Raw genomic sequence first — 107,433 nt, 5'->3', positions numbered from 1 at the left:
GTTGTAAGGGAGGGTGCTTTTTCTAGCTTCCTGGTGGTCCGGTGGCCATAATATCTGGTCTGCAGCTCTGCATGTATATCACGAGATCCAATCAGAGCGTTGCCATGGTAACCCATGGCAACGCTCTGATTGGCCAGATCTCGCAAGACACATGGTCTGCAGCTCTGCACATGGCAAGCTGCAGACCTGTGTCTGGGATTGGCGCTCTCCACTCGGGCAGGAGGGGCCTTGCACCCAGCGGCACACAGAGCAAGCCGCCAGGTCTCCTCCTGGTGTCAGGTCCTCGGTCAGTGACCGAGGACCCTACACTGTCTGCCCTAAGGCGATTTATGCGTCCGGGAGGCCCCAGGCAGCGCAAGGCATTAGGCGGCCGCCTAAATCGCCTAATTAGAGCCGCATCTGGGGCGCTGTGTGGGTGAAAGGGGAGCTGTGTGTAAGTGTGAGGGGTGCTGTGTGTGAGTGTTAGGGGTGCTGTGGGTGTGTGTTAGGGGTGCTGTGTGTGAGTGGGAGGGATGATGTGTGAAGGATGCTCTGTGTGGGGGCGGGGTGCATAGGGAAGAGGGATTTTTTTTGTTGGTTATTTTTATTTAATATTATTTTTTTTTAAAGCTTCATGTCACCCTCAGTGCCCACACCCTTCTTATTACCTTTGGTGGGAGGAGGGGGACACTGCCAACCCTGGTGGTCCGGTGGTGAGTAATGATCTAAAGCCTCCAGCTCCTCTGGTTACAGGCTATCTTCACGAGCAGAATGCTGTGACAGAGCGTTGCCTTGATTCGGACTTTCGGAGACCTCATGACTAGGATTATCCCTACCTGTTCCCACTCAAGTACTGTATATCATCAAAAAGTACTTACTTCACATTGCTAGATTGTTCATACTGCCTGTCATTTCTTCAATTGATACAAGGCTACCAAAACAGTATTGGACATAAGATGTAAGGGGAATTTCTGAACTGAGTGTATTATATACTGTCTGAAGGCAATCACACAAGAAAACCAGACACAGAATGACAGATAACACTAAGTAATTAATTGTACTTTTTTATAACGGAATCTTACAAAGTTTCATTGTATTAAAAGGGTGAAACTAAGGCATGTCAAAATCTAATTTAATAGCAAAATTGCAGACACAAGTCTGGTTGAAGATTGACAGGTCTTTGACAAATAGGTAATCATAAAGATAACCAAGATGACGTCAAACGCATTACGAAACTTAGTTAACCCATTATACAAAAAGGTAAATGGACCACCTGACAAGAATTTTCTGTGATGCAATTGCGCCATCTACTGACCAAAATCTAGATGATAGTCTGTAGGGAAGACACACCCACCTTACTCTATTGGTCACTATCAACTAGTGACGTATAAAGAACTTCTCCTTTAAAAATTAATGACAAAGGAGAGACACACACTCAAACACTCAGACACTCTGAGGATGGACTCACATCTAACACCTAAGATCTGACATCTGGAGCCAAAGCTGGACCCACCTAACTCTTTGTACCTTTTCCAACTAACACAATATTGAAATTCTTTAAAAATTCAGAACTCTGAAAACTACCTTCTCGTGGACGAAGAGATCCGTTACCATTCAACAAAGACGCGGTGCAATACGCACCAGAGGGAGATGCTTTCTTCAGCAACATATTTATAGGCAAGAAGAAAACAGGGGACTACCTACCGGTTATAAATCTCCGGAACCTCAACAAATACATAGTTTATGTTGTTTACAGACCATTCACTCGCTACCAAACTATTACAGCTGGCTCCCGGATCCGAACTGCACGGCAGTGGATGCGTATCTTCAACCATGGCCGACACACTGAGTGTATGCATTCCATCAATTCTCCATGCTGGTGGGAGTACTCCACCACACACAAATTCAAAAAGCTTCACTCCTCATAGCACCTCTCTGGCAGAGTCTAGCATGGTTCCCAGACCTACTGGAGATGTCCCGAGATCACCCACTCCTTCTCCCATCCTTCCCTCTAATTGTGACGGGACCGAGGGGAGAACTTCATTCATCATCCTGGAACAGAAGCTCGTTCTAGTGGCCTGGACGATTTTCGGAGATCCTGGTCAGTCCTGGGCATATCACAAGCAGCTAAGGAACTTTTATGGGACTCTTGGGCCCCTGGCACCAGGAAATGCTAAATCTCGGCATGACCCTCTGGGAGTCATTGGTGTCTAGAGAGGGATTCCGATCCCTTTACTGCACCTATTTACTGCACCTATCCTTATCCCTATCATCGTGAACTATTTTTTCCACGGTCGATCGTATTGTTCCCTTAATGTAATGCGTTCAACCATTTCTGCGGCACATGTTCCCATACAAGGAGTCCCAGTAGGTCAAGATCCTCTGGTATGTCGTCTGTTGTGGGGTGCTAAGTTAGCTAGACCTCCAGCTCCTAAATATTCTCATCTCTGGGACGTAGAAGTGGTTCTGCGTTTCCTTAGGGATTGGCTTGATAATCGGGGTCTATCAATTATCAGCTAAATTTACCCTTTTATTTCGGACATCATGCATTGCACGAATTGGACATGTGAGAGTACCTTTAGAGTATTGTACTTTCCTCAAGTTACTCATGCTTCTTTCGCTCTTCTTAATATTCAGCGTTAAAAATGCAAATATGAAGCCTTCTGTCATGTGGTAAAATTGTAGATTATGCTAACGTAGTGTACCTATAATCTTAATTTTAGTAATGACAGGAGGCGAATATTTAACTCCCGTATTTCTCTTCCCTCCGTTTTTCTGTATGGAATGTACCAGGGTTTCTGTGCTGTACTATAATAATATATGGGGGGGTCAATGTTCTATAATAATCAGATAATGTATACTACTGGAATGTATGTTGTTAATATGTTTGTAAGACTTCACATAATGTAGTTGTTAAATATACACGGACACTTGGCCATTTCAGATGCCTTTCACTTTTTTCTTTTTCTTTCAGTGTAATTGGTTCTCTTCTGGAGTCAAGGATACAGTTACAAGCTTCTTAGGCTATTTCCCCTTCTAGATCTATGGAATTCAGAATTTATTATTTGGAACTTTGCCATCCGTTTGTTGTTCATGGTCTATGTATTTGTTACCTGTTTATGATCGCTACAAAGAAAGAGGAAGGGTGTGGTCTTACAGGGCCTTTTGCGTAACATCCTCCTCTTTTCTGATTTGTTGTTTCTGTGCTGCGATTTTCAGGTACACTACGTTAGCATAATCTACAATTTTCTTTTTAGAGCTGATATCAAGCACTGAAAGCGATATTTAATGGCCCCCTGTATTCGATGATCTGCATGTCTCGTCTTGTATATAGGGAGAACTGCGTTTCTCGCTTGCTTCCTGTGATATTTAATCCTTGAGGTACCTGTGTGTACCAATCATTCTTGCTGCTGTTGATACATTTTGGAGAAAAAAAAATTTAAACCCAGTCTAATAAAGACAAATTTACAAAGATTTTGCTTCCTACATCATTGGAAGTTTTCACAAAGGGAGCCTGGGAGGCTGTCCGTCTGCATCTCTGCCGGATTCTAGACTTGTGCAATTCGTTTCGATCCGAATGCAAATTCAGCCGAATTTCAGAGATTCGGACATTTGGATGCTTCTGAATGTCCGAAGTGCCGAATTTCCAAAGTGCTGAATTTCGGAATGCCGAACTGAACCAAATTGCCAAAGTTCCAAAGTGCCGAATTTTGGACTGCCGAACCGAACTGCCACAGTGACGAATTTCCGAATTGCCGCAGTGCTTCGGATTTCTGAAAAGTGGCAAAACAAGAGAGGGTTGGGGTTAGGGTTTGGGGTAGGTTTAGGGGTTGGGTTAGGGTAGGGTTAGTGGTTGGGCTAGAGGTAGGTTTAGGGGTAGGGTTAGATTTAGGGGTAGGGTTAAGGTTAGTGGTTGGGGTAGTGGTTGGAGTAGGGTTAGCAGTAGTAGGGTTACCAGTAGTAGTAGTGGTTGGGGTAGGGTTATGGGTTGGGGTAGGGTTAGGGTTAGGTTTAGGGGTAGGGTTAGGGATAGGGTTAAGGGTTGGGGTAGGGTTAGTGGTTGGGGTAGGGTAAGGCCTAGTGAGCAGTTAGCAATAATTCAGCAACTGCCTGACGTGGAAAAGGCTCCCTGGGACCTGTACAATCTTTTTAGACAATACAGGACACTTATCAGTGCACTTGGATAGATTTGAAGCAAATTGTTGATTTAAAGGCTGGCCCTATAATGGCAAAAATCATAGCCCAATACACTGACACCCATGAGGCAGGCCTTAAAGCGGGTGAAGGTTACAAGCCCGAGTCATGGTTCAGGACTAAGTCCACCTCGGGTAAAGCATATGTTACAGCCTTAAAGGACTGGGCTAAGGTAAAAGTTGCAGAATTGGCCCAGAAGCACACTGATCTAATACAGGACAAAGAGGAATCAGTGGAAAAATTATTTGCCTGCCTTCAAATAGCTTTGGAATCGCTAGGATACTCAGAAGCAGACCCCCTGTCTATCAGACATTTGGTTAATTGTTTTATGGATGGTTTACACCCCCCCTTGCGCACTGCATTACAGGCAGCACGCCCTGAGTGGAGAGGGCACAATTACTCTGGTTTAGTTAAAGTAGCCATGGGGTTAGAGGCTAATTCTAATACACGCAAGAAACCAACAGCCCTTATGGCTGTGACTGCCCCCAGACAGGCAACCAATAGTTGCCAGCAAGTAGAATGCTGGAACTGTGTCAGCAAAGGGCACATCAAGCGAAACTGTAAATGTCCTTCTTGCTTCAAACCTGACTGTCGCAGTGCAGCAGCTCCCCCGCTTACCCCTCCTTCACAAGATTCTGCTACTTCCCCATAGGAAATTGGCAACCCAGTGTCCCTGCATGCTTTTACTATTCCCGATATAGCTGGACCCTCTCCCACGGTTAATGTTACATTACCAGGTGATAGAATAGTCCCTTTATCTGTTAGACACTGGGGCAGTCCGTTCTGTTGTGCAGGAGAAATATATCTTTCCCTATGAGAAATCTGCTGATGTGATATCATGTGTAGGTGTAGATGGGACCAGGGCCGGTGCAAGGATTTTTGCCGCCCTAGGCAAAAGAAAAATTTGCCGCCCCCCCATGTGACATCACAATGCCCCACCCATATGATCTGCCATATGAACTAACGCCAGTGCTGCACACTGTGTTTACATTAAAAAGCCTGCAGGGACAGGCTATAGACACTGGAACCACTTCATTAAGCTGCAGTGGTTCTGGGGACTATAGTGTTCCTTTAATGTGAGGTTAATTAGAGATTAGTATCACTAATAATATACTAGATTGCCTACTTACAACCAGATGAAGATGGTGATGGACTCTGGCTGCAGTCTGGCTCCACTGGTCTGGTGTAGAACTGGATCTCTGGAGGCTGTTTGTAACTGCGGTCACAAAATTCAATGTTCTGGGAGAACAGGAAGCAGCTCCATTTTTGAGGCCCCTTACACAGCTCAAGGTCTGGGCCCCAGGGCCTGACGGTGAGTATGCCCATAAGGCCCACCCATAGTCCACCTATATGTTCCACCCATTAAATTCGCAGGGAGTGTAGTGTGTAGGGCATGTGTTATGTGCTATTGTAGAGGATCTAATGTGTGCGCTTATGGAATGTAGTGTATAGGCATACCAGTTTGTGTAGGTGATGCAGTGTGTTTGTGTGTAGTGGAAGCAGTGTGTGTTTGTGGTTGTCTGTAAGGGATCCATTGTTTGAATCTGTGTTTGTATGCATAAGGGATGCAAGGTGTGTGTCTGTAAGAGTGTGCATTGAGTGTGTGTAAGAAATGCATTGTTTCTATGTGTATGTAAGAGAAGCAGTGTGTGTGTGTGTGTTTGCATGTGTGTGTAAGGGATGCATTGTGTGTTTCTGTGTATGTATAGGGATACATTGTGTGTGTGCGTGTAGTGTGAAGAGCTCTCCCTTCTGTCCCTTAGAGCTCTCCCCTGCCCCTTAGTGGTCTCTCCTCTCCCCCCACCCTCCCCTGGGGGTCTCTTCTCACACCCACCCACCCTCCCTGTGTTTTCCTCACCTCCCCTTCTCCTCAGGCAGCTGAAACATTTAAAGGGCCGGCGATGGGGGCGCAGGGCGCCCCCTCCTATATGGCGCCCTAGGCGGCTGCCTAGTTCGCCTTATAGGAAGCGCCGGCCCTGGATGGGACCCCTGCAAAAATCCCTCTAACCCACCAGATGAAGCTTAAGCTCCATTATTCTACTTCTCTCATTACCAGATTGCTTAATGCTCCTGTTAATTTGCTAGGCAGTAATTTTTTTTCTGCTATTAAAGCCAACATTCAGTTCAGTCCGTCTGGAGAGGTATCCTTGTCCCTGCCCCTAGAGGACAACTGCCTGATACCCCTTGCCAATGTACTGGCAACTCTCACTTTGCCCAGCCCTGTGACAGAACCTACCATTGACTTGACCTCAGTCCGTGACTCCCTATGGGCGACAGGGAAGACAAATACAGGCAGACTATCTGTGCCCCCGGTCAAAGTGAACCTTCTCCCAGGAGCCACCCCTCCCTGTCAGAAATAGTATCCCCTTAGCCCAGCACAGGAAGATGCCATTTCACAGTCTATTCAAGATTTATTACAGGCAGGTATAATTGTTGCCACAATTTCCACTTGTAATACACACCTGTACCCTGAAAAAAAGAAACAGGAAAAAGGCAAGCCTGTGGTTTATTGTATGGTACATGACTTAAGGGCAATTAATGCTGTAACTGAATTGATTGCTCCCAATGTTCCCAACCCTTATACATTGCTGTCACAAATTCCACCTTCTTCTAAGGTGTTTACTGTCATTGACCTGGCAAATGCATTCTTTTCTGTACTATTGCACCCAGACAGCCAATTCCTTTTTGCATTCACACACAAGCACAACAAATACACATGGACGGTGCTGCCGGAAGGTGCTCAGAATTCACCTACCATGTATAGCACGGAAATGGCCCAAATTCTAGAAGCTAATGGCCCAAATTCTAGAAGCTTGGCCAAGGGCAGAGGATGTCATGTTGTTGTAATATGTTGATGATTTGCTTTTATGTTTCCCAGATCAGGAATCCTGTACACAGCACACCCTGTCTTTACTAAATAAATTAAAAACTACCAAGGCCAAACTGCAGGCATGTGCTCCCACTGTTATATTTCTGGGACACTGTATTTCTCATGGTACGAAGCATCTCACAGCAGTTCAAAAGATTAACCCTTCACGCAGCCTAGCCCAGCTATGTACTTTCCTGGGCCTAGTATCCTATTGTCGTCTATGGCTTCACTCTGCAGCAATCTACATGCAGCCCTTGTATGATTGCCTCACCCTTGACCCCTTTCATTTAACCTCTGGAGCAGAGGAAGCCTTTTACACTCTTAAGTTGCTTGTCACCTCAGCCCCGAAAAACCCTTCTCCCTGTTTTGCACTGAGCAGGCTGGTTACGCAACTCCTGTCCTTACACAGGACCATGGTGGCAAACAAAGGCCTATTGCATACTACTCCACCAGGTTAGATCCTGTTGCCAGAGGTGCCCCTTCTTGTGTTAGAGCAGTAGCTGCCGTTACGGCTCTACTGGACAAGGCCACAGACATTGTCCTCGACAATCCTGTCACCGTCTACACTCCACACGACTTTAACAGCATTTTGTCAGAAGTTCAGCCCAAACACATACATACTGCGAGGCATCTTAGGATGCAGTGTGCCCTACCTCTGCCTTCCAACGTCACCCTGAAGAGATGTATGGTGCAAAAGAGGGGAGTAGTGAGAGTAGTGGTAATGATCTTTTTGTAAATTCTCTGTCACCAGATGAGTTAGCTGAAGCTCAGGTACCCCATAACTGTGTAGCATTAATGGCGCAGGAGACAGCAGGTTTTTCGCATGTAATTGATTCTCCATTGTCTAATCCAGACTTTGAGTTTTTTATAGATAGTTCAAGATATGCTAATGAGAAGGGCAATTTCCACACTGGATATGCTATAGTTTCTTCACATGAGGTAATTAAAGCTGAGCCACTCACTTCAGCACTTCGGGACTTCTCTTGCAACCGCTTAGTAGATAACTCCCTAATTCCCACGGTAATTTTTTTTTTTTTTTTGCGCTCTGGTTTTTTTTTCTTCAAAGTGCGACGGTTATTATGGATTTTTATTTGGCCTTTTTTGGTGCTGAAAAAATACAATTTTAGAAAAAAAAAAAGACATCAAAGGGTTTTATTTTTATTTTTTACAGGTACCTAATTATTGGGTGAGCAGGTAGGGGTTAATTTTGTTGGGAGGGGGTGACTAGGGGTTGGGGGACCCCTAGTAACCCTGGGGGGCTACATTTTTATTTAGGGCCCCCACCCGCCGCTCAGCGGTGGGGGGCGGGGGGAGGCCAATAGGTAAACCCTCTTATTGGTATTTAGGGCCCCCACCCACCGCTCAGGGGTGAGGGCCAGGGGGGATTCTAATTTATATATATACATAGGTATAGCGAGTAGTGGCATTATTTACTAATACTAGGTAATCTTTACTTAGTATTAGTAAATTTGGCTGAAAGACCAATTTAGGTCTATCAGCCTTTTAGTAGATAGCTCCCTAATACCGTGGGAATTAGGGAGTTATCTACTTATTCATTCCTGTCATTCCATTGACTGGCTAAGTAACTTTTTATATGAATGTGTGTTACTTGATTGTTGTAAGTGTTGCAAATGCTTACAGCTGAATCCTGGCTATGTTTGTATACTTTTTATTTAAACTTGTACACAGTGTAACATTCTTCATTCATCCACTGGGTAGGTATATTAGTACTTCGGAAATACTGTGCTTCGGAACTTCGGCACTTCAGAACTTCGACACTTCGTGAACTTCGGCAATTTGGACATGCAGAAGTCTCCGAATGTCCAAATTGCCCAAAATTCATCCGAATTGACATTCGGAACGAAACAAATTGCACATATCTACTTACCACTAGGACCACCAGGACATTATACCAGGGGATAGGAAAACGTGTGGATGAAAAACCCTTCCACCTGAAATAAGGGGATAGTTAATGCAATGTTAAACACAAATACACACACCAGGCAAGCCAAGACTTGCTTTTACTACAGAAATCTCACTTTAACAGTGCTCTCACTACTGCACTACCAGCTTGCCTGGTGTGTGTATTTGTGTTTAACATTGCATTAACTATCCACTTATTTCAGGTGGAAGGGGTTTTCATCCATACTTTTCCCCCACCACAACTTATTTGGTATGTACTTAACAAGTAACGCCAAGCCTCCATAGCATGCCAGTAACCTATCTCTGTTGTATGCAGCAGACACATACTCCAAGTAATAGAAACATAGAAACCTAGAAGGTGACGGCAGATAAGAACCATTCGGCCCATCTAGTCTGCCCAATTGTCTAAATCCATGTACAAAGTGGAATTATGAGGCAAAAATGTGGTTCTTTGTTGAGCTCATTTGCATATGCCTACCCAGAATCCCTTGCAGTAGTGAGAGCACTGTTAAAGTGAGATTTCCGTGGTAAAAGCAGGTCTTATGGCTTGCCTGGTGTGCGTATTTGTGTTTAACATTGCATTATATATATATATATATATATATATATATTTGCCTTAATCTACCCCCCCCCCCCCGCCCCACCCCAACACAATACCTCCCAACACACTCACACATGGAACCCCTCTCACACACTGCACCCCTACACAGATTACATTCCAGGTACACAGACACACACACACTATTTCCTTTACACACACAGTGATTTTTGATTAACAAAATGCCCGGGCTAAAACATTTGTTTCCCAGTCTGGCCCTGGCACCCAGCAGGAGTTGTACCACCGGAACATAAGGGAATGTAATATCCCCCCTTGCTGGCCAGAGGTAAGAGCAGGAAGTTGGAAATATTAAATAAAGAAAATAATAATAATAAACTCACTTCTCTCACCATCCCCTAAACTCCACACAACACAGCCCTTATCTCAACACACATATACACACACTCCATCAACTATATACATACTGCATCCACTATATGTAATGATGATACCCAATACGCAGAGTGAACAACACCAGAACAATAAAGACAGATAGAAAGTCCCTAAACCGGTCCTTAGAATGGCCGGAATAATAGAATCTACAAGAAATGCCAGAAACCGCCAAGGTCAAAGGAACACAGAAATACACAAAATCAAGGAATGTAGCTGAGTCAGGGAAACCAGAAATCAGAGTAGTCAAGGGCAAGCCGGGTCAATACACAAAGAACGGTCAAAGAACACAGGAACGCGCTGAGGAGGTACTAGAAACACAAGGAACACTAGGAACCACAACAGGGCACTGATTAGGAGGCAGACTGATTTACATAGCCATGCCCCCAAAAGGTACATGTACGTTGAGCTCTTTCGTTTAGAGCTCCTTTGGTCACATGGTCTTGGTACGCATGTACTGTCTCTTTAAAAGAGGCGGGCGCATAGCTATATGCATCTTTTCTCGGCGTGGGAGCGGCGGTCCGACCAATCCCGATGTCGGCAGATCGACAAGGTAAGTGATTTCCAGCTTACATCACCCCCCCTCTTAGAACCGCCCACTGGGTGGGTACCACCCGGACGATTGGGAAAGCGAGAATGGAAAGCCGGAGAAGGCGAGGAGCATGGACTTCATCGACCCCAACCCAGGTCCTCTCCTCAGGACCATATCCCTTCCAATTAATCAAGTACTAAAGAACACCCCTGGATAGACGAGAATATACAATAGATTGGACCTCATATTCTTCCCGAACCTCCACCACAACAGGAGCAGGGGCAATGAAGGATCTGGTAAACCTATTACAAGAAAGGGGTTTCAATAAAGATACAAGAAAGGTATTGGGGATACGCAGAGCAGACAGCAACTGCAACCTGTAAGAAACAGGGGTCACACGTCTCAGAATTCGATAGGGACCAATGAAGCGAGGAGCTAATTTCTTGATACTGAGCCAAACCCTATCACCCACTTGGGAAGACGGGCAGCTTGGCGGTGCCTGTCGGCATATTTCTTTTGCAAGACGGCTTTGTGAGTCAGGATGAGTTGGACCCGCTCCCAAGTGGACCTCAGGCTGCTCAAATATTCCTCTACAGCTGGCATCTCCAAAGAAGGAAAGTCAGCCGGAAGAACAGAAGGGTGGAAGCCATAGTTGAGGAAAAAAAGGACTGTGGCGTATGGATTCTCTTTGGGAACAATTCTGAGCAAATTCAGCCCAGGGAAGCAGAGTCGCCCAATTATCCTGGTTATCAGAGATAAAACAACGTAGGTACTGTTCCAGGGATTGATTAGTTCTTTCAGCAGCACCGTTAGATTGAGGGTGATAGGCCGAAGAATTACACAATTTGATACCAAGCTGATTAGTAAACGCCTTCCAGAATCGAGAGATAAATTGAGGACCCCTATTGGACACTATCTCTTCTGGTATGCCATGCAAACGAAACACCTCTTTAGCAAAGATATCTGCTAATTCAATCGATGAGGGGAGCTTAGGCAATGACACAAAATGTACCATCTTGGTACAAAGGCTGCAACAGACCGCAGGGCAAGGCATGTGAGGTTTTAGATCGGGTACATACGTGACAAGTTAATACATAATCCTTCACATCTTGTCTATAGGAAGGCCACCAAAACCAAGCAGCAATGAGGTCAGGATGACCAGCTGTTTTATTATCGTGACATAAGTCTAGGACCTCCCTTCGGAATTCAGAAGGGACAAATAGTCTATCCTGTGGGGATTGGCTAGGTGCTAGGTTTTGTACCTCTCGTCAAGATGTTGAGACGAGTAACGAGTAACTGCTATAATTTTGTTTTTAGGGATAATAGGGACTATTTCCTCCATATTGGGAGAGAGAGGTTCGAATTGACGAGGCAACGCGTCTGCTTTGGTGTTGTTGGTTCCTGGTCTATAGGTAAGTACAAAGTTAAAACGTGAGAATAATAAGGGCCACCTAGCCTGTCTAGCTGTTAATCTCTTGGTTTCGCTCATGTAGGGTGGATTTTTATGATCAGTCAAGATACTAATAGGCGTAAATGAACCTTCTAGCAAATGACGCCATTCTTTAAGGGCCAGTACAATAGCTAAGAGTTCTTTATCTCCTATCTCATAATTCTTTTCTGCTTTGGAAAGTTTATTTGAAAAGAATCCACAGGGATGTAGAGGTTTATCAGGAGACAAACGTTGGGAGAGAATAGCCCCTACACCCGACCCGTGTCGGAAGCATCCACCTCTAAAAGAAAAGGGAGTGAAGGATCTGCATGGACAAGGATAGGAGCTGAGGCGAATGCGGCTTTCAGGGTATCAAAGGCAATAAGTGCTTCCTGAGTCTATACCTCATTAGAGTTGCCCTTTTTTGTCATGTTGGATATAGGGGAAATTATAGAAGAAAACCCTTTTATGAACCTCCTATAATAGTTGGAAAACCCAATGAAAAGTTGGATGGCTTTTAATCCTGTGGGTAAGGGCCATTTACGAATAACATCAAGTTTTTAGGGTCCATTTCGAAACCGGACTCAGAGATGACATAACCCCGAAAATGCACTTTTTCCTGATCAAACAAACACTTCTCCAATTTGCAATATAAGCCATTGTTCAATAATTTCCGTAAAACTTCTCTCACATGTATATGATGGGTGTTTACATCAGGAGACTAGATCAGTATATCATCAAGGTAAACAATAACAAATTCCTGCAAGTATTCCCTGAATACATCGTTTATCAGTTCTTGAAAGACGGCGGGAGCATTACAAAGTCCGAAAGGCATGACTGTATATTCATAATGCCCATACCTAGTATTAAAAGCAGTTTTCAATTTGTGTCCCTTTTTAATCCTCACCAAATTATCGTAAATCTAATTTGGTGAAGACCCTGGAACTTTTTAACCTGTCAAATAATTCTGTGATCAGAGGAATGGGATAGACATTATGGATGGTGATCTTGTTCAAACCTCTGTAATCTATACACGGCCTAAGATCACCATCCTTCTTAGAAACAAAAAAGAACCCAGCTCCAGCAGGATAAGAGCATCTTCTTATAAATCCCTTTTCTAGATTTTCCTGAATATATTTTTCCAAAACCTGATTTTCTTTGAGATAGAGAGGGTAAACAGTGCCCCTAGGTGGCATAGTTCCTGGCAACAATTCAATAGGACAGTCATACGACAGATGCGGGGGTAGTTTATCGGCTTTCCTTTTGTCAAATACCTCTTTTAAGTCTTGATAGACCTTGGGTATATCAGTGGACAATGGAGGTAAGATAGGCACATTTATGAGACCCATGGATCTAGTCCCAATGATACATCCCTCAGAACAGGAAGAACCCCACTTAACAATCTCTCCAGATTCCCAATCGATCTGTGGATTATGTTTAAACAACCATGGATACCCCAATACTACAGGGAAGGAAGGAGAGGAGATAACCTGTAAAACAACGATTTCCTCATGAAGAGCCCCAACCATCATAAGGTCCGGAATAGATTCCTTAGTAATGAAGGGCTCCTCAAGAGGTATACCATCTATGGCCTCAACGGCCAAGGGTGTTGTTTTTTCTTGGAGAGGAATAGTGAATCTCTCAGCAAAGATTCTATCTAAATAATTCTCAGCAGCCCCAGAGTCTATAAAGGCATGAGAGTGTATAGCCTTCCCCTCCCACTTTAAGGTGAAAGGTAGAAGAAGCCTTTTTTCGTGATTTTTTAAGGAGGACCTATTAAGTACACCGAAGGCCAGTCCTCCATAGGGCCTTAGGCTCTGAAGTTTTCCAGCCTTTCTGGACATGCTAAATGAAGATGTCCCCTTTTACTACAATACATGCACAACCCCTCTCTCCATTGATGTTGATGCTCCTCCTCAGATAACCTTGTCATACCTAATTGCATAGGTTCTGGGATAGCGACTGTCATGGACTCAGAGGGAAAAACGGGAGCTAGTCTGAGCCTTTCTCTGGTATTAAGCCTGTGTCTAAGTCTCTCGTCAATGTCTCTCGTCAATGTGTCCTAAATAAGTAATAAGATCCTCTAGATTTTCGGGTAAACCCTAGTAGCTACCTCATCCAAAATAGTATCGGATAGACCATTAAGGAACACATCCATGAATGCCTGGTTGTTCCAACGGACGTCCGATGCCAGTGAACGAAATTCCAATGCATAATCCATGAGGGAATGGTTCCCCTGTTTTAATCACAAAAGAGCTCTGGCAGCATTGGCTTTCCTGCCTGGGGGATCAAAAGCTCTCCTGAAAGCTGCTGGGAACTGAAAGTAGTCAAAAACTAAAGGACTATTGTTCTCACAGAGTGGATTTGCCAAAATAAGAGCTCTATCAGTTAGCAGGGTTATGATGAAAACTATTTTGGCCCTATCAGTAGGGTACGCTCTGGGACATAATTGAAATAGTATGCTAACCTGGTTAAGAAACCCTCTACATTTTGATGGGTCCCCATTATAACGTATGGGTTGGTTAGGATTATTATTGTGGCTGTGGGCGTCCACTACACATACATTGCATCCACTATGCACATCAACTTTACACACAATTCCTTCCTGACACAAACTACATTCCCTACACACGCTGGGTTCCATATACACTTACACTACATTCCAAAAACACACATTACATCCCCTACAAACAAACACTACATTACCTACCTCAGCTCTGTGAGATGATGGTGAAAACGGCGGTGGATACTTCAGGCAGAATCGGGACCATGCCTGGGGCAGACTTGGGGCTTTGGGGATGGGGAATGGGTGAAAATGTCCTTATCCAAAAACATTGGCATGTTTTTTCCCCCATTAAAAAATGTCTAACGTTCAAATTATTTTGAAGATTATTTTTTCAAATTGTTTTACCATTTTTACATTTATTTATTTAATTTTTTTTTAATTTATTTTTTTAATTCTTTATTTTTGAGTGCAGTGTTAAATTTACATTTCAGCATTATCACATAGCTTCAGAGGTAGAGTAACAATGTATCTGTTAACGTCATCATGGTGTGCTGCACTTTTTTTTTGTTTTTAGTACATAAGTTATAGCAGTTTACAAACAGGCGTACCAGCAAACATGCTGAACAAAATATGAGGGTAAAGATTGAAATGAGTTTGTAATTTAGTGTTTGTAGTGTTTAGTTTCAGTGTTTGTAGTTTAGATTAAGTTAATAGTTAGATGAGTAGCGTGCAGTTCTTCTGTTGGCGTAGACATCAATAGATTGTGTAACATAAGGAGCTGTGTTGGGGTTTGAAGATGTTGTGTGCATACAGGTGAGTGTCTTCTAGTAAGAAGAGTAATGTTATTCAGGCTAAGCATGCTATCTATGAACATATTCCTTCAGGCATGGCAATGGTTAGACAGACATGTGAAAACAGAGGACATAATACTTCTCATTTTGTTTGTCGTGGAAACCATTAAAATAACTCAAGAGTAAAGCTACAAAAAACAATAACAACAACAAGGATTATGGTTTCTTGTTTCAGGTCTATGGTATGCGTGGACCTCGTATGAGCAGGCTGTAGTGTAGCGATATGTTGTTAGTGTGTAGGAAAATGGGTTGGCCCATACGATAATTATGATGTAACTGGACAGAGAGGGGGTAACCCTCAAAAGTTGGACAAGAACAAAGAGAGAGAACACTGTCCTAAAGAATGAAAACACAATAGTGAATATTGGTATCACAAGGGACATCCCAACGTCAAGTGTCACAATTATTCAAAATAATGTGCTCTAGAATATAAAACGTTTAAAAATCAATATTTTAATGAGTAACAGAAACACGTTCCTAAGGTAAACTGTCCCCAGTGTATTTAATCCAGTGTATCGTGGCTAACTAATAGCTGGTAGCCAGAGTAATGGATATAAACAGGAAAACGGATGGGGGAGGGTTGGGAGGACAAAAAGACACAAAGTGTAGCAGAAGATGTGTTGCCACGATAAGTGTGATCCACTACACCAATACTCCCATAATAGTTAAATCTCTCACTAAAATGGTAAGCTTGTAGTGACAACCATTCAAATAATTTGTCGGTTCCAGTACAGGTAGTCTGAATGGACCGGGATGAGGATATACCTCTGAGAATCCCTGTGGTCCAGACCTTATAGCCAAACTATTAGCCAGTGTCAAAGCCTCAGTAGGAAATCACTTAGTGAATCTCTAGCGCTACAGGAAGTGTCCAAGCCTCAGTAGGAAATCACTTAGTGAATCTCTAGCGCTACAGGAAGTTAACCAAGTTATCCTGAGGTGGTCACTGTAATAATGTATCGTTATAGATACTGTGTTACAATGGGGATGATCCGTACAAGTGAGTCTAGCTGTCTCAGCAATTTCACAGGTGCTACGGTAAGCAGTGTAGCCCTTGGCACCACACCAAGATACTTTGGGGGGTCCGTATAGAGGGATAACTATTGCACGGATCATAGAAATCCTATTGATCCTGATAGCTCTCAATGCTACAGAAGTTTTGTTGGCTAGATACGGAGTGTGGTAATATCTAGTCCAGCATAGGGTGATAGCTGAGAGAGCGCCATAGAGATACAAATCAAAGCCTTAGGATTGCTACAAAGTAGGAAAAAATGCCTTCATGGGCATTTAGTCATAGGAAAGAGAGGTTTAGAAAGGGTTTGCTGGTACAAGAACTTGCTGGTATAAAAAGTAAGTACTGGCAGAAAGTGGCTATAGTACCAGATGGTTGGCACCACAAACGGTATGGAGCTCAATACTGCTCGTCACTTACTACCATCAGGTAAGTATGCTGACGAAAGTGCAGAGAGCTTAGTAAAAGTGTGTATGTATATACAACCCCGGTCGGAATAGCACTCAATACTACTCGTCAGTGTACTACCTTCCCGGTACCACGGTCAGTAATGCGAACAAATTGGTTTGCTCAAAAACCCAGGAGGCAGTCATAGATGAGTATCTTGACGAGAGTACTAAGAGCTTTGTCGGAATGTCTAGAGACCCGACGCACGTTTCGCCCTGTTTAGGGGCTCGTCAGGGGAAAGAGGTGTGTAGGCTAGGGTGCATGAGAAATGCAGGCTAGTAACACAATTATGGTATCCATACATTCTGAGTGTTGTGTGTGACTGTCATAAGGCAATTACAGCGTGGGTTAAAGTGTGCATAAAGCATTTGTCAGTATGTTATCACTTATAACTTTGCTTATCTGCAGGTTAGTGAGTCCGTGGCAGTTCAGTGTTAGGCATGTCAGCCATGTAGATAAAATGCAACAGGCGTCTCAATGAAGGGTACAGCAGGCGTGAGACACATGTAGCTAGTCCACTCCCGGCCCTTAACCCACGCCAGGTCATGTTGGCAGCGGTGTCAGAGCTCCGTTCTCCGCCATAGCCCCTAAACTGGACATCTCTGCTGCAGAGGTCTGCTCCGGTGTTGCTGTGCGGGGTGTGTATCCTTTCTGCCTTCTGTGTTGCGGCGTTGGCCGGGAGGGTTTGAAGCTTGCTGCGTTGGGTGCCGGGGTTTTGGTCGATGGGAATACTCGTGTGCTTGGGTTGTTTAAATATCCTGGTGTCGCTTGCTTGCGGATTGTAGCGTGCTCCCCAGAGGTATGGCACCCTTTCCCGCCTCAAGGCCCGCTGGAGTCTGCGTTGCCGGATGGCCTCCCTGGAGGCTCGTGGTATTTGCACGTAGTGGCTACGTCTCGTTGCCGGTCTTATCCACGAGGCCACCATGGTATTCGCTTGGTGGGGGGTTGCTCCACGGCTCTGCAGAGCATCCCTGAAGCTCGCGCAGAGCCGATCGAAGAGCTCCAGCTGGGACATGGGTGGCTGGGTGTGGGTTTTCCGCCCTCTTGGTTTGTACCGAGCGGCCATTTTGGCTGTGCCCCATGTGCCTGGCGTTACAGCGTTTCTTGTAGCTGGCGTCCCTGCTTTCCAGTCTGGTCGGTATGTCCAGTGGGGACCGGGATGACCCCCACCGGTCCAGAGGGGGAGGGGTAGGCTGAGTCAATTTTGCTTGAGGGCTCTTGCGCCGAGGAGAGCGGCCGTCTCCCCCCGGCTTCAGCCCCAGTAGGCCGCATTTGGATCTCTGCTTTCCTGGTCCTGACGGGCCTCGGGATGGTATCGTTAGGTGCAGTGGGGCACTCCCTACATGGGTGGTGCACCCTCGGGCGTCTTTGGGCTTTAAAACCGCCGCTTATGTCCCGAAATCTGCCCGCCAGGCAGGAGCTCATGTCAGACACGTCTGCACGGCTCAGTGGTCAGGCTCCGCCCCCTTAATTATTTTTATATTCACAGCAGGCTATGCGGAAGACTTCCTTCTAATTTTGATTAAATATTTTACAGAAATGATGCCTAATGTGCATAAATAAGTAAGGAAGATACAAGACCTTCCCATGTCTGGTTCCAAATATTTCCTCTTCGCCAGAGTTGTGCTTGACTCTGGAACTGATTACAATCATAATGTAATCATTTGCTCTTAAATGTTTGAGTGGTGTGTTACAGTAATTCATTTTTATATATTTTTTGTTTAGCAATACCTCTTTCATCACAGACCCATCTGTAAAATCCTCTGTCAAATGTGTCAATTGCTCAATATCTGTTCCCAACATCAAATTCTACCTGTTCAACCAGTCTAACCCGACAGCTCTTGGTACGCCTACTGGCTACTGTTTTGGATCCTTGGGGGGAAAAAAGCTAAATAAAAAGCACTTGTTACAAATGCCCCAAACAACAACGCCCCAACAATGTTTTTGAGAATGAGAGCACAGAAAAATGTAATGTGTAAAAGTAGACTGAAGTGTCTATTTTAATGTTCTCTCCTCTGTCACATGACATGGGATTAATCCCCTTCTTATACCTGTATACTAAGGCCTATGACAACAATTGATTGACAGGTGGGTAAGGAGAACCACATTCTTAAAGGAACACTACAGCATTAGACATACAAACCTGTATTCCTAATGCTATAGTGCCACTGTCCCTTGTTAGATATAGGCCCAACCTCGGCTTTGCTCTGAAAATTAACAAAATTAAAGTTTTACTTTTTTTCTTGTGCAGAGGCTCCTTTTGTGCTGCTCTCCTGTCCGTCACCTGGGACATCATGGAGGAAGGATGGAGGACCTGATGTGCACCCATTCAAGCTTCCTCATAGGCAAGCATTGTATTTAATGTTTTCCTTTGTGATTCCATGTCACGTGACTGAGTTTTACTGGTCAGTGCTGCAGAAATGCCTCTAGTGGGTTTCAATATGACCTCCACTAGAGATCTATGTACCCCTTCAATGTTAGCACTGCAGTTTCAAAAAAACTATATTTTGCATTGCAGGGTACATTTCACTCAGGTACATTGCACTCAGGACAGGTACATTGCACTCAGACTATTTCATTAAGACAAAGTGGACTTTAATGTAATTCTAACACTATGGTGTGTTTCTAACTAATTAGGTTCCGGTTTCCACTCCACTTTTGCAATTCATTTTTTTTTTTTTTTTTTTAAGTTTAATTTATATGCCACTCTGAAACAATGAAAACAATAGAATTTCAGCTCTTCATATCTGAGCTGGTTTTGGGAACCCAATGCTCTTCTGCAAGACTAATAAATAGCCGCCCATGGTGAGCCAATTGGTGCTGACAATTCCCAGGCAATCACAGCAGGTCCTACAGGAGGGACCGAGCGTACAATATCCTGCATCACCCGGCTCACAAGGCATTAATAGAGTCACAGTTACTCACCTGCCCCAAAAGCTTGGGAGAGATCCTACAGTCATTTACTGACATCATTATCAATAAGATTATCTGGCGAGAGATGTTGAGAGGTGGACAAGGGCAGTGAAACTGAAAATACAGGCAATGGGAGCCAGTTTGGAGGCACTTGAACGACGTATGGAAATTGAGGTTATGGCACAGCTACTCTCAATAACGCCCTGTTGGGTTGAGTGGAATAGTTAGCAATGGTACGTGAAGACCTACCCAACAGAGCTTAGCACAAAAACATGCAAATATAGGACCAACCCAAGAGTGTGGAGGAAGCGGCATTGGAGTGCCTTTTGGAGGACATTTTTAAAGCAAGCCTTCATGACATTTCAGACAAACTATAGCATGTGCATTGGGTGCACCATGCTCTGTAGGCCTGTGAAGTGAAAACCAGCCGCCCAAGAGATGTTATTATGAGATTTCACTATTTCCAGACAAAGGAAGCCATCATAAAGGCTTTCTCGTTTTCATTTAAAGGTATGGACCAACAAATCTACCATGATTTTGCCCCAGTAACCCTACAGAGATGGAGGGATTGGAATTGATAACTGGCCTGCACTGATCTCATAATTATTTGCTTGCATGGGGACACCCATTTAAGATAATGGTTTTTAAAGATAATCGTCAAGCAATCCTTCAACCAAGCACCAACCGCTATGAATGTCTTCAGTGACTGGGCCTTAGAGGATTGGGCCTATTATCAAGAGACAGGATGCAGATAAACACAACCTACGGTAACCAGGTAAGAAGCTACCTAGGCTGTGAATCTGTGCACGGGGGCTTAGACAGGAATAATAACCGGGTGCGAATAAATAGACCAGGGCAAATCCAGAAGAGTGGTCGGGCACAGTTCCAAAGGTCAGGGCAGGCAGCAAACAGGCAATAACAAATATTCCAGAAGCAGGGGTCACATGCTAAGTCAGTCTTAGGCAACAGGAAACAACAAACTGAGTTGTGTTATATATGTGGATAACAAGTAATCTGACTCAGGTGGACTTAGAGTGATAGACAGCAGCCACAGGTGAATTCCAGCCCCCAGTGCTGCAGACAATACCAGATAAACAGGACTAGAACTAAAAGTTCTCATGTGACTCAGAGGCAGGAAAGATGGTTTAGGATACAGAAGGGCCCAGGTTCAATTCACCTGTGGGGCAGCCACATCTGGATGGCATGGGGAGAACTGTGACAACTGAGTTGTGTTATATATGTGGATAACGAGTAATCTGCCTCAGGTGGACATAGAATGATAGACAGCAGCCACAGGTGAGTTCCAACTGAAGACACTGTTGTAGTATGTCTATGGTATATAGCAATCATTATAAGCAATGGGTATGAATTGCATATAACTTACGAGCCTAGTGATGTATAGGGTTGCTTTTTGGTTGTACATGATTAGGTTTTTCCCCACTATTTGGGCACTTGGCATTTTGAGAAGTCCATGGCGAACTTGCTTATTCTATAGGTATTAATATATCAGTGTTGACTTACAGAGGGGATAGTGGGAAGGGAGAGATATAATAGGGGAAAAGAAAAAGGTAAAACCAAATAAAAAATAAAAAATAAGATTTTGTCCACGCACACAAAAGCCGTGGTATAGACTATAGAGCACAGTCAGTTGTGTTCTGCCAAAACAGACATACGGATAGTGATATGAGAAAAACGGTGCGGTGGGTGAGGTAACACGAACAGTAATGGCCCAGGTGAGGCGGTTTGCTGAGTTTAAATAGGCTGAGTAACCCCTCCCACAACTACATGCCACAGCCTTAACATTTGTGGTCGGGGACAAAAGTCATGGTATAAAGCTAAGTTGGTTGTGGTGTGCCAAAACAGACATACGCGTAGGCCTGTAAATGAAGAGGGCAAAAAAATTCCATAAGCTCACTTATTACATAATACAATTGCAAACTCGTAAATGCTTTCTTAACTCTGGTGTCTAACTGGAGTCTAATTGTTATTGCAGGATTTGTGGGCATAACAAATGTATATATATGCCTATAGCAGTTTGTTAATTTTACTCTGATTCCAATAGATCTTTGTAGCGATAGATAGCGACAAGTATATTACTGGCTCTGAATAATGTTGCTGAAACAATTCAGAAGGACTTAAGTTGTTTAAAGAAAAGAAAGATGTGCAGTTTAGTTAGGTATCTGAGGGTGGGAAATGAAAGGCGTAGTCGGTGAAATCCATTTTAGAGCAGGCATGGATGTGTCAAATTAGTTGGGTTATAGTTTTCTAACAACTTTACAGGTATGTAATAGAAAAATTCCAAAGCTCGAGGTGTTTGGAGAGGAGAGCGAAGGTCCAACTACAAGATCACACTTGGCTGAGGGTGTGCCCACATGGGGTGTACTAAACTCCCCTGGTTGGTAAAGTAGAACAAATAATAAATCTTATAATAAATCTAATAAATCTATTAGAAAATATAAACACAGTGAATGTCTAAAATATACGGGGTCCAGGAGTGGGGACTGGTCATCTGAGGCTGTGCGTACGGGAGGCAACAGGGTAAATGTAGTTAGGGATAAGTTGCGAGCAAGTGATGTCAGATACTGGGACCAGACATCCACCTTTAAAGCTAGAGTAAGATGCTTAGCTTAGCTAGACTCTTCACATCTATTTTATTTATACGCTTTATTCAGATTTAGGCTTAGGCTGATTTTCGATTTATTTATTTTTCATTTACTCACTTCTGTATGGGGTTGGGAACTTGTGGGTGTTTGGTCTGGCTGGCGGGGAGACGTCCTTTGTAATTGGGAGGCAGGGGTAGCTCTCTGTCCTGGCAATAAGGACCCATTATTTCAGGGCATCTTTTCCCCTATATTTAGCAGCTGTTCTTTTTTTCCTTATGCTTAGCTTAAATACTGCAACTTTGTATCCCCTCCTGGAGTAATACCATTAGGATACTAAATATCATTGGGATACTAGCACCTTGCAAGCATGAGCAACACTTAACCACTGCTGCAACTCTGTCTGCAATTGTTTCTTTGCAAGCACTCTACTATTTTACATTTAGCGGCTGATTACTACCTAGACGAATTTAGTGATTTGGGTATCTTTATACAAGAGGGATCTCTGTCAGTATGACCTCATTTCTTTTCTCCTCTTGCATTATACTTTGATCCCAATTTACCTTACTAGTGTAACCAGCACTATTATAATTACCTATGTATCAGGTTTAGTGCTTACTATAGACTCCAGGGAAGGACATCCTGTTTATTGGGTATCCCTCCCAGAATAGTAGCCTCTGTACATTTATGCAGACAGTTTGGGTCTATAGGGCTATTTTCTAGTCATTTGCATCACCCATGCAGACACTCTATCACTACATGATAGTCTGTGGAGCTAGCTTTAAAGGTGGATGTCTGGTCCCAGTATCTGACATCACTTGCTCACAACTTATCCCTAACTACATTTACCCTGTTGCCTCCCGTACGCACAGCCTCAGATGACCAGTCCCCACTCCTGGACCCCGTATATTTTAGACATTCACTGTGTTTATATTTTCTAATAAAGATTTATTATTTTTTCTACTTTACCAACCAGGGGAGTTTAGTACACCCCATGTGGGCACATCCTCAGCCGAGTGTGATCTTGTAGTTGGACCTTCGCTCTCCTCTCCAAACACCTCGAGCTTTGGAATTTTTCTATTATTTACCGCTCGGGGTTAGGCCCCTTATATGTTGCCCACGCAGTCCCTTGTTTGACTCCAGGACTAGGTATCTCTAGTTCTGTAGTCATATATTTTTTTCTCTAATATCTTTACAGGTATGTTTTACTGAGTTCGAATCACGCTGTCAATGGGGATTTGCGTAATTGCAACTTTTTCTTGTGGTCATGATGTAACTTCTAGGGCTGATGTTTTTTTTTTTTTGGTTCCCTGGGATAGTTTGTATATTTACTGGAATTTTTCCACTACACGTGTTATGCCGCGCTTATGGGTTACTGCGGTGCATCCGGCTGCTGGTTAGTCTTCCCAGTGAGAGGTTCCTCCATCTGTGGGGTGGTTGGCCATACCTCGGTTGGCCTGGCAGAAGCTAGGACCTTGTAGAGGGTCTACTTTATTTTGCACAGTTTTCTTATATTATTGGTTTTCTCTTCCTTCCCTCCCTCCCTTACCCAACCTCGCAGATAAGGTTCAACTAGAGGCATCAGTAGAGGGAGTCACCAGTTCAAATCCTGGCAGGGTTGACTCAGCTCTTCATCCTTCCGAGGTACATAAAATGAGTACCATTAAATTGAGTAATAGTAGCATCCCCTGGATGTTGGGCAAAAGTAGCATCCCTAGGACGTACTTGGAAACCAGAGTAATCTGAATGTACCTTTCCTGGTTAAATACTTTGTTATTATTATTAAATAGATTCTCAAATTCTACACACAAATGATTAACTGTTGCTGTTCGGGGGGTGCGGGGGTTACCTACATTGAACAGCATACACTGAAGGCCAGTTTCTACACCTTTTACTTGGACATCAACTGGCTTAATATGCCCAATAGGCAGAGATTACTCCTTCATGAGTTAGAGACAAAAAGTCGATATAGCCTTCATTTAAGAAACTCACCTTCAAAACTTGTCCAACTTTAAATTGACAGATTATATGTATGATAGGGCAGGATTTATGTTGGTATCTGGCACTATTGATACCACTTTATGCCACCGACTAAACACTTATGCACCTAATAACCCTGAACATTTTGGTTATATTTTGCATCTTTACCCAGGGGCTTACTGTTGGGCAGATATATTTCAACTCAACGCTATACCTGGCAGTCAATTGCAGCGAAGGTTAGAAGCATGTAAAAACCATAGAATTTGAAGATAGTGTACATTTTTTTCCCCAGACTGTATATCCATATGTGGTGGAACTGTCCCAAGGTCCAACAATTTTGGATGCAGGGAAAAGATTTGTTGACATCTACTTTCTAATAGCGCAACCCATAGTAGGGCTCACGTGTCATGGGGTCATACCCTAACAGGAAATGGAAAATTTCACAAATAGCGGTTCTAATTTAGACATATTACGGGCCCTAGAGTGGCCAGACCTAATGTTAATAAAGATAAAGACAAGGTCAGAAATAGCCAAGGTCAGGGTAATAAAAATTCGGATATATGTATATACAAGCCAAGTCAGGATTCCAAAAATGCAGTCAATAAACAAGCAGGGTCAGGATACCAGAAATGCACAAAGTCAAATAAAAGCCAAGGTCAATATCAGAATATCGAGTCAGAAACCACAACAGGGCACTGAATAAGGGCCCAAATTAGCATTATATAGACTAACACAAAATCTGATTGGACCTCGTCATCTCTGCAACTCGTGGCTGCGTGGAGTGTTTTTTTCTGCGGGACTTGAGGAAGAGAGCAGCGTGGCCATGATGGGAGCAGCGCGGTGTGAGAACCAGGTAAGTTTATTTCATGACGTCTCACGAACAATGGTTATTTAACAAAATTATTCTTGCTGCTAGAAGTTCATTAGCTCATGTTTGGTTGGAGGTTTACATTCCTGAGAATGATAGTAATGAAAATAAAACACAATTACTTAATGGGCAAGTTCACAGTTAAGGACCGCAATTCCACTACAGGTTTTTACAAAGTTGGCAACCTTGGGAAACGTATTGTGAGGATGTGCTGTAAGTAGTGGAACCACCTAAAACCTGTATGCCTTGACTTCACAGATGGAGATATGCCCTGCATGGGCTGGAATTACTTTTTTTTTCCTCCCCCCTACCCATTCCTCCCACACTACCCAATCCTTCTCTACCCGTCATTTTTTCCCCTCTTGCTTTGTCTATCCTTTCTGTTTTCCCTCTCTTTGGGGCTGTTTCTGCGACCTTCGAGAAGAGATTGTTGTTTCAGTTCAACATTTTGGGCATGGGGCCTATGTATATGTTAAGCATCTTGTTAAAGTATTGTACCGATCTTTGTTACAACCGATTGAATGTACATTGACACTTTTGCTCTCTGTGTGTACCTCTGTCAGCATGCTCTCTTAAATAAGGAATTTAAAAGAAAAATGTAAGCTATTTTAACACATACAGATCATTTTTGCACATGCAATATAGAAGTTTTAACATGAAATTCATTCAAATATAAAAGAAATGTAGAACCAAAATATAACACTTACATGCATAAATTAGTTTAATGTCTACAACCCTAGCACAAGCACTCTCAATACGCATATTAATAGGTAAGAAAAGTATTAATTGAGACCTGCAGCCCTGCCCAATGTAACTAGTCTAACCAGTATTTGTTTGACTTTTTACCTTTGGTCATTCCTACTACAGTATTTTACTCATTATCATTACTATGTTCAAGTTTACTCAGACCTGTGTATTCTGAGTTGTAATTCTGTTTTGGTTTTTTTGCAATTTCTGTCTTGAATATTTTTCCACTTTTAAATAATCTTTATCACTGATGGAATGTAAATTGTTTGCAAATGGCCTTATAACCCTTGCCGGTTTGATGGACAGCAACATCAGATCATTGCTGATGTCTTTCCTCCTTGACATTGTGTTAACACACAGACCAGAGCAGCAAACTGCTAAAACTTCGATTTTGGAGAGGTGGTCACACTTACTGATGACCAATTAATCAAGGGCATTTTATTAGCAGCACTTGTCTTCTACGTAGTCTCTTAATCCTTATGAAAGCAGTAATGGTGTACTTTTTCCCACACGTGTATTCTCCATTTTGGCTTTTATTTGTGTTAAAAAAAAAAATTAAAATCATGAGACGGCGTAATATGTTGTGTGTTGTTCTGCATCTGAGGTTGTATTTACCTAATGTTAAGACCTGCTAAGGAACATGTGATTATGTCTTGATATGTAAAAACCATAGAAATCGAAGATAGTGTTCTTTCTTTTCCCCAGACTGTATATCCATATGTGGTGGGACTGTCCCAAGGTCCAACAATTTTGGATGCAGGGAAAAGATTTGTTGACATCCATTTTTCATGGACCTGTTGAACTAGACCCATGGTACTTTCTAATAGCACAACCCATAGTAGGGCTCACGTGTCATGGGTCATACCCTAACAGGAAATGGAAAATCTCACAAATAGCGGTTCTAATATAGACATATTACGGGCCTTAGAGTGGCCAGACCTAATGTTAATAAAGATAAAGACAAGGTCAGAAATAGCCAAGGTCAGGATAATAAAAATTCGGATATATGAATATACAAGCCAAGTCAGGATTTCAAAAATGAAGTCAATAAACAAGCTGGGTCAGGCTACCAGAAATGCACAAAGTCAAATAAAAGCCAAGGTCAATAACAGAATATGAAGGCAGAAACCACAATAGGGCATGAATAAGGGCCCAAATTAGCATTATATAGGCTAACACAAATTCTGATCGGACCTTGTCATCTCTGCGACTCGTGGCTGCGTGGAGTGTTTTTTTCCGCGTGACTTGAGGAGGAGAGCAGCATGGCCATGTGGAAAGTTCTGCTCGAGCGGCCCAATGATGGGAGCAGCGCGGGTGTAAGGACGAGGTAAGTTTATTACATCACGTCTCATGAACAATAGTTATTTAACAAAATTATTCTTGCTGCTAGAAGGGCATTGGCTCATGTTTGGTTAGAGGTTTACATTCCTGAGAATGATAGTAATGAAAATAAAACACAATTACTTAATGGGCAAGTTCACAGCTAAGGTCCGCAATTCCACTACAGGTCTTTACAAAGTTGGCAACCTTGGGAAACGTATTGGAAGGTTGTAAGTAGTGATGTCACGAACATAAAATGTTCGGTTCGCGAATGGCGAACGCGAACTTCCGCAAATGTTCGCGAACGGGCGAACCGCCATAGACTTCAGTGGGCAGGCGATTTTTAAAACCCACAGGGATTCTTTCTGGCCACAATAGTGATGGAAAAGTTGTTTCAAGGGGACTAACACCTAGACTGTGCAATGCCGGAGGGGGATCCATGGCAAAACTCCTATGGAAAATTACATAGTTGATGTAGACTACACTGAGACTCTGCCCTGTATAAAAATGGAGGAATAACGGACATGGGACGCAAGCCTCATTTCCTACCGGAGACTGATACCAGCAGACATATAAGTCCAAATACACTCCTGTCCAAGTACCTCAGCCAGGGGCGTACCTAGAGCATTTGGCACCCGGGGCGGACCCTGAGTGTGGCACCCCCCCCCCCCCCCCCCCATAATAAAAATGTAAGAAAACACCCACATATTTTTTCAATATTTTCAATACCAGTGCTTTTGTAGAAAGGGGCTGGTGAGAACCTTCTAGAAAACTCCTGCCCTGCCCCGCCCCTTTCTACAAAGCCCCTTGTCTCGCCCTTCATATAAAAACCCTGCACCCCGATCACATAAATTTCATTCACTCCCTACACATAAAAATCCTGCACACCCCCTTAATAAAAACCCTGCACACCCCCTTAATAAAAAACAAAAACGTACACAACCCCTTAATTAATAACAAAAAACCTGCACACCCCCCTTATAAAAACCCTGCACACCCCCTTAACAAAAAAACAAAAATCTGCAGTGCACATCCTCCCTTAATAAATAGAATACTGCAACCCCCTTAATCAAAAAACCCTGCACCCCCATTATTTAAACCTCCCCCTTTAATTCTTTAATCCACAGCCCCCTTTAATTAATCCACACCCCCCTTAATTAATACACCCCCCTTAATAAATCCTCACCCCCCCTTAATTAATACACACCCCTTAATTAATCCTCACTCCCCCTTAATTAATACACCCCCTTAATTAATCAACACACCCCTTAATTAATACACCCCCTTAATTAATCAACACACCCCTTAATTAATACACCCCCTTAATTAATACACACACCCCTTAATTAATACACCCCCTTAATTAATCCACACACCCCTTAATTAATACACCCCCTTAATTAATCCTCACTCCCCCTTAATACACCCCCCTTAATTACTCCACCCCCCTTAATTAATCCACACCCCCTTAATTAGTATACCCCCTTAATCCACACACCCCTTAATTATTACACCCCCTTAATTAATCCACTCACCCCTTAATTAATCCACTCACCCCTTAATTAATCCTCACTCCCCCTTAATACACCACCCTTAATTAATACTCACTCTCCCCTTAATTAATCCACACCCCCCTTAATTAATACACCCCCCTTAATTAACCCACACCCCCTTAATACACCCCCCTTAATCCACACCCCCCTTAATTAATACTCACTCCCCCCTTAATTAATACTCCCCCTTAATTAATCAATACACGCCCCTTAATTAATACACCCCCCTTAACTAATACACCCCCTTAATTAATACACCCCCCTTAATTAATACACCCCCTTAATTAATACTCACTCCCCCTTAATTAATACACCCCCCTTAATTAATCCACACCCCCTTAATTAATACACCCCCCTTAATTAACCCACACCCCCTTAATACACCCCCCTTAATTAATCCACACCCTCCTTAATTAATACTCCCCCCTTAATTAATCAATACACCCCCTTAATTAATACACCCCCCTTAATTAATACACCCCCTTAATTAATACACCCCCCTTAATACTCACTCCCCCCTTAATTAATACACCCCCCTTAATTAATACTCACTCCCCCCTTAATACACCCCCTTAATTAATACACCCCCCTTAATTAATACTCACTCAAACCTTAATTAATACACCCCCCTTAATTAATACACCCCCTTAATTAATACACCCCATTAATTAATACTCACTCCCCCCTTAATTAATACACCCCCCCTTAATTAATACACCCCCCCTTAATTAATACACACACCCCTTAATTAAACCTCCCTCCCCTTTAATTCTTTAATCCATTATCCACCCCCCTCCCCTTTAAATAATTTAGCCCCATCACATAAAATTACTACTTACATTTTATTGATGCCTTGACCGACTGGGTCCCTCACCGCCCGGATCCTTCCGCTGAAGATCCGTGAAGGCGGGCTGACGGCGCTGCGCACGACGTCATCACGTTGCGCGACGCCGCGGCCCGCAACACTCCTCCCCTTCTCATCCATGTAAGTCCTGCCGGGCCGCAAAGGTGCTGCGGCTGTGCGCAGCGTCATGGCACCCCCCTAGTCAGTGGCACCCGGGGCGGGCCGCCCCCTCCCCCCTGCCCCCCCTTAGTACGCCACTGTAACGGAATGCAGTATAGTAGCATACGATATCCGTTGGTATATCCAGGAAATCCACAGTCAGAATAGAAAGCAAGGCAATATTCCCAATCCTCCCAATAACCGGACGAAACACAGTTTGGGAGTCAACTAACTCGGTTTATTCACAAGCAGCATATTTATACAGTTCCCCATGCAAGGGGTTTCCATACAGTAATTCCAGGGGATTTCTCCCAACATGCACTGTGACTTTCCCAACAGGCATTGCTGCACGAGAAGGATACTCCCACTAAAATGGACGATTAAGTGGATTATCTCCTCGTGCAGCAAAACCGACAATTGACTTTAAAATATATAATTCACACAATATTCGGTACTTTGGAATAACTGAACGTTCGGTAGATAGCTGGGGTCGGAGCGCACACTTTGTGAGAATACCGCTCTGATCCCAGCTGAATTGACCGAACGCCGCACATAATACAGTTAAACATTAAAGTGGGTTTAAAAGTACCGAATAAGTACGGGACACATAATGTACCGAACGCGGAACTCCCGAACGCTCTGGAAGTCCAGCGGTGTTCGGATCATTGAGTAGCCGTTTTCAGTTCCAGGCTCTCGACGACCGAACACCGCTGCAGAGACAAAGGATCCAAGATGGCCGACCGCCGCATGGTCGGTAGTCGAACGACGGCCACCTAGGAGAGCCCTTAATTACCGATTGCAACAATGTTGCAATCGGTTAATTGGTGCCACACGACCTGTGAATGTGTGGTCTACCTGGGGAGTCCACATTCGTACGGCGAACGGCCAGGATAGCCGTGTTTCGTCGTATGAATGCTTTGTATGCTGGCAGCATACGGCTGCCAGCATGCGAACGGCCATAGGACAATACATATACATTTAACGTTACACAGTATATCTTCAGCCTACGGACAACCTGTACTGAGTGTAGTTCAGAAGTGGCTAGGTTTGCCACAATGCTCCCCCAGAACCAAGCCGGCATACACAGTCTGATCCCAACGGATCGGCTTGGGGATGTCCGGGAGAGTACTCACAGATCACTTCTCGAGTTCAGTCTGTCTGGATAACCCGTCAGCGTTACCGTTTTGTTTTCCTGGCGGGTAATGGATAGTAAAGTCAAAGGGCTGCAGCGCCAAGCTCCAGCGCAACAGCCTGGCATTGTCTCCAGACACACGGTTTAGCCACACTAACGGGTTGTGATCTGTGAGTAAGGAAAAAGGTTGTCCGTACAAATATGGCTGTAACTTTTTAAGGGCCCACACCACGGCCAGGCATTCTTTCTCGATGGCGGCGTAGCTCACTTCTCGGGGTAGCAACTTGCGGCTTAAATAGGCTACGGGGTGTTCTCCGCCATCGGCTCCCACTTGGCTCAGTACTGCCCCCAATCCAAACATTGAAGCGTCTGTGTGAACAAGAAATCTTTTAGTTGGATCAGGAGCAGTTAACACAGGAGCATTAGTGAGAGCTGTCTTGAGTCGTTGGAATGCCTGCTCACACTCTGGGGTCCAGACAACCAGTCGGGGAAGGTTCTTTTTCGTCAGGTCTGTTAGGGGTTTGGCCAGTGTGCTATAGTCGGGAACAAACTTTCTGTAATAGCCGGCCGTCCCTAAAAACGCCAGCACCTGGGTCTTAGTCCTGGGGGTAGGCCACTTGGCTACGGCCTCAATCTTGGCTGGCTCGGGCCTCTGCTGCCCACACCCTACACGGTGGCCCAGATACTGCACCTCGGCCATACCTATGTGGCACTTGCTAGGTTTTAGCGTTAAACCAGCCTCCCCAATGCGATCTAGGATCGCCCCTATGTGGTGTAGGTGGTCTTCCCAGGTCTGGCTAAAGATGGCTATATCATCTAGATAGGCACAGGCATACTCCTGAAAACCGTCCAGTAGCCGATCTACCATCCGCTGAAAGGTAGCCGGAGCGTTTTTCATCCCGAAAGGCATGACCTTGAACTGGTACAGGCCAAACGGGGTGACAAACGCCGACTTGGGGATGGCGTCATCGGCTAGAGGGATCTGCCAGTACCCCTTACACAAATCAATGGTAGTGAGATACTGGCCCCGTGCCATCTTATCTAACAGCTCGTCTATCCGGGGCATCGGGTAGGCATCAGACACCGTTTTGTCATTTAGCCTCCGGTAGTCAACACAGAATCGGGTGGTGCCATCCTTTTTAGGTACCAGGACTACCGGCGATGCCCAGGGGCTATCGGAGGGTTCGATAACCCCTAGCTGCAACATTTCGTCTAGTTCGGCTTTCATATGGGTACGGACTGATTCCGGAACCCTATATGGAGCCTGGCGCATAGGTAGCTGTCCCGGGGTCTCCACTCGGTGGGTGGCTAGCGGAGTGTATCCAGGTAAATTGGAGAAGGTAGTCCCCTTGGCTACAATCAGCGCCTGTACCTGGGCACGCTCCTGGGGGCTTAGCCGCTCCCCCAGCTGAACTCCCCGGGAGGGCTCTATCTGTTCCTCGGGTTCTAGTAGGTCGGGTAAGGGTAAGTTCTCCTGATCCTCTAAGGAGGAGGCACAGATTGCCGTCACATCCTCGATCCTCTCATGGTAGGGCTTGAGCATGTTCACGTGGAGCATGCGTCTCTTCCCTACCCCTGAGCAGGGGCCGATCACATAGGTAGTGTCGCATCGCTGCTCCACTACCTGATATGGGCCTTGCCAGATGGCCTGCAGCTTATCTGTGCGGACGGGCTTTAAGATCAAAACCTTCTGTCCCACCTGAAAGCTGCGGTCCCTGGCTCCTCTATCGTACCAGCGTCGCTGGCGTTGCTGGGCCGCCTGGAGGTTGGTGTGTGCAGCCTGAGTTAGCGCCTCCAGACGGCCCTGAACTCCAGGACGTATGATATGATAGGGGTTTCGTTAGTGGTACTCTCTCCCTCCCAGTGTTCCCTAATCAAGTTCAAGGGTCCCCGCACCCTCCTCCCAAATAGTAGTTCAAACGGGGAGAATCCTGTCGACTCCTGGGGAACCTCTCTATAGGCAAAGAGTAGGTGAGGCAGAAACCTCTCCCAGTCTTTGTGGGTTTCCCCGAACGTCCGAAGCATCTGCTTCAGCGTCCCGTTGAACCTCTCACATAGCCCATTGGACTGGGGGTGGTAGGCGGAATTAACTATTGGCTTAATGCCACACACCTTCCACATATGTTGGGTAACTTCGGCCGTAAATTGGGTACCTCGGTCCGAGATTATCTCTTGGGGAAACCCTACTCGGGAAAATACCTTCATTAATGCTTCCGCTACGGTCTCAGCGTGGATATTAGAGAGGGCCACAGCTTCGGGGTACCTGGTGGCGTAGTCCACTATAGTTAAGATATATCTTTTGCCAGAGGGACTGGGTTTTGGCAGGGGCCCTACGATATCCACCGCTACTCGGCTGAAGGGTTCTGCTATGATGGGTAGGGGACATAGCCTGGCCTTGTGGCGATCCCCTCATTTACCTACACGCTGGCAGACGTCGCAGGAGGTGCAATACTGGCGCACATCCTGAGAGATCCCGGGCCAGAAGAAGGCATGTGTCAAACGGTATCGGGTACGGGTCATCCCTAGGTGTCCTGACAAGGGGATGTCATGAGCAATTCTCAGCAGCTCCTGTCTATACTTCTGGGGTACCACTAGCTGTTTATTAGTTAAGGTGACAGACCCCCCCACATCTTTTGCCGTGACACGGTATAGTAACTCTTTCTCCCAGATGAACCGCTCCCCCTCTAACCCTGCTTGGTCTGTTTGTGCCCGGTCCCTATATACTTGGAGGGTGGGATCGGTCTGGACTTCGGTCGCAAAGGTAGTCGGGGTATCCCAGGACATGGGGGTCAGTTGGGGAACATGGTCTCTTACCTGAGCCTCAGAGTGTATCGGTGTAGCCGTGGTGCGAGCCTGTTGCCGGGTGGTTACGGGGAGGGCCTCCTGGTACGGAGCCTGGGGAATAAAAGCGGAAGTCATTTGGCCCAAGTCCTTCCCCAGTACAACATCGGCAGGTAAATTCTGCATCAGCCCCACTTCTACGGTCCCCTCTCCCACACCCCAATCCAAATGAACTTTGGCAGTAGGTAGCCGGTATACTGCTCCCCCGGCCACCCGTACTGCCACGGAGCCGCCAGTGTGGGTTGCGCCTGGTACCAAATGTGGTGCAACCAAAGTTAAAGTGGCTCCCGAATCCCGGAGCCCTTGTACCTCCTTCCCCTCCAGGGTTACTAACTGCCGATGATGTTGTCGGTTGTCGGTGGCTCGGACTGACATTACTTCGTGCAGCACCCCTAGAGGCTCCTCAATTTGAGCGCTCAGCAATTCTTGGGTGGCGGGTGCTACCTGGTAATGGTGCGCAGCAGCCCTGGGTGCCAAATTTTGTCGCACCTGATTCCAAGCTTGTCGGCTCCGGTTTTGGGTGCACTCTCGAGAAATGTGCCCCCACTGCTTGCAGGTGTGACACTGAATGTTAGCCCGGCCGTTGTATCGGGAGGGGAGTGGTGGAGTATTCAGTGCCGGCCTGTGCAGGGGTGCGGTGGGGCCGGTAGGGATAAAATTATTGGGTGGCCCTGTAATCCGAGGGAGAGTCTTATTTTGGGCACCGTGATGCCTCCTGGCATCAAAATGCTGATCCGCCAATTTAGCGGCTTCGGGTAGGGTGAGTGGTTTCCGGTCTCTCACCCATTCTTGTGCTTCTGGGGACAAACCATTAAAAAACTGTTCCAGCAGCAATAACTGCCTCAACTCCTCCATGTTAGTAGCGTTGCTGGCCTGTATCCAGCCTAGTGATGCTTGGTCTAGCTTGTGCGCCCATTCTGCATGAGAATCTTTCTCAGGCTTGCGCAAGCCCCGGAATTTCCGCCGGTACGCCTCTGGGGTAATAGCATACCTCTCCAAGATCGCCCTCTTTACTTTAGGGTAATCCTTGCTGTCCTCTCGGGGTACAGCACGGTAGGCTTCAGCTGCCCTACCCGATAATTTGCCTGCCAGCAGCGGCACCCATGTTGCGGGTTCCAAATCGTGCAAATCGCACAGCCGCTCAAAGTCCTGCAAATACCCATCAATTTCGTCCTTTTCTTCACAAAACGCTTTAAATGCGTGATGTGGGACTTTGGGCTTTACCTGTCCGTAGGTGGAGGCAGTAACAGACTCTGCCCTAGGCGGTGTCGCTGGTGTGCTGGTTGCCATCAGATAATCCTGTACATCCGATACCATCACGGTCAATATTTCCAGCGGTACTGGTTGCGGTAGGAACGCCAACCTGGTTCGTAGCTCTTTTTGGAATGGGGTCTCTTCCATGGCTGGTGGGGGTGTAGCGCTGCGGGCTCTGTCTCCCTCCATCAGTTCAGCGATCAGCACAGCCTTAGATTTGTTGCTGGCTATCTTACCCCTGGCTTCCAGTAGCTCTTTTAAAGTCTGTCGTTTTAGTATGGTATAATCAATCTCCATACGAATTGCCCTTGCTTTCCTTGTTCGGTAGTTCCAGTTTACACGAACACTGCTTTTTCGGCTGTAAGGTTCGGATCCCGTCGCTTGCCACCAATTGTAACGGAATGCAGTATAGTAGCATACGATATCCGTTGGTATATCCAGGAAATCCACAGTCAGAATAGAAAGCAAGGCAATATTCCCAATCCTCCCAATAACCGGACGAAACACAGTTTGGGAGTCAACTAACTCGGTTTATTCACAAGCAGCATATTTATACAGTTCCCCATGCAAGGGGTTTCCATACAGTAATTCCAGGGGATTTCTCCCAACATGCACTGTGACTTTCCCAACAGGCATTGCTGCACGAGAAGGATACTCCCACTAAAATGGACGATTAAGTGGATTATCTCCTCGTGCAGCAAAACCGACAATTGACTTTAAAATATATAATTCACACAATATTCAGATAGCTGGGGTCGGAGTGCACACTTTGTGAGAATACCGCTCTGATCCCAGCTGAATTGACCGAACGCCGCACATAATACAGTTAAACATTAAAGTGGGTTTAAAAGTACCGAATAAGTACGGGACACATAATGTACCGAACGCGGAACTCCCGAACGCTCTGGAAGTCCAGCGGTGTTCGGATCATTGAGTAGCCGTTTTCAGTTCCAGGCTCTCGACGACCGAACACCGCTGCAGAGACAAAGGATCCAAGATGGCCGACCGCCGCATGGTCGGTAGTCGAACGACGGCCACCTAGGAGAGCCCTTAATTACCGATTGCAACAATGTTGCAATCGGTTAATTGGTGCCACACGACCTGTGAATGTGTGGTCTACCTGGGGAGTCCACATTCGTACGGCGAACGGCCAGGATAGCCGTGTTTCGTCGTATGAATGCTTTGTATGCTGGCAGCATACGGCTGCCAGCATGCGAACGGGCATAGGACAATACATATACATTTAACGTTACACAGTATATCTTCAGCCTACGGACAACCTGTACTGAGTGTAGTTCAGAAGTGGCTAGGTTTGCTACAGCCACTGACCTCAGCTGTTCAGCAATCAACGTGGAACACAAGGAATTTGACTACAGCACTGCTGCAGGAGTACTTAAGCGGCTGATACTCATATATAACTAGAAGCCTCGCAGAGCACTAGATACCCTTTATGGTAACTCTCAGTGTCACTCTCAGTGTCATTCTCAGTTTTCTTTTGAGTTTATTAAGGTTGATATTCTTATTCTGCATAAGCCTGTAACTAAATAATCATACAACCACTGCTCAACTAAGCATGCATAGAATAGCTATAAAAGTTTTACTCATTGGCACTAAACTTATATTGTTTTAGTCTGCATGAAATATAATTTAAAAATGTGCAACACATGCGAATGCCATAACCCTGTACATCTTGTTATATCTCTGTTTGCTGCAGCTGTTGTGGATGTTATCTCTTTGCACGCAATAAATAAAGAATTCAAAAAAAAAAAGTATTGTACCAATCTTTGTTACAACCGATTGAATGTACATTGCCACTTTTGCTCTTTCTGTGTACCTCTGTCAGCATGCTCTCTTAAATAAGGAATTTAAAAGAAAAATGTAAGCTATTTTAACACACACAGACCATTTTTGCACATGCAATATAAAAGTTTTAACATTAAATTCATTCAAATATAAAAGAACTGTAGAACCAAACTATAACACTTACATGCATAAATTAGTTTAATGTCTACAACCCTAGCACAAGCACTCTCAATACGCATATTAATAGGTAAGAAATGTATTAATTGAGACCTGCAGCCCTGCCCGATGTAACTAGTCTAACCAGTATTCGTTTGACTTTTTACCTTTAGTCATTCCTACTACTGTATTTTACTCATTACTATGTTCATATATTATACATCCCAAAACTGTGAGTTGACCGCTCTGGAAAAGCCAAGGCCAGAAACTCTCCCTAATATGATGAAATAACTGGTGTAGACCAAATCTCTCTCTTTATATATTGTATGTATAGCCTCAGGTCAGTGTAATCTATTCTTAATTTTTACACGGTCGTTTCTCTAGAACATAATTGTTGTGACATTTTATTTTTAAAGAAAAAGAATGGCACACCCTCTGAGACTGGTTTATTGACAGGTTTTCTTCGTAAAACACTCCTCCTCCCATTAGGCAAGATGAATTATAAATATTCGGGACATTAAAATGATGCACATTTGTACTTCTGCACTTGCAAGCAGCTATGGACACCTTCAGTTAGTATATACATGTTTTCACTAAGGTCCAACAATTTTGGATGCAGGGAAAAGATTTGTTGACATCCATTTTTCATGGACCTGTTGAACTAGACCCATGGTACTTTCTAATAGCACAACCCATAGTAGGGCTCACGTGTCATGGGTCATACCCTAACAGGAAATGGAAAATCTCACAAATAGCGGTTCTAATATAGACATATTACGGGCCTTAGAGTGGCCAGACCTAATGTTAATAAAGATAAAGACAAGGTCAGAAATAGCCAAGGTCAGGATAATAAAAATTCGGATATATGAATATACAAGCCAAGTCAGGATTTCAAAAATGAAGTCAATAAACAAGCTGGGTCAGGCTACCAGAAATGCACAAAGTCAAATAAAAGCCAAGGTCAATAACAGAATATGAAGGCAGAAACCACAATAGGGCATGAATAAGGGCCCAAATTAGCATTATATAGGCTAACACAAATTCTGATCGGACCTTGTCATCTCTGCGACTCGTGGCTGCGTGGAGTGTTTTTTTCCGCGTGACTTGAGGAGGAGAGCAGCATGGCCATGTGGAAAGTTCTGCTCGAGCGGCCCAATGATGGGAGCAGCGCGGGTGTAAGGACGAGGTAAGTTTATTACATCACGTCTCATGAACAATAGTTATTTAACAAAATTATTCTTGCTGCTAGAAGGGCATTGGCTCATGTTTGGTTAGAGGTTTACATTCCTGAGAATGATAGTAATGAAAATAAAACACAATTACTTAATGGGCAAGTTCACAGCTAAGGTCCGCAATTCCACTACAGGTCTTTACAAAGTTGGCAACCTTGGGAAACGTATTGGAAGGTTGTAAGTAGTGATGTCACGAACATAAAATGTTCGGTTCGCGAATGGCGAACGCGAACTTCCGCAAATGTTCGCGAACGGGCGAACCGCCATAGACTTCAGTGGGCAGGCGATTTTTAAAACCCACAGGGATTCTTTCTGGCCACAATAGTGATGGAAAAGTTGTTTCAAGGGGACTAACACCTAGACTGTGCAATGCCGGAGGGGGATCCATGGCAAAACTCCTATGGAAAATTACATAGTTGATGTAGACTACACTGAGACTCTGCCCTGTATAAAAATGGAGGAATAACGGACATGGGACGCAAGCCTCATTTCCTACCGGAGACTGATACCAGCAGACATATAAGTCCAAATACACTCCTGTCCAAGTACCTCAGCCAGGGGCGTACCTATTTTCAATACCAGTGCTTTTGTAGAAAGGGGCTGGTGAGAACCTTCTAGAAAACTCCTGCCCTGCCCCGCCCCTTTCTACAAAGCCCCTTGTCTCGCCCTTCATATAAAAACCCTGCACCCCGATCACATAAATTTCATTCACTCCCTACACATAAAAATCCTGCACACCCCCTTAATAAAAACCCTGCACACCCCCTTAATAAAAAACAAAAACGTACACAACCCCTTAATTAATAACAAAAAACCTGCACACCCCCCTTATAAAAACCCTGCACACCCCCTTAACAAAAAACAAAAATCTGCAGTGCACATCCTCCCTTAATAAATAGAATACTGCAACCCCCTTAATCAAAAAACCCTGCACCCCCATTATTTAAACCTCCCCCTTTAATTCTTTAATCCACAGCCCCCTTTAATTAATCCACACCCCCCTTAATTAATACACCCCCCTTAATAAATCCTCACCCCCCCTTAATTAATACACACCCCTTAATTAATCCTCACTCCCCCTTAATTAATACACCCCCTTAATTAATACACACACCCCTTAATTAATACACCCCCTTAATTAATCCACACACCCCTTAATTAATACACCCCCTTAATTAATCCTCACTCCCCCTTAATACACCCCCCTTAATTACTCCACCCCCCTTAATTAATCCACACACCCTTAATTAGTATACCCCCTTAATCCACACACCCCTTAATTATTACACCCCCTTAATTAATCCACTCACCCCTTAATTAATCCACTCACCCCTTAATTAATCCTCACTCCCCCTTAATACACCACCCTTAATTAATACTCACTCTCCCCTTAATTAATCCACACCCCCCTTAATTAATACACCCCCCTTAATTAACCCCCCTTAATCCACACCCCCCTTAATTAATACTCACTCCCCCCCTTAATTAATACTCCCCCCTTAATTAATCAATACACGCCCCTTAATTAATACACCCCCCTTAACTAATACACCCCCTTAATTAATACACCCCCCTTAATTAATACACCCCCTTAATTAATACTCACTCCCCCTTAATTAATACACCCCCCTTAATTAATCCACACCCCCTTAATTAATACACCCCCCTTAATTAATCCACACCCTCCTTAATTAATACTCCCCCCTTAATTAATCAATACACCCCCTTAATTAATACACCCCCCTTAATTAATACACCCCCCTTAATACTCACTCCCCCCTTAATTAATACACCCCCCTTAATTAATACTCACTCCCCCCTTAATACACCCCCTTAATTAATACACCCCCCTTAATTAATACTCACTCAAACCTTAATTAATACACCCCCCTTAATTAATACACCCCCTTAATTAATACTCACTCCCCCCTTAATTAATACACCCCCCCTTAATTAATACACACACCCCTTAATTAAACCTCCCTCCCCTTTAATTCTTTAATCCATTATCCACCCCCCCCCCCTTTAATTAATTTAGCCCCATCACATAAAATTACTACATACATTTTATTGATGCCTTGACCGACTGGGTCCCTCACCGCCCGGATCCTTCCGCTGAAGATCCGTGAAGGCGGGCTGACGGCGCTGCGCACGACGTCATCACGTTGCGCGACGCCGCGGCCCGCAACACTCCTCCCCTTCTCATCCATGTAAGTCCTGCCGGGCCGCAAAGGTGCTGCGGCTGTGCGCAGCGTAATGATGGGGGCCGGGGGGTGACACATGACACCGGACGTCATGGCACCCCCCTAGTCAGTGGCACCCGGGGCGAGCCGCCCCCCCCCCCGCCCCCCCTTAGTACGCCACTGACCTCAGCTGTTCAGCAATCAACGTGGAACACAAGGAATTTGACTACAGCACTGCTGCAGGAGTACTTAAAGGACCACTCTAGTGCCAGGAAAGCATACTCGTTTTCCTGGCACTAGAGTGCCCTGAGGGTGCCCCCACCCTCAGGGACCCCTTCCCGCCCGGCTCTGGAAAGGGGAAAGGGGTAAAAACTTACCTTTTTCCAGCGCTGGGCGGAGAGATCTCCTCCTGCTCTCCTCCTCCGATCCTCCTCTTCTCCTCCCCGTCGGCTGAATGCGCACGCGCGGCAAGAGCTGCGCGCGCATTCAGCCGGTCACATAGGAAAGCATTCACAATGCTTTCCTATGGACGCTGGCGCAGTGGCGGATCCAGAGCCTGATCTCGGGAGGGGCACTTGTAGATTATTTAAATAAATAATCCAGACACAATAACCACTACAGCTCAGTGTAGTGGTTATAGTGCCAATAATGCCAAGACCCCCTCCCAGAGTAAGTAGTCAAACTGTTTAAGAACGGTTTGACAACTTACCTGAGGTCGTCTGGGAAATGGGGCTGTAGTAGGGCAGAGGAGCAGTGGTATGTGTGAGTGGTGCAATGTGTGAGGGGTGCAGTGTGTGTGTGTGTGTAAGGGGGACAGTGTATTAGCAGTGTGTGTGTGAAGGTGTGTGGATCAGTATGTGTGTGTGACAGTTACAGTGTGTGTGTGTGTGTGTGTATTGCAGTGTATGTGTGGGGCAATGTATGTGTGTGGGGGCAGTGTGTGTATGTAGGGGCAATGTGTGTGTATGGGGGCAGTGTATGTGTATATGGGGGCAATGTGTGTGTGTATATGGGGGGCAGGGGCAATGTGTGTGTGTGTATATGGGGGGCAGGGGCAATGTGTGTGTGTGTGTGTATGGGGGGCATGGGCAATGTGTGTGTGTGTGTGTGTATGGGGGGCATGGGCAATGTGTGTGTGTGTGTGTGTATGGGGGGCAGGGGCAATGTGTGTGTGTGTATGGGGGGCAGGGGCAATGTGTGTGTATGGGGGCAGTGTATGTGTATATGGGGGCAATGTGTGTGTGTATATGGGGGGCAGGGGCAATGTGCGTGTGTGTGTGTATGGGGGGCATGGGCAATGTGTGTGTGTGTATGGGGGGCAGGGGCAATGTGTGTGTATGGGGGCAGTGTGTGTGTATGGGGGCAGTGTATGTGTATATAGGGGCAATGTGTTTGTGTATATGGGGGGCAGGGGCAATGTGTGTGTGTGTGTGTGTGTGTATATGGGGGGCAGGGGCAATGTGTGTGTGTGTGTGTGTGTATGGGGGGCAGGGGCAATGTGTGTGTGTGTGTGTGTGTGTGTGTATGGGGGGCAGGGGCAATGTGTGTGTGTGTATGGGGGGCAGGGGCAATGTGTGTGTATGGGGGGCAGGGGCAATGTGTGTGTGTATGGGGGGCAGGGGCAATGTGTGTGTGTATGGGGGGCAGGGGCAATGTGTGTGTGTATGGGGGGCAGGGGCAATGTGTGTGTATATGGGGGCAGGGGCAATGTGTGTGTATGGGGGGCAGGGGCAATGTGTGTGTATGGGGGGCAGGGGCAATGTGTGTGTATGGGGGGCAGGGGCAATGTGTGTGTATGGGGGGCAGGGGCAATGTGTGTGTATATGGGGGCAGGGGCAATGTGTGTGTATGGGGGGCAGGGGCAATGTGTGTGTATGGGGGGCAGGGGCAATGTGTGTGTATATGGGGGCAAGGGCAATGTGTGTGTATATGGGGGCAGGGGCAATGTGTGTGTGTATGGGGGGCAGGGGCAATGTGTGTGTGTGTGTGTGTGTGTGTATGGGGGGCAGGGGCAATGTGTGTGTGTATGGGGGGCAGGGGCAATGTGTGTGTGTGTGTGTGTGTGTATGGGGGGCAGGGGCAATGTGTGTATATATGGGGGGCAGGGGCAATGTGTGTGTGTATGGGGGGCAGGGGCAATGTGTGTCTGTGTGATAAGAAGGATTTTTCTTTTAATGTGTGTGTGTTTTTTTTTTTTAAATTAAATAAATGTTATGTCCCCCCTCCCTTCTTACCTTTACTGGGAGGAGGGGGGACATCTTTCGTTCCATGGTGGTCCCAGTGGGGTTCATTGGTGGTCCCAGTGGTAGGACTGAACTCTAGCCCGCGCTCCAGGGCTAGAGTTCACTCTCGCGAGATTTGGAGCGTTGCCGTGGTAACCGCGGCAACGCTCCAAATCTCGCGAGAGGAGGACCCGGAGGAGCTGCTGGTAACTCCCAGCTCCCGGGTCCTCTCTCCCTCCCCTGCCGGTCGGCTGTCAGCAATGTGCCTGCGGACCGGGGAGGGAGATCACTGATCTCCCTCCCCGGTCTGCAGGCACAATGCAGGGCTGGCACTTGGGCAATGTCAGCCCTGCATTAGCCGGCAGGGGAGAATCTCGGGGGGGGCAATTGCCCCGTTGCCCCCCCCCTGGATCCGCCACTGCGCTGGCGTGCTCTCACTGTGAAAATCACAGTGAGAAACACGCAAGCGCCTCTAGCGGCTGTCAATGAGACAGCCACTAGAGGACATAGGGGGAAGGCTTAACCCATTCATAAACATAGCAGTTTCTCTGAAACTGCTATGTTTCTGAAAAAATGGGTTAACCCTAGAAGGACCTGGCACCCAGACCACCTCATTAAGCTGAAGTGGTCTGGGTGCCTAGAGTGGTCCTTTAAGCGGCTGATACTCATATATAACTAGAAGCCTCGCAGAGCACTAGATACCCTTTATGGTAACTCTCAGTGTCACTCTCAGTGTCATTCTCAGTTTTCTTTTGAGTTTATTAAGGTTGATATTCTTATTCTGCATAAGCCTGTAACTAAATAATCATACAACCACTGCTCAACTAAGCATGCATAGAATAGCTATAAAAGTTTTACTCATTGGCACTAAACTTATATTGTTTTAGTCTGCATGATATATAATTTAAAAATGTGCAACACATGCGAATGCCATAACCCTGTACATCTTGTTATATCTCTGTTTGCTGCAGCTGTTGTGGATGTTATCTCTTTGCACGCAATAAATAAAGAATTAAAAAAAAAAAGTATTGTACCAATCTTTGTTACAACCGATTGAATGTACATTGCCACTTTTGCTCTTTCTGTGTACCTCTGTCAGCATGCTCTCTTAAATAAGGAATTTAAAAGAAAAATGTAAGCTATTTTAACACACACAGACCATTTTTGCACATGCAATATAAAAGTTTTAACATTAAATTCATTCAAATATAAAAGAACTGTAGAACCAAACTATAACACTCACATGCATAAATTAGTTTAATGTCTACAACCCTAGCACAAGCACTCTCAATACGCATATTAATAGGTAAGAAATGTATTAATTGAGACCTGCAGCCCTGCCCGATGTAACTAGTCTAACCAGTATTCGTTTGACTTTTTACCTTTAGTCATTCCTACTACTGTATTTTACTCATTACTATGTTCATATATTATACATCCCAAAACTGTGAGTTGACCGCTCTGGAAAAGCCAAGGCCAGAAACTCTCCCTAATATGATGAAATAACTGGTGTAGACCAAATCTCTCTCTTTATATATTGTATGTATAGCCTCAGGTCAGTGTAATCTATTCTTAATTTTTACACGGTCGTTTCTCTAGAACATAATTGTTGTGACATTTTATTTTTAAAGAAAAAGAATGGCACACCCTCTGAGACTGGTTTATTGACAGGTTTTCTTCGTAAAACACTCCTCCTCCCATTAGGCAAGATGAATTATAAATATTCGGGACATTAAAATGATGCACATTTGTACTTCTGCACTTGCAAGCAGCTATGGACACCTTCAGTAAGTATATACATGTTTTCACTAATTTCTTTCACATCTAATTTGGAGATTTTGCGAACTTCTGTCTTATTTAGACTTCAGCTTTTAAATCTTTAAACATGATTATGTATTTTACCACAAAGGATACTTAGAGTAGCAGTGAAACTGATAGCGGACAAGAAGGAATGAAAGACTGATAGATATGTTTGCAAGTTGAAATATAAAAGTAATACTATTGTATAAAATTGCAAGATATTGGACAATGTCACTTCTAGGCTTACTGCCAAAGCTAATCAAAACTTAGCATGCTTATATTTTGTATTTTTTAAGGGTTTTTAACATTTTTTAAATATAAATTTAATTATGTTTAATTAGTATGGAGATACTTAACATATTCTAAAATGAATGCTGGGGGATTTCATTTCACTGGGAAGGTAATGCCTCCTGGCATACGCTTGCTGTAAGGGGGGCTTCCAACTTTGACTGTTCTTTGGTCCGAAACACAGGTTACTGTACTATAAATTATAATCAAAAGTTATTGTGCATTCGCAAATTCTGATATGTTTTTTTTTTTGTAATATTTTTTTTTCTCATAACTATTTTATTTATTTTTGTTGTGCATCGATATGATCACAGAGAGCAGTTTAAGTATATGAAAACATAAAATAGCAAACGCAGTGAACAATAATTCATTATACCAAAACCAGGCAACTACGCTTTTTTACGTAGTGGCAATAGTGCATAAAGATCTACACTTAAGAAATGGATAGATATAAATGCACCAGTTGAGGAAAAATAAATTATAATGTGCTTGAAAAGGTTGATTATTATTATTATTATTTTCCTTTCTAGTCGTACCACAATACTTGGTATAGGGAACAACTGTACTGCTAAATGAGCTTAGAGGGATCCAGGATGTAGATAGTACAAAAAAATAAAGTTTTAATAAGAATGGCTTCATCCAAAGTATCCTCCCCTAGTGTCCCTATAACCACACAACCCTCTGCTAGATGCAGGGTTGGAACCTTAAGAGTATCTACCAAAATTCCAGGCAAAAGTGTATAGGTCCCAAACCTACCCCCCTGTGGAGTCCTAATATAGAGACTCCAGATAGGGGCTAGAGATCCTGGGTAAAAGATATATATATATATGTATACACCAGGAGTCCTGATAATACAGGTAGGGAACTAGATAGAAAACAGGGAGAGAGAAGTATAAGTGAAATAAGGGGTCAGTTACAAATGTACTGACAATAACTTTATAAAGCCTCTCTCCCTGTAAAACTAACTAGACAGATAAAGTATAGGAAAGGGAAAATCAATAGTATAAAATTAGAGCATCTTCAAAGTGCTCCACACCCATAGTGTCAAGTGTCCATGTTAGAACAAAGAAATAGAAACAAAAAACGTCCAACGCGCGTTTCGGTGCTTAGGTATTGCACCTGACCTTGCGCGTCAGGTGCAATACCTAAGCAGGTGCAATACCTAAGCACCTAAACGCGCGTCGGACGTTTTTTGTTTCTATTTCTTTATTCTAACATGGACACTTGACAATATGGGTGTGGAGCACTTTGAAGATGCTCTAATTTTATACTATTGATTTTCCCTTTCCTATACTTTATCTGTCTAGTTAGTTTTACAGGGAGAGAGGCTTTATAAAGTTATTGTCAGTACATTTGTAACTGACCCCTTATTTCACTTATACTTCTCTCTCCCTGTTTTCTATCTAGTTCCCTACCTGTATTATCAGGACTCCTGGTGTATACATATATATATCTTTTACCCAGGATCTCTAGCCCCTATTTGGAGTCTCTATATTAGGACTCCACAGGGGGGTAGGTTTGGGACCTATACACTCTTGCCTGGAATTTTGGTAGATACTCTTAAGGTTCCAACCCTGCATCTAGCAGAGGGTTGTGTGGTTATAGGGACACTAGGGGGAAGGATACTTTGGATGAAGCCATTCTTAATAAAACTTTATTTTTTTTGTACTATCTACATCCTGGATCCCTCTAAGCTCATTTAGCAGTACAGTTGTTCCCTATACCAAGTATTGTGGTAGAGAAGGGATTTGGTATTTTGTATATACTTTGTTTATTTATTCCTAGCCCCCCCCCCCCCTTTCTCTTTGGGGGTTATTGAGCTATCCACTATTGTTCTATATATGGCTATTTCTATATCCAGGTGATGCACAGGGTCTCAGGTTTTGTTCTATATTGAGACCCCCCAGCATCTCTTTCTTTTGTTTGTTTTGTCCTATTTAGGGGTAAAGCCCCCGGAGACCCCTGGAGTCTCCTTGCGGTACACAGGATAGCGAGTCCAGACTTACGCTCTCCTGTCGAGGCACGGTGATCTAGTCTGATCTTGCTACCTGTTTTTCGTTTTCTTCCAGCTGCTGCTGTCAGCCTAATTTTCTCCAAAAAGCTGAGGCTTGAGCCCCCTGCAGGAGTTTGTCCAGAATATTCGTAAAATATCTCAATCAATGAGCTTGTAGGATTAAAGGGCATTTCCAGCATCTTGTATGCTGAAAATCATGTGTAAAAAGTTGTTAAAAACTGCAAATTATAGCTTAATTCCACAGAGCTCTATCAAAGTGCAACTGATCAGCATGGCAGTCAGGCTCCGTTCCCAAAATCCTGCCATCTTGTGCTATGCATTTCAAAAGTGCGCTCTGGGGTAATTCAGCCATTACAATTGTGCATGATCTTAGAAAATACGTAATGCTTGCAACCAAACAGGGTTAAAGATGGCTTCCCCCACAGAACAAGGGTAAGTCAGCAAATGCTCTGAAAATATATTTACTTATGTGCATTCAATACAAATACCGGTAATATACAATAGGAATATAAAACATGTAATCTATTTTCAGTTATCACAAAAATTATGACAGTTTTGCTTTAAGTGGCTTGCTGTATTGAGCAGTTTACTGCTGTTTAAAAGTCATTGTTCCTTTCTATGTTTTTATTATACTTCTTTGTCTATACTTAATCGCCTATTGGGTCTTTTGAAACTCAATCACAGAGAATACCATTGGCCAACTAAATAAAGAACGTGTGAGATTCAATATCACAAAATAATGAAAATCAATCTCTCGGGCTTAAAAGACTGACCTATACACAGAGTATTAAAGCAGTCTGAGAATCTTAGAAATGTGATGAACAATAAAATCACTGCGTTACTAAAATAGTGTTGTTTGCTGAAGACTTCAGATAAGCATCTCTTTTGTTGAACACCGGGTTAAAAAAGCTGCCCTTTAGAAATTAACACATATAAAAAATGAACGTATATAAATACATTTGTGTTGGTTTTATTTTTTTCTTGGTATAATCAAGAATAATGTTTGAATGGGTACATTTGTAAGAATATATCCGACAAAATATTTTACCTCTTGCGATGAGATTTTGGAATATCCCTGGAGCAAGACAAAATGACCACACATCATTTTTTCAAGACACGAAGCTATAAGGTTTTTCTCACATTTTTAACAGTTCATGTCAGTAGCTCATGCTATATTGTCCAAACGTTTGTATAGATTAATATCTGCTATACAGCATGTTTTTTTAATATTTAAATACTGATTTTGTCTGAGGTACCAATAAATATAAGCTTAAAGGGACACTCCAGGCACCCAGACCACTTCTGCCCATTGGAGTGGTCTGGGTGCCAACTCCCATTACCCTTAATCTTGCAAGTGTAACTGCAATAATTACCTTGCAGGGTTAAGTCCTCCTCTACGAAAAGTGTTTTAAATGACGCTGGACGTCCAGCGTCGCCTGAGTCCCCATAGGAAAGCATTGAATAATGCTTTCCTATGGGGAGGTCTAATGCGCGTGCATGGCCGTTGCCATGCATGCGCATTGGGTCTCCCCCGCCGGCTGACGTCGGCGGGGGAGGAGCGTGGGCAGAGCCTGACCCAGCGCCAAGGGACATCAGCGCTGGATTCAGGTAAGTCACTGAAGGGGTTTTCAGCAACATGGGGGTGGGAGGGAGGGGACATTGCAGGGTGCTGCAGTGCCAAAAAAATGGGTTTGTTTTCCTGTCACTGGAGAGTCCCTTTAATTGTATCGATAATTAGCATTTTTATTCATGTGAGTAGTTGTGTAGGCACTGCTTTGCCCAGGGGCCTATAATGCAGTTAAGATGACCCTGACTCTCTCACATTTCTTGTGTCAAGCATGGGGACAGTTACTAGTGTGGACCACTTTCTTTGAGCCACCGCCTTTCAACATTCTCTGTCATTTGTACCTTAGCATTCTAGTCTTTAAAACCAAGATTGCACTTGGATTCTCAATGGTTTATAGAACAGAAAAAATAATTTAGAACAGTTTATAATAATAATAATATTGTTTTATTATTTTAATTAACACTGCTGTATTCTTCCACAGTATATACCTCACTAGTACTCTTAGCAGCAATATATGGTTCAAGGTGTGATTTGGGTGAACTGCAGGATTGCATTGTAGATCCCGAATACGAAGAGTTGCTTGACATTGCCACCAATGGATTGCCAAGGACCAAATCCAAATCTTCTCACCGCAAACACATTGTAATAGTTGGTGCAGGGATGGCTGGAATGAGTGCAGCCAAAGCTTTGCTTGATGTGGGTCACTCTGTAAGTATGAGAACCATGCCTCCACCATTGGGCCATACCATTGTGTTACGTTACATGTGTGATGAGTAATGCTTAATTATTGTGTTATTAGAGAGACAACCTATTTCACAGAAGATCAAACACATACGATTCTCAAATGGCACTATGCAAATTAGCAAAGGGAACATTGTAATACCAAATTAAAACAACTGATGAAGGGTTGAACACAATATATTGCAAAACAATAAGAATGGATTTGGTGTTCATGACGACAATTTAGAATTATTTTAAATTCAGTGAAGACAGCTGTATACTCTGTGTGTGTTTTATATATATATATATATATAGTTCTGTATTTGTTTCAAGTGTTTAAGTTAATATAATTACATTCTGATGTCAAAACGATTTTTGCGAATGGCACAGGACTTTCACTAATCAACACAACATTTGCGTAATTTCAAATTCATCTCAAAGACAAACTCCCCAGCAATTTCCCTAATAAAACAGGGAATTTGGACTAAAAATTAAAAATAAAATTATAATTGCATTTTTTTCCAGTACTGCAGATCCCTTGCCTCTGCTCATCTCTCCTTCTCCTGCAACATCATAGAGACGTATGGCCTCCTTATCAATGTCCAATCCAACGCCTCTCATAGAGAAGCATTGAAAAAATATATATTTGCATATGCACATAACGGACAAGCATCCTGTGAGCATTCAAGCTTCCTTATAGAAAGACATTGAATCAATGCTTTCCTATGGGGATTCAGTGTCAAGTATGCTTTACACAGTCCTGTGGAAGCACCTTTAGTGGTTGTCATCCTTGACTTAACCCTGTAATGTCTGCAAAACATCTCATGTCATTGAAGTGGTCCGGGTGCCGTGTCCCTGTGCTTTTAACCCTGCAATGTAAACATCTCAGGTAATTTCAATAAAGTGGTCCATGTGCAGTGTCACTGTGCTTTTAACCCTGCAATGAAAATTATTGGTGTTTTTTAGGAACTTTCCTTTGTACATCCCTGTCAAAAATATTTTATTGAAGTCATGTCTTGTAAAGCACTTTGTAATATGTTGATTCTTCATAGATCATTGTTAAAGGAGCACTTTAAGCAGTGCATTGTAGTATAAGTACCTAGATACAGGGCCGTTTGAAGGAATTTGGGGGCCCCAAGCAAAATAGACATGGAGGCCCCCCCCCCCTCCACGCCCTCCCCACCTTACGCACGCAAAGCCTGTGTCCTTCTTATTCCCCTCCCCGTGTGCTTCTTACTCCCCCTCCCTTCTTATTCCACTACCCCATGTCCTTCTTAGTCCCCCCTCCCCTCCCTGTGTCCTTCTTATTCCCCCACCCCATGTCCTTCTTACTCCCCCCCTCCCTTCTTATGTTATTCCACTACCCCATGTCCTTCTTAGTCCCCCCTCCCCCTGTCCTTCTTACTCCCCCTCCTTCTTACTCCCCCCTCCCTGTGTCCTTCTTATTCCCCCACCCCATGTCCTTCTTACTCCCCCCCTTCTTATGTTATTCCACTACCCCATGTCCTTCTTAGTCCCCCCTCCCCCTGTCCTTCTTACTCCCCCTCCTTCTTACTCCCCCCTCCCTGTGTCCTTCTTATTCCCCTCCCCGTGTGCTTCTTACTCCCCCTCCCTTCTTATTCCACTACCCCATGTCCTTCTTAGTCCCCCCTCCCCTCCCTGTGTCCTTCTTATTCCCCCACCCCATGTCCTTCTTACTCCCCCCCTTCTTATGTTATTCCACTACCCCATGTCCTTCTTAGTCCCCCCTCCCCCTGTCCTTCTTACTCCCCCCTCCCTGTGTCCTTCTTATTCCCCCACCCCATGCCCTTCTTACTCCCCCCCTCCCTTCTTATTCCACTACCCCATGTCCTTCTTAGTCCCCCCTCCCCCTGTCCTTCTTACTCCCCCTCCCTGTGTCCTTCTTATTCCCCCACCCCATGTCCTTCTTACTTCCCCCCCCTCCCTTCTTATTCCACTACCCCATGTCCTTCTTAGTCCCCCCCTCCCCCTGTCCTTCTTACTCCCCCCCTCCCTGTGTCCTTCTTATTCCCCCACCCCATGTCCTTCTTACCTCCCCCCTCCCTTCTTATTCCACTACCCATGTCCTTCTTAGTCCCCCCTTCCCCTGTCCTTCTTACTCCCCCCTCCCCCTGTCCTTCTTACTCCCCCCTCCCCCTGTCCTTCTTACTCCCCACTCACTGTGTCCTTCTTATTCCCCCACCCCATGTCCTTCTTACTTCCCCCCCTCCCTTCTTATTCCACTACCCCATGTCCTTCTTAGTCCCCCCTCCCCGTGTCCTTCTTACTCCCCCCTCCCTGTGTCCTTCTTATTCCCCCACCCCATGTCCTTCTTACTTCCCCCCCTCCCTTCTTATTCCACTACCCCATGTCCTTCTTAGTCCCCCCTCCCCCTGTCCTTCTTACTCCCCCCTCCCTGTGTCCTTCTTATTCCCCCACCCCATGTCCTTCTTACTTCCCCCCTCCCTTCTTATTCCACTACCCCATGTCCTTCTTAGTCCCCCCTCCCCGTGTCCTTCTTACTTCCCCCTCCCCCTCCCTGTGTCCTACTTACTCTCCCCCTCCCTGGTTTTTTTTTTTCCTACTCCGACCCTACCCTACCATAGGTAATTCAGTCCTCCTCCCTTCCCTGGACCCTGTAGCGTGGCCGAGCTCCTCGCTCTCTACCTCCAGTCCTGGCTGTCACTCAGTGCGGCCGGGGACCGCGTGGTACAGGTCAGGAGATTCAGACAGTTTCCTGTTCCCGGCCGCGGCCGGACTAAAAGGAAGTGAGCACTCAGTGTACACTTCATGTCAGTCCGGCCGGGAACAGGAAACTGAATCCCCTGTTCCTGTACCGCGCGGTACCCGGCCGGACTGAGTGACAGGCAGGAGGTAGAGGAGGAGAGGTAACCAGGAGTGCTGCAGCCGCCTGAGGCTCTCTATAGAGCGCTCAGGCGGCTGCAGCCTTAAAGGAAGCAAAACAAGCACCGGCTCTGCTTGGGGCCCCGGGCCAGCTTGGGGCCCCAAGCAATTGCTTGTTTTGCCTGTCTGTTAGCGACGGGCCTGCCTAGATACGGTCCCTTTTCTCGGACAATGTAAAAGATTGTCGTTTTGGTTTTCATTTGGACGAAAGCATGTCTCTATTGGCTACCAGAAAGGAAAAAAAAGGGGGGATCCATAATTCTAGACTTAAAAGAACATATCTAACAAAATACATGATGAGAAAAGAAAGTTGAAATGCTTAAAGTGCAAGCATGTAGACCCATTCATTTTTCAAAATGGCGGCACCAATTTTCAGGCTTCGTCAATAGGTAAGAAATTTTATACAAATTTGTTTGTAATTAGAAAATGAAAAAACAAATCTAAACAAATTTGTTATATATATATATATATATATATACAAAAAACAAAATAGCTCCTGCACTCACGCTCCAATATCCCTTAATGGCCGGGTGCCAGCCAAAGATAGCTTCAATATCCAAGTAAATCCAAATAGATGGCCGCATTCACGGTTTAAAAGTCTAAAGTTTAATGGAAAAACGATTAAAACATCAAAAGATCAATGTTTCAGTCTTGTCAGACTTTCATTAGGATCATACATTTACTATGACATACCCACTTGTTTTATATACATTATAACATTAATCCAATTAAGCAAATTAGTAAATTAAGAAAATAGCTTACCCTAAGTGTGAACCGCCGTGTTGCCGGCGTCCCTCAGTGCTCAGTGCGCATGTTCAAACAAACTCCGCCCCCTCTAGTGACGTCATTGCGTGATGACGTGTGTCGTTCGTTACCATAGTGACGCATGTAACTAATGCATCGCTATGGACACAAGAAAACACATCAGTTCTGAGAAGGTTCACTATTTAGACGTGGAACTATCTGTCGGGGTCAATAGGCTGGATTATAGCCTGTATACCAAAACGATGGACTGTAACACATTGTTACATGCACAAAGTGCACATCCACAAACCCTCATCAAGTCCCTCCCTAAGGCACAGTTTCTGAGGGTCATGCGCAATAACTCTAACGATACTACCAGAGAAAGACAGCTGTTAGAAACGACAGATACTAGGATACCCTATGATAAATTTCTGGAACGTGGATACAAGCGCTCTACCCTTGATGAAGCCTTAAAAGAAGCGAGAAACCCTCGAGAGCTTAAAGAAGAAAAGTCCAAAAGTAAAGCAGTACAGAAACTGTTTTTTCCAACTACGTATCATCAGTCCACTACATCTATTTCTTCGACTATCAGAAAAAATTGGAGAATTTTGGCTGCGGACGACACCCTCCCCAAGGTCTTCCATGAAAAACCATTGATGTGTTTCAAAAGGAACAAGAATTTAAAAGATCTGCTAGTCCACACGGACCCTATTTCAAGTTATATGGATAAGCCTACTGCCCAAAATCGAGGCTGTGTTCGCTGTTTAGGGTGCGTCACATGTGGCCATATGATGCCATCAAAAACGTTCTCCCACCCGCACACAAATAAGCAGTACACCATTAAGATGACCATCACATGTAAAACAACTCACGTCGTATACAAGTTGACATGTCCATGTGGCCTAGTGTACGTTGGCAAGACTGAAACCGCATTGTGTGAGAGAATTAGGGGACACAGGTCCAGTATTAGATTGGCGTACAGAGATGGATCTACCGATAAACCAGTAGCCAAACATTTTTTGGAATTTAAACATCCTCTATACGCGTTGAAGTTTGTGGCTATTGACCATATCCCACTATCCAACAGGGCAGGGGATCGAGGTAAAGCCCTTTTGAACAGAGAAACTTTCTGGATTTACGAATTGGACACAGTCTCTCCAAAAGGCCTAAATGAGCATATTTCTTTTCATTCCTTTTTATGAATATCGTGGGGTTGTCCCAGGCAGTGGCGTACTAAGGGGGGGGCGGGGGGGGCGGCCCGCCCCGGGTGCCACTGACTAGGGGGGTGCCATGACTTCCAGTGTCATGTGTCACCCCCCATCATTACGCTGCGCACAGCCGCAGCACCTTTGCGGCCAAACACCGGCGGGACTTCCTTCTTTATGAGGAGGAGGAGCGTTGCGGGCCGCGGCGTCGCGCAACGTGATGACGACGTGCGCAGTGCCGTCAGTCCGCCTTCACGGATCTTCAGCGGAAGGATCCATTTCCGGGCGGTGAGGCACCCAGTGGTCAGACTCGGCGGGCAAGCAAGGCATCATCAAAATGTAAGTATAAAGTAGTTATTTTATGTCTGGGGCTGAATTAATTAAAGGGGGGGTGTATTAACTAGAGGGGGGGGGTGTATTAATTAAAGGGGGGGTGTATTAATTAGAGGGGGTTGTATTAATTAGAGGGGGATGTATTAATTAGAGGGGGGGTGTATTAATTAGAGGGGGATGTATTAATTAGAGGGGGGTGTATTAATTAGAGGGGGGTGTATTAGAGGGGGGTGTATTAATTAGAGGGGGTGGATTAATTAGAGGGGGTGTATTAATTAGAGGGGGTGGATTAATTAGAGGGGGGTTTATTAATTAGAGGGGGTGGATTAATTAGAGGGGGTGGATTAATTAGAGGGGGTGTATTAATTAAGGGGGGTGGATTAATTAGAGGGGGTGTATTAATTAGAGGGGGATGTATTAATTAGAGGGGATGTATTAATTAGAGGGGGTGTATTAATTAGAGGGGCTGAAATAATTAAAGGGGGGTGGATTAATTAGAGGGGGTGGATTAATTAGAGGGGCTGAAATAATTAAAGGGGGGTGGATTAATTAGAGGGGGGTGGATTAATTAGAGGGGGGTGGATTAATTAGAGGGGATGGATTAATTAGAGGGGGGTGGATTAATTAGAGGGGGGTGGATTAATTAAAGGGGGTGGATTAATTAGAGGGGATGGATTAATTAGAGGGGGTGGATTAATTAGAGGGGGTGGATTAATTAGAGGGGGTGGATTAATTAGAGGGGGGTGTATTAATTAGAGGGGGTGTATTAATTAGAGGGGGGTGTATTAATTAGAGGGGGTGGATTAATTAGAGGGGGTGTATTAATTAAGGGGGGTGTATTAATTAGAGGGGGTGTATTAATTAGAGGGGGATGTATTAATTAGAGGGGATGTATTAATTAGAGGGGGTGTATTAATTAGAGGGGCTGAAATAATTAAAGGGGGGTGGATTAATTAGAGGGGGTGGATTAATTAGAGGGGGTGGATTAATTAGAGGGGCTGAAATAATTAAAGGGGGGTGGATTAATTAGAGGGGATGGATTAATTAGAGGGGAGTGGATTAATTAGAGGGGGGTGGATTAATTAAAGGGAGGGTGGATTAATTAAAGGGAGGGTGGATTAATTAAAGGGGGTGGATTAATTAGAGGGGGTTGATTAATTAGAGGGGGTGGATTAATTAGAGGGGGTGGATTAATTAGAGGGGGTGGATTAATTAAAGGGAGGGTGGATTAATTAGAGGGGGTGGATTAATTAGAGGGGGTGGATTAATTAGAGGGGGGTGAATTAAAGGGGGTGGATTAATTAAAGGGAGGTGGATTAATTAGGGGGGGTGGATTAATTAGAGGGAGGGTGGATTAATTAGAGGGGGTGGATTAATTAGAGGGGGTGGATTAATTAAAGAGGGGTTGTGGATTAATTAAAGAGGGGTTGTGGATTAATTAAAGAGGGGTTGTGGATTAATTAAAGAGGGGGTGGATTAATTAAAGAGGGGGTGGATTAATTAAAGAGGGGGTGGATTAATTAAAGGGGATGTGGATTAATTAAAGGGGGTGCAGCACGGGGGAAGTTTATTTAGAGTGGGTATGTTTAATTAAAGGGGGGTGCAGGTTTTTTTTTATTAAGGGGGTTGCAGTATTTTATTTATTAAGGGAGGATGTGCACTGCAGATTTTTGTTTTTATTAAGGGGGTGTGCAGGGTTTTTATTAAGGGGGGTGTGCATGTTTTTTGTTAGGGGGGTTGTGAAAGTTTTTGTTTTTTATTAAGGGGGTGTGCAGGGTTTTTATTAAGGGTTTGCAGGATTTTTTTTAATTAAGGAGGGTTGTGCAGGTTTTTGGTTTTTTTAAGGGGGTGTGCAGCTTTTTTTTTTAATTAAGGGGGATGTGCAGGGTTTTTTATGTGTAGGGAGTGTATGAAATTTATGTGATCGGGGTGGAGGTATTTTTAGTGTAGGGAGTGTATGAAATTTATGTGATCAGTGTGCAGGGTTTTTATATGAAGGGCGAAGGGCAGGGGTTTTCTAGAAGGGGCGAGACCAGGGGCTTTGTAGAAAGGGGCAGGGGAGGAGTTTTCTAGAAGTTTCTCACCAGCCCCTTTCTACAAAAGCACTGGTCTTCCCCCTTCTACAAAAATGGCGCATTTATACAAAACCCCTGCCCTGGCCCCCTTCTACAAAACCTCTGTCCTAGCCGCTACATCTTTTGAACTCAAATCCCTTTCCTATGCTATTTCTAAGGATCCGCTCAATAAAGTGGTATGGGTGCCAGGTCCCTCTAGTTTTAACCCTGCAGCTGAAAACATATGTTTCACTGAGGGTTAATCCAGCCTCTAGTGGCTGTCTCACTGACAGCCGCTAGAGGCGCTTCCGCAATTCTCACTGTAAAACTCACCGTGAGAAGACCCTGGACGTCCATAGGAAAGCATTGAGTAATGCTTTCCTATGGGCAGTTTGAATGCACATGCGGCTCTTGCCGCGCATGCGCATTCGGATCTAACGTCGGCAGGGGGAGGAGAGGTCACCAGCGCCGAGGGAGCCCGATGTTGGAGAAAGGTAAGTGGCTGAATGGGTTTTAAGGGGTGACCTCTTCTCCCCCGCCGACGTCAGCTCCCGAGTGGAGCCGAATCCACATGCGCGGCAAGAGCTGCGCGCACATTTAAACAGTCCATAGGAAAGCAAAAAATTGTGGGTGTTTTCTTACATTTTTATTATGGGGGGGGGGGGTGCCACACTCAGGGTCCGCCCCGGGTGCCAAATGCTCTAGGTACGCCCCTGGTCCCAGGACATGATTACCATCTATTGTATTGAGTTGTCTTCCACTATATTGTTTTAATACTAATAAGTAGTTTTTGCACAGTAGAATACTAGGATACCCTATGTATTTAAGTTCCAGTACCCAGTATGCTGTTCAGTTATTGTAAGTGTACCCAATAAGTATTGGGTGTATCACTCCAGCTAGGACCATTATTATTTTTTAATTTTCGTTTTTATGTTTAATTAACACATTTTGAAGACACTGGCCACCATTGTGGCAGCCAATATAGTAATTATAGGTAATATGTTCTAATTATAAGTATCAGCAATGCATCATTATTTGCTATTATACTATATTTAAGGCTCATAAACTTAATGTGTCTCAACATGAGTAATGAATATGAAAATACTATGCTAATGTGTTTGTTATCTATAGTATATGTGATTTGTCTTTTAAAATAACATTTTTTAATTTAGTGTCAGTAATATACAAGCAAATGTTCTATATGTTTAGGCACTTTATTGGTCACATGTCACTTTAATTATTACATTGGCACATTTGACACACACTATGCACTTTAATTTTCAATGGCACTTTATCAAGGGAACTTTTGCACTTCGACCTTTTAGTCACTTAATAGCAAAGTATGTTGATAATTCTTCACATAGTTATATTATACACTTTACAACTTTGACACATAGTCATAATTGTTCCTATCAGACTTTCACTTAATATTTTCAGCCAGTTATATTATTTGGCTGAGTACACACAACAACACAGTATTTCATCTATTGTGTGATATTCACATCCATAGACATTGTTTTAGTGGTGCACATTCCAAACTGCCAAGTTATCTTAATGTCCGTTCTGTTTTCTGGTGTCCATAGCGGCGCATTAGTTACATGCGTCGCTATGGTAACGAACGGCACACGTCATCATGCGATGACGTCACTAGAGGGGGCGGAGTTTGTTTGAACATGCGCACTGAGCACTGAGGGACGCCGGCAACACGGCGGTTCACACTTAGGGTAAGCTATTTTCTTAATTTACTAATTTGCTTAATTGGATTAATGTTATAATGTATATAAAACAAGTGGGTATGTCATAGTAAATTTATGATCCTAATGAAAGTCTGACAAGACTGAAACGTTGATCTTTTGATGTTTTAATCTTTTTTCCATTAAACTTTGGACTTTTAAACCGTGAGTGCGGCCATCTATTTGGATTTACACATATATATATATATATATAATCCACAAAGAGTGCACTCAAAGGACTTTAAATTCAAGTAAGTGATTTATTTAAGCAAATAAATGCATATAAAGTCGACGTTTCAGTCCTTTGAGTGCACTCTTTGTGGATTATATAGAGTGGCTGGAGTTTTGCACCGAGGCAAGAAACAAGGCCGGTTAAATTGAGTGCGGGGAACTAGGATTTATATATATATATATATAGATATACACACACATTTATTATGTTTACTGGCCTAATAAACAGTAACACGTCAAAAATAGAACATTGTCAGTTCTTCCTTACACTCCTAGATGAATGTGCACTATTACAGAATGTATTCAAATCTTAATGGGAAAATGTATTATGCTGCAATGTCTTTTAATCCCTATGACATTTATTAGGTTGTTAACTCGATTATGGAAATGCACAGGTTTATATTCTGAAATGTACATCGGCTTAGGAGGTAGCATGAGATTTCAGGAAATGATAACACAGTACAGAAACACCCTTTCCTTGTTGGGCATGGCATTATATTGAGGTGAGACTATATTAGGAAATCACATTATATTTCATAACCCCAAGTTGTGAAAGCAATTTTGGCATTATAGATTTTTTGTACGTATCCACATCTTTTTTTGTAGTTTGTTTCTCTTTTTACTAGTTAGATTTCTTTAGCTTTTCTTCCTCTCTCCCAGAGCTAGTCTGTTAAGTTAGCAAAATGTAATTATTTTGATAAACAGCTCACGCATTTATATACAGTGCATATCTGACCAAAACCTCTTTATTAGCCATTAAAAACAACTCCTTTTACCTGTGACATTCATGAATAGAATGTTGTTTTTTTTAGGAGAACAATAGCAGACAAATTGGGCGGGACGTTACAAGATATCTTTCTAAAATCCTACAAACTACGCCTGTCTTTCCCCATAATGAAAACCCAAATATCCCCTAAATTGTGAATTCTCAAGTATACACAGCACATTTCGAAGTCAAACATTAGTGAATAACCCATGTCAATATTTCATTTCTAGACAGAGGAGTTTGATGTTAAAGGGCAACAGAAATGTAAAACTGGTCCTGTTCAACTACATCAAGATAGAACTATGTTATCAAGCTATGTTTTTTCACTTTATATCACATGTAACAAGCTATTTTCTCTCATGTAGCTTGTCAAACTTACTCATCACCTGTGTGGTTGCAGAAGGGCTGAACTTCAAGTGCTAAAAGATAACTTTTTGTTAAACTTAAAGTTTGACACAGACTGGGGAGACATCACTTAAATCTCTTTGCACAATAGCCACTGCAATGAGCTGTAGTAGTTATAGTGCTTGGAGTGCCCCTTTAACTGAAATAAAAATGATATTCTCAGCGTGCGAGTGTATATGTTACGTTTTTTTGTTTTTTTCTATATGAGGTCACCGTGCTGGAAGCCAATAGTCGTGTTGGAGGACGTATTGAGACATACAGAGATCCAGAGGGATGGTACGCAGAATTGGGGCCCATGCGTTTGCCAACTTCCCACAGGTAACAAATCTTACAATGTATAAGCTTTTTTCACCCTTTGCATTTTCTGTTAAAGCTCAATCTGTTTCATTTTTTCTCATTGTCCTAGCCCTTGCAGCTTAATCTTCATGTCCAGTTTGTATTAAAACAAATAATACAAAAACAAAATAGAAGCTATAATGGGGGGGAGGGGAGGGGAGGGTCTGTATTCTGGGGATAGATGCTACAATTTGGGAACAGGAGCTGTAATGTGATCTAGGGGCTGTGGTGTGGGAAAGGGGGCGTAGTGTGGGGGTTATGGGGCTGTAATGTGGTATAGAGGCAGTAATGAGGGGTTATAAGCTGTAATGGGGGGGGATTAGGGGCTGTAGTAGGCAGACAAGAGCTGTAGTTGGGAATTAGCTACTCAGTTACTGAAAACTGCTGCTTAAAAAATCCTAGACTCATTGGACTTGAAGAAGTAGGGCAGCAGCAACTGGCGGATGCCATGCTAAAAAAAAAAAAATACATTCTAAAATGGTTTGACTACTTACAATGGGTGGCGCCAGGGAGCTCCTGGTACCATAACCACTATGAAATGCTGTAGTGGTTACTGTACCTGGAGCGTTCCTTTAATAAATCTACCACTTAATGCTCCATTTTGCCTTTGATATATTCTACTCTCTTACTTCCTAGTCTTTTTAAAGTCATTTTCTTTAGTCTACATCCTATTCCACTCTTCTTCTCCATAAAAAGTGGCATACGGATGCATATTTAATATAAATAGATACATTAAAACTATAAATAGAATACAATTCAATTACATTTTATTAATTATGAATCCGCATTTACAGGATTGTACTTTCATATGTTAAACAGTTTGGATTAAAAACGAATCCCTTTATTACATCAGACGAGGACAATATTTATATGTTTAACAATATAAGGCGCACCCAGAAAGATGTCATGAAAAAGCCAAACTTGTTTGATTTTGACCTTACCCCTTCAGAAGAAGGACAATCCGTAAGCTCCTTATATGCAGAGTCTGTGCAAAAGGTTTGTACCAGTGATTAAACTATCTTAAATACCAAAAATACATTTCAATTAAACTTTCAATCAAAATTTTATAGACACTTTATGTATTTTTATGTATTTTTTAACGCAAACATATAAATAAATAAATAAATAAATAAATACCTCTGACGGCTCGTCTTGGCTTACTCTTGCTTGCTTTGTGCGGGTGGCCACCTTTAAGTTCTCTTGGATCAGATACAAAGATACACCGCTTATCTGCTCGAAAACTGTGTACAATTTAAATAGCTGAAGCTGTCTCAAAGAGCATTACTTTGTTTACTTGCTGGTGATGTCAGCATTTGTGTGCATATATAAATTTGTAGGTTCCTTTATGGTGTTTGGTCGGATAAGTGGTGTGTCTGAAAAAATTTGAGGTATTTATTCATTTATAAGCAGTACGCAATGATATACATAGAGGCTGCAGTGCACGTAATCTTGTATTTCCAATAAATAAAAACAATTATGAGTTTTCCTTTAAGTGTACTGTATTTTATTTATATTCTGATGTTTTGAACAGATTTTTTCCTGGACGTCATGAGGATTAAACCAATGTGATTGTTTATATGGAAGCATTTAAGTACAAACAAAGTATTTACAAGGTTCTAAAGCAGGGGTGCCCAAAAGGAGATCCCTAGATGTTGTAGAACTACAACTCCCATGATTCTCTGCGTGACTTTAGAGTGAAAAAGCATCATGGGAGCTGTATTTTTTAAAAGATCTGAGGATCTACCTTTTGGGCACCCCTGTTCTAAAGGATCTTTACAAGCCTGTACACAGTCCAGCGCCTCTCGCCGATGAGACTTCACTAGCAGGGTTATTCAATAAAGAGAGAATTCAAAGTGATTTCAAAGTACATTTCAATTGTAAGGCAAAAATAGCAGAAATGGAAACATTCTCTAAGTCAGCTATGTTGCTCGGCAACTTTGGCCTTAAATTTGAAATTCATTTCGATTTCACTTTCAAATCTCACTTTAATTAATAACCATGTAGGTCTGTCTAGGGTCTAACCGTCTAAACTAGTACAGCAAAACTAATATAGGAAGATTCTATAACAGTAACATTCTGCGTAGTGAATGTATACACTTCAATCGGTACAAAATAGTGGAGAAAATGTTAACAAAGTGCAGTGGCGTACTAAGGGGGGGGCGGGGGGGGCGGTCCGCCCCGGGTGCCATCCAGTAGGGGGGTGCCACACTCTGTCCCTCCTGCTGGTCGTCCTCTCCCTCGCGGCTCAGGCGCTCAGTGAGTGAGTCAGAGCACAGGGAGGGGATTCCCAGCCTGTGTTCTGAGTCATCACTGAGCACCAGGGATGCTGTTATGGAGTGTACCAGCAGGGGGCGCAGAGCGTGCATTCTGCAAGGTTTCTCCCCTGCGGACACTCTGCCTGCACCTCCTGCACTGCCTGGGATGGAGAGAGTCAGCCATTGAATCATGGTAAGAAAATATTATTGTAAATTCACCCTCACTCCCTCCCTCAGTCACCCTGTCACCCCCCCTCACCCTGTCACCCCCTCCCTCAGTCACCCTGTCACCCCCCTCACCCTGTCACCCCCTCACCCCCTCCCTCAGTCACCCTGTCACCCTCCCTCACCCTGTCACCCCCTCCCTCAGTCACCCTGTCACCCTCCCTCACCCTATCACCCCCTCCCTCAGTCACCCTGTCAACCCCTCAATCACCCTGTCACCCCCTCCCTCAGTCACCCTCTCACCCCCTCCCTCAGTCACCCTGTCACCCCTCTCAATCACCCTGTCACCCCCTCCCTCAGTCACCCTGTCACCCCCCTCAATCACCCTCTCACCCCCTCCCTCAGCCACCCTCTCACCCCCTCCCTCAGTCACCCTCTCACCCCCTCCCTCAGTCACCCTCTCACCCCCCACACAGTCACCCTGTCACCCCCCCTCAGTCACCCTCTCAACCCCTCCCTCAGTCACCCTGTCACCAGTCACCCCCCCTCAGTCACCCTGTCACCAGTCACCCCCCCTCACCCTGTCACCCCCCTCACCCTGTCACCCTGTCACCCCCCTCAGTCACCCTGTCACCCCCTCCCTCAGTCACCCTGTCACTCCCCCTCAGTCACCATCTCACCCCCTCCCTCAGTCACCCTCTCACCTCCTCCCTCAGTCACCCTGTCACCCCCCTCAGTCACCCTCTCACCCCCTCCCTCAGTTACCCTGTAACCCCCCCTCAGTCACCCTGTCACCAGTCACCCCCCCTCACCCTGTCACCACCCCTGAGTCACTCTCTCACCCCCTCCCTCAGTCACCCCCCTCAGTCACCCTGTCACCAGTCACCCCCTCAGTCACCCTGTCACCCCCTCCCTCAGTCACCCTGTCACCCCCTCCCTCAGTCACCCTCTCACCCCCTCCCTCAGTCACCCTCTCACCCCCTCCCTCAGTCACCCAGTCACCCTGTCACCCCCCCTAGTCACCCTCTCAACCCCTCCCTCAGTCACCCTGTCACCAGTCACCCCCCCCAGTCACCCTGTCACCAGTCACCCTGTCACCCCCCTCAGTCACCCTGTCACCAGTCAACTCCACAGTCACCCTGTCACCCCCCTCAGTCACCCTGTCACCCTGTCACCAGTCACCCCCCAGTCACTCTGTCACCCCCTCCCTCAGTCACCCTGTCATCCCCCCTCAGCCACTCAGTCACCCCCTCAGTCACTCTGTCACCAGTCACCCCCTCCCCAGTCACCCTGTCACCAGTCACCCCCTCCCTCAGTCAGCCTGTCACTCTGTCACCAGTCACCCCCCCAGTCACCAGTCACCCCTCCCTCAGTCACCCCCCCTCAGTCACTCTGTCACCAGTCACCCCCTCCCTCAGTCATCCTGTCACCCCCTCCCTCAGTCATCCTGTCACCCCCTCCCTCAGTCACCAGTCAACCCCTCCCTCAGTCACCCTGTCACCCCCTCCCTCAGTCACCAGTCAACCCCTCCCTCAGTCACCCTGTCACCCCCTCCCTCAGTCACCCTGTCACCCCCTTCCTCAGTCACCCTGTCACCAGTCACCCCCTCCCTCAGTCACCCTGTCACCCAGTCACCCCCTCCCTTAAATGTCCTTAAATATGTCAATCCCACATAAGGATAACAAATAAGTGAGTTATCTACTAAACAACCTAAAGATTAAAATTAAGAAAAAGGCTTTTTAAATTTTGATCTTTTAGCTGTTTAGTAGAGAATTCCCTAAATTGGTGCCCTTATGTGAGATTCCATAGGTAAAGATACCAAATTAGGGTGCTGTTTAGCAGATAGCTCCCTTATTTGGTGTCCTTAAATATGGCAATCCCACATAAGGATAAGAAATAGGGGAGTTATCCGCTAAACAAAGATCAAAGTTAAGAGGTGTCAGCCATCCCTGAAATCTAGGTCGCTAATGTGAATTCTATGCAAATGTGTTGTCTGATGCCAGCATGCACAACATGCTGTCGTCAGACAGCCAATGGCATTACATTCCCCCATTACCTAGTGAAAATTATTCATGCTTCCAGCCTCCACTGTTTATGTGCCTCCCCTATATATTGTTCCTAGAGTCACCACTGCTTCAGGGACCCAGTTGTGCGCGGTGGTGCTTTAATGGTGCGACCAGGCTTCTGTAATAATATAATGGCAGCCCTGGGGGAAGTGAAATTCAGTCACTTCCTCCCAGCTAACACTGAGACACGCAGGATGGAGGGCGGCACTGATTGGGAGAGAACTAGAGCCCAACTCCCAACAGCCTCAGCCAGCAGGTACTAAACAGGAGGATGGCATTGTGTCTGTGTAGTTGCATGTGTGTAAATGTGTGTCTGTATCTGCATGTGTGTCAGTGTGTGAATATATCTGCATACATCTCAGCATCTTGCCAACACTACACACAAACACATCCCTGCATTCCGGTGCAAACACTACATACAAACACACCTCTGTATTAAAACATCACCATTATATATAACCACACCACTGCATCTCGCCAACACTACACACAAAAGCATGCCTGCATTAAAATGCCAACACTACATACAAACAGACCCATTCATTCACTCACACTTACTCCATACAAAAGCATGCTTAAAACATGCAAGCACTGCTCAATGCTACATACATTAAAAAAATAGTGGGTGTTTTGTACATTTTAAAGTGCAGGGGGGAGAGGGGGGTGGGGTGCCAAAACTAGGACCTGCCCCGGGTGCCATATGCTCTAGGTACGCCCCTGACAAAGTGTCATCTCACACCCAATAGTGCACAATAACCAAGGTACCTATTTAGGGATCTAATTATTTTACATCAAAGTAAAAAAAAAAAACTCATATAGAGTCCCTAAACCTGCCTTTATTAAACTTTGGAGCAACAAAGGAACTCCCTGAGCGAAATAATTACTCGTAAATATGTTGAAACGCCATAGACAAAGTTAATTGAAGTAAACTGAGTGACTTCTCAGACAAACTTTATATTTTCAGCTATTGCTCCAAAGTGCCAAAATGTCCAAACATAGGGTAGAATAACAAAAGGTCGATCACATAGCCAATCTGTCTCCCGACAAGCTCCATCTACCCTAGCAGGTAATAACAGAGTAGAAATAAATTGGTGGAAACCAATCAATTACCCCAGCTATTTAAGAGTTAACTAAGTATAACACTGAACCAAATTTAACCAAGAATTCTCACTAGGTAGAATGAGAATAAAGTACAGGTAATCCAGCTATATATATATCTCGATATATTTCTGTTGCCTACTCTACGTTGATTAAAAAACACTAAATATATAGGCAGAGAATGGAAACGCTAGATTGCAGGACAGAGATACTGCCTGAAGATCACTTCAATGAGATTAAGTGGTCTGGATGCCTATAGTGTCCCTTTAATATTAAATCAGCCAAACTGGAGACATTCTCCAAGAGAAACTCAACTGTGCTGTCCGTTCGGCTACCCTGGCCTTAAATTTGAAATTCCCTTTGAATTCTCACTTTAGTAATCCGGTTTGTAATAGTTTCTCTGAAGCCTTGGCAATATATTTTGTATCAACTGACTTGTATACATTCACTAGGAAGAACCTTTCGGTATCAGCGGAATATTCCTATATAGTTTCCTTCTTTATCAAAGCACTTACTGTCTGAAATTAGTTTTTATGGCTTTAGTGACAACCTATGGGGTCTATACACTAAAGGGCCAGAAACTTAATGGGGAATACCCATCCAGTTGCATATGGGGCCACTCTGACGGCACAAAAATGTTCTCACTATATAATAATGTCTGGATTTTGCACCAGTGGCTCCTAATGCCGCAGAATTTGGTCTGGACTATTTCGGCTGGACTAATGATGTCAGGTGACTGAAATCTAGATGGTTTAAAAAAAAAAAAAAATCTGAACTGTTTGTCCATTGACGGCGCTCAGTGTCAGCAGGCAAATGGTTAAAAAGAACCTCGGTGATGCAATGGTTAACAATGTGGCTGTAAAATTAAGCAGTTTGAGTCTTTCATTGCTTGAAATTAATTTTCAAGATTGATTGGTTTGAGTTTTTGCGAAATAGTGATATTTTTCCGGACGTGGTATATTAACAGCACTACAATAAAAATGATTTCCTCATACAATATTTACGACATTGCACATGTTAATTGTATTATATCTTAGTGCTCACTGCTCAGTTGTTTGAGTGCTTATGCACAACACAGTTCATTGAAAACCCTTTTCCTTTTAACCCCTTAAGGACACATGACATGTGTGACATGTCATGATCCCCTTTTATTCCAGAAGTTTGGTCCTTAAGGGGTTAAGGAAGAATAGTTGAGTTTTGAAAAATATTCTCCAATTCAGTTATTTTTTTAAAATTTAGATATATTGACCTAAATTTTAACTTAACTTTACTGTTATGATGATGACCTTTTTATTCTGGAACATAGAGCGATATTCTAACAATTTTGTATTTCTCAGCTTCTCACTGAAATGAATGGAAGAGATTGCTCTGAAATACTGAAAAAATTTGACGAAGCTTCCAAACAGGTAAAACTAATGCATTTTCTTCCACTAATGAATGTATATAATTACCAAGAAATTTTAGTTGTTTTTACTTGTTTAGTTTTATTGACATTCTTCATTTTTGTCAGTGCTAAGTGAAAATTAACAAGCTTAGTAGAGACATTTTAATGAGAAAGTATACATTAATTAATACAAAGCTGTATTCCTGGCACTATAGCATCTCCCCCTGCCTCCCCCCTCCCTCGTGCCCCCCTCCATGGTAAATAAAGGATTAAAAACATATGTTTACTTACCTTATCCCAGCGCCGATATCCCTCGGTGCTGGGCTGATCCCCCGACCCCTTCGACGAGCAGGCTCTAATGCGCCGCATATCCCGCGCGTGCATTAGACCTCCCCATAGGAAAGCATTGAACCATGCTTTCCTATGGGGAAAAATCTGAAGCTGGAGGTCCTCAGCGAGACTGGGGCAAAGCACAACCTGCCTCCAGCCCAGGCCATAAAGGCTTTCATCCTGGGACCACGGACTATAAAGGAACACTACAGCATTAGGAATACAAACATGAAATTTAACTTCAGCCTTATGATGGTTTATAATGGTGATATTTGATTATCTTTCAGCTCTTGTTGCACAGGTCTCCATCAGGCTACTCCGCCCCTTCAGCAGTGATTATCTCAGCCAATCCAATTTTTCCCCTTAGGGAAACATCAGAAGGCTAGTGCGCATGTGTGGCAAAACACTGTGCTGCTCCAATAGAATGGTCTCTGAGATCATCAGATGAATCGTCAAGTTAAATTGGCTCTTGGGGTGGAAGCTGTTATGGAGGTGGCCACTATAGTCATGATAACCTGCAAACTAAATATTCTGTTCCTGCAGAACTCAATGTTTTCCATTGCAGGGCTAAAACTAGAGAGGCATGGCACCCAGGCCACTTCATTGAGTTGAAGTGAGTTGATGTGTCTATGGAGTCCCTTTAAAAAAAAAAGAAGGAAAAAGAAAAAAAGATGAAAGGGGTTAAATCCCCCCCACCCCCCACCCCTCCCCCTCCTGCCAAGTAGATCCTATTAAGAGAATCACATAAAAGGGTTCAGCTACAGGAAGAAAATTAGAAACCGAATTCTAGCGTGTCAATAAATTTACACTAAAGAATGACAAGAGACATAAAATAGTATACATTACAGTACACGTCAAACCTTTAAAACTGTTGTACTTTATCATAAAAGATATTTGTATCCATAAAAAGGTTTCAGCGGCTCCAGATCACTGTACAACAGCTCATTGCAGCTCCAACACAGAGGATTCTCAATGGAAGTCTCTGATTGGCGTAGTCCCTTACACACACTGAAAGCAGACACCAGCAAACATTGGTGTATACATAGAGTCGATCCTGGACAGGTGCATGGTGTGTCCAGCACCCAGGCGCTCTGCAGATAGAGGAGCATCGGCACCATTAGGTTTCGCCCATCACTTTAGGCTCCGTCCCTCGACTAGCACTGTTCAGGGTTCAGTCAAAAGGAGCAGGCGAAGCAATATATTTCTCACCCACCAGGGAACAGAATTCACCCCCTCCCTGACCCAAGGTAAGCCTCAAGGAGAGGGAATAAACTAGTGGGGTGCCACTAGTCTCCCCTACTAAAGACCCTTGCTTCCTACTTCGGCCCCTAACTCCCCTACTACATTCCCTAACCTCCCTACTACTACTCCTAACTCTGGTACTACAGCCCCTAACTCTGGTACTACAGCCTCTAACTCCATACTACAGCCCCCTAGACCCCCTACTATTGCTTCTAACTCCAATACTAAAGCCCCTAACTTCATATTAAAGCCCCTTACTACCTACTACAGCCCATAACCCCCTCACAACAGTCCCTTACCCCCACTGCATATTCTACCTCCCCACTGTTGCTCCTATTCCCCACTACAATCCCCACACTCCAAAAGTAGCTCCTATCCACCCAATTGCAGCCCACACACATTGCAGCCCCTAACCCCCTTATACAGCCACTACCACAGCGCTTATAATCAAACAGCAGTCCCTATTCCTACTACAGCCTCCAACCCCCTCCATATCCAGACTGCAGCTTCTACCCCCCTCCCCCACCCACTGCAGCCACCATCGCTCACTAGAGCCCATACCCTCCAAATGTAGCCCCGTCCCACCACTTCAGCTCCTTTGTCCAATAGTAGCTATCCCTCCACTACAGCCCCTATCCCCCACTACAGTTCCTATCCAATTGTAGCCCACACACAGCCCTTATAATCAAACAGCAGTCCCTATCCATACTTCAGCCTCCAACCCCCAACTATAGTTCCATACCCAGACTGCAGCTTCTACACCCCCACTGCAGCCACTATCCCTCACTACAGCCCCTACCCTCCAAATGTAGCTCCTATCCCCTACTGCAGCCCCTGTCCCACCACTTCAGGTCCTTTGTCCAATAGTAGCCATCCCTCCACTACAGCCCCTATCTCCCGCTACCTTTCCTAACCCCCTAATTACAGCCCATAACCTCTACTACATCCCCTAACCCTCCTCTCCTACTAGAGTCCCTACCTCCCCACTACCAACTACTCTAGCCCTCAACTCCTCAATTACAGGCCCTATCTCCTCGCTACAGCTCTTATCACCCCACTACCAGTGCCCATTCCGAGATAATGGGCACTGATAAGCTATCTGGCACAAAGATGGCACTATTAAGCTATTTGGGCACAAATATTACATTGATGGGCTATTTTGAGACAAACATGGCACTGATTAGCTATTGTGGGACAAAGATGGCACTGGGAAGTTGGGCACAAAAATGGTACTAATAAGCTTTTTGGCAGCAAATCTATAGGAAGTGAGAGCAAGGCCGGTGCATGGATTTCTGCCGCCTAGGCAAAGATCCATTTGGACATCCCCTCACGAAGACCACACACTGACAGATGAGCACACCCACTGACAGACACACACACTTACTGACACACATTCTCTCTGACAGACAGACACACACACACACACACTCACTGACGGTCAAACACTCACACAATTTTATTCTTTGACGCCCATTCAGCCTCCCTACCTCCAACTGTGGAGTCTAGTGTGGGGCAGCTTCTCACTCCTTCCACCCACCGTTTAGTATGCTCGGGCCGGATTGACATCATATTCCAGCTCTGGCATCACAGAGGGCACGTGAGGGAGGAGTGAGAAGCTGCTAGAACAAGCTCCCTCGTCGCCCACTCTTGCGTGCCTTCTCCTGCCCCCCCTACCCTCCCTCTGCCATTTTTCGGCAGAGCAGGCACCTGCCATCAAGGTAAGCAGGTGCCTGCTCTGCCATACCGAAGAAGCACAGCTTTGGGGCGCCCTATGGTGGCCACCTCCTGGGCCCCCCTGTGACAGGGATCATCTCGGCGCCCTCACCTTCGGGCGCCTCGAGGATTGGCCCGGCACTCTTGGGTGGGTGGCTCAGCGTTGAGTCCCAAGCCTAATTTGCCTAACGATTGCTCCAGCCCTAAGTGAGAGACATGTTACCTGGTGAAGTTGGGTGGGCACAAAGATGTGGAGCGGTTTCCACAGAAAATGGGTGTGGTTAGAGGTGGGGTTTTTTGTGAAGGGGAGGAGTTAGCAATGTGGCCACGCCTACCAGGGGGCACCAAAAATATTCTTGCACCTAGGCTTCTGTGACCCTAGGATCGGCCCTCAGTATACACCAGCAGACATTGATATAATCCCGAGTACAGACAGCAGGTATGCAGTTTTACCAATCTTTTTTTTTTTTTCATGTTTTTTCATGCAAGAAAACCTGCAGAAAATAAATATATGCATGTAATCTTTTGGAGTATTTTTTTAGAAAAATAACATCATTGCTGAGAGAGTGGTCCTTTAATTTCTTTCCCTGGCCAGGTGCGGTTCCTCCAACTCCACTCAGCACCCAGGAGAGCCGTTCTTAAACAGTTTGCAACTTACATTATGCTGTAGTGATTATGGTGCTCGAAGTGATCTTTTAGTACAAACAGTATATTTACCATCCCAGATATTTAGTTTTGTTTTTGTTAATTTATTGTCTTTCCTTTTTTGTAACAGTCATTTCTAGTTGAAGAAGGAAGCCTTAGCAGGGGAGCAATTCAAATGCTTGGCCATTACATGAACATGAATGGTCAATACTACATCTCTTTCCTTGAATCTATTATAGGAGAGGTTATTTTTAACAACAGCAGGTACAGTAAATTAAAGAATATGGATTTATCATGTCATAGAAAAGAGGTCCATATAATCTACTTTAGGAAGATCCCGGCGTACTTGTGCACTTTGCATGTACAATGCCCTCCACTAATATTGACACTCTTGGTAAAAATGAGCTAAGAAAGCTGTGAAAAATGCTCTTTATCGTTTAACTTTTTGACCTTTAGTTCAGAAAAATAAATGATCTCACAACTCCCAAATCCAGTAGCCTTCACCTCTGTCTAATTACTTTTAACCGCAGTGATGTGTAAACATTGACTGTGCAGATTTACATTTTGTTTGTCCCACTTTATGATAACAAAGTGGGAAACCATACTAGATGCAATGGAGCTCCAGAACTCTGGTTGAGTACCTCCGTTAAAGATTCCCTCTGGCTGGAGAATACAGTTCTAAAGGGATATAGCCCTTTCCCCAAACACCAGACGACACTTGGTGAAGGGTAAAACATACACCTGTATTGCCACAAAGCACATATTTATAGTGAAAATCACAACAGGGGGTCATCAACAGTGACAATAGGTTCCCTCCCAGGCGCCCCTGTGTCTGGGTGATAACCCGATCAATTACCGCTAATCTAATTAGCTTCCAGACAAGAGGAAGCCTTAACTGAATATCCCTAAAAATACATTTATACAATAACAAACCCCATGAGCCCTGCTTGGCGAAATAGCTCTGTGATCTGTCGAAGAGGGGTCCAAGCTATAACAGATTTGAGGTTTCAGTGAGTTATGCTAAAGTTACTATCCGCTCGGCAGTTTCACACAGTTTCTAAGTTTGTCCCAGTCAGGCGCATGGAGCCTTCATAGCCGATTAGTTTGTAGAAGTCTGATTTGGGCAGGCCAGACTGGGCTTCCTTATCACCCTGCGTTCCTAATAAGCACAGGGTGATTTAGACATAAGGGGGTATTGGAAAGTTGAGTAAGGGAGTTCCCCGTGAATCTGCCATGGCCCCCCAACCAAACTCAAACCTAAGCCCATGTGACCTTACTCTTAGGGGGCAATTGTGTCACCTACAGAAAAAGAGTAGTTTAAGGAGCAGTTTCATAATTTATTTCATGAATTAGAAAGTATTAGACATCAGAAATGCATAGCCCAGACATTAATGGTGAGCAGTGGTTTTGTACTTAATCATAGCGGCTTGTCGAAAACAATGCAGCCATTTCCTGGTCTCTGATAATTTCCAGCCACAACAGACATTTAGAAGGGGTCTCTTGAGTGGGTTAAAAGCCCCGAATAGCAGTCTATCCACAAGAAATGTGTATATGTATATGCATCCCTTCTTTCAAATGAAAGTAATGCTGAAAAAACTCAGTAGTTAATGGGTTAAAAAGAACTTCTGCTAAATACCTATTTATTGAGAGTACTTTTGATATAAAACATTTTTTTCTATATCTTCTTCCTCAGATTTGATGAAATCACTGGAGGTTTTGATCAGCTGCCCTTGAAATTGTATCGTCGAATTGGAGATGTCGTTCGTCTGAACTCCACAGTGGTTAAAATCACAAGGAGACAAAAGTCTGTTATCGTACAATACCGTAAAAATAAGTCTTCAGCTCTCACAAGTATAGCTGCTGACTATGCTCTCATCACCTCCACTACCAAAGCCACAAGACGTATAGCCTTCCAACCTCCTCTTAGTAACAATAAGAATGATGCCCTTGGGTTTCTTCACTATGTAAGTGCCACAAAGATTTTGTTAGTGTGCAACGAAGCATTTTGGGAGCAGGATGGAATCTACGGTGGGAGGAGCTCCACCGATCGCCCATCACGTTACATCTTTTACCCAAGTCACAATTTTACAAGTGGCAAAAGTATCCTATTGGCGTCCTATACGTTGGAAGACGATTCGATGTTCTTTGCCTCGTTAAGTAATGAAGATTGCGTTGACGTTGTTCTTGATGACTTGTCAACTATCCACCAAAGAACAAAAGAAGACATCCGAAGCATATGTCCAAAGGCGTTGATCAAGAAGTGGAGTCTGGACCCTTACTCTATGGGTGCCTTTTCTTATTTGACTCCCTACCAGTTTGGTGACATGTATGAAACATTATCAATGCCTGAAGGGAACATATTTTTTGCTGGAGAGTATACATCTTTTCCGCATGGCTGGATTGATACTGCAATTAAAAGTGGTCTGAAAGCAGCAAGAGATATCAACAGAGATGCCAATATGTTCTTCCATTGATAATCCTTAATTTTTTTTGTCAGTAATTAGTCCTCTAGGCCAGTCATTCAGATGACTTTTTAATAATTGACTGCTTTGATATTAGTACCAGTTTTAAGGGTGTTGAACCAGGAGTGGGCTAAGGGGTTGCATAGGGTACACCCATGCACATCACATTTGAAGACATGTTTACTATGAGTTAATTCATATGTACTTTCTTTACAGTTGCCCACCAAACTAACTTGTTAATATTATGTGTGGCTGTAACGTAAACCTATCTCCATAGGCCATCGAAACAGCCCCCATTTAGGTACATTCACGTGTCACATACTCCTGACTTGTTACATACCATGACCCAGCCACACAGTCACATACAGCCATCCACCTCATCACATTCACTCCACCCACTGAATTGCATGTATTTACATACATGGCCACATTCACCCACTCATAGAAAGAAGACTGTTGGTAATGGGAAGAGTATTCCACCAACACCCTCAAAGTTATGGTTAATAGTCATTGCTAGCTACTGCATTTATGAAGACTTTTTTTTAGGCTTATATTTCCTGTGAAAGAGATGGGACATATAAAAGGAGGGGAACAAGATATAGAACGCAATTAAACTACATCTATACAGCACTTAAAAATACAGCACACTGGTTCCAGGAGCCATTGGCTCACTTTGGTGTCGACTTGTTAGACTAAAATTTTCATGAATTTTCACAAATTGTCATGCCTATGTCCATCAGAGATGTAGTTGTGAAAAAATACTTGTGAGGCCATAGTTCCCCTACATGTTATTCCAGTCTCTGTATCCATCTAACATGTTATGTAACCAGCGTCTGAGATTGTCGACTTTTTAAAATAGAATGTTGGGTACTAAGGTTACACCCAACTTAGGCCTTGAATTAATATTTTGGGATAAGCTTTTCAGATGATCACAATCTCTTAGAAAAAAAATTGCAAATGAATTATCTATAGCAGTCCCCATTATATGTATGGAGAAATGTTGACACTTTTTGATGCTATACTTTGACTTGTCTTTGCTTACCTGTCGTACTTGCAATGCGCAACAAAAATAAAGAATTATGGAAAAAAATGTGTTTTGCCTAAAACAAGTTTAATGTCATGAGAGACCACAGGACCAAGGTTTGAGACTTGCATACAAAGACTTACAGCTCCCTAATAAGGCATACAGAGTTTGATATGAGAAAATCTAGTCTGCCATTGTACTCTTGTGAAGAGAAAAAAGGGAAAGAAAAGATTAGGGAACCAGTTTAGCGATCTGTGATTTGGTCAGGTTACGTAACCTCTCCACAACAACAACCTCACAAAAATTGGAAAATCTTTCTAACAATTGTCTGAAACACAATAAGCCGTGCCAACAGATGGTGTGTGTGTTATGTAATATGTGAGTGAATGGCCAGGAAGGATATGTGAAGGGAGTTATAGCATGCCCTCCTGCATCCAAACCTGTGGTCCCCCAAATCTGAAACAGAGTTACTTGTTTAAAGAGGCACAAACACTGATTGGTCGGGTGTCTTGGCCAGTTGGCTGCAATATGTGTTCCAGTTTGGAGATGCATTTCTATTGCCCCCTTTGGACCACATGGTGTTAAAGGGCCCCAGCAATCTACGAGGACTCTGATAAGAGAATGGGCCCTAAGTGGCCTCATTTACACCCTAGTGTAAGGGCGCCCGATAGGTCTCCACAAAACAACCCTGTGAGCCCTGATTTGGCCTCATGCTGCTCCTCCACTAAGTCTCCCTCTTCCATATATGGTTGTAGGGGGATTTGCAGACTAGAACGTAGGCCAACGTGATATAATTATCTTTCTTGGTTTTTATGTAAAGTAAATATTCATACGATCTGATTTTTAGCTGTTAAATTTCTTCTATACAAAATGTAAAAATGTTAATAAATGAAAGAAACAGATTTTTACACATCTAATCTGCATTATTATTATTTTTTTTACATAGTTGACATACAGGATAGTATTGTATAGTATTTTTATTGCTTTGCTGAGGGAAATTAGAGTTTGAGAATAAGGATAAAACTATGGATTGTGAGAATTAAATCAGATACTTCATGGTTATTTAGCAGACAGGGGATTTATGACTAGGATATTACTAGAAGTTTGTCATTGTACAACTCCCATCATTCTCAGACAGAGACCAGCTGACTGAGAATTATACCAGCTGCAGTCCTCAGCTTCTGTTTGTACTTGGCTTACCTTAAAAGGTGCACCTTGGCTGTGGCTGGATGAGAATGTTTGTTTGAAATGACAGTCCAGTTCACCCTATCTTTACAATGCACAGGAGCATTGCTTGCAGCCTGATTACCAGCCAGCAGAGGGCAGTGCAATGCACCGTTAGAAATGCTGAAGATTAATGTATATTGGAAACAAATATTAATACATGACGTTGAAGGCCTATACGGCAAACTAAAATGATTTGTCCTCTACTGTAAGTACCCTAATTTATGATATCAAATAAATATATAATGCTTAGTGATAAAATTGATGTTGTTTTTAAAAGAAAAATGTAATCACCCCAGATGGGACTCGAACCCACAATCCCTGGCTTAGGAGGCCAGTGCCTTATCCATTAGGCCACTGGGGCTTATATGGAATTCCTAAAACAGTAAGTTCTATTGGTAGGAATGTTTGCAGAAGTGTGAACAATACTGTTTGTATACAATTATGAGAAAGCTGAGAATAAAAACAAACAATGTTTTTGTTTATAAACATATTAATATCTAACAATAACCAGCAACCTCTGCGCTTCTTAGTGATACAATGAGTACATGCTGATTGCATATATAGATGTCAGGATGGCCGAGCGGTCTAAGGCGCTGCGTTCAGGTCGCAGTCTCCTCTGGAGGCGTGGGTTCGAATCCCACTTCTGACAATATTTTTTTTTTATGTTGGCAGTTCCACGTTTTGCTATTTATTATCTTCATCCTACAGTTCACACAAGAATCGTAAAAACATTTGTAAACAACCTCTGATTGTCTTCATCTATATGTTTAACATTGTCTATTCAGTTATAAAATCAATGGCATTCATAGCTTCATGGGTTTTTTTGAGCCATTTCGTTGTAGTTTTGACTATTTTTTCACCTAATTCTTTAAAAATCTCTGGCATATTTTGACTAATCAAATATGTTGGAATGCACCTCCTTCAAGTGAATTCTTGTAGATCCTTAAATAGGTTTTCTGGTTAAACCTTGAAATGTAGCAACAGAAAATCTGAATGGTGAAATCTAAGATAAAAATAACCCAGTAGTCACTATAGATGGTTTGGACATTATTTGTTACAAGAATTTGGTGAACAACCCTATTTGTATTTTGTTTGACCATCCATAGATTTTTCATATTTTATCATTGCCAACTGATTGCTTCACACCAGATCCCAAAGGTTTATACCATCCCCCCCACGCAAATGATGGCTTATAATTTGATAGCCTTCACAATATTTTCAGAAGGCACATGGTTTTGCTTACTGTGGTACAACAACTCTTAGTTACCCAGAGGCACCTTTACTGTGCACCGATTTATTTGTTGGTAAAACTGTATGAAATGCGAGGCATTCGGATTCTAACTGTGCCACACAGAACATCTGTTAGGTTAAAGGATCACTATTGGGTCAGGAACACAAACATGTATTCCTGACCCTATAGTGTTAACACCACCATCTAGCCCCTTGGGCCCCTCATGCCTCCCTAAATATAGCAAAATCTTACTGTATTCAAGCCAGAAGCTGTAGACCTGCATGATGTTTGTCTAAAAAAAACAAGCAGTCTGCTGACATCATCAGAAGTGGTAGCCTGATCCAATCACAATGCATCTCTATAGGATTGGCTGAGACTGACAAAGAGGCAGATCAGGGGCAGAGCCAGCACAATTCAAACACATCCCTGGCCAATCAGCATCTTCTCATAGAGATGAATTGAATCAATGAATCTCAATGAGGAAAGTTCAGTGTCTGCAGGGCCGGCACTACCTGTAAGGCGACCTAGGCAGCCGCCTAGGGCGCACCTTAGCAGGGGGCGCCGGAGCCATGCGCCCGGAATCACCGGTGCGGCTCCTCATGCTGCGCCGCTTGAGCGCTTTAGCAAGCCTCAGGCGGCGCAGCACTGCTGTATGGACGGCGGACAGATTTGAGTGACCGGCAGGAGGGAAGCGCAGAGCGTTCCCTCCTGCCAGTGTCTCAATGTAGCGTGGCCGGGCAGCGCGGAACGCGGGACAGGAACCCCTATTTCCTGTGCTCGGCCACCGGCAGACTGACAGTAAGTGCTCATTGAGTGAGCGCTTCCCTTCAGTCCGCCGGCGGCCAGGTACAGGAAACAGAAGATCCTGTCCCGCGTTCCGCGCCGCCCGGCCACACTAGATAGGCAGGAGGGTAAGGACCACTGGGGGAGGGAGGAAGTAAGGACCACTGGGGGAGGGGGGGAGTAAGGACCACTGAGGGGGAGTAATGACCATTGGGGAGAGGAGTAAGGACCACTGGGGGAGGGGGGAGTTAGGACCACTGGGGGGGAAGTAAGGACCACTAGGGGAGGAGGGGGGAGTAAGGACCACTGGGAGGGGGTGTAAGGACCACTGGGGGTGGGGGGTGAGTAAGGACCACTGGGGGAGGAAAGGGAGAGGGAGGAGTAAGGACCACTGGGGAGGAGAGGGAAGGGGGTCAGTAAGGACCACTGGGAGAAGAGGGGAGGGGGAGTAAGGACCACTGGGGGAGCAGAGAGGGGAGTAAGGACCACTGGGAGAGGAGCAGGGAGGGAGTAAGGACCACATAGGGAGGGGGGAGGGAGTAAGGACCACTGGGGGAGGGAGGGGGGAGTAAGGACCACTGGGAGAGGAGCGAGGAGGGAGTAAGGACCACATAGGGAGGGGGGAGGGAGTAAGGACCACTGGGGGAGCAGAGAGGGGAGTAAGGACCACTGGGAGAGGAGCGGGGAGGGAGTAAGGACCACATAGGGAGGGGGGAGGGAGTAAGGACCACTGGGGGAGGGTGGGTGAGAAGTAAGGACCACTGGGGGGGAGATGGGTAAGGAGCACTGGGGGGGGAAGTGGGGAGTAAGGACCACTGAGGGAGGGGGTGTAAGGACCACTGAGGGAGGAGGAAGGGGAATGTCCAATAGGGGGGGGGGAGAGGAGGGACCGCCAAAGGGGGGAGGGAGGAGGGGGGAGGTCCACTAAGGGGTTTGGGACAGGGAGGATCACTAAGGGGGGAAGGACCACCAAAAGGGGGAAAGGAGGGAGCACCACTAAGGAGATGGGAGGAGGGTAAGGACCACTAAGGGGGGGATAGGATAATGACCACTGAGGGGAGGGAGATTACCACTAAGGGTGTGGGGGGAGGAGTGGAAAGTCTACTAAGGGATTTTGGAGAGGGAGGACCACTAAGGGGAAGAGGGGAAGGACCACCAAAGGAGGGGAAGGACCACTAAGAGAGTAAGGACCACCAAAGGAGGGGAAGGACCATTAAGAGAGTAAGGACCACTAAGGGGGGGAAGGGGAAGAGAGGAAGGACCACCAAAGGGGGCGGAAGGACCACTAAGGAGGGAGGACCACTAAGTAGAGACGAGGAGGGTAAGGACCACTAAGGGGGGAGGGAGAGGGTAAGGACCACTGAGGGGGGAAAGAAGGTAAAGACCACTGAGAGGGGGGAAAGACCACTAAGGGGGAGGGGGAGGGCAAGGACCAATAAGGGGTTTGGGAGAGGGAAGACCACTACGGGGTTTGGAAGAGGGAGGACCACTAGGGGGAGGGAGGACCACTAATGGGGAGTGAGAAGACCACCAAGGGGGGACTGCAGAGAGACAGGGGGCCAAGGGAGAGCACTAAGGGACAGAAGGGGAGAACACTGAGGGACAGGAGGGAAGGGGAAATTACTAATTGACAGAAGGGGAGAGCGCTATGATTTTTTATTTATTTTTTAATAAAAAACTGCTCCCATCTCAGTCCCTATCCTACCCCACAAACCCTCTCTTTTACACTACACACATACACAATGCATCCCCAAAAGAAACAGAAACATACAATGTGTCCCTTAAGCTCACACAAACACTCATTCTCTTACACACAGAAACAAAATGCATCTCTTACACACTCAATGCACTCCTTACAGACACACACTACATTCAATTACATACACAGAAACACACCTTGCATCCCTTACACACACATACCCAGAAACATACAATGCATTAATTACACGCAAACACACACTGCATCCCCTATACACACACTACATCCCTTTCACAAATTGGTATCCCTATACACTACATTCTATAAGAACACACACACATTACATCCTCTACAATAACACATAACACATCCCCTACACACATACACTCCACTACCTGTGAGAGAACTCATGGGTGGGCCATGTAGGTGGATTTATGGGTGGGCATTGTAGGCATACTCACGGTCAAGCCCTGGGGGCCCAGACCTTGAGCTGTGTAAGGGGCCCCAAAAAATGGAGCTGCTTCCTGTTTGTTAATTGTTGTGAGCACTGTTACAAACAGTCTCCAGAGAGCCTCTTCTACACCAGACCTGTGGCGCCAGACTGAGCCCATCATCAGCCTCTTGTCCTCATCTAGTGGGAATTAGGCAATCCAATATATTATTAGTGGCACTAATCTCACATTAAATGGATACTATAGTCACCAGAAGCACTACAGCTTAATGTAGTGGTTAATGTAGTGGTTATCTGCCTTTTCAGATAAAAGACACTTTGTGCAGACTGGTATTGGCCCATATGGCAGAGCATATGGGCGGGGCATTGTGATTTCACATGGTGGGCGGCAATTATTTTTTTTGCCTATGGCGGCAAAAATCCTTACACCAGCCCTGAGTGTCTGCATGCAGAGGGAGGAGACACTAAATGTTTGGATGCATTTTAGGCAGCCATGACCCAGGAAGGATCTCTACAGCCACCTGAGGAGTGACCAGTGAAGTTATCACAAGGCTTTTATGTAAACACTGCATTTTCTCTGAAAAGACAGTGTTTACAGCAAAAAGCCTGAAGGTAATGATTCTACTCACCAGAACAAATTCAATAAGCTGTAGTTGTTCTGGTGACTATAGGGTGCCTTTAACGGAACAGCACAGCGTTAGGAATACAAACCTGTATTTCTATTGCTATATTGCCTCTGTCCTTATATCACACCCCCACTTTTGTTTTTGTTTTGAAATAAAATTATAATAATAAAAGTTTTACTCTGCTGAGATTCTCTTGGTGCAGCTCAGTTCTCGTGGAGACTTATTGGGGACCTCATGCGCAAGTATGACGAGCGCCACATGCAAATCCAATGCTTCTAATAGGAAAGTATTGAATCCAAAGCTTTGCTCTGAGCTGCCGCATCACATAACCAAGTTTTACTGAGCCTGTGCAGAGGAAGCACCTCTAGTGGCTGTCAGTATGACAGCTACTAGAGGCGTGTTTAACCTTTCAAGGTAAACATTGCCTTTTTAACATAACAGGTTTAACATATGCACCTATTGGTAATGTGATACTTTAGCCATGTCTTTCAGAGTACTTGTATCATCGTGGTTCCCTATATATTATGTCTATGTGGAATGACATAAATGAAGAATGCAAAAAAAAAAAGAATATAAATAAATATACAGGACTATATATAAAAAATAAATATATAAATATTATATAACCCCTTGCATATTTTATAAAAAGTTATAAAAATACTCAGAAACCAAAATTAATTTATTCACATCTTACAGTGGGAAAAGGAGAGGTGATAAGTCATAGCTCCAATAAATTCGTTCAAGCTTTAAATTTTGTTCAAGGCAAACAGGAGCACAGAGTTTCTTGATGCATTACCTATGTAGTAAGCTTAAGTAGTTATGGTCCTTAAAGAATCTCTAAGAAAAAGGTTCTTGTTTTCAATCTATTTTCATTATAAAAAAAAAAACTTCATTTTATGGAGCCGGCTACACTTTTTTTTAGGCTCCCAGATGAGATACATCATTACATAACAGGTGTGCCAACAGTTACAATTTAGGAGCAGTACTTCACTGGTTCCTCTAATTGTGCAACATAGATCCCGAGAAATTATTTTCCATAAATCAATTTTAGCACATAACCACAACCCCTATCAAATTCATTTTTTTCCCGAATTTTTGCTTACATTTTCTAAACATTCTATTGAATGGATTTTTTTGTGTTGAATAAGACTTGTGTTGTAGCTGAAGCTTTTACCGCATTCCAAGCACACATATGGTTTTTCACCAGTATGCGTCCTGTGATGGCGAACCAGGTTTGAACTGTTTGTAAAACGTTTGTCGCAGTAACAGCATGTGTACGGTTTTTCCCCGGTATGAATACGCTGGTGTTTCATATAAGTTGCATACTGAATGAAGCTCTTGTCACATATCGAACATTTGTATGGGGTCTCCCCAGTATGAATTTTCTGGTGAACTTTTAAATTCCAGTTGTCTCGAAAGCTCTTGCCGCAATCATTACATCGATATGGTCTAATGCCAGAGTGTGTCTTCATGTGAACATTGAGAATACCAATAGTTTTAAAATATTTTTCACATATACTACATCGATGTGGTTTAATGCCATGCACAGCTTTCTGGTCAGATGGAGTCTTACAGAAATAGCTCAGATTAACTTTAGTTTGTGATGCCTGACAGCTCGGCAGTTTAGAATCAAGGCAGGCCTCTTTTCCGGTGTAGTCTATTTTCTTACAATCATTTAAATATTTATAACTTGGCATGCAGAGACTTCCAGTGTTTGCTCTTTTAAGTACAATGGACAGTAGACTTTCTTCTACTTTTCCAGAATTTCCAGGTTTGTTTGCCGAAACGTTTTTGGTCTGTGCATGTACCTGCTGCTTTTTGTTAGAATTTTCTTTGTTTGAAAAATGTCCACAGAAATCTTTTGGGATAGGTGATTTATCTGCAATGTAAGGCACCTCCATATTTCGATTCCTCAAATGATCAACTATAGGAGGGGAAGAAGTGAGAAATTGTGACTATTTTAAAATATGTTAACCTGCCATTAAACAGTGTCTACACTTATTTTCCAATGCAAGACATGATATACAGAAATAAGTAAAAATTGTATAAAAAATACAAATACTATGCTTAGATTCTCTGTGATAAAACATATTTATCTGTATTCTAACCTTCGATCATCCGTAGCTGTGTTTATATGAAACAAAAATTGGGGGTAAAAAGTAAAAGATTTAAATTACATTTAACTTTATTTTTTACCTTCCAGTGAAACCTCAGGTTGGTTGTTTTCATCAAATTCAGACTCGTCATCCTCTTGTTTTATCCAGAGTGAAAACTTTGGATTAAAAACCAGCTCACTACCTGCAAACATTTAATGGTTGTCAAAATGAAAACAAAAATCCAGATATTTAAAGGAAGAGATAACTGTAATTAATGTAATGGTTTTGGTGTCTATATCGTGTCCCTGCAGGCTCAGCTATGTAAACACTGCCTTTTTAGAGAAAAGGTAGTGTTTACATTGCTGCCTAGTAATGTGGCTGTTACTCAGACAGGCACTAGAGGGATTTTGTGGGTTATGACTTATATTCAGCATTCAACACTCTGCATGGACATACTAAACTCTCTCCATTTAGATGCATTGGTTCAATGCATCACTATGAGGATATGCTGATGGCGCAGTGTTGTGTTTTTCCGTGCATGTGCAATACGCACTACACTCATTTCATCTCACTGAATTTGTTATAGTGCCTAGGAATCTGCAGATGCTCTCCCTCCAGTTTAACCCTGAATGAGGGTTCCTGGCTTCCCATATCCCTGCCCCCACTAGAGGCGTGGCTAAGGAAGAGATTATACACTTCCTTTTAGCTATACTGATGGATACGTGAATGGGCACTGTGATTGGCTGAAAACGGTCTCCTGACACTCTTAGTTAATCACAGCCGCCCATTGCAGCTCAGGCTATTGCTTCCACCTTAGTTCGACAGGGTGGGAATCGGATGCCAAGAAGTCAATATAGCCTTAAAACGGTTTGACTTTGCATGCAAGGAAGGTGCCAGGGGACTTCAATTAGATGAAGCAGCTATAGTGCCAACAGTGTTCCTTTAATTTTTTGTAAATATTTTGCTTCTGATGTCCATTCCTTCACACAATGCAAATTTGTAATTTTATTACCATAGTTGATATCTACTGTTAACAGATAGCATATCTCAACTAACCAGAATTGTATGTTATACATATTTAGTCTAACAATTGTGTCTTATCGTGGAAATGGTTATGTGGTGTAATCACCAAATTAATATAAATATTACACAAGGTTCGTCTACATTAAAAGGTATTTATTTAGAAGGCAACACACAATACTATAAATGTATAACACACAGCCCAGACCCACGGAGCAACAACCCTTTTAAATCTATCTATCTATATAGTAATCCCTTTCCCCACACGTTTGATCTCACCCACGGTTAGGCCTTCACATCTAGTAATGGCTCACTGCTGCAAGTCCAACATCACATCCACCAAGGAAGAAAAGGAAGCAATAGAGTGTAACATGGTTCACCAAGATAGCACATGGTGTCTGCACATCTGCTCAGTAGAACAGCCAAAAAGGAACAGAGAGAAATGAAGATATAGAGGAGTGGCTATCTCTCTCCTGACTTGTAAAGGTATTGAATTACCTACTTAACATATCAAAGGGTAAAGCTTATCCCCCTGTAAGAAAGATCTACATGAACTTGATCACATGACCCCTGGTCACCATGTTAGTTTGATGACAGAATGTCACCACAGTTAGATTTGATCTCATTTGATTTATCGCCTGCTTTCATTTATCCCTCTTGAAAAATATGTAGCTCCTGTATGATTTCCTCCCGCTAAATAAGTCATGATGTTAACAAAAAAAATTGAAAGAAAAAAATTGAAAGAAACAACACAACTGCATGAGAATTCTAATAATGAAAACTTGATGTTGCTTACTGAAGTTCGTACTGGGGGTCGTGCTTGGGGTGCTGGTCCCTTTGTTACACTTTAGATTTGATTGATCAACACTGTGCTTCATTTCTTCATTAAACGAGAAAGAGGGTTCCATAGAGTTTTCTACTACAATGACGAATGGAATCAAACGTGCAAAAAAAAATAAGGCAAGGAGAAAAAACAAAACAAAACAATAAAACCAATAATTGCAATATAAACATTAAAATTATAATTAACTATAAGGAATTGTTTAATCTACATTGTTAATTTTTTTCCCCCTTCCTATTCTAAAAATGTCTTGATGGTCATAGCAGTGGTTCTGGGTTCCAAATAGTGAAACTAATGTCCAGAGCTACATTTCCCATAATGCCCAGGCATCTGAACATAGGCCAATGTCCATGATAATCACCCAGTCATAGTAAAGCATGACAGTGCCACAGATTAGCTATTCCTGGATTAGAATGTAACATAGTAGCTGGAAACACACACAATTTACCTGCAGAAGAGTAATCACTTTTGGGACTGGCTCCAGTAGCATTTTCATCCTGCTTGATCCTTAATAAGATGTCTGGATAAGGAGTTGAAGTGCCTGGTGACAATCATGGGGAGATACAGATAGTCATTTATTTCCCCTATTAATGTAAATGATTTAGCAAAACGTGGCTGAGAAGTTGCAGGTTATTTTAGCATAATCTAAAACATTAGCATGTGGGACATAACTAATCCATCTGTGAGGTAAGATTTAAAAGTGCACCATATTTTTTTTTTTTTTTATTCTTTATTTTTATAGTGCTTACGGTTACATACGTGCGTGTATCGCCACGACAGCTGATACAAGCCATGGAAACAACAGGGAATTGACATTTGCATGGCAGTCATTAACAGCACAATTTTATAAAAGGAAGCAGGCTAGGTAGAGATGTCTATTACAGTAAATTCAAAAGAGCAGGTAGCTGCAGTAGGTTAGATATATTGAGTAGCTTTGAAGACTTACAACGGTTAACATAAACTATACAGGCTTAGGTGAGACGCCTCGGTTCCAGTGCAGCATATTCATGCCATTAAACATAGACTAGCTAGTCAGACCATCTATCGTTGCCTATTATGCTGATGCGTCACCAGAGCATGAAGGTCAACTATTGAAGTGCATGTTAGGTAGCTTAGGAGTCGAGGGTCTGCACTATTTTTGGTCAACAAAATTAGTAGTCAGGGTGTGGCGGTCTCAGGTGGTTACGTTTGGATTCGTGTATTCCCTACATATCTAGTTATGGTCATGTAGCGTTAGTGTGAGAGCAAGTAGGGCAAAAGATTATCTCTAGTTGTGTGTGTAGCGCAGGGTGTTTTACCTTAAGTAGGTAGTGAGACCCGTTGTGGTGAGGGGTGGTCTTTGTTGGTGTGTTACCCCTAACCAGGGGGCGGCGGGGGCGGGGGGGGAGAGTGTCGGTGTGTCGGCTCAGTCTGCGGGCCTGGAGCTGCGGTGGCTGTATTTCCCTCCCTGTATCTGTCAAAACAGCAATTTCAGGCATAACATTTAAACAGAAAAATAACTCAAAACAATAAGTCCCAAGGTCCATGTCGATGGCTAAAACAGTGTGCTGAAAGGTTTGCAAGTGCACTGTCTTTGTATGTTAGCAACTTCGGCCCGGTAGCTTGGCCTCTGTGGTCGTGCCGTCTGCTGTTGTCAGGGTTGTGAGCATGCTGGTGGCTGGGTCTCCCATCCCATGCTGGGACTCTCGTGGTAAGGTGGCAGGTAGGTCTGGTAGTCCGAGTTTCGCCAGAAGCACGGGTGCCTCTCCATCCGATGTTATCTTGTGGGTGATATCGTTGTGGGGGACTAGCAAGGATCTTTGTGGTCCCCATCGATATGACACTCCGAGGGTGCGTAGGTGACTTGTGAGTTGCGACAGTGTCCTGCGCCATTGTAGCGTGGCCCGGGTTAAGTCCTGGTAGAACGACAACTGGGCCGTTTCAAACGTAAGGGGGGTTTTACCTCTGGTTGCAGCCAGGATTTGGGTTTTATCGCTGGTGGAGGCACATCGTAGTATGACATCCCTAGTGGGTGTATTAGGTGTCCTGGAAGTTACCGGGAGTCTGCCCCGGACTTTTATGTGATTTCGCCTGGCCCGGTCTTCCTGGGTATACAGTTGCAGCGTTTTGCTGCGAGACTTGTAGTTGTTGCACGGCGTTTTGCATGTTTGCCATACCGGTTTGGAGATCCGAGATGTCTTTTTCTGTCGTTTGGACGCGCTTTGTGACATTGTGCATGTCAGTTTTCAGGCGTTTTCACAGCGTTTTTTGTAGGTCCTTTACCCAGTTTTGGAGATCTTGCTTGGTGGCAAAATTAGTGTCTCCCGGTGTTGCGTTTGTTACCAGCATTGTGAGTGCCGGGTCTGCTTGGGTTGAGGAGTGGGCCGGTGAGTGGGACGGCGTCTGGGCAGTGGCGGTAATCTTGGGCTGCGCCTGCCGCTGTAACAAGGTGCCAATGTCTTGTGCCGTGGAGTAACCCGTGTGGGTTTTCTGTGTGCGTTTCCCCATAGGTTCGGGAGCCTCCTGTAGGTATGGGTAGTAGTCGTTTTCAGGGTCGGAATCACCTTCTGTGTAGGTGCCGCCGAGTAGCTGCTCGAGGTCGTGGATGCTCGGCGCGTGGTAGGCCTTAGGCCTGCGTTTTGTGCTTCCAGACTTCGGAGTGTACCTGAAAGGCATCTGCCGGGTCGGTGTGTGAACCTGATCACAGTTCCAGTGTGCTGAGGTTCGGATGTCGGGTATTTTCCAGGATATTTGCAGATTGTGAATGTCAAGGTGGGAGCCCGCAGTTATGGCGTCCGCTCAGCTTCAGGTCCCGGCCCCGCCCCAGTGCACCATATTTTAACCCCTGAAGTTTACTGTGGTCCTGGAAGGTCCTGACATTTCACAATACTGCTAAATAAACAAAATTCAAAGCAGCATACTGCAGATCAAACTGCAAAATACAGATACAAATATCAGAACTGGAAATAATCACAGCTTGGCTACTTTAGTCTTATATGTGCAGTTTGGTTTTCATTTCATTACAATTCATGGTTTAGTGAATAAATCCAATACACAGTAGGGCTGCCCAAAAGCTGTTGCAGAACTACAAGTCTCATGGTGCTCTGGCAGCATTATGGCTGTCATAGCAAAATGGGAGTTGTAGTTTGGCAGCAGCTGGAGATTTACCTTTTTTGGCAGCCAACCCACAGGGTTTTGTAAGCGTTTTATCTGCCACACTAATGTTTAGCCTTCTTGTTCCTCACACTACACGTGCTGACCGTTGCAGGTAGGCTATACATATAATTGCTAAAAACAGGCTGTACATGAGGAAACATATCACAGATAGCCTTGAAACTGAACTGTTGCATATTTCCTTGTTACATAATATTATCCCCTAATTCAACTCTGCTTAGGTTACCAGGTGCTCATGTATGTCTCACTGACAGCAGCACTGACATTCAGTGTCTCCACGGTCCACCCCCTGCATGGAGACACTGAACGTTCCTCATAGAGATGCATTGATTCAATGTATTTCTATGAGGAGATGCTGATTGGCCAGGGCTGTGTTTGGCTCCAACCCAGCCCACCTTTTGGCTGATATCAGAATTGACAATCTCAGCCAATCCAATGCTTTTCTATGGGATAATAATAAACCCCAAAGTTGCTTTTTAAATGAGGAAGCAATTAATTTATTTTCCATTTCCATTTTATAAAACAGAACACACTGTTACGGGGAAGGACATATATGACTCAAACTCCTACTCATACTGTCAATGATGATCAAACTGAAGGCTCTGCATCAGACTCAACTAAGAAGAACCTCAACAAATATAATTAAAGATTAGGGGTTTGCTTACTAGCAGAAGGAAAGCAGGCACTTTTTCTCACTTCTTCTTTGTTGCTGATATAAGGATCTTGATCTTTTCTCACTCTGCACAGAATATCAGGATAAGCAATACTATAGCCTATGAAAAAGGATTTACAAAACAATATTAACATAAAACATGCTATACTGGTGGGTTGGATTGTATCAGAGCTGTTGGGACATTATTTGCTGTGTTTGAGGATGAAGCCTGGTTTGTGAGTAGTGTTTTCTCCATGCTCTGTAACCAGATTTAGTGCTAAAGGATCTGCATTCATGTGTCAGAACATCTGGCAATTGATTAAAGGGTTACTTCAACCACCATAACCACTTCTGCTTTTTTTTAAGTGGTCATGGAGGTAGGAACCTGGATGTGCAGAGTTAGGGCAATTTGCACCCCTAGCACACATGACTTAGGCAGCCCAAAACTCTGTTCCGGGCTACCTAATGTCAATTCTGTGCATAAACTATGTCTGTGGTCAGAGCCCACTGCAACAGATGTAACCACTTTTCCCTTGCATGCTCAGGAGAAGCTCTTCTCTCTCCTCTCTCCCACCCTGGATGAAGCCCTCCCTCCTCCCATTACCCTTATTTATTTATTTATTTTTAATTACTTGCCACCTCCTCCTTTCCCTCCCTCCCTCCCTCCATCCCACTCACCCTCCCCTGCCGGCTCAGAGAGCGTGCATGTTCACTGATACTGTGAAATGGGCCATGGTGCCACTCCGGTGACGTCAAGGAAGCGTCACCCAGTGCTGGATTAAGGTGAGTTAAACTTTAGTTTAAAACGCTCTTTGAGTGGTTTTCTAGGTCGGGCCCATAGAATAATGTCAATAGGGCATTATTTTATTAACCATGAAAAAGGTTTGGAGAAACCCTTTAAAGCACAAGCAACTACCAAGACCAGTGCCATGCTATAGGAGCTGGAAGGGGGGATTTATATTGTGTGCATGAAAGTATCTATATGTATGTGTAAAGGAGTATAGATTTAGTATGTGTGTGTCAATACCTATAATTTACAATCTCTACTAACACAAACTGTGTGTTTACAGCCACATTCAAAAATATAGATATTTAATTCACTAGCAATCTTCTCAATAAATTTTTTTGTGAAGTCCCACTACTGCTTCTTATCCTTCAAAAGGAAACTATGAAATAAAATTATCTAGTTGTAGTACATTATAAAGAGAATGCATTAAAGGAACACTATGGGCACCATAACAACTTCATCATAATGGCGCCGGGTCTGAAGTATTCTTATTAAAGCCTCGGACATTTTTAAGACATGCAAGGTCAGAGTGTTTAGGTCCTGGCTTATCAACATTTTGGTTAAACCATTAATTAATTGTTTAAACCCCTTCAGGTAAGATGGCGCCTGGACCTGTAAGTTAAGCAGCATGGAAACATAGCTGCAAACATTTTTAAAAATTGTCCAGGGTGGCAACTACTCACACAGATGTAAACAGACACACAAACATACATGCACAAATGGATACACACGCACGCCGCGACAAACACACACAGATACACACAGTGACACACAGATACATACAGTGACACACACAATAACACACACAGAGACACATACAGATACATACAGTGACATACTGACACACACAATAACACACACAGATAAATAAAGGAAACACATATTTCTAGCCAAATTCCTGGATCTGTCCCAGCAAATTCAGGACAGTTGGCTACTATGTAGCTTACTATAGCGATAATAGTGTTAGGAGCCCTCTGGTGAAGTGCCTCTGGTCTTTGTCGAAAACAAAGGATTCCCAGGCACCCTAAGTACACCTCTCAACTGGAGACATTACAGAGAGGACGGTTTACATTTCCATTATCTATTAAAATATTTGTAAGACACTAGAAGCACAAAGCAGCCTAAAAAAACTAATTAAAAAGTGCCCCACCTCTCCCCGCCAGCAAAATGGCAAACTATGGTGCACTGTACACTCAATATATTCACATAAATGTAGAATAAAAAGTGTTTTTTGGTGTAAATTATTGTTCAGTGATATCTAAAAATGGCTTATTTAAAAAACCCAAACTTAACCTTCCATATTTTTGATTGACAATTTACAAAAATAATAGTGAGGTAAAAATGTTCCATGCAATATCAGATAGCGTCTGAAATATCTGCAATGAAGCAGAAATACTATTATTATTACATAAAGTGTGATAAAAAACAAATTTAAAAGAAAAACTTTCAATGCCCTGATTGCAAGTGGCTACGGAAGAATCTGATGGAATATTTAGGAAAGCAGCTTTCTAAAAATGTAGTGGAAAGTAAGAAATAATGTCCCTGGCAGAGTAAAATGCCACAATAAAAGTAAGTACAGTTACACCAAACACCTGTGCAATACAAGGCAGTCTGTAATGTGTTTTTACATTCCTTAATCCCTCCTTATCCCTCTCTGGCTGATAGAATGTACGGATTAATTCTGACCAACAAAAAGCCGTTGTAGAGTGTGAGCAGAGAGTCACACAGAGGAATGGGGTATTTGGATACCAACGTAACAAATTGGTCAACTGGGAATATAAAATGGGCAGTGGGTAAGGGTACCTAAATCATGGACTTAAAATGTGGGTAATAGATTTAGCAGTGCACTAATATACAGCTCAGAATGAGGGAGAGAAGGTAAAAGGCAGAGGGATTATGGGCAGGGGCTAAGGTACCTACCTAGAAGTTCCTATGGCAGGTTAGTCACTTCCAGGGCAGCATGCTTTCTCACAGCAGAACAGGTGGTACTCTCTGCAGCAGTCGTTGTGTAAGTGTTAATACTATGCAGACTATGTAAGGGAGCCTGTGATTGGCTGAGTATTGCAAATAGCTCTTTGCTTTCCCATGGGTGGCTAGGGCTGTACAGAGGACGGCAATGTCTCCAAATACAAATATATGGCTGCTATCTGTCCTATAGACAGCATGCTGCTCTATGCAGTAAACAGGGCTTCTCTGTACCTTGCAGCAGGACTCCTACTGTCCACAAGTCCTTCTTGCCGGGACTGTCACGGTAGAGTGAATTACCCAGGACAGACTCCAATGTGCCGGGACTGTCCCGGCAAAAACTGGACTGTTGGCAACTATGAATAATATTTCCAGGATGCCTGTGTTAAATGAAAATTCCAAGAACCAAAACTACTTTATGTCAGTGGTCTCTTGGTGCTTTCTTACCTTCAAGTGTTAAACCATTTTCAAATGGCTTAAAACTTAAATGGAGTCCCTCGGGTGCCAGTCTGTCTTTCTCTCCTCAGTTACTTGCAGATGCATTTGATCAAGCAGCTGTGATAGGCTGAGAAGAGCGCTGGGAAATTCTAGGCAACTTCACTGATGTGAAATGGTTTTGGTAACCATAGCGTTCCTTTTAATTTTGTCTACAATAATAACTTGGACTGAGCTGTCTCTGTCCTCCCAGCAGAAGGAATTGGGCCACAACCCAAGCTTGTGCAGCCCACGGCTCTGCCAAGAGCTGCACAAAGCCCGGTCTATTAACCCATGTCTCTATAAATTTACTTTATTAAGTTAACAGTCTATAGACATCAAGTCCAATACCTAGTGAGATTAACGTTGAATGAATCTCTCTCATTACGTTGCCGTAAAGTTCCTTTTGCCACGTCTCCAAATTGCTCCATTCTTCTTCAGAGAAGTATACAGCAACTTCATTAAATATAACAGCGGTCTGAAATGAGAAATAAAAGCATCTGTAGGAAGACAGATTTCGTTTCATATGTTGCTATAAAATTGTGTCAATTAAGTTTAAGGATTTATTCCACCTCAAATGTATTAACGGCAATCATGCTATTATCTTTTTGTATCTGCAGCTCCTTAAAGATCTGTGATTTATATTTATTGACTTTACAGAGAGGTAAAGGCAGTCTTATTATATTGGAGCGAGGATATTTTGCAGAGATCTCTTGTGTACTGACTTTGAAGAAATGAAAAAAAGAAGAAAAAAAAGTACACTTCTCTGCATTGCAGCAACAATAAACCGCGACCAGTGACAGCCTCGAATCAATCCATGTGTGCGATTGCTATATCATTTTCACTAAGCAAAGAGGACAGCAAACAATAAAACTGCAAGCTAAAACAGGAGACCTATTCTATCGTACTCTAACACACAATACAAATACATCCAGAGATCACAAAATAAATGTGGGGTTTTTTTTTCTCTTAAAAAAATACCTATAGGGACTAAGGAAAGAATCTGTGTTTAAAAAGTGCCTGAAGGCCCTAGAACCCGGCATATTCTAACTACACAATATAGAAACAATACGACACAATTTATTATGATAAGAGGTGCAAAAGCCCTATTACAAAATTATTGCTAGGCCCTAAAATATCACTATGTATCTCTATAGCAACCTGTTACTTAATTCTTTATGATTATAATTATTGCTATGGAATCGTAAATACCCGATTACTACATTTATTAAGGTAGGGATCAGCAAGGTATATGTATATTTTATTTCTATTTTGTTGCCCAGATTTTTTGAAAGTAGGCAAGGAAGCTTGAGGTTCCAATAAGCCATATACCAATAGCCCTCCTATCAAACTACACACAGGGAGGCACTGGTATGGGAATTACTTTGGAGTGGGTTTCCTGTTTCATCTTTAATCTGTTTGCTGTTTTTCTCTTGAACACGATTTTAATATCACATGTTGTAGAGAGCACGCTGAGATAGAAGGACATAAGGCTTAAACTTTCACCGGCAGTATACCTTTTTATATTTAGTCATATTGCTACCATCCAACGTAGGCACCATTTTATTTCTAAATGGATGATGGTTGTGGCTGATTTCACCTTAAAGAAGAACAAGAAATATATTAAAATAGTATACAAGATACAGGTAGAAGTCCAGTGTTCATGAAAATTAATCTGGAACTGAAGCTGCGGTCAGTGATCAGAAAATGTAAATGATACACATATGTGTGTGCCAGGAGTGGGCCAATGCCTTCCCAAGGTAAGTAGTCAAATTGTTTGCAAACAGTGTAACAACTTACCTGGGGTTTGCCCGTTCCCAGTTTCCGCCTCTTCTGTTGCCGAAAGCTCCGTTCATTGATGTGCTTAGTCAAGAAACATTTCCTAAACGGTAGGGCTTAGCTCAGTGGAGCTAATGGAAGCTCCTAGCAGGAGCTTCAGGGCTTAAGAAGAGGCTGTGATCATCATCTGGTGGACCTCAGGTAAGTTGTCAAACTGTCTGCAAATCATTTGACTACTTACCTTGGGAGGGTGTCAGACACCATATTCCCTACAGTTTGATGTAGTGGCTATGATGGCTGGAGTATTCTTTTTAAACAGAATATAAAAAAAATAAAAATAATAAGAATACTGAACGGTACGGTATAAATGACATAAAGAGTATAGCTATATATAAAGAAGATAAACGTGACAATCATGTTGATTGGCAGCAGATGAAAGTGCTGTCCTGCAATACATGACATTTATACCCTGATGGATTCCTATTTACTAGCAGTTGATGTCTACATAGTACTTTAAATATTAGGCGCTACGGAATCTGTTGGTGCTATATAAATGGCGATAATAATAATAATAATATTGGATATTACTGTCTTGGAAAAACAAGCTAGATGCAGCATCCCCATCTTAACCCCTTAAGGACACAACTTCTGGAATAAAAGGGAATCATGACGGAATATATCCATCATCTGTCCTTAAGGGGTTAAAATCACAGGCGCTGAGTGTGATCTTGAGAGGAGAAGAAATTGCTTTATAATAATAATACTTGTATATCTGATGTCAGGATCACTCAACAATCTTGTTCTTGCACTGGCTGCCTTGACATTGGTCATAGGTCAGCCTTGACATACAGTCCCACATGCCAAGCTTAGTCTGCCTTTCTCCTTCAACAGAGCAGCCAGCCAAGGGCACCAGGGGTATTTAAATCAGGCAACCATTAAAGCAGGACTGGGCACCACTGGCAACCCTCCAGCTGTCACTGAGCAGCCACCCCCATCACTCTCAGCCTGAGGGTATGCATGCCTTGTTGCAGGGATGAAAATATGGGGTTCTACCTTTTCTGGGTCCCCATGACTTATGTTGATAGAAGGGTGGTTGGGGGGGGGGGGGGGGGGGGGGGATTCAGATTGCTTTAACCTAATATAGTCTTGGTTTAGACAAATATCATTAAGGGACAACTCACCCCCAGACTCCAGCTCTCCTGTCCTGAACATGAAGCGATCAGGGAATGATGGACAGCGCCGCTAGTAGATCCCTTGTGATGGGGAAGAACGTACAGGCTTCAAATGGGCATTGCGGGCACTGGGTTACAGCAAAAAAAAAAAAAAAAAAATAGTCATGTAGTCAAGAAACTACAAATACCGACACCGCGCGCGGCTCGTTCAAACACCCGCAGCTTTATTGAACGTCTGTTAGTCTACAACAGTTCTCAGTGGTTTTTCTTTTTTTTGTTTTTTTATTTCACACTCAGCAACAGGCAACATTGTTTTACGCATGCGCACAGGAAGCCATGCTGTGTTCTACTGATACAGTGTGCTAATGTTGCAGAGGATTCTGGGTGAGCAGCTGTGTGGTTTGTACTGAGATTTTCTTATATGCATGAGGGGGGGGGGAGAAGTCGGTCACTTAGAGTTTTAGGAGAGACTGGTAGAGTGATTGGGCAGGTAAAACCATGACCTTATTCTGTTTTCACCAGAGAATGGGGTTGGGGTGTTATAACCTTAAATAACAATTTGAATATTTTGTATTCTAGCCCCCCCCTGCAAAATGAAGGCAGTTATAGACATATGTCAGTAGTTAATATTGAGATGTGTAACTAGGTCATTTCTTATTTTAATGTGTTTTTTATTATTAGGATTGTCTGGCTAATTTTAGTGTGTTTGATTCGGAGTGCAGCCACACAATATTTACCCAACATACAAATGGGGGAGATTCTGAAAAGTGACTTTATGTTTCTAGCACTAATGTGTTTGTAATAATAACTGTGCTAAAAATGGCATTAAAAGGGTTAACTTTCTCTAAAAACAGGTTAAGTGAGAGTAATTGAGGGCATAGCTACCCATTATTAATAAAGAGAGAGCAGGGTGGAGTTTAGCCCTATTTAGCTCAGAATTAATAAAATATACAGACAAACCTCAAACTGTTCTGTGTTTCAGATCAAACTCCTGTAAATATATGGAAAGCATTCCTTTGTTGTCCAAGCAGGTTAGGCAGCAGGGTGCCCCCTAGAAGCCTTTGCCCTGGGCTGTTATCTGATACCCCTTCACCTAGAGCCTGCCTTGACAATAAGTGAAACAAAGTAAAAAATGTTAAGTGAATTGTTTTTCATTTTATTTTTGTTTAGGTTCTGCAGACAAAATACATTTTTCACAATTTATAGCACCGGCGGAATTTGGCAGATTTTCTGTTTGGAGAATCACGCTAGAGAATCATGTCTGAGAGCATTTCCATGCAGGTATCATACAGTATATGGTTTGATATGTGCAAACATTTACTGCTTTGTATGAAAGATTGCTAGAGCCTTCTGTAAGTGATCTACTAGCCAAACGTCACCCCTGGAATTAAACAGTAAGCACCATCACAATTTTATATTATTGCAGAGGTAATGGTTCATGGAACATTTAAATGCCTCCTTAGTGCTGAGAGTAATGCAGAAATGCAGCAATTTATGATACAGCCTCTTAGAATGATCAGTTATGCTGCTGCAATGCTAAGTTCCGTCTACGCAGAGTCAATTTTGCAGTGGGAAATAGAAAGCATAAGCATTGATGGCCAAACTTGAAATTGACGGGTTTTTGGGGGAATTATAATTTCTATGATGCTTAGTCACACTTTAGTGAAAAGGTTATTCATGACCGCCTTAAGTGGGCACTCTGAGTCAATATTTACAGAATTACCATTAGCCACAGTTAAAGCAGCACTATCACCATATGGGAAGTTCCATAAAGACTCATTACTGTGAATATTATTGCTGTGAAGCTCTATTACACATTCAGACCCTCCAACAATATTGAAGTCCTTGAAATAAATTATATTAGGATAAAAAAAAGAGAGGAAGTGGGGAAAGTGGTATTTGGGCTCAAAATAAGGACAGTTGAGAGGTATGCATCTCTTTGAGGAGATTTAGCAGAGCAGTAATTGCTGCATATTTGTTCAAGAGACCCAATGCCTCCCTATGGGGAAGCATCAGAGTTGTTGAGATCATCTGCCTCAGCGAGACCGGAATGCCAGGGCATATAAGATAAGTAAATCTGCTTTATTTTACTATTCTAGGGGTGGATAATAATCTAAGTAGTTAAAGGAACACTATAGTGTCAGGAAACGTATTCCTGACACTATAGCTCTAATAGCGATATTTAGGTCACTGGACCCCTTGTCAGAAGAGTAAAATGTGAGTTTGTTCACCTTTCTTCCATTGCTATGCAGGTCTTGTCACAGCTGGGCCCACCCCCTCTGTGGCTGAGATCATCAAACTTGGTGATCTCAGCCAATCCAATGTTTTGTCATATGAAAGCATTGGGAGGCTATTGTGCATGCGCGGCAAAATGCTGCACAATCAGCATCTCCTTATAGAAATGCATTGAATCACTGCATCCCCATGGGGAGCGTGGAGACGGTAAATGTCAGGTCTCCCAGGAAGCACCTCTACTGGTTTAAATGAGTGTCACTAGAGGTGTTCATAGGCAGCAATGTAGAAGGTAGTGTTTACATTAAAAAGCCTGCAGGGACATACTATATACACCAGAACAACTTCATTAACCTGTAGTTCTTTTGGTGACTATAGTGTCCCTTTAAGAAAATGTATTTAGGAAGTAGTTTTATTTTCATACAAAAGTTAATCCTTTAATCATTCCTATTTCAGACATTTGTGACATTCAACGATGTTGCTGTTTATTTCTCTGAAGAAGACTGGAAATGTCTAGAAGAATGGCAGAAAGAATTATACAGGAATGCCATACAAGAAATCCATGGCGTTTTGACCGCCATGGGTAATACCAATGTGTGTTTAAATGTACAGTGATAACAATAGTGTGTGTTGTTTCATTCACAAGCCAAATGGTTTGCTAGACCTTTAACATGTACAATGGTAATACTTCTATAGTCAGAGCAATAATATATTGCTTTAAAAGTGTTATATCTAACATACATATATATATATTTCAAACAGCTTACAAAATCTGTTTGAAGCCCTTGCAATCCTTCCCCATCTAACCGATCCCAGACCAGTCACTGACTTCCCAATGCGGCTCAATGTGAACTCTGTGCAATGCAGGTGCTATGAGCCATCACTACATCTTGAGTTTACATCAACAGGGCTAAACAAACCAGGAAGTGACAGGACCAGTTATCTGACTGACAGACCGGGAGTGTAACAAAGTTCATTTATAAAAGTGCCAGATTCTATTGAAATCTTCGCTTTTTGTAAAATAAAATAAAAAAGACACACCCTCTACACTTAAAGTGCTTCAGCAAGCTCAAGTGTATGGAGTGTCCTTTTAAGGTCTCATTAACATGTTAATATCTCAGTAGACATATTGCATTAACAATACACTTTCTGAGTGTTTAGGACAAGTTTAAACATTTATTAGTCTACATTCTTAATACATTTTAAAAAATAATATTGGATATGTTTAATCTTTTATATAGAATTTTAGGTGGAAAGTCCTATTTACACAGATGTTCATCCTGTTCCTTTATATGAATAATTTCTGTTGACATTGATACACATTACTGTACTGCATTATATCACCAATCTTTAACATTATATGATGAGGAAAGCAGTGATGCAGTGTACCGAAGTTTAAGTTGAGGTAGCAAATGTACAGTGCTTGCATGCACTGAAGCATACGGCGACTGCAGCCATGGATGCATCTCTCCGTAACCTATAATGGATAATCTGGACCTTATAAATCATGAGTTCAATATTGTGCCTATTTCCAATACAATGGCAGAATTCTAAGAAGAATCACTGATTTTGAACACAGATATTTTACCAGTGATGATTTATTCATAAAACTCTGGTACGCTATGATACGTTTCCAGGTATACCGGTTAAAATAATAAAAAAAAATTGATTCTTGTGTCACTTTAAACATTGTTCTCTTTCAAAGTCACTTCTGTTCCTTTAAAATGTTTTCAACAATGTACTATATCTTTAAAAACATCTCTCATTTTAAGCACCCACCTGGCCCTTACAACATTTCTGTACTTATTTACAACTGTACATGAACAAATTATAGTTGCATGTGTAAATGTTACCATTTCTGTCTGCTTATAATAAATTAAACTAAACATACAATTTAGTATAGTAGTAATACTAAGCTAAAGTGTAGTGTTCATTTTCCATTTTGTTATATAACTTTAATTTTTTTTTTTTTTTTTTTTACATTTAGGTTATGCAATCAGCAACCCTGATGTCTTAGTAAGGATTCAAAATATTGATTCTTTGAAACCCAGTAATTCAGATATTCCCAAAAGAAAAAGCAGTAATTTTGCAAGTGGTAAGCACATACTACTAGCTACATTGCCAAATAACATATCTTGAACTTATTATACTTCCAGAAACAAATGATTATAGTTCTACTATGATGCCTTGGCCCCCCTAGCAAATTAGACTAATAAATAAAAAAAAAAATATGATTTAGCACAATATCTGTGCCATTTCAAATTATTAATAAATTGGTCTAATCAGGTCATGTGAGTATTTACTAGACAAAGGCAGATCTTATTAAATTAATATTATTATGAGCAAAAAACAAAAAAACAAAGTCACAGCATATATGAAGAACAATGACAAACTATTTACAGCAACAACCGTTATAAATCAACTCCCCTTAGTTGGTAAATAGTATTTTCTGTCTAAGGTGGTGGCTCCGTCAAGGAAAGATTGTTACTTACACAGAATTAAATCTTGGGCCATAGTGAGCACACTAGACATTTTCACATCATTAGATTTATAGTTTCATTATTTATCTCCGGTTTCCAAGTTGTTCCAGAGGTGGTATAGGCTGAGGGAAGGTGTACCCATATAAACAACAAGTGCACTACTCTTGTGTGTCAGACCAACACCAATCTAAATATAACGTGTTATTCTATTTTCTCTTTTGTGCTTGCGACAAAAATAATTCTTGCATTTATGAACTTGTTGCAATTTTTCAATTCAATAGTTATCACACTTCCTACTTATCATACAATACCGCAGACTTTACAATTCCTTTCAAATGGCTTAAGTTGCGCTAGCCATATTTATACTCTTTTTGTAGGGTGTGCCAGGGACGTATTAGCCGCAAGGCAAACAAGGCATTTGCCTTGGGTGGCATTTTCCAGGGGGCGACAAAAAAAGCCTTGCGGCTAACTAAAAATCCGGTTGGGCGGGCGGTGCTGACGAGGGAGCACTTTCCCCTGAGCGCTCTGCTCAGCTCCCTCGCGCGTCGCAGAGTGATGCCGGGAGCCGGAATATGATGGCATCACTCTGCGGGGTGCGCAAGGGAGCAGAGAGCTCACTAATCGGTGCTCGCTCGCTTCTCTATATTTGTGGGGATGCAGACAAATGGTAGTTGATCCAGTTAGCTCTCTTACATTGAAGTTAGACTTAGCGGCAACTTATGTGTAACAATTAACATTTGGCAGAGGAGCACTGGTTGGAGTCACAGCTTCATAAGAGGAATTAATGTTGTAAACCTTCTGATATCGATCACATTCCTACACAATCAAATTAACTCTTCTCCTGCTCAAATTGGATATACCGCCCCTATCCGGTAACAAATGAATGTATGCACTACACAAATCACATTTGATAGCAATATTCTATAGTGCAACCATGAATCATGCGCCATTAACGTGTACCATATGTAAATCTAAATATTTAGATATTTTTCCAAATATAAAATAATAATTTTAAAAAATGTATCCAAAAATATTAAATCATTTTAAAAGCTTGTCCAAAAACATTTTTGCGTTTTAAAATAGAATAGTTCCATTTGTATCATATGTAACTCTTTAATGTTTTTCATTTAGAGGGGAACTGTCACGTCCCAGGAATCTTAGTTTTATGTTTACATATCTCATATATTTAGCAAATATACGTTTGTGAAATCTGAAAAATAAAATAGAGAGTGCCACAATGCCATATTTACATCTGTCATTGAACATTTTCCTGTGAATCACCATTATAAATTCTGTCTCTTTGCCTTATTTACATTGTGTGTGCTGTCTGTGAAATGTTATGTCCTTTGCTAAATCTTAACTATACATGGAGCATCACATGGAAAAGGTTAACAAAAGTTAGACGTGATTTTTGATGATTTCAGTCAATAGTGCAACTTCCAGAGAAATGACAGTTCCCTTTTTAATGTACTTTACTAGATCACTACAGTTGGATAGTTATTTTTTTTTATTAGTGTCTTCGTACCTGGAATCTTTCTATTAAAGGACCACTATAGTGCCAGGAAAACATACTCGTTTTCCTGGCACTATAGTGCCCTGAGAGTGCCCCCACCCTCAGGGTCCCCTTCCCGCCGGGCTCTGGAGAGAAGAAGTCTTACCTTTCTCCAGCGCCGGGCGGGAGCTTTCCTTCTCCTCTCCTCCTTCCTAGCGACGTCATCGGCTGAATGCGCATGCGCGGCAGGAGCCACGCGCGCATTCAGCCAGTTCATAGGAAAGCATTTACAATGCTTTCCTATGGACGTTGGCGTCTTCTCACTGTGATTTTCACAATGAGAAGCACGCAAGCGCCTCTAGCGGCTGTCAATGAGACAGCCACTAGAGGCTCTAGAGGCTGGATTAACCCTCAGTGTAAACATAGCAGTTTCTCTGAAACTGCTATGTTTATAAAAAAAAAAGGGGTTAACCCTAGCTGGACCAGGCACCCAGACCACTTCATTAAGCTGAAGTGGTCTGGGTGCCTAGAGTGGTCCTTTAAGTGGTTGACAAATTTTAGAGTCTTAGCCATTTCATTACAGTAGTAAAATCCTTTTATTTGTACATACAATCATGTATTGCCTGGTATGTAGTTGATGAACCATATGGCATTTGGCACACATGACCATTATCCTTGTTGCATTATTTTGGAAATGTTGATCTTTATAAAGTTCACTCAAGGTAGAATAATTTTGTGTGTGTTTTTGAACAATTTGTAGTAACTGTAAAATCTTTTTTATCTTCAGGATTTCCTTCACGTAACCCTGATATTTTACTGAGGGTCAAGCAGCAAGCGAGAATGTATTTAAGTGGCCAGCTTGATTTAGAAGAAGGAGATGACAGTTGTATGAGTACTGGAACATGTAGGTAAAATTGGTGATGTTGCACTAAAAATAAGAAACACTTTTTTTTTTATTTATTACGTAGAATAAACCCATACTTTAGATGGAGCGGAAAGGGGATGAATTTATATTATAAATACATTTTATTACTCGTTCTTGTTTTCTTTGAGAATATTAGTGAATTTAAACTTCTTAAAGGGACATCTCAATGATGTGGTCGTGTTGTTGTGCCCTTGTCATTTTAGCCCTGTGAAGAAACACATTGCAGTTTCAGAGAAACTGGGCCAATTCCAACTCTAGTGGCGGTTTCTCAGGGGTAGGCAACCTATAGCACGTGTGCCATGCATGGCAGTCGAGGTGTCTTTGCACAGCACTCAAGGCTGCTAGAGCCAAACAGGCTCTGGCCTATCAAGAGTCCCAGTGAAACTTCAGATCTCTGCTAATACGAAGTTAGCTGAGGAAAAGCTGTCTAAAAAAGGTTTTTGTAGCCCTTTGTATGCTGGCAGGGAGAACAGGGACACCATAGCATTAGGAATACATGTTTGTGTTCCTAACACTATAGTGTTCTTTTGGGGAAAAAAAATATATATCCTTGATGAACATTCTAATTTATGCTAGAGATTCAAATGTTTGAGCTTGTAAACATATATTAAAGGATCACTATAGTGTCAGGAAAACAAACCCGTTTTCCTGACACTAGGTCATCCTTGGGGTACCCTCACCCTCATGGTTAAAACCCCTTCAGCAGCTTACCTTAACCCAGCGCCAGGCTCCCTCGGCGCTGGTGACCTCTCCTCCCCCGTCACGTCCGCAGCCGAGTGGAGCGGATTGCGCATGCACGGCAAGAGCCGCGTGCGCATTCTAACAGTCCATAGGAAAGCATTTCTCAATGCTTTCCTATGGACGTTCTGCACGCTGGATGCGAATTTCGCATCCAGCGTCGCAGAAGCGCCTCTAGTGGCTGTCAGGAAGACAGCCACTAGAGGTTGTATTAACCCTGCCATGTAAACATAGCAGTTTCTCTGAAACTGCTATGCTTACATGTGAAGGGTTAAAACCTGGGGCACCTGGCACCCAGACCACTTCATTGAGCTGAAGTGGTCTAGGTGACTATAGTGTCCCTTTAAATAACCATTTTTTTTTAATTCTTAGAGAACTAAATTTTAAAATAAACATTCTCTTATTTTATAGAAGCAAATTATTTTCCAATGCACTTAAAATTTTAAAAAAAAATCAACATGCTACAATTAGCTGTGTTGACACATCCGACAGACAGGTTACAAATGCACGTGCTCCTAGTTCTTGGAGGAAACAGATGTTGGCACCGTCCACTGTGCAGGAAACAACATTCAGGTATATAATTTAATGTATAATTTTGCAGATTATTTATTTTTATTTTTTGCACAAAGTTTCTAGCAGACCTCGCCATCCATATATTTTGTCAAACATTCTGCTGCAGAATAAATTATGTACTCTTAACTGCTGAAAACTATATTTTTAAACTCTTTCTGCATAATATAAAAACACATTTTCTGCCTGCAGGTGAGAGTTTACAGCAGCCTGACTGCACATCACTATTCCCTAAAGATGAAGGCCCGTGTTCCAAAAGTCACTTGGTCAATATAAACAAGGAGACTGCTACTTTGAGCAAGTCAAGTAAGTTTATTTCCTTTTAAAAATTGTAATCTGCCATCCTATATCACTCCTGTGCTTTAGATTTCGTTATTATATAATATACAACATAAATGCATAGGATAGAAAATAATACACATTTACAAGATTAGCTTGAATTGCTAGCTCAGATGATTTATTATTTATAAAGCGCCAACAAATTCCGCACCTCTGTACAATTGGTGGACTAACAAGCACGTATTTGTAAACAGACGAGTTTATGATCTACTCTCAGTAAAGTTTGTTTACAATATTTTTAAAAGTGACAAAAAAAAACCCTATAACATGTTTTTGGTAAAGAGAGATACTTTTAATATTCTAAACATATTTCAGACACAAGTCAGTACATATTTTGAGATTCATGGATTTCAATGTATTTATTTTTTAGCTGAAGACCAAACATCAGGGAATGATCTTGAGGAACCGGATATTGATGAGATGGAAGTACAAAAAGCCAAAGAAAATCTTTTTCTGTGGGAAGACATCTTCGATAAAATAGAAACAAAATCGGTTCCAAAAGACAATGAAAGTGAAGTTTTAAGAGTTGTCGGCATGGCTAGTAAATCTCCTGCTTTTACTGCTGAGAAGAAAGCCAGTGGAAAGGAGAGGCTATATATCTGTTCTGTATGTGGAAAGAGTTTTGGTGGTAATTCATTGCTTGTTCGTCACATGAGAATCCATACAGGGGAGAAACCCTACGCATGTAACCACTGTGACAAAAGTTTTAATGATAAATCCTACCTTTTACGTCATTTAAGAACTCATACTGGAGAAAAGCCATACTCTTGCTCAATCTGTCTGAAAAGTTTTAGTCAAAACTCCAGCGTCATTGCCCACATGAGAATACACACAGGGGAAAGGCCATTTCAATGTGCAGAATGCGACAAACGTTTCAGTGACAAGTCATACTATGTGCGACACATGAGAAGTCACACAGGAGAGAGGCCATACAAGTGCAATGAGTGCGATAAATGCTTTAGCCAAACGTCAAGTCTTGCATCTCATATGAGGATCCACACAGGAGAAAAGCCTTACAAATGCACTTACTGTGATAAATGTTTTAGTCAAAATTCAAGTCTTCTGATACATAAACGGTTGCATAAACAGGGAGAAATGCTATAAATGTGTGATGGTTAAAAGGTAGACTCCTGCAGTTGTAGATCTAAAATCTACATCACAAAATGCTTTGCCAGTTTTAAAGGAGAATTATAGGGTCAGGAACACAAACATGCCCCCCTTACCTCCCTAAATATAGTAAAATCTTACTTGTATTCAAGTCTAAAGCTTCTTCCTCTGACCTGCCCTTGTCTGCTGACCTTCTGCTTAATGTTAAACCTGTATTAATACTAGACGAGATGCTTCAGCAGCCCATCCTAACTGTGTTGCTTGGGATAGCGAGGAAGCATTAGCCTAAGCAGCAATGGGAAACTAACTGGCTCAGAATATCAGGTTGAAAGCGGTCAGCTATCACAGTGCCCACTGCTGATATGAATTGGTATGGTTAGAAGGAAGTGTGTAATATTTACCTTAACCGTACCTACAGTAGGGGCCAAGTTGTGGGCGGTCAGGGACTCTTGTTTACTGTAACCCTGCTCAAAAATAGTGTAACGTTGAAGAGCAGAAAGTGCCATTGAACGGCAGACACTATAACAAATTCAATTGGATAAAATGGTTATATTACCTACCAGGGCTGATCCTAGGGTCACAGGCGCCTGGGTGCAGAATTTTGTTTAGCGTCCCCAGGTGGTCATCTTTTTAACCCTTCCCCTTTGCAACAACTCCACCTCTTCATCTAGACACACACTCAATGACAGTCACACACTTTCACTGAGAGACACACACACTGATTTGAAACACTCACTGACAGAAACAAATGCTGACAGACACACAGTGGTACACAAAACAAAGAAGTCCAGCACTCACCGTTTTAAATCACAACATACATAATTACACACACACACTGCCCCATGCATACCTAGACATTCACACACAATACATTACACACACATTCACACTGTCATATGGACACTGTATCAGTCACACACAGACACCTACTCACTGACCGATACATTTACTGACACACACACACACTCACTGACAGATGCACTCGCTGACACACAACACTGATACACATACACACACAGTCTTGCGCACACATTTATTTTATTGCTTGTTGCTCCTACTTTTAGGAATCTTCTGGGTCCTCTCCCCAGGGTCCAGTGGCTTTCATGCTCTTCCTGTGCCTCTCTCCTCCCTCGCACTGTTTAGTGATGTGGGGCCGGAATTATGTCATATTCCAGCTCCTGGCATCACCACAGAGGGCGTGCGAGGGAGCAGAGAGGAGCAGGAAGAGCATCAGCTCTGATAGTGCTCCTTCTCCGCCACCTACCTTTGTCCCCCCCCCCCCCGGCTTGATATATAGCTGCAGAGTAGGCACCTGCCCTCTGGGATTAGCAGGTGCCTACTCTGCCTTGCTAAATAGGCGCCGCTCCGGGGATGCCCTTTGGTGGCCACCTTCTGGGCTTCCTGTGGCAGGCCATCGACCTGCTCCGTGCGGCGCTCCCCACCTCTTGGCACCTGGACGCGGTGCACCCCATGCACCCGCCCAGGATCGGCCCTGTTGCCCTGTCCCTTTAAGTCTGGCAATGCATAATGGAAGTTTTAGCTTTACAACAAGTGGGGTTATATCTTTTTGCCAACGCTGCTGTAAATGTATTAAGTGGAAAGCATAAAAATCCATTTGCCATATAACTTTTTTTGTATGGTTGGGTGTCTCTTTTTAAAATGTATTTCAGCTACCCCTGGTTGTATGTACTTGTAAAAGTGTATCACGTAACGGTAAATCAGAACTGGGTTTCTTTTGGTTTTTTTTGCTGCTATGTAATTAGGATGGCCTTTGAAAACCACTATCAAATAAAAACACTTCCTTTTCAGTAACAAACATGTCTAGGAAAATTAAGGATATTGGCACAAGCAGTGAAAGTTTGTGTGCCAGAGCTGTACTTCCCTAAAATAACTGGATCATCCACCCACCAGGTGTGCAGCCACAAGAAAGATGCATCCAATTTCTTCCTGGCAGTTTGCCGTTGCAATTGCATGGCATCAGGTTGCAACACGAGCCTAGTCCTCAGGCTTTATTGGGTGGCATGCAGTGTCATCTTGGGCGTGATGATGATGTTGCCTTCTGGTTTGTTCAATTAAATAATCTTTACTGAGACTCCATATGTCTTCTGAAAACTGCTCAGTTCTATGTTGCCCTGCTGTGAACAAGTATTCTCTAACTTTCTGCTTTATTGCATTTTGACTTTGGCCTGTGTTCTGTTATACAGATCCTTTGCTGCCTCAATTTAGACCCTTGGAACTGTCTTGGATATGTTATTTCATTATCTTTTCTGTACCTTGTTCTCTGACTATTTCTTTGTCACTAAGTGAAAGTTAACTACAGATTATTTTCTGAATTCTGAGCTTCTACACTATCAATCATGATATTGAATCTGCATAACCTGCAAAACTTATTGAGAAGTTGCTAATATAGGGTAAATTGACATAAAAATCTATATCTAGTAGACTTAAGCACCTCAAAAAAAATGTCTGTTCAGACAAACCGAGCTTTGTCCTTGTAGTGTTTCAGTTCAAACCAATTTCAGCCATGTATTCGTTTCAGGAAAAACTACTTTGCGTTGAACCAATATGGTGCAAAAATTTACCTATCAGTGTACTGAAATGCAAAAACAGCAAAATATTGCCTATCTTAATGGCTAGGCAAAATCAGGCATTTTTGCAATAACATATGTGAGTTGTCATAATTATATTTATATAAATGAGAACTTAAAGAAGAGGAAATGTTTTATAATTGGTTTTTCTTTTTGCAATATTATAAATTAAAGGGAATCTTTAGTCTCCAAAACAACTGTAGTTTAATAAAGCAGTTTTTGTGTATGTCATGCCTCTAAAGTTTCACTGCTCAATTCTCTGCCATTTAGTAGTTAAATCAATTTTGTTTCTGTTTATACAGCCCTAGCCAGCCACACCTCCCCTGACTGTGACTAACAAAAGATGCATGAAAACAAAATGTTTTTATTTTCATTCAGATGTAACTTACTTTAAAGTTTTTATCTCCTACTCTTTTTAAATTGAACTTTAATTACATACAAGAGGCTCCAGCAGGGTCTAGCAAGCTATTAGCAGAGTAGGAGATACGACATTCTAAATTAAACAGAATATGTAATAAAGGACGTGTAAGGCTTGATCTCCCACACAGACACAGCAATGGTAAAACACACAAACACTGCTGGTATTGTTACCGGCGGAATAACAGGAACAAACCGCAGAAGCCACACAGAGATATGGACACAAGTCTTCAGGAAGTAACAGGCCTTTATTAACATACCGATCGGGTCTCACACTGAACTTGTGTTCAAAAGGTATGAGCCTTGAGCACATGTTTCAGAAGCATTTTATTAAACAATAACTCCTCCCATTAATAGCTCCACCCACATATGCACTTAGACCAATCAGTGTATACAACATCCTGGATCTCCTTATATGGGCAGACCACATGGCTTGTTAAAGACAAAGGAATTTACTATCCACTTCCACACATGCTCAGTATACTGATGACTCATCCAACTGTTTGTAATCAGATACTAATTAGCATATGCCATGTGGAGATTTCGGCCTACTAAATTTTGACCATGCTGG

At 43.2% G+C, this 107,433-nt stretch overlaps 3 protein-coding genes and 2 non-coding genes across 6 annotated transcripts; 3 read left to right on the top strand and 2 right to left on the bottom strand.

The window, feature by feature from the left end:
- The first annotated feature begins 44,232 nt into the window (after nt 1–44,232).
- On the top strand, nt 44,233–73,170 carry IL4I1 (interleukin 4 induced 1). Its single transcript, XM_063437085.1, has 7 exons — nt 44,233–44,321; nt 48,685–48,911; nt 59,507–59,616; nt 60,429–60,630; nt 66,556–66,624; nt 70,663–70,796; nt 72,226–73,170. Exons 1-7 carry the CDS (start codon nt 44,309–44,311, stop codon nt 73,004–73,006), a joined length of 1,536 nt encoding a protein of 511 aa, XP_063293155.1. The 5' UTR covers nt 44,233–44,308; the 3' UTR covers nt 73,007–73,170.
- A 2,363-nt stretch (nt 73,171–75,533) lies between these two features.
- TRNAR-CCU (transfer RNA arginine (anticodon CCU)) lies at nt 75,534–75,606 on the bottom strand. Its single transcript has one exon. It is a non-coding gene; the product is annotated as a tRNA-Arg (tRNA).
- A 205-nt stretch (nt 75,607–75,811) lies between these two features.
- TRNAL-CAG (transfer RNA leucine (anticodon CAG)) lies at nt 75,812–75,894 on the top strand. Its single transcript has one exon. It is a non-coding gene; the product is annotated as a tRNA-Leu (tRNA).
- Nucleotides 75,895–80,693: 4,799 nt separating this feature from the next.
- LOC134577205 (zinc finger protein 501-like) lies at nt 80,694–94,122 on the bottom strand. The gene is made up of 8 exons (XM_063435876.1): nt 93,984–94,122; nt 92,541–92,623; nt 91,375–91,501; nt 87,811–87,918; nt 84,441–84,533; nt 83,948–84,070; nt 82,232–82,333; nt 80,694–81,959 (listed from the first exon to the last, which is right to left on the bottom strand). Exons 1-8 carry the CDS (start codon nt 94,012–94,014, stop codon nt 81,112–81,114), a joined length of 1,515 nt encoding a protein of 504 aa, XP_063291946.1. The 5' UTR covers nt 94,015–94,122; the 3' UTR covers nt 80,694–81,111.
- LOC134577207 (zinc finger protein 34-like) lies at nt 93,744–105,127 on the top strand. 2 transcript variants are annotated; one of them, XM_063435880.1, is made up of 7 exons: nt 93,744–93,813; nt 95,145–95,255; nt 96,663–96,789; nt 98,194–98,301; nt 100,966–101,082; nt 102,604–102,717; nt 103,121–105,127. In XM_063435880.1, the coding sequence occupies exons 2-7, from the start codon at nt 95,232–95,234 to the stop codon at nt 103,852–103,854; spliced, it is 1,224 nt and encodes a 407-aa protein (XP_063291950.1). In that variant the 5' UTR covers nt 93,744–93,813; nt 95,145–95,231; the 3' UTR covers nt 103,855–105,127. The 2 variants fall into 2 exon arrangements, with proteins under 2 accessions (XP_063291950.1, XP_063291949.1); XM_063435879.1 differs by lacking the exon at nt 93,744–93,813 and adding an exon at nt 94,300–94,358.
- The last annotated feature ends 2,306 nt before the right edge of the window (nt 105,128–107,433 follow it).

This window comes from Pelobates fuscus, chromosome 11, assembly GCF_036172605.1.
Source record: "Pelobates fuscus isolate aPelFus1 chromosome 11, aPelFus1.pri, whole genome shotgun sequence".
Taxonomy (NCBI): Eukaryota; Metazoa; Chordata; class Amphibia; order Anura; family Pelobatidae; genus Pelobates; species Pelobates fuscus.
Note: the sequence above shows the minus strand (reverse complement) of the source record. Positions and strands in the feature narration are given on the sequence as shown.

Coding starts and splice junctions, on each gene's coding strand:
- LOC134577207 (XM_063435880.1), top strand. CDS start 95,232: ATGTCTGAGAGCATTTCCATGCAG. Junction 96,790..98,193: donor TGGCGTTTTGACCGCCATGG/GTAATACCAATG, acceptor TTTTACATTTAG/GTTATGCAATCAGCAACCCT. Junction 98,302..100,965: donor AAGCAGTAATTTTGCAAGTG/GTAAGCACATAC, acceptor TTTTATCTTCAG/GATTTCCTTCACGTAACCCT.
- IL4I1 (XM_063437085.1), top strand. Junction 48,912..59,506: donor TGCTTGATGTGGGTCACTCT/GTAAGTATGAGA, acceptor TTTCTATATGAG/GTCACCGTGCTGGAAGCCAA. Junction 70,797..72,225: donor GTTATTTTTAACAACAGCAG/GTACAGTAAATT, acceptor CTTCTTCCTCAG/ATTTGATGAAATCACTGGAG.
- LOC134577205 (XM_063435876.1), bottom strand. CDS start 94,014: ATGTTCAGGACAGGAGAGCTGGAGTCTGGGG. Junction 92,624..93,983: donor AGGAGAGCTGGAGTCTGGGG/GTGAGTTGTCCC, acceptor TTCTTCTTTAAG/GTGAAATCAGCCACAACCAT. Junction 87,919..91,374: donor TTCAACGTTAATCTCACTAG/GTATTGGACTTG, acceptor CCTTTTTCATAG/GCTATAGTATTGCTTATCCT.